The sequence below is a fragment of the Mustela nigripes genome, chromosome 5 (assembly GCF_022355385.1).
Source record: "Mustela nigripes isolate SB6536 chromosome 5, MUSNIG.SB6536, whole genome shotgun sequence".
NCBI lineage: Eukaryota > Metazoa > Chordata > Mammalia > Carnivora > Mustelidae > Mustela > Mustela nigripes.
In genome coordinates, this window is record NC_081561.1 from 54,600,654 (window position 1) to 54,726,618 (window position 125,965).

Sequence of the window (125,965 nt, forward strand, 5' to 3'; positions counted from 1 at the left end):
TCTCAGAGATCTTGGGACAGAGCTTGTCCAAATAAATGGGGACTATCTTGGAACCCCTGGGGTAAAACTGTCTATGTTAGTTGGGTGGCCGGATTAGCGGGCTCCTTGAATGCAAACAGGAAATGAGAATTTGGATGAAGTGTAATGCAATAGAAGGCATCTTTTAAGTCTACAGCTGTTTAAGGGGATTTGAGCCAGTAGGGCATGAAGGTTTATAAGCACAGTATGAATTGTATCCACAGCCTCATTAATAATGCCAATGTCTTATATTCATCTCCATTCCTCACTAGGTTTCTCTCTCACTCTTCCTTTCTATCTTTCTCTCTCTCTCTTTCTTTCTTTTTTTAAAAGATTTTATTTACTTAAGAGAGAGAGAGTGCGCATGTGCGCATGAGTTGGGCAGGGACAGAGGGAGAAGCAGACTTCCCACTGAGGGGGGACCCCGATGCAGGACTACATCCCAGGGATCTGGGATCATGACCCAAACCTAAAGCAGACCCTCAACCAACTGAGCCACCCAGTGCCCCTCATTAGGTTTCTTTACCCCCCAAATTGGGGTGTTACATGGCTGTTGCATTGTTTTAAGAGCCCCTGCTGCTTTAGATTATTTATGATTTTTATTAGGCCATCCCTTGCTTCTGGTTTTAGAGGGTATTGTTTCCAACAGGGAAAGTTATGAGGTCTTTAAGGAGTATGTGGCCAGACACTGCAATTTAGACCAAGCCCACTTCTCCCTGAGTTGCCCAGACCTGAGGATAAATATCAGCCTCTACAGGAGGAGTCAAGATGGTGGAGGAATAGCAGGCTGAGATGACATCAGGTAGCAGAAGATCAGAGATCAGTTAGATAGTTATCAAACCATTCCGAACACCTACAAATCCAACAGGAGATCGAAGAGAAGAAGAGCAGCAATTCTAGAAACAGAAAATTGACCACTTTCTGGTAGGACATGCGCAGAAGTGAGGGGAAGGTAGACTGTGAGGGGAGGGCGGCTCCCAGGAAGCGACAAAGCACAAAATTGGAACTTTAAAATGTCTGCTCCACTTAGGACATCACTCTAGAGGCTAAGCAGGGGTGGAGCCCTCGTGGGGACATCATGGTCTCAGGTCCCGTGGGGTCACTGAAGGATCAGGGATGTCTGAGTGTAGCAGAACTCACAGGTATTAGAGTGGGGAAGGTGGCTACAGAGACAGAGCCAAGGAGTGAGCTCTCAGCTCGGGAGTTACCTTATATTGTGATCCATGGCACCATCAGTCCACTTGCTCTTTGAGCAGAGACTCCACAAGTGGCAGATCTGGGCAAATCCCCCTGGAAGAGCAGAGCAGCAGGAATCTGCTGGGTTTGGAGACTCCAAATGGTACTGTGTGCCAGAGACAGAAATGCTCAGTGGCAAGTCGGGTGAGCTCAGAATATGGCCAGAGACCAGGGAGACAGGAGTGATTGAGGTCTTTTCTCCAAGGGTGCACCGAGGAGTGCAGCTCCGAGTTCTCTGCTTCTCTGGACTGGAAATTGGGAGGCCGCTGTTTTCATTCCCATCCTCCAGAGCTCTATGGAAAGCCTTCAGGGAACAAAAGCTCCTGAGAACAAACCTGAGCTGATTACTTAGCCTGGCCCCTGGCAAGGGCAGAGCAATTAGCCTCAGGCAAAGACACGTGAAAATCACTACAACAGGCCACTCCCCCAGAAGATCAGCAAGAACATCCAGCCAAGACCAAGCTCACTGATCAAGAAAAGCAGAATTCCAAAGGGGGGGGAAAGCAAAGCATGGAATTCATGGCTTTCTCCCTATGATTCTTTAGTCTTGCAAAGTTAATTAAATTAAAAAATTATTTTCTTACACTAATTTTTTTAACTTTGACTCCTGTTTTAACATCTTTTAACTAGTTTATCTTACAACACATTTCTTTAAAAAAATCTTTTTAAATCTTCATTATTATAGTGATATTTTATTCTTCATTATATCTAACTATATTTTGTATACATACAGGATTTTTTCTTCTAAAAATTTTTGGGATACAACTTCTTCTAATAGACCAAAACATACCTCAAATCTATCACAGGGCTTTGTTCCAGTCTTCAGCCCGAGCAAATTCTCTCCATTTTCTTTTTCTTTCTTTTCCCAACCAACTTATCTTAACAACTCCCTTTTTATAATTCTTTTTACAATTTTTATCTTTAAAGTCATATTCCATCCCTTCATTGTGTTTACCCTTATTTTTGTATATCTATCTATCTACCTATAACTATTTATCTACATATTTTCTTTCTATAAAATTTTGGAGGTAGTTTCTTCTAAGAGACCAAAATACACCCCAAATCAAGTGGGTTGCTCTGTTCTATTCACCAGTCTAATATATGTCTGTGTAAATATATATATATATATATATATAACAATACAATATAATATATATAATATATGTTTATATATATTTATATATATATTAATTAAATTTTTTTAAACTTCTTTTTACCCCCTTTCTTCTCCCACAATTTGGTATCTCTTCTGATTTGGTTAATGCACATTTTTCTAGGGTCTTTGCCACCCTTTTAGTATTTTATTCTCTTGTTCATATACTCTTATCTAGATTTAAAAAAAAAAAAGGCTTAGAAACTCACCACAAAAAAAAAAGAACAAGAAGCAGTACCAAAGGCTAGGGACCTAATCAATATGGACAATATGTGTCGGATCTAGAGTTCAGAATGACTATTCTCAAGGTGCTAGCTGGGCTTGATAAAGGCATGGAAGATATTAGAGAAACCCTGTCTGGAGAAATAAAAGCTCTCTCTGGAGAAAGAAAAGAACTAAAATCTAACCAAGCTGAAATCATTAAAGCTATTTATGAGGTGCAATTAAAAATGGAGGCTCTTACTGCTAGGATAAATGAGGCAGAAGAAAGAATTAGTGATATAGAAGACCAAATGATGGAGAATAAAGAAGCTGAACAAAAGAGAGACAAACAACTACTGGACCACAAGGGGAGAATTCAAGAGATGAGTGACACCATAAGATGACACAACATTAGAATAATTGGTATTCCAGAAGAAGAAGAAAGAGAGAGGGAGAAGAAGGTATATTGGAGAGAATTATTGTAGAGAATTTCCCTAATATGGCAAAGGGAACAAGCATCAAAATCCAGGAGGCACAGAGAACCCCCATCAAAATCACTAAGAATAGGTCCACACCCCGTGATCTAATAGTAAAACTATTAGATCTTAGTCTTAGTGACAAAGAGCTGAAAGCAGCTCAGGACAAGAAGTCTGTAACATACAATGGTAAAAAATATTAGATTGGCAGCAGACTTATCCACAGAGACCTGGCAGGCCAGAAAGAACTGGCCTGATATACTCAGAGCACTAAATGAGAAAAACATGCAGCCAAGAATACTATATCCAGTTAGGCTATCACTGAAAATAGAAGGAGAGATTAAAAGCTTCCAGGACAAACAAAAACTAAAAGAATCTATAAACACCAAACCAGCCCTACAGGACATATTGAAAGGGGTCCTCTAAGCAAAGAGAGAGCCTAAAAGTAGTAAACCAGAAAGGAACAGAGACAATATACACTAACAGTCACCTCACAGGCAATATAATGGCACTGAATTCATATCTCTCAATAGCTACCCTGAATGTAAATGGGCTAAATGCCCCAATCAAAAGACACAGGGTATCAGAATGGATTAAAAAAAAAAACAAACCAAACCCCATCAATATGCTGTCTACAAGAAACTCATTTTAGACCCAAAGACATCTCCAAATTTAAAGTAAGGGAGTGGAATACAATTTACCATGCTAATGGACATCAAAAGAAAGCTGAGGTGACAATCTTTATATGAGATGAATTGGATTTTAAGCCAAAGACTATAATAAAAGTTGAGGGAGGACACTCTATCATACTCAAAGGGTCTGTGCAACAAGAAGATCTAACAATTTTAAATATCTATGCCCCTAACATGGGAGCAGCCAACTATATAAACCAATTAATAACAAAATCAAAGAAACACATTGACAATAATACAATAATAGTAGGGGACTTACCCCGTCCCCCACTGAAATGGACAGATTATCCAAGCAAAAGATCAACAAGGAAATAAAGGCCTTAAGTGACGCACTGGACCAGATGAACATCACAGATATATTCCAAACATTTCATCCCAAAGCAAAAGAATATATATTCTTCTCTAGTGCACATGGGACATTCACCGGGATAGATCACATCCGGGGTCACAAAACAGATTTCAACTGGTACCAAAAGATTGGGATAATTTCCTGCATATTTTCAGATCACAATGCTCGAAGCTAGAACTCAATCACAAGAGGAAATTTGGAAAGAACCCAAATACATGGAGGCTAAGGAGCATCCTTCTAAAGAATGAATGGGTCAGCCAGAAAATTAAAGAAGAATTGAAAAAAATCATGGAAACAAATGATAATGAAAATATAATGGTTCAAAATCTGTGGGACACAACAAAGACAGTCCTGAGAGGAAAATATACAGCAATACAAGCCTTTCTTAAAAAACAAGGAAGGTCTCAAATACACAACCTAACCCTACACCTAAAGGAGCTGGAGAAAGAACAACAAAGAAAGCCTAAACCCAGCAGGAGAAGAGAAATCATAAAGATCAGAGCAGAAATCAATGAAATAGAAACCAAAAAAATAAATAAATAAATAAAAATTAAAAAATAAAAGAATAAATCAACAAAACTAGGAGGTGGTTCTTTGAAAGAATTAACAAGATTGATAAACCACTGGCCAGACTTATCAAAAAGAAAAGAGAAAGGACCCAAATAAATAAAATCATGAATGAAAGAGGAGAGATCACAACCAACACCAAAGAAATACAAACAAGTATAAGAACATATTATGAGCAACTATACGCCAGCAAATTTGACAATCTGGAAGAAATGGATACATTCCTAGAGATATATAAAGTACCACAACTGAACCAGGAAGAAACCTTAACAGACCCATAACCAGTAAGGAGATTGAAGCAATCATCAAAAATCTCCCAACAAATAAGAGCACCGGGCGAGATGACTTCCCAGGGGAATTCTACCAAGCATTTAAAGAAGAATTAATTCCTATTCTCCTGAAACTGTTCTAAAAAATAGAAATGGAAGGAAATCTTCCAAACTCATTTAATGAAGCCAGCATTACCTTGATTCCAAAACCAGATAAAGACACCAACAAAAAAGGGAATAACAGACCAATATTCTTAATGAAAACAGATGTGAAAATTCTCACCAAAGTACCTGCCAATAGGATCCAATGGTGCATTAAAAGGATTATTCACCACAACCAAGTGGGATTTATTCCAGGGTTGCAAGGTTGGTTCAACATCTGTAAATCAATCAATGTGATATAATACATTAATAAAAGAAAGAACAAGAACCATATGATAGTCTCAATAGACACTGAAAAAGCATTTGATAAAAGTACAGCATCCTTTCTTGATCAAAACTCTTCAAAGTGTAGGGATAGAGGGTACATACCTCAATATCATCAAAGTCATCTATGAAAAACCCACAGCGAATATCATTCTCAATGGAGAAAAACTGAGAGCTTTTTCATTAAGGTCAGGAACATGGTAGGGATGTCCATTATCATCACTGCTTTTCAACATAGTACTAGAAGTCCTAGCCTCAGCAATCAGACAATGAAAAGAAATTAAAGGCATCCAAATTGGCAAAGAAGAAGTCAAAATATCATTCTTTGCAGATGATATAATACTTTATATGGGGAAACCCAAAAGACTCCACTCCAAATTTGCTAGAACTTGTACAGGAATTCAGTAAAGTGTCAAGATATAAAATCAATGCACAGAAATCAGTTGCATTTCTCTACACCAACAACAAGACAGAGGAAAGAGAGATTAAGGAGTCAATCCCATATACAATTGCACCCAAAACCATAAGGTACCTCGGAATAAACCTAACAAAAGAGGCAAAGAATCTATACTCATAAAACTCATGAAAGAAATTGAGGAAGATACAAAGAACATACTCATGGATTGGAAGAACAAATATCTATGCTACCTAAAGCAATCTACACCTTTAATGCAATCCCTATCAAAATACCATTCATTTTTTTCAAATGAAACAAATAATCCTAAAATTTATATGGAACCAGAAAAGACCTCGGATAGCCAGAGAAAGGTTGAAAAAGAAAGCCAAAGTTGGTGACATCACAATTCCAGACTTCAAGCTCTATTACAAAGTTGTCATCTTCAAGACAGTATGGTACTGGCACAAAAACAGACACATAGATCAATGGAACAGAATAGAAAGCCCAGAAATAGTCCGTCAACTCTATGGTCAACTGATCTTTGACAAAGCAGGAAAGAATGTCCTACATTTGTCTCTTCAACAAACGGTATTGTGAAATTGGACAGCCACCTGCAGAAAAATGAAACTGGACCATTTCCTTACACCACACACAAAAATACACTTAAAATGGATGAAGTACCAATGTGAGAAAGAAATTTATCAAAATCCTTGATGAGAACAAAATCAGCAACCTCTTCGACATCAGCCACAGCAATTTCTTCCTGGAAACATCAGCAAAGGCAAGGGAAGCAAGGGCAAAAATGAACTACTGGAACTTCATCAAGATCAAAATCTTTTGCACAGCAAAGGAATTAGCCAACAAAACCAAAAGACAACTGACAGAATGGGAGAAGATATTTGCAAACAACATATCGATAAAGGGCCAGTTTCCAAAATCTATGAAGAACTTATCAAACTCAACACCCAAAGAACAAATAATCCAATAAAGAAATGGGCAGAAGACATGAACAGACATTTCTGCAAAGAAGACAGACACATGAAAAATTGTTCAACATCCATTGACATCAGGGAAATACAAATCAAAACCACAATGAGATACCACCTCACATCAGTCAGAATAGCTAAAATTTAACAAGTCAGATGCTGGTGAGGATGCAGAGAAAGGGGAACCCTCCTACATTATTGGTGGGAATGGAAGCTGCTGCAACAATTCTGGAAAACAGCATTAAGGCTCCTTAAAATGTTGAAAATAGAGCTACCCTATGACCCAGCAATCGCACTATTGCACCCGAATGTTTGTAGTAGCAATGTCCACAACAGCCAAACTATGGAAAGAACCTAGATGTCCATCAACAGATAAATGGATAAAGAATATATATATTCTTCATATATATATATATATATATATATATATATATATATATATAAATGGTAATACTATGTAATTGTAATACTATGCAGCCATCAAAAGAAATGAAATCTTGCCATTTGCAGTGACATGGATGGAACTAGAGTGTATTATGCTGAATGAAATAAGTCAATCAGAGAAAGACAATTATCATATGATCTTCCTGATAGAAGAATTTGATAGGCAATATGGGGGGCTTGGGCGGTAGGGAAGGAAAAAATGAAACAAGAGGGGATCAGGAGGGAGACAAGCCATAAGAGACTCTTAATCTCATAAATCAAACAGATTTGCTGGGAGATGGGGGTAGGGAGAGGATGGTTGGGTTATGGACATTGGGGAGGGTATGTGCTATGGTGAGTGCTGTGAAAGGTATAAACCTGGTGATTCACAGACCTGTAGCCCTGGGGCTAATAATACATTACATGTTAATAAAAATTAATAAATGGCATCTATATATTTCTGTACCTATATCTATATATCTATATCTATATATCAGCCTCTATTAAGGGTAAGCAATTGCTAGCCTGTCCAGTGGGTATCAGTATGAGAGTTTCCAGACTGGACATAATATCTCTGTAGAGATATTATGTATGTGTGGGGCGCTCAGGCATTATTAAGAAGGTGAGTGAGAAAATTGGATTTCCCCAAATGCATCCCAACGGGCTAAAAAAAATCTGGTTATGGGCTGTCCAGTGACACCCTTAACAACAATGCTGTTGTTAGACAGTTGGCCTGGAGTGAAAGTAGTATCAAGAAGGAAATTGACTGGCTTTCTATCTCCAGAACTACCTGAGGCTCTGGGTTTCCATTGGTAATCTATTGTTGGGGAGTCACCGTGAAGGACCCTGGGCCCCACCAGTCCCTGTTGGGAGTGCTGGTTGTCTGAGCCCTTGCAGATTGAGATCCCCAAGGGCATTCAGATTCCCAGTGTCCTCCTCTACATGTAGGACATGGGTTGCAGGGCTTTGATTTTTGCTTTTGAGAGCATTCTCACTTTCAGTGTCGTGGGCAGCCACTTCAGTGGCATTTAGTAGCAGAGCCTTGAGGGGCCAAGTTGGTAAACGTATATAAGGCTGGAACTAGGGTCTTGGACTTCTTTCTTAGTCACTTTTCTTGTTTCTTACTCTCCTTTTGGGCCTGGTTGTAAAAGATCTGGTTAGCAGCGCATAAGTGCCCTTTTAGGGTCCCCTCTTGTCTAACAACCAACTTTTATTGAGTATCTGGGGCTGACTGGTTCAGAGATTTGTCTTTGAGAATGATCTCTGCCTCGGGAGAACGGGGGGAGATAGCCGTATTTAATGAGAGCCTCTCTCAACCTAAGAAGGCTGTTGGGTTTTCCTCTTGAATTTGGGTGATGATAGGCAACTTGGCATAATTCAGAGGCTTAATTAACCTTTGATCTTCTTAATCCCTCAAGGATGCAAGCCTGGAAGTGAGCTTGGTACCAGTTTTTGAGGGGATCATTAGGTTCCAATTGGGATACTGGGGAGGGACAGCGTGGGCTCCATTTGGGAACTGGAAGCCACCAATGGTAATGCCCTGGTAATGAAGTTGCTGTTTGTCTCCCTATTTTTCACTGGTGGCCAGAAACCCACATTTCTCTGCCTTGGAGAGGGTTTGATTTAATGAGAGCTCTACATCCTTCCATGTTAATTCAAACATGTGAGATTTTGGAAGGCTTCAATATATTTGTCTGGGTTGTTGGAAAATTTTCCAAGGTTCCCCTTTGTCTCAAGTCTTGCAATGAAAAGAGCTCCTATACCCTAGCCATAGCAGCATCTCCTTCCCTTGGTCCTTCTCCAGGTACATGTTCTTGGAAGGGATAGAGCCCCCAAGCACCAGTACAGGTTCCAGATAGAGGGAACTGACCTAAGACCCCAATAACCACCTTGAGGCCATTTGCCTATGTACCTTCAGTGTGGGTGTGGTAGTCCTTTGTCCCCCTCTAGTGGCCGGCCGCAGGAGAGAGCAGCCAGGAAGCTGGAATCAATCCTACACTGCTGGCACAGGCCCTTATTTTCCTTTAAGGGCCAGAAACGTTGTACATAGGGTTGTTCTGTCCGTTTTCCCTCACGTTTGCAAAACAAGTCTAATTGTAAAATTGATGCCTTGTATTATAATTGATACCTCCCACAAGTGGCCATGTCCCCTCCTTCAATTTGTATTGTGGTCATGCCTTGGAACAAAAGAAAGTAAGCTGCCTTTTCTTCAAGGTTTGCAGGTCAAAATGTTTCCAGATATTCAGGATGCATCTTAAAGGAGTACTGGTGTTGGTCAGGGAATTACAGTTGCCCATATACAGGAAGAGAGGAAAAGGCATCCCTTAAGTCAGTTCCTTATAATAGATCAGGAAGACCTTTCCTGACCTGATGGCCTGGCCCATTTATGTGACTGACGACCAAGGACCCTATCAATTCTGCGAGGGGCCGGGAGTAGTTGTGCTTACCCAAGCTTGATCCTACCTGTAGAGAGTGACCCTTGCCCTAATCTTTTTTTTCTTTTTTGTCCCGTTTCCTATCCATGGGACTTGAGGGGTACCAGTCATGACCTATTAAGTCTCCCTGAGTAGTTGATGGAAATGCTAGACTTCTTTTGACTCGTTGAAAGTTGGCATGATGGCATAACAGAATTGTCCCGTCTGGCATAGCCACAAGAAGAGGTTAGTAAAGGCCACCTTTTGGAGGGGTATGATGAAGGAACTTGGGGAGATGGAAGCTGCCTGGGTAGACATTAGTTTACCAGCCCTGTTTTGCCATTCCTTCCTATAGGTGATGAAGCCAATATGGGGGGTGTGTGTCTATCTTAAAGTATAGATAGGGGAATTAACAATTTGTCAGGTGTAGTAAAATGGCACCTGCCACCATGTGTGAGTACTCCTTCAGGCCTAGGCTTATGGGGGTTGGATTCTATCCATCATTTGTGCAGAAAGAGCACCCACATTTCTTCTCCATCTATGCACAGAGCAGATGATGCCAGTGATCTAATATAGGGATTAAAGCAGTGCGGGTGGGGGGTGCTTCCTGATGCACAGCATGGGCCTGGACCCTGAGGAAGCCTTGGTTGCCAGCCCCTCTGGTAAGTATAGTAATGCATGCTTCCACCTGACCCGGGAGCCGGGGTAAGGAGTATGAGTCAGAGATGCCACCACAGGGCACATGGCAGAGGAGGAAGGCTGTTCTTCATCATGACAGGGAACTGTGTGTGTGATCCCTTGAAGGCCACCTGAACCATTGGATGTCCGAGAAAAGAGCAGTAAAGGGTTTTTTCTCTCAATACCTGGATAGGCATGTAAGGAGCCAGGTCCCTCAGAGAGCCTTTGGGTGTCCACCAAGGATAGTCTCGGTCTATCAGTTTTCTCTAGGTCCCCCACATCCAGTGATCTGGCCTGAAATGAGTTCTGAGTTCTCACTTTACTGATATTCCCAACTTATGTTGGGGGATCAATCAGAGAGGAGCCCAGAGAGCCTGTCACCAGAGATTTGAGAATGGCAGGCATGCTAATCCGCTCTTAAGTGACTGATGGGTGTCCACTGTTTTAACAAAATGGAGAGAGAGACGCTTTCTGCTATACACAGTTAGATGTCCTTTATGCTGGTGGAGATCCTGGATGAACTCCCAAGAAAATATTTCGGAATATCTTTTCCTTTAATGCCCAAGGTTCTTGGTCATGCCACTATGAAGAATGAAGAGGTAGACCAGACGAAGACTGGTAACCAGCAAAGCAGAGTTTATTGAGTGATAGTACAAAACTCCCAAAGAGGGAGGGGACCCAAGAGGGTTGCATTGGAGTTTCTAAGTCTAGGGGTTTTTATGAGCACTTTTGGAGAACTATTTTAAGCAACCAAAGTGTTCTAAGGCATGCTGATCAGGGCTTTGATCACGCATCTGTCTACCTATTAGGTTAATGTTTATGTGATGATGGCCTTTTTGGGTAACATATGGGGAATTATGTCTAAACTGCCCCAGTTCATGATAGTGACAGATGCTTTGTTTCATTTTAAAACATCTTGCAGAAGTCATTTCTACAAAGGCTGCAAAACAAAATGCTAGTACAAAATAGGATGTTTGTACTGTTTTGTCTTAGCTGTCCTATTTCCATGTTTTCTTGTTGGGGACCCTGGTCCAGACCACCTAACTGTCCAACTAATTCCTAACATTATTATTACAATGAGAAAAGGTTTGCAGAAAGGGGTTTTTTGTTTGGTTTTTCTTTTAAGGGAATAAATGTGTTTAGGTTCCTTTTAAATGAAAGTATGCTTTGATGACAGTGGAAAATATTCATCATCTAGTCAATAATCCAACCAAAGAAATAAAATGTTCATGCTACTCCCAAAGGTAAAGACACCTAGGAAATCTTAATTATGTCACAAAAGGTCTAGAGGGTCATGTAAAAGAATAAAAGCATTTGGGGATTTCTCAAGTTCCAGATGACCAGACAGAAAATACAAGTTATGAACTAAATAATAATGATTGCAAACAATTGTGTTTTTATGTGCTAGGCACTCTACACACTTTCCATATATTGCATTATAGTATCACAGTTCCTCGGCACTAATCAATAAAAGAACTCCATTCAGCCTTTGTAAATCATTAGAGAGCAGCTCAGGAAAACCACTGGATAAACAGCAACAGAAATGTGAGTTGCTAGATTTGACACCAATTAAAAACAGTGTTTAGAACTACATTAGATGCTAATAGATCTACAGAGGCTAATTTTAAGTGTATGGTGAAAATAAATCCCAAAGAAGCCTCAGCTTCAGAGGTATCATCATAGGCTAAGTTTTACAAACTCATAAACTTTAAATTAATATAGAACAGACTAAAAAACTCTTAAAGGGCATCCAGTCTCTTATAGGCTTCTTCGATGAAAGTTAACATATTCTTCATCTGGGATGAGTTATGGAGAATATCTACGTCTCTCAGAAGAGCTTCATGGTTTGGAATTGATGTCAAAATTTCTTTCTGTGGGTATAATAGCACAATTAGTTTAAAATTTTTAAAGAACTGAGATATAATTGACATATAACACCATATTCCTATTCTTTCAAATTTGTATTATTCTGTTTTAACTCTGTCTATTCCCTTTCCTTTCACTCTAAATGGATTACAGATAGGACTATTTTAAGTTATTTTTGAGAAACTTGTAGAATTTCTACCACCATAAACATTTATACCATAATAGCTACTGGGAACCTGTGAAAACAGAGCCCAGTATATAGTCTGCTACAAATAACACAACATTATTTCATGAAGAGTTATAGGCCATTATTAGAAGCATAAACAAACTCAACTATTGGAATTTACTTCCAGAAATCTACCTTGCAGTTACAACTACACAAATATCTAAAGATACATATACAAGCAATACTGAGTATTATTTGTAACTGCAAAATCATTTATTTCCACCAGTAATTCACAAATTATAGTATGGTAAAATGCAATGTTATACAGTTATTGACAAGAATGAGAGATCCACATGAAAGATGCTCACAAAATAAGATGTTCAAACTATTCTGTCAAGTCAGAAAAATAATGTGCCTACAAACGTATCATAGATATCATTTGTCTTTAAAAAAAGGAAAAGGATATTATAGTTTTATATATGCAATTCACAACTGATGATACAGCTGATATGGCAAATTAGCATTTACCTGAAGTGTGGGTGCTTTGAGACTCTTTTGAGAAAGTTCTGGAAGACAGAGTATCCCACTATCTATTTGAAACATCTGAAGTAGAAAAAGAAAGCTACAGATTATTTCAAAAGGCTGATTCCTCTCTTCTTACATTCAAAAGTTGTCTTGCTGAGAGATAAGCATTAAAAAACTTATCCAGACTCAAGATATGCATCATTAAACAATTACCTGTTTTACTTTCTCCTCCTCTTCTTCCACCTCACTTGTCAGAACCTGAATTTTGTTCTTTAGGCTCTGAATATTCCCAGTTGTTGACTCTATGGTTTCGACTATTTTATCTATTTCTTCCTGAGTAAGAGATCAGAAAGTTAATGTTTTAAATTAAATACAGTATTAAATAAAACCCAAATAGGTATTAATATACATATTTCTTAAATACCAGATATATTGAAAAATTTTTAGAAAAAACTGGTAAATTATTTTCCTTTTGCAAAACAAACTTCCGAGAAAGTAATTTACCAACATACTAATTCATTACATGGAGATTTAATTTCCATGGAACAAGGAGATACAACCCATGTACAAGAATATTTCCTGCATAATTCAGCAAAACTGCTACAGTCAGAGATCCTGGTAGACCTGTGTGAATACAGCAGAGCCCAAGGACTGATGGCCTAAAAATTTGCTGTGCTGTGTCTATCCATCTCTAAGCCACAACACACCCCTGGCAACCACTCATCTTTTTATTCTCCGGTTCTGCGTTTTCTAACTCATCACATAGTGGCAGTCATACAGTATGGAGGCTTTTCAGTTTTGCTTCTTTCACTTGTGATTTATAATATGCACTTAAGGTTCCTCCATGTCTCTTTAGGACCCAATAGCTTATTTCTTTTTTAGTGGTGAATAATATTCCATTGTCTGATATCCCACATTTATTTATCCAATCACCTAATGAAGGACATCTTGGTATTCCAACTTTTGGCAATTATGAATACAGCCGCCACAAATATCCATGTGCAATATTCAAACATCCATGTATAATATACCAACATTCATGACAATATACCAAGGCATATGATGGCTGTATCATGTGTAAGAGGTTTCATTTTGTAAGAGACTGCCAAACTGTATTCTAAACTGGTTGTGTCATTTAGCATTCCCCACCAGCTATGAGAATTCCTATTGCTCCACATCCTCATCTGCCTTTGTTGTTGTCCACGTTCTAGATTTTGGCCATTCTAATTCTAGGAAGTGCATATAAAGTCTCCTTTCATGTATAGTTTTCCAGTCCATTTTTTTGTTGTTGTTGTTCTTTCCTATTGATTTGTACAGGAAACTAGATAGTTTGCTTTGCAGAATTTGTGGGTCAGGTTTAACCTGTTCCTCGGTCCTGAACTTCCTGCGACTTGGTTTTTGGATTTTAGAGAGTCCTGTCCAGTACCAATGTGTGTTACCACATGTATTAGTTTACTGTGCCTGCCCAAAAAACTGCCACGCACTTGGTGTCTGAAATCAGAAATTTATTCTCTCACAGCTCTGGAGAGCAGATGTCCAAAGCAAGGTATGGGCAGGATAGTGCTCCCCCTGAAATCTCTGAGGGAGAATCCTCTCTTGCCTCTTCCAGCCTCTCCCAGACTTCCTTGTGGCTGCTTGCTCCAATTTCTGCATTTTTCACACAGCCTTTTCTTCCATGTCTCCTCTTATTAAGGACACTTTTGTCTCTTTAAGGACTTTAGTCTTTGTATTTAGGACCTACCCAAGATAATCCAGGATGATCTCATCTTGAGATCTTTAATTATATCTGGGAAGACTCTCTTTCCAAATAAGGACACATTATATGTTCCAGGGCTAGGACTTGGGCATATCATATTTAGGGACACCATTCAACCCACTATAGAGGGAATGAATAACAACAACGAATAAAGAAAAGTTAATATAGTAAGGACTAAAAATTTCCATTGTGGTTAAAAAAATATATATATTGGTCCATTGCTTTAGTTATCTTCTTTTGGTAGCCCTACTATTCCTATGCCATATCTTCTATGCTGAGCTTTTACTTTGTCAGTTTTTCTCAACTTCAAAAACAAAATGTTTCTTTTTGATTCTTAAAATTTTCTCCTTTACTATTATTTTAGCATTTATTTGTTACATTTGCTTTAATTCTTCTAATGTAGAATCTGAAAAGCTTTTTCTTTACTTGTAATTTTTCCCTAAATTCTGTGGCTTCAGTTTTTAGTATGTCTAATGCCGATTTATGATTTTTTCCATACCCTCTATTGTTTTTCTGAATTTCTTTCAGTTTGCTTAATAATTAGGTTAGTGTTCATCTGTTTTGTGAACACACACTTTTAGCATGCTTTTGTTATCTGTGGATTGCTATTTTTTGTCCTTATTTTTATATGTTCTTATGCTAACTCTGGTTGTGAAATCCTATGGCTCTGTTCTTTTTTTATTTTTTTTTTAAGATTTTATTTATTTGACAGACAGAGATGACAAGCAGGCAGAGACAGGCAGAGAGAGAGGAGGAGGCAGGCTCCCCGCTGAGCAGGGAGACTGATGTGGGGCTCCATCCCAGGACCCTGAGATCATGACCTGAGCTGAAGTCAGCGGCTTAATCCGCTGAGCCACCCAGGCGCCCCTATGGCTCTGTTCGTATGCGGAGGTCCATATAGATCAAAAACCTGAGCCCTTGCAGTTCCCATACCATCTTCTCAGTCTCAGAGACAGCGCTCACCACTGTCTTTTCTGTAGCACCATCAGCGAATGAGAGAGCTCAATGAATACAACTTCCATTATTAGCTGATACAGGTTTTTGAAGTCACCCCAAAGAATAGCTCTAGGCTACTGTGGGAAAAGGTAGTGGTTGTAAGTAAGGCACATGACAGAAAACTGATGGATACAGACAAGACCTAAAAACTTTTAGTTCAACGGTTCTGTTAGGCCAGTGAAGACTCTTGTGCCCAAAATGCAAACAGTGCTTCCACTGAGTAACTGGCCATCAAGCAAGCAAACCCGACTCTTGTAATGCTGTGATATAAGAAATATGTATTTGGTTTTCATCCCTGGTTTCTGACAGAGAGCTTCTAAAATCCTTGTAATCTGTTGAGTGATTGGGGTGACATCCTTTGCTAGTCATAATAAGCCTCTTTCAACCTTACCTGAGAGTTTATGCTAATGAGTGATTCAGAGAGGATGAAGGCTGGTTGCCAGAGCAAGCAACCAAGTGATTACAGGGTTGGGACTTTCAGCCCCACTCCTTGGTCTCTTGGGAAGGGGAGATTTAGTTAATAATCAATTCTGCCTACGTGATGAAGCTTTCATGAAAATTCTACGCACTGGATTCAGAGAGCTTTCAGGTTAGTGGAACAACTTGGGAGGCTAGCAAATCATTGAACATGAGGAACGGGTAATGGCAACACCTGATTTATATGTGGAAAATCCACACATTTGGTGTCAGAAGTGTTGAGGATTGAATAAAGTTTTTTTCATTTAACTGTATTTATGCTTTTTGCTAGAAAACAAATGCCCCTCGTATTACAGAAGATCACACTATCATTTACTATCTCTGACCACTTTCAAGTGACTTACTCAAGTATTAAATATTAAGATAACTGCCATGATTACACTTTAAAACCTTTAAAATCACCTTTAAAAAACCAAATTCACAAAAAAAGAGTAAGAACATGATTACCAGGGGCTGGTAAGGAGAGGTTAGTAAAAGGTATAAATTTTCAGCTATAAGATGAAGGAGGTGTGATGATCTAATGTGAAAAACAAGGTGATCATAACTGATAATACTGTACTGTATACTTAAAAATTTGATGAGAGAGAACTTAAGTGTTCTTAACACACACAAAATAAAAAATAAATAATGTGAGGTGAAGGATGTGTTAATTTACCAGATGAGGGAGTCCTTCACAATGTGTACATATATCAAATCACTACAATGTATACTTCAAATTATAATTTTAGCCCAATAAAGTTGAAATAAAAAAAAAACTATGTCAATGATATCCAACTGTTTATTACATGGTGGAACTAGTGTCAGTGCTGCAAATATCCTCTTGAAAAGTAGTAACAGGAAAAAAATTCAATATAACCTAACACTAAGAAGAAAGTGAGTTTCTATTTATAATATATGCAATTTATTAATTTATAATACACATAAGTTATAATATATATAATTAATTTATAATATATGTAAATTCGTTGCTCAGAGTCTAATGCATCCAATGTTATTCTCAATCATATGGAAAAACTGGAATAAATTGTGATTTTTGAATTATTAGAAATCCCTGGGGGATGCATTCCTTGCATAACTATCAATCCTGCATTTTCTAAATTGCTAACAAAGACCCAAGGGCCATCATCTACAAACTACTTTGCAATGGGATATATGGGATATAAGGGATATATGGTCTAATCAACTTTAGTCTTAATAACTACTTAATAAGCCCTGTACGTTTGTTTCTCTTAACTGTTCAAGTATCCACTAACTAAAAGCCCGAAGTTCGTCATAATACCTAATGTTATCTCCCATTCTCTTCTGCAAGATAATGATTGAGAATCAGAATCGGCAGTTGGACTAAGATGTGCATCATTAACTTTAAGCAGTTTGTCTAAGGTTCAGCTAAAAATAGGTCTCTTTTTCACATTTGTATAATAAAATCATATAGCACACACATCTTGAAGTTGTTTTGAGAATTAAGGGATATAACTACAAGTGCCTAGAGCAGTGCCTAGAACACAGAAAGCCCTAGTTACATGTTAGCCATACAATAATAACAATTAGTATAAAAGAAGAATTTAATGAAAACCCTGTTCTAAGATCTAGTATTTATTATTCAGAGAATATCATGATAGTTAAAAAAATTTCTTATTCTCTTCCTCTTTCTCCTAACTCTCTAATTATGGACTCCCTGTTCAAATTTCATACCTGCAATAATGCCAGACCTTCTTCATTAGCTCTGTGCTGTGCTCTTTCCATTTTCAGTAGATTTGACACGTTAGTTAAATCTTTCAGCTTTTTGGGAGGGACTTTAAGGGTTTCACATAGTTGTAGCAATCTTAGGAATAATAAAAAAAAATTACGTTTACTTTTTTAAGTACTATTTTTATTTTGTTTTGTTGTGTTTTGAATTGTGATTGCTGCTATCTTTTTTCTGTCCTCATATTCTCAAGGGCTATCATATTCTTTTATTAACAGTAGCTAACATTAGCAGTGACTCACCCATTAAAAAGCCGTGACACATTATCTTTTAGCCTTTTGAGTTATTAAGATTTACTTCAAATCATGTAGCACTTAAGTTGTTTCATGAAAGGAGAAATTTCTGTTTTACACACTAATCAATTTTATTATATATATTTATATAATTTCATTTTTATATAATTTCATTTAAACATATTTTAAATATATTTATTTATTTATTTGAGAGAGAGAGAGAGAGAGAAAACATGAGAGAGGTCAGCGGGAGAAGCAGACTCCGTGCTGAGCAGGGAGTCCAAGGTGGGACTTGATCCGGGGACTCCAGGATCATGACCTGAACCAAAAGCAGTTGCTTAACCAACTGAGCCACCCAGGCACCCTCATTTAAATATATTTTAAAATAAAACATTCCTTGTATCTTCTGAATATATTTCCTAGACTAGTATAGCACATAATTCTATCACTGATTGTGAATAGCTGGTTAAGAGATGAAACACTACTCTGTAAGTCATAATTATGACACTGAACTCTATATTTCAGTTGTCTTAGATAATACGACCAATGAAAAGAACTCTGTATTAGTTACTCTAACAATGATTTTAAAAGATAAGTGAGTCCTACAGAGTTTAAGGCAAATAAAATGTTAAGATTAAAGTGCTTTGTTTAAAAGTATAATCAACATGTCTATGACCCAGCAATTACACTACTGGATATTTACCCCAAAGATACAAATATAGTGATCCGAAGGGGTACCTGCACACCAATGTTTATAGCAGCAATGTCCACAATAGCCAAACTAGGGAAAAAGTCCAGATGTCCATTGACAGATGAATGGATAACACAATGGAATATCATGCAGTCATCAAAAAATTGAAATCTTGCCATTTGCAAAGACATGGATGGAACTAGAGGGTATTATGCTAAGCAAAGTAAGTCAATCAGAAAAAGACTATCATATGGTCTCACTGATATGCAGAATTTAGGAAACAAGGCAGAGGATAGCTGGCATAGAGAGGAGAAAATGAAACAAGATGAAACCAGAGAGGGAGGCAAATCATAAGAGACTTAATATTAGGAAACAAACAGAGGGTTAGGAGGGGAGGGAGGTGGGGGGGTTAGGGTGGCTGGGTGATGGGGAGGGTATGTGTTTTGGTGAGGGCTGTGTATTGTGTAAGACTGATGAATCACATTCCTGTACTCCTGAAACAAATAATACATTATATGTAAATTTTTAAAAAAAAGAAAACTGCATATTAGTCAAACTAAAACAAAAAAGGACAATCAACATGAATACTGTGCAGTATTAAAGTTAAGGAATCCTCTCTAAATATGTAAATAAAGGAAAGAATAGAAGAAAAAATAAAAGAAAATTTTAAAAACCAAATTAAAAACAAAAAAGTTAACAAAATATAGCAAGGTTATAAAATCTTCCTTCAAACTGGGTTGGTTAGATTGCCAATGGAAACTAACCTATCACTACCCTCACTGGTAGCAGGAAGCAATACAGCTTTCCTAAAAGCTTGAATTCTTAGATTCCAGGAGGAAGAGATTAAGGAGGAAAATCTAAATTTGGTTGCTTCTTCTTAATAGCAACATTTTGGAGTTCTCAAAAACCCTACTATTTAAGATTTGCAGGTATAAATAGTGGAAAACAAAACTCATCTTTCTAGGATCTTACTCAAAATATTTTTTGTAAAGAAAAAAGAAAGAAGCAGGTAATATAAAGTTGCACCAATCAGAATTTTCATCAAACTGTTGGGACAAACCTCAGTTATCCAATCATTAGGAAGGGCATCACATTTAAGAATAAAAACCTGTAGGGCACCTGGGTGGCTCAGTCTCTGAAGCGCCCAGCTCTGGATATCCGTTTAGGTCATAATCTCAGGGTCCTGGGATCAAGCCCCTACATATGACTCTGCACTCAGCATGGAGTCTGCTTGGGTTTCTCTCCCTCTGCCCATGTCCTCACTTACTCTTCACCTCTCTCCCCCTAAAATAAATCTTTACAAAGTAATAATAATAATAATAATAATAATAATAAAAATGTGTGTCTATAACCATTCCTAAGAGGCATAAGTTCTTGATTTCTAAACTAAAATAATGATCCATTTATGAACAATTTCTTCTACAAGTTTATCAAGTTAATTCTGTGAAAGGGTCACTCACTATTCTACATGTTGTAAACAGAGGTTATATTTGCAGAAATCTTAAAAAATCTTATTAAAATAAAAGTGTTACATGAATACATCAACTACACCTAATCATCATTCATAACATTTTTCTATTGGGCAGACTCATGATCAGACAAACAAAACAGGGCTGCTAGTCAAACTGAATGGGTTAGACACTACGGTTTTTAGAGAAACATATTTTAAGAAAGTCTGCTCTATAGAAAAATGTTATGAAAGATGATTAGGTGTTGTTGACATAGTAGGGTGTATTCATGTTACACTTCTATTTTAATAAGATTTTTTAAGAATCCTGCAAATCTAATTGTACTAAAATATTCTCATTTACACACCAAATATGACATTTGTTCTCTATTAAAAGGCAATAAATAGCTACACTTTTATTATGTATTAGCTTATACACTGGGTTTTTAGTACACTCCTTCCCTTTTAATATTAGACTATCATTCCCATAAGCAGGTTGCAGGTCCACTTCTAGCAGTCCTTCTTCAATCTCTTCAATCTCTATACAAACTCCCCTTCCCATCCACCCTTTCTGTTTTGTTACTGTTGAAATTATACTTAAAGTAAGGAGAATTTTTGCTCAGACTTCCCAAGAAGTCTACTAGCTCTAGTTTACTAGACTAGAAATTAGTCTAGACTAGACTAGAAACTAGTAAACTAGACTAGACTAGAAACTAGTCTACTATTTTCAGGCAAACCTGAAACTAAGATATGAAAAGAAAAAGTTGGGTGCCTGGGTGGCTCAGTCAGTTAAGCAGCTTTGCTTTTGGCTTGGGTCATGATCTCAGGGTCCTGGGATCCACTCAGTGGGGAGCTTGCTTATCCCTCTCCCACTGCCTCTTTCCCCACTCATTCTCTCTGTCTCTCTCTCTCTAGTAAATAAATAAAAATCTTAAAAATAAAAGAGAAAAGAAGAAAAAGAAAAGAGAAGAAAAGGAAAGAGAAGAGAAGAGAAGAAAAGAAAGGAAAAAAAAAAGAGGGAAAAGTTATGCAAATAGTAGTCACTGATATCCTTGGCAGCAGTGTGACTTTAAAAGCACTTGAAAAGAAACTTCCATTTGTGAATTGCCACAAGATGAAGATAAGTAATACCCTGGAAAATTACACTTGCTGCTTATGAAAATAATCTAATATAATATCTGAAGTGAAAAAATAGTAATGGAGTAAATCTCAGATAAGAATGGTAAACCATTAACTTCAAATTGCTAAAAATGAAGACGGAGTTAAAGTTGACATAATATCTTTTCAAATCCCAATACAAAAAAATGAACTGTAGAAGTAGGTATTTGTGATTTTCAGACTCATTTTTTAAATAAATTCTCTTAACTTATTTCATAACTGCATGCAGCAGCAGTTTAGAGTATATATTTCCAAGTCATTCACCTTCTTAAAACAACAACAAAAACAAAAAAAAAAACCCAACATGAAAGAAAAAATTTATATCCCACAAATGTCTGTTCTGGTAACATAGAACAGATCAGACTCTCACTAATTTTATTTTAAAAGTATATTTTTATATTTTATAAAAAAACTATTGCATAACATTACCTTTTCTTCAGATAGTTAAGATGATACTGAACTCGTTCATTTTCTCTAACATTATTACTCAAAATTGCTCTAGAAAAGAAAAAAAAAAGATGAATGAATACTAGTTTGAAACACAGTGAATATAATGTGTTTACTTTTCCCCCTGATTTCTTTCAAGTGCCCCTCCTTGCTAGCCAGGCAGAATTAACCACTTTTTATTTTATATCAAATACACTTTCCTCCCCAGGTTTTATTCCTGATTTTACTGAGAAAGCCTCTAGGATTTTGTCATTATGTAGAATACTTGCTGTAGGCTCCAGATAGACAATCTTTGTCATGTTAAGGAAGCATCCTTACATTCTTGTTCTTTAAAGAGTTTTTTTGTTTTGTTTTGTTTTATTCTTAAATAAGGAATTAGTATTGAATCCAGCAAATGGTTTAGAACAGATATTAAAATATCACATTATGTTTTCCTAGTTTAATCTGTTATGCTGTTTTGATAGCTTTCCTAAAGTAATCTTTGGGTTCCTAAACTAAATTTTATTTGTTTAGTGTTAATTATTCTTTAGATATACATTTGGATTCTATTTCTAGTTTAGTAATTCTACATCTATATTATTAGTGAAAGGAGTTTAACAGTTTTCAGGGTATGTATTTGTACATATATTCTATTTTTTCAGGTTTTGATATCAGGATTATAATTTTATGTAATGAAAATAGCTTGCTACTATTTTATTTATTTTTGTTTCACACATTTATTTATTGAAATACAATTTTAAGCAAAGGTACAATCAAAGTTTTTATTACATTCTATAATTATAATTAATTTAGATGAGTTCAGCTTCTTGATGGCAGAATCCTGTCTTACTTTCTTTGATCCCCACTATGGTAGCTTACATATTAAGTGTCAACTGGAACTCAACTTCTTAAAGTAGCCCTAGTGACAGAACAAGTTTAAAGTTTACAGGTAGCAGGTCATGCAACACAGACTTCACTTTTCTTTTACTGATGGAATCCTAAGCTTCTGAAATTAACAATGACTTCCTGCGTAAGGCTAACAGCATCAAAAGACATTATATTCTTCAGAAAAACATCTTATCACCGTAAAATAAATGACATTTAAAAAGAAATGTTTCTAAGGAAATATGTTTCTATGGGAAACATATAAGTAGAGATCAAGGGCGAAATGGAAACCTTTCATACTTACATTATTACTGAATCCATCATAGTTTGCAAATGCTCTCTACTACTCTCTGAAAGAGGCTGCCAGGTTTTTCTCTTGTTGGATGTTATCCGAACCTGTTTTAGATCAGTATGCTCTGTTTGTCTTGTTACTGGTAAAAGAAGAGACTAGGTCAATCTTGAAGTTTTATGTTTCTACTTAAAAAGTGATTCAAGTATAAATTTGTTTTAAAAAGCTAATAGAAGTATGAGAACCAAAATATTATGAAACTGCACAAACTGCTGAATTTCCTTTTTATTGCATAGACATAATATGCCAGGTGTTGAGCATGATTATGCTGTCTAATATTATGTTAACTAAAATACTACTAACTGATACTGCATATACAAACTCAAGGCAATTCTAAATGAAGAAGCAGGCTACAATTATTAGGATTCAATATAAAAGTCTGATTCCCAGAAATGACCTAAATTAAAGAGCTTCACTAAGAAGACTAGAAAGCTATTTCTACCAAATGCTGAATGGCAACTGGAACAAAATATTCAGGGTCTACTTGGTTATTGGTATTGTTCTACTTTTAAGGGATAAACAAAGGAGATACACTATTGGCTCATATTACAATTAGTTTTGGAGAGAAGGGAAACTAAATAATTATCATTACAGGTATTCAAAGCATTACAAAAGAAAAAGTACACTGTGAACTATGGAAGTATAGCTTCCTAGCTTGGTGTTGCTGAGGAGAGAGAGGGAATTCCTCAATAAAGTGATGCCTAAGGAAAGATGACCACTCCAAATTAATTTACTGCAAACAAAAGTAGACAGTAGCCCCAAACTAATCTATGCAATAGTGGTAGGACAGAAGTATATCTGTTTTAAAGAGAAATCAGTAGGTGTGTCTATATATCACAGATCAGTAATAATTCAGATTGTGGGACACTTTGATTTTCTCTAGTTCTTATCAATTTAGAACCTTACTCAATATTTTGCTTGAGGCGGTTAAGTAAAATTGCAGCTGACCAAAATTACTGTCTAACCAGTATTACTTATTCTTGCAAAAATGAGAATATAGCTTTATTACTATCTTTTGATTTAAAAAAAAATATTTATTTATTTATTTATTTATTTGAGACAAAGAGAACACATGTGGGGTGGGGTGGGGCGGGGTGGGGAGGGAGAGGGAGAAAGTCCCAAGCACATTCGCACACTCCTCACTGAGAGCAGAGTCCACATGGGGCTCTGATCTCATGACCCTGAGATCACAGCCTGAGCCAAACTGAAGAGTCAGACACTCAACTGACTATGCCACCCAGGAGCCCCTACTATCTTTTGCTTTTGTACAACTCATAAACAAGAAGCTGAGAATTTTTTCATGAATATAGACAGCTTGAGACAGACAAATTAAATAAGATATGGAAAATAAATACCTTCAGTAAGCAGATGCTTTGGATTTTTATTCTTTGCTGTGTTTCTAACCTAGAGAAAAGAACATGCACACATAATTAAACATCAGATAAAAAGATACTGCTTTTGCAATATATTTGTCATGTATGTTGAAGAGTATTCATATATCTTCTGGCTAGACAGAAAAAGTATATTGCCACTTTTACAAAGAAAGGGTGTGATTTCATAGGCAGGGGATATACTAAAACAATTTCTGGACAATGGTAATAAAACACAAGAAAATTCCAATAATTTTCTTTTTAAGATTTATTTTTATTTATTTTAGATAGAGTAAGAGAGCTCACAATTGGGGGTAGGAGCAGAGATAGAGAATCGTTCTAGCAGACTCCCTGCTGAGTGCAGAGCCCTACTCAGGTCTTGATTCCACTACCCAGGAAACCATGACCTGAGCCAAAATCAAGAGTGGAATGCTTAATTGAACGAGACATCTAGGTGCCCTGTGTCTAAGAATATGTTAAAGAAATCTTCAGTCATTTTGCCTATGAAATAGTGTTATATACTTTACCTGCAAAAAACACAGGCAGTGCCTAATATAGGATAAATCACAACAAAATTTTTTACATTTTAAATATTCTTTTGTGAGAGAGGCAAAATTATGGCAGAAAGCAGCTCATTCCTCCCAAGGTAATTTTTCTGTTAATAAAAACCTCTTCCACCAATTGACAGATTTCAAGTAAAGTATACACACTTTACTCCTATTCTTCACATTCAAACACCTTAGCAATGTCCCATGACCCTCTCCTCAACAAAGAATTCTATAATCAGTATCTTTAGAAATTGAAATAAACAATTTTCATCTAAGAATTTTTATAAATTATGTTGCAATAGCTCCCACATAATGATATGAATTATTATAATTTGTACTCAAACTGACCTTTAGTCTTCACATATTCCTCAAATGACATTTTTAATCAAAAAGTTCTGAAAGATAAACTCGGTATTTTCATTACCTTTTTCCCTGGTAACTCCACTTCCTCATCATTAATTTTTCTTTTTGGGTTTCTTTTTAACTGTTGAGACCTTTTCTTGGAAGAACTTGTTTTGCTAGACATCTTGATCTAAACAGAACAATTATAATAGTGCTTCAAAAAATCTGTGAAGATAAAAAGGACACAAAAATAAGTTTAAGCTTGCCGAATATTTGTTAAAAAGAACTATGTATAGAGACGCCTGGGTGGCTCAGCCAGTTAAGTGGCTGTCTTCAGCTCAGGTCGTGATCATTGGTTCCTGGTATCTAGTGCCACTTCAGGCCCTCCTTGCTCAGTGGGGAGCCTGCTTCTCTCTCTGCCTGCCATTTCCTCTGCTTGTGCTCCCTCTCTCTCTGATGAAAAAAAAGAAAAAAAAAGAACTACCTATAAATGTTCCAAATATTCTTTAAAAAAATCATAATGAAAGTTTTGGGGAAGTATTGTTTTTAGAACATTTAAACATATTTTAAAACAAGTATCATTGCTTATTATTAAAGTAAGTGTATCTAATTCAGTTTCATTCCTAGAAATTTCTTCTATTTTTAATGGCTTTAAAAAAATCATGTGTAAGTTCTTTTGCATCTCTTACTTTATACTACCCCATACAATAACATTATCTCCATGTTTCGATAAAAAAATGGAAATATAAAATATTGAATTGTTTTACTCTGGTCACATATAATATTAACTTGAAGATTAATACTCAGGTCTTTTTATTTTAAGCCTAATAGATTTCTCATTCGACTTATGCCAAAGATGAAAGGAGATAATCTTAAGGATCCACACTACGAATCTATGCTATGGATATTCAAGTGGAAAAGTCACTCATAAGAATTTAAGCTAAAACTCTGCCATTGCATTTTTAAAAAGCACAGAAAAATTATACTGATTATTCTGTCCTTCCACAAATTACAAAACAGGCACAGAAGTGTGAATGTTGTCAATGACAACATTTAAAATGACTCCTTTTCCATATCTAATAGTCCTTTATCACCAAATTCATTATTGTTAAAAGGAACAGAATAGTTTATTCTTGCATTAGACCTTAAGGAATAGAAAGCTTAGAAGTTAGGTACAGTATACATGGAGGGGTGTGTGTGTGTGTGCATGTATGTGCATGCACACGTGTGCATATGTACAGGCATACTTGGCAGAGATATTGCAGGTTCTGTTCTAGACGACAACAATAAAGCGAATATTGCAATAAAGTGAGTCAAATGAAATTTTTAGTTTGATTTGCGTGTAAAAGTTATGCTTACATTATACAGTAGTCTACTAAGTGTGCAATAGTATTATGTCTAAAAAATATACATAAAGCTGAAAAATGCTAACTATCATCTGAGCTTTCAGAAAGTCAGTCACTGATCACAGATCACTATAACAAATATAATAATAATGGAAGATTCTAAAATCTTGCAAGAATATAGAGTTCTCATCTATCCCCTGAACCCCCTCATTATCCCAGCTTTCTCCACTACCAACCTCCCACACCACAGTGGTACATAATTCATGAAGTTCCACTGACATAGCCTACCGCTCAAAGTCTATAACTTAAAATAAGGCTTCATTCTTGGTGTTATATACTCTATGGGTTTGATTAGCAATTATTTTTGGTTGAATTGTACAAAAGAATCAGTTGTGGCTGATTAAAAATTAAAAAAAAAAAAAAGGTTGGTCCTTTACTATCGGCAATACAAAATGCAGCATTTTCATTCATACCTACTTGAGGCAATAAACCATAGCACAAAACTTTTCTAAAGCTTGATACTATCAACATTTTGGATGGGATAACTCTTTGTTGTGGAGGCTGTCCCATCAACTGTAAGGTGTTCTACAGCACTTCTGTTCTCTAGTTGCCAGTACCCTCCCTTCCCCAATGTGACAACCCAAACATTATTAAATGTCTCCTGGTCTTAAAGCACCTCAGATTGAGAACCACTGCCAAGAGCAAGTCAGGGACAAGGATAAATGGCTTGATTCCAAATTCTGGCTCTGATGTACTACCTTAGGCAAGTAAATCTGTTCAATTTCCCCACTGGTAAAAGGGGTTAAAGTTAAAAGCACCAACATTAAAGGCTTTTGTGAAGCTAAAATCTTGTACAGAATACATAAAGTGCCTAGAACAACACTTAGAACAAGGTAAGAATTCAATAAATAGGAGTCAAAATTTTCTATCACTACCTGGCCAGTTGTAAAGGAACCAAAATAGAAATTTTAATGCAAATGTAAAAGGGATAGACATTTTGCCCTGCTTTAGATCCATGGGAAACCACAACCCGGTGACAGTGGGTCGAGACAGATATGAAAACAATTACTATATAAAGCTATATATATATCATGTGACAGAAGTTATAAAAGATGAGTGAATGACTATCTCAAATTGATTTGTACGTGTGTGTGTGGGGGGGGTAATGATATATGGTACTCAGGGGGGAAAAAAAAAAAGTAACACGGAATTACATTTTTAAATATTTAGCCAGAAGGACCAAGAATGAAGTATTTAAGAGAAAGTAGCAAAAGCCTGATGGCAGAACAGTTGGAAAGAAACTGTTCTGTTCGGGCACAGGGAAAATTCAACGAGACTGGAACGTGTATGGGAGTGACCGACAGAAACAAGACTGGAATGGTAGTTTGAGGCCAGACTATATATACTACAGCAAAGAATTTACTCCTGAGTCTGTAGGAAAAAGGGAGGCATCCTAAATTCTCTTAATTTTCTTATCGGTTTACTGAAATAAAGGGAAACCAAGTCGCTCAACCGAGGCCTCAGTGTAAGCACAGGGAGCGAGCACCAAGTTTGGCAAAACACAAATAACGCGATGTTTACCTGCCTCGGGCTAGCGACGCTGCCGACCGCAATCACGTCAATGCCCGTGACACTAACCTCTAAGGCCGCACTTGGCCTCCCTACGGGCCGCCGGGGGAGATTAAGGAAAAAAGAACCGGGATGAGGATGATCTGGGGAAAGGAGGGAAGACCCCAGGAACAGGTGCGGGACTTCACTGCCTCCTCGCGAAAATCAAATACTTCAATCCTTGGTCCCGAAGGGCAGATCTGGAAAATCATCTCACCCTTCTGAGATACAAGCCGGGGAGTCGGCCACAACCGCGTTGGCCACAAAACCCATGCCGCAAGCTGGACCCACCAGCAGTTTAAAAGCTTTCACTACTCACCGAAGACGCCTCTTCCATCCTCCAGGGAGCTACTGTCAGAGCAATTCCCGCCCAATGCTTTGAAAGCGAAGGAGACCAGAAGTGGGCGGGTAGAAACCGGAAGCAGCTGTGAGGAGAGGCGGGCATCTCGGTACAGCCCTAACGTCATCAGAAGCGCGCCCATGGGAGCGCGATGAGATTGGCTGCGGGGAGGGCGGTGTCGGCCTACGCCCCTTGACTCCTGCGCTGGCTTCTGCGCAAGCTCAGTGGGGAGCTGGGCTGTGTGGACCTCTGCCTCGCAGGGTTAGGGTCTTCGAAGTCCAGCCGCTTTCTCCCACAGCTGACGGCCAAGACAGGTCGGCCAGTGAGTAAGACTGTGCACCTCGGGATACGTCAGTCCTTCAGTTCGCTCCATTCTTCTGGCTCCTCTCTCCCCACTTACCCTGTCCTCTGAGCCTGTCCTTTTTCTCTTCCCAACTTCCTTATTTAGCTTCCCACCGTGACAGCACCCACCCCTCCTCTGCCTTCTCCTTGGGTTTAGATTCTCCACGGACCCCTCACTTTTAGCGAGGTGTATGGGAATTGGGAAGTACTGCTGGAAAGAAGATTCGCCTAAAGGCCATGTCGCCATCCTCCCTGGTCACCCCAACACCCCGAGGTTCCGCTAGGCAGAGTGGGCTGGCTTGCAAGATTACACAGGGGTGCTCTGGCTCCGCAGCCGCCTCCGCTCTAGGCTGCGGCTCTTGTTACTGTGAGGGTTTTTTTGGTAAGAGGTGGCAGGACTGAAGGTGACTTTCAGTATACAGGTAGAGGTGAAGAGTGAGAGGTGAAAATAGGAAAGACAGGTCTAAACTGACATAAAACTAAATTACTAACTTGTTCTGTTTGATCTTGAAAGAGCTCAAGATGATGTCATCTCCAACCCACACTGCCTGAACATTGAAGGTGGCTAACCTTCCCTGCAGTATTAATGTGAAACCACATTACTTGGAAAGTTATTTGATTCAGAACTGTAGATATTTTACCCATATTTGGGGGGACTGTGGGCGTGAGCTTCATCATTATTCTTTAACACATTCTAAATGTCGGTAACTGTATTTTTTTACATTTTGCTTCTTTGGATAGTTGAAGCATTTTCATGGGTCTTCCGAGAAAATTCAGAAGTCCTGTTGCTACCAACAGTAGTTATGTTCTTACCTAAAATGCTATTTTCGGCCTTTACCAATTTGCCATGTGATTTTCCGGAAGTCACCTAATAGAGGGTGCTTTCCTATCATTTGTCCAGATTTGGGGAACCAGTATTTTGTGGAGATGAGTGTAGTATGTCCTGTCTACGAATCTAACAAAACCACTGTAATGGTTCAATCATGTATTATTTTTTTCACCTACTTTTTAAGCTAGTACATGTAGTTTATGCTTGCAAGAAGATGGATGACAAGGACCCCATGGTTATGATAGAATAAAAATCACAGTAGCTTTAAAAGAGTAATGGCAATTGTCTTGTTGTATTTCTGTTTAGAGTTTGTTCTGTGTACTTTTTACCCAGTTGAACATACTGCATTTACAGTATTTTATCCTGATTCTTTTACTGAATACTTTTTTGAGCCTATCTCCTTTTTAAACTATGCAGAACATATTTTAAATTTGACTTAGGTATAATATATTTATAGAGAAGTGTACATATCACAATTGTACATTTTGATGAATTTCCACAAACTTAGTACATCTTTATAATTACCATTTGGATGAAGACTATCACCCCAAAGCACCTCTCACTCCCTTTCTGTACTAGCCACCATAAGTAACCACTCTTCTGACTTCTTCCATTAAAGATTAGTTTTGTCTATTTCCTAAATATATTTTAATAGCTACATGAAAATTCTATCACTTGTATAGACTATTCACTTACTCCTACATTGTTAGACATTGAAGATGTTTCTAAATTTTCTTTATTACAAGTAAAACTATAGGAAACATTTATTTTTACACAGTAACTTTCTCAGGAGTGTTGTTCCTCAGTGGAAGGGCATAATCCATTCTGACACTTTTTGTACATACTGCCAATTTGCTTTACAAAGTAGTAATGGCAGTTAATATTCCCATCAATGGTTTATGTCTTTTGTTTCATAATCCCCTAACAAATGTTGGGTATTCTTAAGTTTCTTTAAGTTTCATTAAATTGATAGGTAGGATATGGTAAGGAAGATACAATTTTAAGCTCACTTTACTTATAACTTTATATATTATATGGCATGATGAATATATTGATAGAATTTGCATCTCAAAATCTTTTAAAATCCTAGACTCTATATGTTGAGGCTGTATGACTCTGACATGTATTTAGTAATTCAGATGAAGAATGGAATTTTGTTTAAGTTTCTTTATTCCTTTATTTCTCTGGATCTTAATTTCTATATCTGTAAAATTATGAAATCAGACCTAGTCACTTAGTGTAACGCTGTGCTAGTGATCAGGAATATACACTTCTAATGTCAGATCAGTGTATAAACTAGCAGAAAAAATACATATTTATATATAAAATTTTATACATATATTTGTATAAATATAAAATGCATCTTAAATATATTTCATATAAACATAAAAGAACAATGTTCTAATGTATTGTAGTGTGGGAGATGACAGATGTGTAAACAGAGAAACAGTGCTGGGGTATAGATTACTGAAGAACCCATTTAGCCCTCTTTGTGAATTCAGGGAGAAGCTGTGAGTATATTATTTAAATTCAAGGACTCTTGAATGCTGACTCTTCTGCGTCTTAGTTTCCTCATCTGTAAAATGGGATAATATTAGTACTGGTCTTGGTAGTGGTGTGAGGATTAAAATTGCTATTCTGTGTACAGTTCATACAGCAGTGCCGGGCACATGGACAACCCTGTGTATTGGAGATGATGCCTTAGCCACATTAGCCAAAGAAAAACATTCTAGGTAGATGAAAGAGCAAGTCACAGAACTTTGATATATGCAGGGAGCTGTAGGTTATACAGTATTTCTAGAACAAAATGTATAGAGGACAAAAGCAGTTATGAGTCTGAAAGGTACACAGAGATCAGGTCATAGAGGCCTTGAATGCCTGTTTGTCTTGTTCATCACTTTTTTCTCCAGCACCAAACACAATGCCTGTCATAAAACAGGTGTACAAATATTTTCAATGAAAAAATTAGGAGGCTGTATTTTATCCTGTACATACTGCAGAACCTTTAAAATGTGAAGTGTGAAGTGTGGCATGGTCATATTTGCATTGGTGTCAGTGTGTGGAATGGATTAGAGGGCCTAAGACTATCCAGTAAAACCAGCCAAGAAAGTATTGAGGAAGAAGACTAGAACAATGATAATGGTTGTGGGGAAGAGGGGCCAAAGTTCTAAAACATCAGGTATAGAAACCAGAAAAGGAGAAGGGATGAAATAATACTAAAATACCGCCTTTCTTCCCTTCTCAGCAGTAGTTCCATTTTGCGTTTCGTAAATATATGTATACTCTGCTTCTTTTTCTAGGCCAGTTCTTGTTCCTTTTGAGTGTTTTTCATGCTCCATCATGTTGAGGGCTAAGACTCGGCTTCTTTTACTTTCACCACATCACCTGAAGCAGCTCAAAGAGTCACCAGGATCCAGGGTTATGTGGTGGCGACTTCTGCATCAGCGACAACCCCTTCATCCAGAATGGGCTGCCCTGGCTAAAAAGCAGTTGAAAGGCAAAAACCCAGAAGATTTAACATGGCACACTCCAGAAGGGATCTCCATAAAGCCTTTATATTCTAGCAGGGATACCAAAGACTTTCCTGAAGAACTTCCAGGCGTGAAGCCATTCACACGTGGACCATATCCCACCATGTACACCTTTAGGCCCTGGACCATCCGCCAGTATGCTGGTTTTAGTACTGTGGAAGAAAGCAATAAGTTCTATAAAGACAATATTAAGGGTGAGATTTTAATGCAACACATAGTATTTTATAATCATTTTCTGTTCTTGGCTTCTTTTTAAGGGAGACTGTTTAATCTGTTTAAAGATAGTCACTTCATTAATTTTGTAGTCAAGACTGTACTTTGGAAAAAGATGAATCTTTTTCAACTTCTGTGGTCAAAAGGATGGGTGAGCCAGATTAAGTTGTTAAATTCTTAAATGCCAACAATTAACATGCAGGTTATGGGGACATCTGGGTGGCACAGTCAGTTGAGCATCCGAGTCTTGGTTTTGTCTCAGTTCATGATCTCAGGGTCTTGAGAGCAAACCCTGTGTCAGGTGGATTTTGCACTCAGTACGGAGTCTACTTAAAAAAGACTCCGCCTCACTTAGTGTAACACTGTGCTGGGTATCAGGAATATATACCTCTAATGTCAGATCAGTGTATAAACTAGCAGCATCTCCCCTACTCAACTAAATAAATAAATAATAAATAGATCTTTTAAAAATGTATATTATGTAAAAGGAATTAGGTGAAATTGTATGATAAAAACAGACCTTGGTTTTTTCTTTGAGAAGCTTTTAATTAACATTGTTAATATAGGAATTGAAGGGGGAAATGGCTTAAAAGATGCCCAAATAAAGTAATAAATGATAATGTACAAATATATTTAGTGCAGTCTGGCATACTTGTCTCAGAAAATTATATTTAACTACTATTTCTTCTATCTGGTCTGTATTAAAATCATGTTGTTTGAATGCTAAATTTGAGGATTTACAAATTTATATTGCACATGGAGTATTGATCTTATATTTAGTCTAGACTATTTTAGTTTTTGGCATGGTGTTCCTAATTCTGTTTCCCAAAATATTTGAAGAGCCAAGACATCTTGTTATTACCATATTAAATACAAAAATGAAAATAAATAAGCATACCAAATTATGTTAAGTATTTGTAAACAGTCAAATCTTTTCAAGAATCTTAAAAAATATTTCTAACTGAATTTGTTAAGATAAGGGCAAAGTAGGTGAAGGTAATTAAGAGGTACAAACTTTCAGTTATTCAAAAAAAATGCTAAGTTAAAAAAGTCCTCAGACCTGAGAAAAGTGAGATGGTTTATATTTTCTGTTCTGCAACTAAATTTGTGCATTTTACCACATGGGAAATAGCTTAGGAAATGAAGTACCTTTCATTAATTTGTTTTGATGTGTATGAGTATAAAAATGTCTCTTAAAAAGTATACAATGATGAGATGAATCAACACTTTAGTAGTGTTAATGTAAATCAGTTTGCTTTGATGTCACACTCCTTAATCCTAATTGTTTTTCTTTATGTATTTAGCTGGTCAGCAGGGGTTATCAGTTGCCTTTGATCTGGCAACACATCGTGGATATGATTCAGACAACCCTCGAGTTCGTGGTGATGTTGGAATGGCTGGAGTTGCTATTGACACCGTGGAAGATACCAAAGTTCTTTTTGATGGAATTCCTTTAGAAAAAATGTCAGTTTCCATGACCATGAATGGAGCAGTTATTCCAGTTCTTGCAACTTTTATAGTAACTGGAGAAGAACAAGGTGTACCTAAAGAGAAACTTACTGGTACCATTCAGAATGATATACTGAAGGAGTTTATGGTGAGAAATACTTACATTTTTCCTCCAGAACCATCCATGAGAATTATTGCTGACATCTTCCAATATACAGCACAGGTATTTTCTGCTTCTTATGGGTTTTGCTTTACTTCTTTCGATGTAGGAATTTTTTATAAAATATCATAACCTAATTTGAATTTGATAAGTGAGTCTGAATCATAGTTTTAGTATAAACTTTAGTATGAAGGTTTTATATGTATGTGTGTTGTCAGTTTGTATTTTTTTCCTTTTAATGTACTCATTTTATACTCTTGTTGTTATCTATAGGAATCTGGGTATTAGACATTTACTGTATTTTCTTTATTAAAATTTTTATCTTCTGATAATTGTTAGAATGAAAGAGGACTCATAATTTACACTTTTTTATTTCTTTCCAGAATTCATACTCAGTTATGAAGTATGCATTGGTGCCAGACAGTAGGGGATCAAAATATCAGCTTAGTAAGATATCACTTGTATCTGCCATCTATAGTGAGGTCCCTGGTATTTCACCCCTGAATTAGGTGGGAAAAGAAGGATCTTAAAGTGTTCCTATGTTAATAGCAATCCCTCCATGGGGAAATCCCTCTGAGTAATTACTATGTATTTTCCCCCATCACTTACATTTTGCTTCTTGCTGGCAATGCTCTCCTTTTCTTAACTTACCTTGACGTTAGACTATATTATTTCACGGCAAAGGCTCAAGCTCTCCTTGTTGTTAGTATGCCAGCTTAGGGTTGAGGAAGTGGGTGGGCTGGATGTGTTTGTTTGGGGTGGCAGAAGGACCGAGCTCCTCTGATTTAAGGTAAATTTCCAGAAGGAAGAAACCCTAATCCCAGTTGTATTTCAGTGGACACCATAGTAGTGAGAGAAGATTGTAAGCACAGTCCTTGTACAGTGGCACTCTGCATTTATGGTTCAGATGTTACGGGAGAAGAGTGGAGAATTGAGTAACTAGTAGCAATTTATACAGTTTGTGCTGTTACGTACTTTGGCATTTCACCTTTTGAAAGCTCCCAATGTCATCTTTAAGCTCAAAATTGCCTTATATAATCCTTCACATAAGTGATAAAAGTGCTGGTTTCATATACTGATCTAATAATGTTATACTGACGTACTTTGTGAACTGTCAACCTTTATATATTTTTTTAAATTTAATTGTATCAAAATACACATAACATAAAATCTACCATCTTCACTGTTTTGAAGTGTACAGGTCAGTGGCATTAAATACAGTCATACTGTTGTGCAGCCATCACCACCATCCATCTCCAGAATTCTTTGCATCTTGCAGAACTGAAACTCTGTACCTGTTAAATAATAACTCCCCCACCTCCTCTCCCTTCAGCTCCTAGAAACTATCTTTTCCACTTCCTAGCTCTGTGAATTTGACTACTCTAGCTCTCTAATATTAAGTGGAATCATACAATATTTGTATTTTTGTGACTGGCTTATTTCATTTAGCATAGTGTCCTCAGGGTTTATCCATGTTATTGTATGTGTCAGAATTAACCTCCTTTTTAAGGCTGAATAATATTCCAATATTCCAGTATTTCTATTATTTTTAAAGACATTTTGCTGGACTCTTCTCTATAGAGAAGCACCTGTTTGTTTTATTGCTTCTTATTTATAAATTGCATCTACTCAAGTAGTCTCTCAATTCCATGGAATTCAATCCCCTTATTGTTTTTGCTGTGGAACATTTTTTAGGTGCTTTTGGTTAATTATAAATAAAATATTCAAAATATAAATTATAGATCTATAACATATATTAGCAACAAGTAACACTTATTACATGCTGGCATAATGCTAAGTGGTTTAGGTGAATCGTTTCATTAAATCCTACAAAACTCCATGAGGAAGGCATAATTATTACTTCTATTTTATACTTTAGGAAACCAAGAAATAACAAGGGTGAGAAACTTGCCTAAATGTGGTTAGCTAAGTGACACAGCTAGACTTTGATCATTCTGAATCAATTATACCATATTGATTTCGGTGAACTAGTTTTTATTATTTGATGTTTGGCCAGCTCTTGGGAAGGCTAATAATTTATAAAAATAAAAAAAATAATAATATGTGTGATATGTACCCTACCTAATAAAAAGTTTTAGGAGAATGGTGAAAATACCATCTTCTTTTTTTCAATCTTTTATTTTGTTTTTTTAAGTAATCCTGTACCCAATGTGGGGCTCAAACTCACAACCCCAAGATCAAGAGTCTTATGTGCCATCTACTGAGCCAGCCAGGTGCCCCCTGAAATACCATTCACTTAGTGATTTTGGTAGAAAAAAACTGTCCAGGATAGGCTTAGCATTAAAAGTCATAAATTTATTTTTTATTTTAAGCAAAATAAGTCAGTCAGAGCAAGACAGTTATATGATCTTACTGGTATGTAGAATTTAAGAAACAAAGCAGAGTATCATAGGAGAAGAGAGGAAAACATAAAATGACGAAATCAGAGAGGGAGGCAAACCGTGAGAGACTCTTAAGCATAGGATACAAACTGAGGGTTGCTGGAGAGGAGAGGGTTAGGAGGCTGGTGTGACTGGGGGATGGACATTAAGGAAGGCCGGTGATGTAATGAGCACTGGGTATTATGTAAGACCGATGAATCACTGACCTCTACCTCTGAAACAAATACATTATATGTTAATTGAATTTAGATAAATTTTTTTAAATGTCACAGTAAATCAAATTGTTAAGCCATGTATTTTATCCTGCTTTGTTTCAATATATAGTACTTAGTACTAATCCTTAGAACTATAGTACTAAGGATTGAATCATTTTCTTTTTCCCAACCCCCACCACCATGTACTTATTCATCTTCAGTGACTTCATTCAAGTAAGGAAATAAAACTTAAATTTATATATCTTCATCAGATTAGCCCAAAGTTAGGAGATCTTAGGACCTTGTGAGGAGTCATTGGTTTGGAATTAAAGATGTTTTACTCAGTTCTCAGACTAAAGGTTGCATTCCTAACCTCAGCTAACTAATTTCAGAATTTAAACTTTGACTCTAAGGAATGGTTAGTGCAGATTCTTTTTCACTAGAAAAATAAAACAGGTGAAGTGTTTTGTTTTTTTTTTTGGCGTTCGATATTTATGTTTATTAGAAAATACAAAATTTTTATGAAGTCTGTGACATTTTACGTTTTTGTTGTTGTTGTTGTTTTTATTTCTTTTCAGCATAACAGTATTTATTGTTTTTGTACCACACCCAGTGCTCCGTGCGCTACATGCCCTCCTTAATACCCTCCACCTGGCTTCCCCAACCTCCCACCCCCTGGCTTCAAAACCCTCAGATTGTTTTTCAGAGTCCATAGTCTCTCATGGTTCACCTCCCCTTCCAATTTCCCTCAACTCCCTTCTCCTATCCATCTCCCTATGTCCTCCATGTTATTTGTTATGCTCCACAAATAAGTAAAACCATATGATAATTGACTCTCTCTGCTTGACTTATTTCGCTCAGCATGATCTCTTCCAGTCCCGTCCATGTTGCTACAAAAGTTGGGTATTCATCCTTTCTGATGGAGGCATAATACTCCATAGTGTATATGGACCATATCTTCCTTATCCATTCGTCCGTTGAAGGGCATCTTGGTTCTTTCCACAGTTTGGTAACCGTGGCCATTGCTGCTATAAGCATTGGGGTACAGATGGCCCTTCTTTTCACTACATCTGTATTTTTGGGGTAAATACCCAGTAGTGCAGTTGCAGAGTCATAGGGAAGCTCTATTTTTAATTTCTTGAGGAATCTCCACACTGTTCTCCAAAGAGGCTGCACCAACTTGTATTCTCACCAACAGTGTAAGAGGGTTCCCCTTTCTCCACATCCTCTCCAACACATGTTGTTTCCTGTCTTGCTAATTTTGGCCATTCTAACTGGTGTAAAGTGGTATCTCAATGTGGTTTTAATTTGAATCTCCCTGCTGGCTAGTGATGATGAACATTTTTTCATGTATCTGATAGCCATTTGTATGTCTTCATTGGAGAACTGTCTGTTCATATCTTCTGCCCATTTTTTGATATGATTGTCTGTTTTGTGTGTTTTGAATTTGAGAAGTTCTTTATGGATCCTGGATATCAATGTTTTGTCTGTACTGTCATTGGCAAATATCTTCTCCCATTCCGTGGGTTGCCTCTTTGTTTTGTTAATATTTCTTTGCTGTGCAGAAGCTTTTGATCTTGATGAAGTCCCAAAAGTTCATTTTCGCTTTTAAAACAGGTGCAATTTTTATGATGGTTCATTGAATCACTACTTAAATTGAGGAGTGAATTAAATGTAACAAAGTAAGCATTAAATATTTTCAGTTAACATTAAAGACTACTTTGTATATCTAAGTTAAACATCATTTTAAAATAACAGTCTTTTAGAAAATGGGTTTAATAGAACTTTTTAAAATTTTTATTCGCTGTTTTTTTTTTAATATTTTATGTAGCACATGCCAAAATTTAATTCAATTTCAATTAGTGGATACCATATGCAGGAGGCAGGGGCTGATGCCATTCTGGAACTGGCCTATACTATAGCTGATGGGTTGGAATATTGTAGAACTGGACTCCAAGCTGGTCTGACAATTGATGAATTTGCACCAAGGTGAGTAAATTGTCTCAGAGATTATCTTAATAATAAGACAATTTTTAGGACCAATTTATGAGTGTACAGTAAATTTAATGATAAAATAAATCTGTATTTCTAAATGTCATACCTTGATCCTCTTAATGTTTTATTGGAGTAATAATAAGAGAATAAGCCATTACTGTTGATGATTAAAAATCAGAATTAAATTTTACTACTTCTTGGTAAGTTAGAGGAATCTTGTTTCCAGCTGTTCAGAAAACACAATTACCTGACATATTTTGACAATTAAAATTATAAACATCTTATTTCAGGCATATTAGCTTTTATTCTTTTAATTTTCCATTTTAAAAATTAAGTCACTAATTTCATTTTTTTTCTGTTGCACTTACATAATATAAATGTTTTGGAATGCACAGTGCTATTTAAAACATTTCTGTTTCAAAATAGCTTGTTAATGAAGTTGTATGAAGAATACAGAAAAGCTTGGGGTGCCTGGGTGGTATAGTCAGTTGAGCATCTAACTCTTAGTTTCAGCTCAGGTTGTAATCTCGGGGTCCTAAGATCCAGCCCCATGTGGGGCTCTGTGCTCAGCGTGGAATCAGCTTGAGATTCTCCCTTTCCCTCAACCCCTTCTACTCGTGCTCTCTCCCTCTCTCAAATAAATAAGTCTTAAAAAAGAAGTATGGAAAAGCTTAACTGAAGTTTATGAAGTACTTAAATTTGGTGATCAAAAATTGGTCAGCTAAGCAATTAATTGCTAAGTTTTACTCTAGGCTGAGAACCAGTTTATATGTTGGAGGAAAAAAAAACCAAACTTATGAAAAACATGACTTCTGTCCTCAGATTGTTTATAGATTGGTGAATACTTCTTTATACCAGAGGCTGCTATATACATAATGTGACAGCATTTCTCAGAGTGTGGTCCAAGGACTCTTCAGGGTCACTACCCTTCCTGGGGTCTTTCAGGTTAAATTGTTCTCATGATTGTATTAAGACTTTATCTGCCTTTTGCACCTCCATTCTTTCAAAAGTCTATAGTACTGTTTCCCAGATACTACATGATATGTGATGTTGTAGCAGATTAAATATAGAAGCAGATATAGATTCCACCTGTCTTCCCTGAAGCCACATATTAGTTTTGCAAAAATGTAAAATAGTAACTGTTTTATTAAATATTATTTTATTTTAGCAAAGTATAATTATTTTTCATAAAAATGTTACATATGTTAACATGTTATATGTTGGTTGTTTCTAAATGAATTAATATGTAAATATTGATAGATAATATCCAAATAAAGATTACTTGGGGTCTTTAGTAATTTTTAAGAATGAAAAAATATCCTGAGACAAATATTTGAGAACAACAATGTTAAGAGCGTCCAAGGGCATACCACAAATTTTTATTAGTCTTTCGTTTCTTTACTTTAAGGCTCACCGCTTCTTATATAAAGAAACACAGCTTTTGTGCCTCTAGGCACAGGCAAGTAAACTAAACTAAATGTGTAACTCAGCTGCAGGATATAAAATAAAAAGAATTAGTTTAAGGGCAGTTGGAGAAATATATGCCTATATATAAAAAAAAAAAAAAACCAGGAAAACTTTCTTGCTATCCAAAGAAAATTATTTGTTAGTGGTTTATTAACTAAAATTATTAGTTGGTGGTTTTATTCCCTTCATAGGTGACCCCTGACTTATGTACTGGGTATTCTTGAAGTATTTTATTTTGGGATAGTGATTCATTCTTTATTTGAGGGCACAAGAGGAACTTCTTTCCTAAGAACAAAACAAACAAACAAACAAACAAAAAAATGAAAAACCAATTGTAAAGTGAATAATTCCCACTTGAAGCAAATAATCAGAGCTCTTTCTTCTGTGTGCCTTAAACTGTACTTTTATCTGTTAGGTTTAAAGTTACTTAAGTGTATATGCTTTGATTTTAGTTTAAATTAAATTGTTTAAAATTAAAATCCAGTGTGTGATACAATTAGTTTTATTTTCCATTTTACATTGCCAAGTATAATCAAGTAATGGACTTAACATTACTATTTTAGGTTGTCTTTCTTCTGGGGAATTGGGATGAACTTTTATATGGAAATAGCAAAAATGAGAGCTGGGAGAAAACTCTGGGCTCACTTAATAGAGAAAATGTTTCAGCCTAAAAATTCTAAATCCCTTCTTCTGAGAGCTCATTGTCAGACATCAGGATGGTCACTTACTGAGCAGGTATATATATAATTTAAAGTGTAGAGGTTTAGCAAATTCATATATTGTCTTACAAGCAACATAGCACAGTCAGGAAGTAGATTTAAGAACCCATCTATTCATGTTTGAATAATTATTCTGAAGCATAATGCACATTTATGTGTTTTAACACGTATTATAATAAATAAAACTGGCTCCCTCCAGTGGTTAACTATGGGAATCATATAAATTGGCTTACTATAGTGCTGTTTTACCTTTTTAAAAGTGAAAGAAATAAAAAAAGAATGTGATGATGAGGAGGAAGTAAAAACCCAAGTTTAGTTAATATTATCTTAAATGATTTTAAGAGTTAAAATTCTTAATATAAAATTGCCTGATTAAAATTTTGTGCATATATATATTATTTATTTTAGTTACATGTTTTAAGTGTGCATGCAAACAGACCCATTTAAAGACTCTAATCATTTGAGTAATTTAAAATCATTCTATTAAAAGATTGTGTGATAATCTTTTTCCATGTCTTTTTTTACGTATTATTTTGATACATTAAAAATAATTCATAACTTTAAAGTTAACATTGCTTTTATATACTTAAAAGTGAATAAAAACTAATATATCCACATAAATATGACTTTAGGTACTTATAAGTGGAGAAATACAGTTTCAGGTTGGCAGAAATAGTTGTTGGCTTAACCTTCTCATTTTTATAGCTAAGGAAGCTAAAGTTCAGAAGATCCAATGATTTGCCCAAATCACAATCAGGAAGAGAATGAATTCCAGATTTTTTATCTCATAGTACATTGTTCATCTTCTTCACTGATCACTTATTAATAAATCATTTGTTGAGTGCTTGTTAAATCTGGCTTGTTTACTAATTTGTCTAAATTTATTGGATATTCTGAAGCCTAATGTAGACATGGCAAAATAAGTGTGCAAGAGCCACTGCTTAACCATAGTAGCATCTTTTATCAACTGTTGCCGTGTTTTGACTTTTTGCTTTTCACTGAATGTTTTAGGATCCTTACAATAACATTATCCGTACTACAGTAGAAGCAATGGCAGCAGTGTTTGGAGGTACTCAGTCTTTGCACACAAATTCTTTTGATGAAGCCTTGGGATTGCCAACTGTGAAAAGCGCTCGAATTGCCAGGAATACACAGATTATTATTCAAGAAGAATCTGGGATTCCCAAAGTGGCTGATCCTTGGGGAGGTTCCTATATGATGGAATCTCTCACAAATGATGTTTATGAGGCTGCCTTGAAGGTCAGTTTCTCTTCTTTAAAACTTGGGTTTTAAGATTCACAGACTTATTAAGATTTATAGATATTTTGATTTATAAATCAAATCATTTATAGATTTATATCAAGATTTATAAAATGAGAAGAAATTTAAGATTCAACTTTAATAGTATACAAATAGAAACATAATTTAAAAATATACTTGTATTTGTATTAAATATTTTTTTCAAAGAGTTAAAAAGACTGAGTGTTCAAAGGCTATTAATATAAAAAAGCAGTCCTTTATCTTCTACTTGCTTTTTTCCCACTTCCTTGAATCAGTACATCTTTTTTGTTTGTTTTATCTCCATATTTTAGAATTAAACATGTATGCTAGGTCTATCCATCAATTTTAGGCATTATCTATTGCTTTGTAGTATGGTAGTTTAGTATTTTAGCTGATTCTTACCTCTGCTTTCTCTTGTCTGATACTACTACCAATAAAATTATATCTCAATAGTAGATATCTTTCTGAAGTCCTCCAGTGCTCTCATTTGATTTCAGCTGATTTCTCTTTAGACGTGCTGACTGTTGTGGCCTTTTGACTTTCCTTTGCCATTATCCTGGGAATTCTTTTTATGTCTGCTATGTTGAATCTGCAGCTCGAATCCTTTGTCTACCTCTATTGATTTATCCCTTGTTGTCTTGAAGCATACCGCATAGGAACCTCCTCTAAAAGTGGTACGTGGGAGATGACTTATATGAAACTTTGGGTGTTCGAAAATGTCTTCATTCTACTCTGGTATTTGATGGATAGTCTGACTTTGAAATTATTTTCATTTGTGAGTGTGTAAACATTGATCTGCTTTTTATCCTTGCTTTTTATTCTGGCTTCCACTATTTCTGTTTAGAAATCTGATGCTATTTTCACTCTCAGGAACTTTCTAACAGTTGCAGGATCTCTTTATTTTTGAGTTGCTAGACTTTGGTGTGTTTATTTTTTCCTGCATTTCACGAGATCTTCAGTGGGCATTTTTTATCTCCCCCATTTTTCATGTTATCTTAGCCCTAAGAAATTGTCTTGTATTACTTTTTTGATAATTTCCCCCCTGCCAGTTTTCTGTGATTTCTCTTTCTAGAACTCATAGTTGTTGGGTAAGGACTTCCTTAGGTACCCTAGTGTTCCTCTCTGTTCTATAACTTATCCATGAGATTCTGTTTTGTTTTCTAGGAGTCATCAACTTTAAATTTCTATTTACTTTAAAATTCATAGATCATATTTGTAATTTTCAAAAGCTCATTTTTGTTTTTGTGTTTTCTTCCTTGTATATTATACTACTTGTTTCATTAATACAGAATCTGATTATTTCTGAGGATATTAATTACTTTTTTGAAGTTTCCTTCTATATCCTATATTGTCTATTTTCTCTGTGTGCCTTTGTCTTTAGTGTTATTATTCAGAATGCAGGTTTTTATTTCAACAAGACATCTTACCCATGCCTCTTTCTGTACTTGGTGTTTGATATAGCCCATTGCGTTTCTGCAGAAGTAAACTTTGGTCCATATTCTTCAAGCACTAAACTTTGGGTCTCTTGACTGAATGGGAGAGAGGTAGTTGCAAATTCTAAAGTAATCCCCCATCTTTTTAGCCTCCTATCTTACCTTTGGCCTCTTTTATATCCAACATGAATTCTTATTTCTTGACTTCTTCAGGAAAAAAAAAAAATTAACTTTGTTCCTTTCTGCAAAGTCACATACCCTTCCACCATTCATTTTCCCACCATCTCATAAATACATATATATGTATATCTGAGGCTGTAATTAAAAGTTTAGATCTTCCCTGGTATCAATAAGATGGAGTTACATCATTATTCTGCTGCTCAAATAAAAATAAAACTGCATTTTGAAATATACTTTTTAAAGAATACTTATTTATGTGACCAAGAATTTATTTACTTATGTGACTGAAAATAAAGATGAGAGAATTGCTGTTATTTTTAGTTTTCTCCCAAGACTTGAGTGAGGTTCTGTTTTCCAGAATCTACATCTTAGTTTTTCTGTTTTCTTTTCAAGTAGCTTTAAGTACATAATTTCTTTTTTTAATTGAGATATAACTGACATATAACATTGTGTTAGGTTAAGATATACAACATGATGATTTGATATATGTATGAATTGTGAAATGATTACCAGAATAAGTTTATTTAGTATCCATGCCTGTTACAAATTTTTTTTCCTTGTGATAAGACTTCTTAAGATCTGCTTTCTTGGGGCGCCTGGGTGGCTCAATGGGTTAAAGCCTCTGCTTTCAGTTCAGGTCATGATCCTGGGGTCCTAGAATCGAGCCCCACATCAGGCTGTCTGCTTGGCAGGGAGCCTGCTTCCCCCTCTCTCTCTTCCTGCCTCTCTGCCTACTTGTGATCTCTCTCTGTCAAATAAGTAAATAAAGTCTTAAAAAAAAAGATCTTTCTTAGCAACTTTTAAATACATAATAGTGTATTATTAACTCTGTAGAATTTCTTTTTCTTTCTTTCTTTTTCTTTTTTTTTTTTTTTTTTTTTTTAGTTTTTATTTATTCATTTAAGAAAACTCTACACCCAACATGGGGCTTAAACTCACAAACCTGAGATCAAGAGGTGCCTGCTCTCCTCGACTGAGCCAGCCAGGCACCCCTAACTGTTGTAGGATTTCTAATTAATGCTCTTGAAGTCTACTTGATTCTTTTCTTACAAAGCATTAAACTTGCCACTAAAATAGCTTATTACTTTATTAATATTAGTATTTATGTGACATAACTAATTTGTATAGTTTATAAAAATATCTTTATATTCTTTTCCAGTTTTATTAATCTATTTTTCTTATTAGCTCATTGATGAAATTGAAGAGATGGGTGGAATGGCCAAAGCTGTAGCAGAAGGAATACCTAAACTTCGAATTGAAGAATGTGCTGCCCGAAGGCAAGCGAGAATAGATTCTGGTAAGATAAAATGAAAACGTTTATGTGTGAAATCCAATGTTTAAAAAGAAATATTAATTTCTATTTGAAGAAAACACATGTGAGTTATAAAACAAAGATAATGGAAAAATGAAACTTGGATAGAATGTTTCTCATCTGAGACTCATCTGAGTCTGTCTTTCTATCCATCCATCCATCCATCCATCTCTCTCCCTGTTTGTATTTTTGCATGCGTGGGTGCACACAGGTAAGCATATGTAGAGTATGTGTGGAGGTATGCCCACTGTGTATATAGACGTGTGTAGGTGGGTATCTCCAGCATTTTAAAGATGGTATTATTATTGGTCATTGTGCTTTGCATTGTAGTATTTATTTACTCATTCAGTCAGTCAACACTTTTAGTATTTAGCATTTGAGGCACTGTGCTTACAACTGTGAATAGGTCAAAAATGCTTTCTCCACCCTCAGAGCTTACATTCTAGTAAGAGAGAAAAAGAACAAGTAAACAAATAAACAAGATAATTATAAATTGTGGTGAGTTCTATAAAGGAAATATGAGGACGGGGTGGGTGGCAGGATGTCTTTAGATACAGTAATAATCTGATAGTTTGAGGCTAAATATATTTTTTACTGTGTTAAGGAAATATCTTTTTAATTCTGGTTTATTACTTACAAATTTTAAAAGTACTTTTTGTTAAAAGTGATTGGCTGTAAAAGAACTCAAGAAAACTTTGAAATGCTATTGAATGTTAATCCTCTTCCTTAAAAATCTTGATGTAGCTGCTATTATTATTTTAATTTTGTAGTGTTAAAAGAGGGTTTATCAGAAGCTCTGGGGAAGCATATAATGTAGGAGCATAATAAAAGTCCTTCCTTACAGAGATTCTGTTACTTATCTGTTCTTTCCCCTTTCACCCCCGTTTTATTGGGATTTGCTTTACTGATGTATATTGAAGTTTCATTAAGATTTAAGAATACTGACTCTTCTGGGTGGCTCAGTCAGTGAAGTGACTGCCTTTGGCTCAGGTTATGATCCCAGGGTCCTGGGATTGAGCCCCACAGCTTTCCCCTTTCCCTCTGCTCATTCTCTTCTCTCACTCACTCTCTCTTTTAAATAAATGAATAAAATTTTAAAAAGATTTAAGAATACTACTTAAAAATATTAAGCTTATAAGAAAAGTATGTGATGATCAGAGCATTACTATTAGGCAATTATTTATGAATAGAATCTATATGTTATTTTCCTCTGGAAAATTAATAGGTTCTGAAATAATTGTTGGAGTAAATAAGTACCAGTTGGAAAAAGAAGAATCTGTGGAAGTTCTGGCGATTGATAATACTTCAGTGCGTAACAAACAGATTGAAAAACTCAAGAAGGTAATAATAGCTATCATTTTTTGAGTGCTTTCTGTCTTCTGGGCACTGTGTAAGCACTTACATTGTCTTGCTTAATCCTTGTAACAACCACATGAGGTGGGTATTATATCCCAACATTTTGAAGTTAAGGAAATTAAAGATAAGGGAGATTAAGAAACTTACTAGGAGTAAATAATTGAACAGCCAAGACTCAAATCTGTCTGTTGACACCAAACATTCATGTTTTAAATCATGACAACTGCATCTGTGAAACTTACATATTGTTATTAAAAATCACTCTAATAATAATACCTGCCATTATTTACAGATTAAAACAAAGGCTTAAATGATTATGATACTCACTCACTGTTAAAAACAAAATTAAGTTCCGAGTATCTGAACCCAGGACTTTTCACTGTAATTTGTTTCCACCAGACCATGGTTTCTGATACTACTATGAAAGTATCATTTTTTTTCTGTTTTTTTTTTAACTCAAATATATTTTAATAGTGCTTTAGTAGGATACAGTTTATAAATGAAACATTTATTTTGATTGACACTAGAGTATTAATTTTATTTCTGATTTCTTGCCAAGATGAATCAAAGTATATGAAATGCTAAGATGAAAAATATTCTTATAGTCGTAACATATATTTCTATTGTGAGAAGCTACTGTGGTCTCTTAATCTTTGGCTTTTATAATTACTGTTATTTCTAAGGTAAGGAATTTGACATTATTTAGCGATCTTTAATGGTTTTCATTGGTTTACTTTCCCTGTGGTAGTTTAAGATCTGACTTTTTTTCCCTCAGTTTAGATGTTCTTTAGGAGTCTAAGAGTTTGTTTGGTTAGACTGAATGCACAACCATCACCTTTCTTTTCTTTTTTTAATGGCAGATGTTTAATGAAATTATTTCCATTTCACCCTTAATGAGAAGATAAGGACTCCTCTCTCATTTTTGTCATGCTTTTTACAATGTCCTGTTTAGGGTGTAGCATGTTATTTTCAGTCATCACAAAAATCTCAACCTTTATTATATTTGGAAAACTCCTTTTGTCCTCTCTTATACTTTAGGCTTTTATTAACTCTGCACCTCACTGCTTGAGGAGTTCATTTTGCCATAAATGATGTTAAACTTTATTTCAGGCAAGAGAGAAATTCAATAGTGATAATGGAGTTGGGTTTTTTCCTTGCCCTTAGTATAAGATTTCTGGTCCACTTCTGCTTATACATATTATATAATTTTAGTAGCATCTTGAGCAGTATCATATTTTAGACTCTTTTATAGATGGTGTAATCTTGTAAGAAATTGGATTTTAGATAACTTTGTTTAGGCAGGTTGTTGGTAGAGCAAGGTAGAGCAAGACCTGAGAGGAAAAGTTTTTTACCATGCTTTTCATTGTCTTTTTGTCTCCTGCAGTATTTCTCACTGTCTCTTGTCTTTTTTTTCTCTCTTTTTGGATTATTTTAATTTTTATTTTTTAAGCCCAACTTGGGACTTAAACTCACAACCCAGAGATTAAGATCTGAGCTGAGATCAAGAGTCCGATGCTTAACTGACTGAGCCACCTAGGCGCTCCTCTTTGGGTTATTTTTAAGTGAAGAAAAACCATATACATACATATTATTACCAATATATTTGTTAATTAACAAAGGAAAACAACATATAACTGAAGTATTCTTTAAGTTGTAATCTATTATTATCATTTTTTCTTCCTTGTGACTCTTACTCTGTAGTGTGTCTTTGAAATTAATGCATGTAAAACATCTACTTGTTTTTGATGTCTTGTTACATAAGTAGAGCCTAAGTAGAGTCACCACTATTATTTATTATTGCCCTACTTGTTTCTGATTTATCAGGATTATGCAGAATTCAGTCTTATTTTAGGAAATCCTTAAATGTTTATTGAATGAGTGAATGAATACATTGAATGAGTATCAGTCCTAGGATACATACTATTCTCTCCTTTTTTTTCCTTTTGTTTTTGAGTTTAGGATTATGGAACAATTTCTGTGTGATGTAGTATCAGTGTCTGATTTCCTGATCTCTCTTTTTTTCTCTATTCATGAACATTGTCCCTTTTCTTGACCTTTTTATTAAGGTCAAATCCAGCAGGGATCAAGATTTGGCTGAACGGTGTCTTGCTGCACTGACTGAATGTGCTGCCAGTGGAGATGGGAATATTCTGGCTCTTGCCGTGGAAGCAACTCGTGCAAGGTGAGGGTGTTTAAGTTTGGAGATTGCCAAATACCAGAAGTTGACCTGCTACTCAAAGTGTGCTTAAATGAAAGGTTGATCGTATAAACCATGTGAGCCTAAACAAGTATATTGGAAACTCAAATGAAGTTAGTTTTTATTTTTCTTAAATATCAGCGTACTTACAATATTCATGTCTTTTTTTAAGCATGTAAACATTAAGAGGCTTTACTCTCCTTAAAATTTAAAAATGAAACATTAACTTTTAAAATATATCAAGTATGAAGTCATCTTGTTTTGAGAAAGTCCATCTTACAAGGGAAAATACCCTCAGGTCACTAGTAACTACCTAATGTAGATCTAAGTATTTCTGCAAATATATGAACAAAACAGCAAAAGTGATTGATTTTTGTCAAATTCTGTTACTAGCAAAATAAGGTAGTGAGAACTGTTCAGGTACATGTGCTCATTTCCCATCTTCAGAGAAAAGCTGGAGGTCTGTTATTTTAGCAGCTATATGGTAATGAATTATAAATGACCTACATATGTTCTTCACCTAGGGCATCATGAAACCTTTCTGAGCAGGAAACATGCTTAAGCTCTCCCCTTTCCCTCTCTAGGTGAAAGGTGGCATGCTGAGAGCCCTAGGAACCCATGCTCCACAGTGTGGTGCAGGACATAGTGCAGCCAGGCAGCGGCTAGCCAAACAGTGGGGTTCCCGAAGACATTTTATTCATGTACAGTATTTGGATATCACCAGGGTTTGAGCAGATAGAGTGCTATTCATGATACTCTAAGTGCCACTGTCCTGTAGGCATGTGGAGCTCTTAAAGATGTATTAAAAATCATTGAATAGGTCCTATATTAGAGTTCATTAATGCATCCATGCAGCTGGCTGAAATTTCTGTTTACACTGGTTATTACATCTTTCTAACAAGGTTTGGGAAAGGGCCAGAAGAATTATAGATGAGAAAAGATGAGCCAGCCTTTCAAGATTTGCAGTAAGAAATTACAGAAAAACTTGCTGAAGCCCTTCAGAGGAAAAACTCATTAAGCCTCCTTCACCACTCCCACTAGGGTGGGTGGAGAGTATGTTAAAACTTTATTAGCATATTATTATTATATTATATTATTTTATATTTATTATTTTTTATTGTATATATTTAAATATATTGTATGTATTTATATGTTTATTTTTATATATTTATGTACTTATATATTATATATTTAAATATATTTTATATTTATTTATTATTAATATTTATATTATTATTACATTATATATTATATTAGTGTATTAATAAAGTATATTAATACTTTAATTTCCCTATGGCTTGGGACATTTTAAGCTATTGTAATGAACCCATGTCACTTATTTGTAGATTGAGAAGTTTAATGTACTTTCAAATATAGGGAAACATTTTTATTTTTGACAGTAAACAAACCTACTCTTTGTTCAGAGGTTGACAAGGCTTCTCTGTCTTCCAAAGCTATTCACTGTGTAGTTAACTTTGAAAAGACAGTCAAAAATAAAGGGCAATCAGTGCTTTCTCTCATAGGACATGCAGAAAAGCAAATAAGCCACAGAAAATTTTCTCCCAATACATAATGTCACTAAGTGAATTATTTTTGCTTTTGTTATTTATTGCTTAATACAATAACCTTTTCTTTTTAATATGTTGTTTTAAGTGCTTAAGGGGTAGAATAAATAGTATGTGGGTTGGATTTGTTTATTTGTTTTACAGTTTTTATTTCTTATAAGAAATAAAAAAAAAACTTACCTGCTTACAGTCCTCTAATGGTCTCCCATGCCTTTTAAATTAAAACCCAATCTTACCATGGCCTCCAAGATTGTGTAAGATACGAATCTGGCATATTTCCTTGGCCTCACCTTATTCTACTTCCTTCATTAGGCTGTGTCGCCAGTGTCCTTGTTCTAGTTTTAGAACAAAGAGCATGTTTTTCTAACTCTCAGAACATCTGCATTTAGTACTTTCTTTTTCAAACGGTTTTCCCCCTTATGCTCCCTTGAGTTTCTCCTTCTCATCATTTAGGTCTTAGTTGTAAAGTTAAATATTCATGTCTTCAGTATCTTTAGCTTTCCCAGAGATCCCATTTCACCTGTTCCAGTGTGTTCATAGTGCTTATTATCACATGAAATTCTTATTCATTCATTTGTGTGCATGTGTATTGTTTGTGTCCCCTGACTAGATGATAAGCTCTGTAAGAGCAGTATCTCCCCCTCCAAGTCTTATTTATCATCATATGTCTAGCACTTACCATGTTTTTCCCATATTAGGCACTCAGTAATTGTTGAATGAATTAGTAAACAATGGATGGAATATGCTAAAAGACTTACTTTCTATCAAAATGTATCAGCAGGAGGGGGCCTCTGGGCAGTTAAGCATCTGACTCTTGATTTCAATTCAGGCCATGATGTCAGGGTTGTGAGATTAGACTCTGCATTGGGCTCCACACTGGATGTGGAGCCTGCTTAAGATTCTCTCTCTCCCGGGGCGCCTGGGTGGCTCAGTGGGTTAAAGCCTCTGCCTTTGGCTCAGGTCATGATCCCAAGGTCCTGGGATCGAGCCCCACATCAGGCTCTCTATTCAGCGGGGAGCCTGCTTCCTCCTCTCTCTGCCTGCCTCTCTGCCTCCTTGTGATCTTGTGATTTCTGTGTGTCAAATAAATAAATACATCTTAAAAAAAAAAATAAATAAGATTCTCTCTCTCCCCCTGCCCTAGGCCTTGCTTGCTTGCTCGCTCGCTCTCTCTCAAAGAAAAAAGAAAGAAAAAAGTATCAGTGGGAATCTTGCTCCCTCTGCCTATTTGTATTGTTAGGTGATAAATTATTCATGCTTATCTACTTACAGTTTTTTAAGTCATTCCGTTATTTTTTAGTTAACAAATGTTAAAAAGAGTATTGTGTATAAAGGCATCCTGAATCATTTTTCATTGGTATTCTGAGGAAAGATGCTTTCATCAATGCAGTAAAAAAATACTCCAAGTAAAATAAGTCGGTCAGAGAAAGATGAATACTGTAAGATTTTTGGTAGCATATATTTTACTTAGGTAATAATGTATGTCTAATTATATTGAATATTTAAGTAAATATTTTTTTCAGGGTTTTTTTTTTAAAAACATATATTTTTATCCCCAGGGGTACAGGTCTGTGAATCACCAGGTTTACACACTTCACAGCACTCACCAAAGCACATACCCTCCCCAATGTCCATAATCCCACCCCCTTCTCCCAAACCCCCTCCCCCCAATAGCCAAACTATGGAAAGAACCTAGATGTCCATCAACAGATGAATGGATCAAGAAGATGTGGTATATATACACAATGGAATACTATGCAGCCATCAAAAGAAATGAAATCTTCCCATTTGCGACAACATGGATGGAACTAGAGCGTATCATGCTTAGTGAAATAAGTCAAGCAGAGAAAGACAACTATCATATGATCTCCCTAATATGAGGAAGTGGTGATGCAACATGGGGGCTTAAGTAAATATTTTTATCTCAAATGATGATGTTAATAAAACCTCTATTTTATTATTTTAATATTTTAGATGTACAGTTGGAGAAATCACAGATGCTATGAAAAAGGTGTTTGGTGAACATAAAGCTAATGATCGCATGGTGAGTGGAGCCTATCGCCAGGAATTTGGAGAAAGTAAAGAGATATCATATGCTGTCAAGAGGTAATATGTGAGATTTCTTTCACCAGAATGTCTTTTCTGTTAACATAATCCTTATAAATCAAATTTGGACCTATTTTTGTCACATACCATTTGGAAAATATTTGAACTGACTTTCCTATTAGTCTGTAGTTTTACTAATATAATATTTTAAATTTTCATCATAGTTCCCATTAGGAGTTTCTCGTTTAAATCAAATGTTTTTTTTAACTAGCATTGATACTGCTTCATATCCCCTGGTGGTTATATTTCAGTCTCCTTATTATAGTATACTTTCATATTTTCCTAAGTTCATTCAAACTGTTTAATTGTTTAAATAATTATAAAATAATTTCCTATTTGAAAATAAGTATTTGGTTGCCATCTATGCATAAATTAAAATCAAACTCTCTGAACTGTCAGTAAATAGTACTGTCAAACATGATTAGGAAATATAAATTAATAGAAATTGGTCATAGTTCCAAGGTGTAAATGTAGCTTCCTGATTTTTTTCTCAACCTTTGTAGTTTCCCTCTTTTTGTATCACTAGTTATGAGATAAATATCAAAACATCTAAGGTGAAAGTCATCAAAATGAAACTTTTTTTCTTTTAATAAAAACAAATGTAGTACTTTTTCATATGGGGTATGAATTTATTGATTTAAGCAGACAGATATTTTGATTATATGTCATTTGAAAGTACCACATTGCAGTCAGCTTGGAGAAGTTCATACTTGTGATGAGTAGGTGAGATACAGACAGTTCAAAGCAACCAGTGAGTCACATTTGTATAAAAATCTCTGAAAGCTACCTTTTAGGTTATATTTAAATATTTATGCATATTATACTCTGGAGACTGGCTTACGAAGGTGAAAAGTTGTCGTTTCCTCATCTTGCTTCACTGTGATGTTCTCAGGTGTTACGGGCTTATTGGTTGTGCCATCTTGCAGATTTTCCTCTAAGGGAAATGTGTTAAGCATACCCAAGCTTTAATGGAATTCTCAATTTAAAATAGAGATCTTCACAAAATATGAGTAAACAGATTCAAAAAAATTTTTAAATAAACTTGAAGGATTTGCTGTGAATAAATTATAGTTCTTATATCTTATCTTTGGACAATTAACAATATATAAATTTATTTTATTATTACTTTTAATAACTGCTGTATTTTGAAATGTTCTTAGGGTAAATAAATTCAAGGATCGTGAAGGTCGCAGACCTCGTCTTCTTGTGGCTAAAATGGGACAAGATGGACATGACAGAGGTGCAAAAGTTATCGCTACAGGATTTGCTGATCTTGGTTTTGATGTGGACATAGGTCCTCTTTTTCAGGTACTGAAAATTGCTGGGAGAATTTCAAAAGAATGTCATAAATCACTTATATTTAGAAAAAATAATGATAAGATGATAAACCATGATGATGTTTTTTAAGTTGTTAAAGAAGAAAATGAGTTCAGCAGATTCCCAGATTTATTTTTGAATGCATATGATCCAGTTAATTATGACAGAAATAGGAAAGTAATGTAATTTATGTTAATGTACTTGTATCTCAGACTTGACTTTGTAAAAATTAGTAACTAAAATTGTTAGGTGTCTGAGACTGAAGGTTACTTTGAAAAATCTTATTCTTTTGAGATTTGACTAATAATTTGAGGGAAACATAACCCACAATGGATTGGTGGGAAGTGTTTTGAAAGAGAAATCAAGCATTAGAGTGAGAGGGTCAGTTCATAATTAGATTTTCTCTTCTTATTACTCTCTAGTAGTATTTTACTTAATCACAGAATATTTAGTCCAGCAGAGTAATAATTTGTTGGAAGTAAATGAAACTGAAATTCTCTATAGAGTAGTATAATAATCATTCCCTTTATATCTTTGGTTGAGTACACTGTAATAAGTTTCATATTAAAAGCTTTATCTACTATATACTTCTTGATCATCTACCAAATGCTATGTTCTCAGTTGAGTAAGATATAATTTTTGTCTTCAGCTCCCTGAAGTCTTGCAGACTCCTAACAGAAAGAGATTTACTTACCAGTAATCACAGCAGAATAATAATGTAATTAAGGTTTGAACAAGGAACTTGTCCAAATATTCTAGGAACTTATGGTTGAGCTGTGCCTTCTGGAAGCCTGGAAAGCAAGGCAGGGAAGGGCATGCTAAGAAAGGTTGGCTTGGGCAGAGGGACAGAGGTACAGTGGTACAGAGTCATGAAGACATGATGCCTTCAAGTAACTGTAAGAAGTTCAGTGCAATTAGAATACAGAGCATGGGATGGTATGTAGATTATGATGAATAGCCTTATATGTGCCATTCTAAGAAGTTAGAACATATCCCAAAGGTGTTTAGGCAGAGTGACAATCAAATGTATACTTTAGAAAGCTCACTTTCCAGGAAAATCACTTTCTGAAGTGGATTGAGAGGAGCCGTGACTAAATGCAAGGAGTCCAGTTAAGATATTCAGTAAATCGGAGTGAGAAGCAAGGCAGGCCTTAACCAAGGCAGTATCAGGGTCTTAGTGGAAGTTAGCTAGGATTGTGAAGAAAATTTAAAGAAGGGGCTATTTACAGATAAGGAGGCAGGCAGGAGAGAACCAGCTTATGGAACATTCAGATAAAGATGACCATATAGGTTGGATATGCATGTCTGGAGCATAGAAGAGAGGTCTCCATTATAAATAAGATTTTGAGACTTACAATGTGTAAATGGTACTTAAAACCATGAAAACTGGTGTAACTTCCCATCAGAAATGTATATCACAAGATGAGAACTTGAACACCAAAAGGGAAAAGGGGAGGACATAGCAGAGGAGGGAAAGGGAATGGGGTGTGGAGTGAGCTAAAAACTGAGGAAGAAGGAGAGTTTCAGGGAAAAGGAAGTACTGTTGCTCCACACTGCGGATGGGTCGACTAAGGTGAAGCCTGAAGAGTATTCATTGCGTTTTTACCAGCAAAGACGTAAGCCTTTCTGAAGAGGCCCATACTCTGTAGAATCTGTAAGATTTTCCCTTTTTGAATTTATTTATTTATTTATTTATTTATTTATTTATTTATTTATGTTAGCAGACATAAAAAAAAAAAATCATTAGTTTTTGATGTAGTGTTCAATGATGAATTTTTAAATATTACTATAGAAAGTCTAGAAGAAGTTTTCACTATGAAGCACTAGCCTGAACTTCTGGAGATAACATCTTTGAACTGTGTTGGTAGGTAGATTCATAAATACATTTAAGCTAGGTTTTGTTAAGAACCTCAAATATATTTTAGATTAAATAAATACATATATTTAGATTGCTTTCATCCTTTGAGTTGAATACTTTCCCATTCTAGTTTTTTACTTATATTCTACTATGCTTTTACTTTAGATTTTTGTTTGTTTGTTTTCAAGAGGGGGAGAAAGAGAAAGGAGGGAGGGACAGGTGGAGAGAGAGCCAAGCAGGTGTCCTGCTAAGCGGGGAGCCTGATGCGGGCCTTGATCCCAGGACCCTGAGATCATGATCTGAGCTGAAATCAAGAGTCCAACATTTAACTGACTGGGCCTCTCAGGTGCCCCTTTGTTTGTTTTAAATAATGACCAAATATAATACATTCCTGCTATTTAGTAATTAGCTTTCAGGAAATATTTTTTTTATAAAATGAAAGTAATTAAAAACAATTGATGTCATTCTTTGGCACTTAAAAGAATTTTTCAATGAACTGCAAGTTCATTTCTCCTTTACATGCCGTCTATAAAAATATAGTATACCTTTTAATATCACCAACTTTGTTAACATAATACTTTGTCATTAAAAAAAAAAAAAAACACTTACCTGTAGATGAAGGTACTTTCCTTCAGTTCTGTGTCTTGATTTAGGAAAAATTAGATTTGAAGTTTTAGAATGCTCAGTATTTGATAACATAAAATACAATTTTTTGTGTGTAAACATAAAGCATGGAATTGAATTGTTTAAATGGAATTTTAATCTAATGAATTTTGGTAACAAGGATGATATGAATGACCAGTCAGGCATAAGTCAATTAAATCTGTTAATGCATCAATACCAAGAATATGCATATTTTCTTAAATGTTTTAATTTCATCAGTTATATTTTTCACAGACTGATTTTTTTTTAGCAGTATGCTGTGTGATTTACTTAGAGATCTTCTTGAACTTGGCTTCATTCCCAAGATGCGTAGGATCTTTTGTTTTCACACTGAAATGAGCCCTAAAGTATTGCCGAACTAGGAAATTTTCAGATAATAGTTTTTTTGAGCTTATAATTGTTCAGCAGTTTCTGAGATAACTTTATCCTCCCCAAATTTCTCAATTTGCATTATATTTACAATGAGAAGCTTGTAGATCTCCTTTATATGAAGTTATTTAGATACATGACAATTATCAAAGCAAATGTCACTCATTGCAGAAAATGAATATGATCTTGGGTAACTCAATTCATAATTGAATACTTGAAAATATCCTTTATAATTCTGTATAGCATACTGGTTAAATCCATTTAATAATGAAGAACAGCCTTCTTGGTACCATCCCTTCTCTTATTTATGTATTTGCCAGGGTTTTGTAGCTAGCCCCTTAACTGGTTTCTAGAGTCTCATGTTATTTTGATTCATACGTTGCTGTCAATTCAATGTCTTCATGGGAGACTGAGGTCCTGAGCTTCCTAGTGTACTGTCTTACTAACGTCGCTCTTTCCCACCCATTTTATTTTAAAACCTAAAATTCACTTTTCACATTGAATTTTATGTTTAGTCTTTTAATTCGTCATAGATACTATGATATGTTGTCTTGTACTGCTCAACCACTCAATAAATGTTGATAAGACAACAGATGTATTTTACAAAAACTGTAATGTGAAGAGATAATATATTTTGCCTAAGGATAATTCCTTATCCTAAAGGTTTTTGGGGGGAGCTATATTTGGTGTAACTTAAATCTAATCGATAAATTCTAGGGCTAGAAGCAAAGACAGTAATGGTGTCTTTTTTATCAAGGATGAGTTGAGATTTATGATTTGAGAATGATGAAATAATGAAGTTATACTCACTTCAAGATTTTTAATGAGAAAAACCATGGAATGCCAGTTAAGTAGATAACAGTTTTAAAATACTCTTTGGAATATATGATGATTTGTTTCTTCACTTTCTGATTGCTTAGACTCCCCGTGAAGTGGCCCAGCAGGCTGTGGATGCAGATGTGCACGCTGTGGGTGTGAGCACACTTGCTGCTGGTCATAAAACCCTAGTTCCTGAGCTCATCAAAGAGCTCAACTCCCTGGGACGGCCAGATATTCTTGTCATGTGTGGAGGGGTGATACCACCACAGGTATTGTTCATTTCCTATATTTTTCTAGTACTATGATGGGAATCCTGAGTAATGTTAGTTTATATGTAGTTCCCACTTACTGTATACATTTACTAAAGAAAAAATTTGGTTTAGATGTTGATCTCAATTATTTCCTGATGATTTGATTAAGTAAATCTTACTTAAAAAGTGGGCAGTGTTGTTTTCTATTCAAGCTATATTGTAATTCACTTTGTGTGATTTAACAATTTACAAAGCTTCTGTGAGGGAATTACCTCCTTGCAAACTAATAACCTAGATAGAGATCTACTTTATTCATAGTCAGTAAAGAATGATGGAAAAGGAACAGGATAAAAGTAATAAAATCTCACAGCTAGACTAGAGAAGAATGGTGAACATGTTGCATCTATCGACCCCTAGACACAGACAGTGTCCACTGTTTGTCATGGTAGTGAAGTGAGTTCTTTGATAACCAGTCAGCATCACTTGTTTTTGTTGTTTCAGAGTAACTACCTTGTTCAGTTCTTGTTTCCATCCGTGGATGGTGTCTTAACTCAGAGTTGTTTCAGTTACATGGTCTTGTAAAACCTCTTTTTCATTAAAGCTAATTTTATTGGGGCATAGTTTTCTTAGAGCCAAAAATATCCTAAATCAGAAATAAATGGAATCAGCTTGTTCTGGAAATTCAATAATTTGAATTTCCCCTGATTGGGGAACAGTTGGATTCTTGAACAAAAATATGGATCATCTTAGAAAAGGAGAAATAAATGCTAGGTAACAATCAGTGATGTCAGTTAATTTATTAATGGGGTGGGAGGATACCTTCCACGTATTATCTTACCTGTCAGTTAAAATAATTAGTTAAAATATAAATTTGGTTTGCTTCCAATCCAGTTTTTTTTTAATTAACATATAATGTATATTTGCCCCAGGGGTACAGGTCTTTGAATCGTCAGGCTTACACACTTAACAGCACTCACCATAGCACATACCCTCCCTAATGTCCATAAGCCAACCACCCTCTCCAATCCAGTTTTTAATTATATCAAGTTTTCTTTTTTTATTGAGAATGGGAAAAAATAGAAGTGTATATGAGATTGTTCTAAGTAAATAATTGATAGATGCTACAAAGACCCCTCCACGAGAGCAGGAGTCTATCAGTGAAGTGTGATCTTATGTCAAGATCTATAATTTTTTCCTGCATACTGGTCAGAATATAAAATAGTGACTTATTTACCACTTATGAGATTAGACTATATATATATATATATATATATATATATATATATATATATGAAATTGTGAGGTTGATAATCATGCAGATCTAGCAAGCAAACTATATATTATTTATTCTTTCTAACAACACAGTACTTAAGGTGTTATAGTCAACACAAAACTGCTTTTGTTAACATACTTGCCTATTATTTTTGCAAATATAGTTTACTATATGGGAATATAAAGGGTGTTTATTCTTTATTGTCTGTCTTGGAAACTTTTATCTGTATTGCAGTTTTAGAGTCTGTAATATATAAGCTCTTAGATGTGATGTTAAATTTAAGAGCCAAAATAATTAGGCTTCACAAAATATCAGAATTGAAATATGAGTTGAGAAAAAACACAGGCCTGTTATTTAAGTAAGCTCACATTTTTAAGAAATATATTTCACAAAAGTTGTATTAACCCTCTGGATATTTGAATTACTCAAAACATCCTTGATGTCTTCCATACCTTTTTCCCTATGAGTTTAAAAAGACTAAAGATTATTTTCTGTAATGACACACATGTGTGTTAATATGAGTATCCTTTATAATTGCAGTCAACACTTATGCATACACACAGCATAATATATAAACTTGAATCACTGTGTTGTAACCTGAAACCATGTAACCTTGTGTCAACTATATTCAAATAAAAAAATTTAACACAACACCCCTCCCCTCAAAGTATCACCATTCACCAACCGCAGACAAAACATCTTAGAGGTCATAAATAGCCTAGTAAACTCAAGCCTATAATGTGATACTAAATTTAACACAAATAGTCACAAGTAGTGAAAATTTAGGCAAGAGAAAATTACATAGTTTTGGTCTTAGAAGTTCTTGGTCAGTGGGTCATACTGCTTTGTACTACATGTCACACACTGGGGTAATTTGGAAAATGTGTGATAGATGGGTTATTATTAGCAGTCCTGGGGAAGCAAGAATTTTTCAGCTCCAAATGCAAATGGTATACCAGTTGAGAAAGCTGGGGGCATTGGCCACAAAGAAGAAAGGACAGCTTTCATTGTCCTGGTGTCATTTCCTTGAACTTAAAAATATTGTCTCTTCTATTAATTAAACAAATTCTTTCAACAGGATTATGAATTTCTGTTTGAAGTTGGAGTTTCCAATGTATTTGGTCCTGGGACTCGAATTCCAAAGGCTGCCGTTCAAGTGCTTAATGATATTGAGAAGTGTTTAGAAAAGAAGCAGCAATCTATGTAATATCCTGTTTTTGTGTTAGCTTTTTTCTAAAATAGTCTTTCAATGATGATCAGAGAGTAAAACCATGTCTTCAGTTTAATTCAACACTTGATTTGTGCTGTCTTGAAAGCTTTACATTAAAATACCTGATTTATAAAAATTTTGTGATGTTCTAATTGTGTATATACAGTTTCACTTTAAAAATTTAAAAAAAATATATATATATATACCCTTAAAAGCTCTACATGTTTAATACTTCATCAGAAACTCTAGACAAAGGTATGATTTTAAAAAGTCATGGTATTTATTTGAAGTATTTCTTATAAAACTATTTCTTTCTATTTTAAAAATTAAACCTTACCTAAAAAAAATCTAACTAGTTCCATTCTTCAAGTTAGTATTATATTGACTTGAACACCAAAAACAAAATCCATAAAAGAACAAAATAATTACACCTATCTTGGAAAAAATAAGGAAGAGTATTTACGTAGAGAAATATATTATGGTTGTAATCTTCAACCAAATTCTACTACAATCACTTCAATAAGAATATTAAATCAGATAAGGATGAAATGGTAGAATATTTCTTTAAATCTGACTTTACCTTCTTCCTGGGCATGAACATATGACTTTGTTATTTCTGGGCTTATCCCAAGACCCAGGAGACTGAATGTTTATGAATAGTCCCTAAAATGAAAGTGTGTAGGTTATTAATATAGCTTTCTCCAGAATAATGGTGTAAGCTGGGAGTGTAGAAGGGCTATGATGTCTGGAAAAGCTAGTGGTATAACTCAATCCAACTCTGAAGGTCTGAGAATCAAGAAAGCCTGTAGTGTAAATCATACCCTAAGGCCTATAAAAGATGATATGACATGTCCCAGATCAATGAGTGAGGCAGGAAATAGGAGGGGTGGATTCCTCTCTCCTCTGCCTTTCACTTCCCTGAGACCCTCAACAGATAGGGTGATGCTCACATCACTGGAGCGGGCAATTTACTAAATCCACTGATTCAAATGCTAATCTCATCCAGAAACACCAGAACATACACACACCAAAATAATATGTAATCAAGACATCCCATGGCCAGTCAAGTGGACTACCTATTATAGGTACCTATTACTTAAAATTATCATAGAGCCCTTGTATGTTGCTGGGAGGAATGTACAATGCTGCTACCATTGGGGAAAATGATACGATTCCTCAAAAAAACTGAATAGTTACCAAATGGCCCAATAATTCCACGCCTAGGTATATATCCAAAAGAGCTGAAAGTGGGATCTCACATAGATATTTGTGCACCCATGTTCATAGCAGCTTTATTCACAATAGCCAAGAGATAGAAGCAACCCAAGTTTCCTTTGATAGATGAATGGATAGGTGAAATGTGGTATATACTTAGAATATTAATCAGCCTTTAAAAAGAAGGAAATTCTGATACATGCAACAACATAGGTAAAACTTGAAGACAATATGCTAAGTGAAATCAGCCAGTCACAAAATATTTCATTTATATGAGATTCCTAGCATAGTCAAATTCATAGAGACAGAAAAGTAGAATGGTGGTTGCCATGGTCTGAGGAGAGGGAATGGGAAATTAAGGAACTGAATGGTTATAGAATTTCAGTTGGGGAGGATGAAAAGTTCTGGAGATGGATGGTAGTAATAGTTGTACAGCAGTATGAATGAACTTTGAGCTGCAGAACTGCACACTTAAAAATGGTAAGTAAGGTAAATTTTATGTTACATGATTTTCACCACATTAGACAGTCTTGACATGTAGCATTTATTTTATAAATGTTAATAATGTTGTTATTGTATTACTATTATTGAAAAAGAATGAGTGTTAAGGCAGGAAACTGGGAAGGCAGGCAGGAGCCAGATTATGTTTAGAGGCAAGTTAAGGAATTTGGACTTCATCCTAAAGATAAAGACAGAATCATAAAGGGTTTTCACTATGGAAATAATCTGAAAAGATTTGTGTTTAGTACAACAGCTGTGTGGAAGATGCCTTTTAATGGGGCAAGAGTCTGAGAGAAGACCATTAGAATAATGTATTAGAGATATTCTCAGTATCTAAGCTTATCTGCTCAGGTACTGCTCAAAAATGACAAACATGGAGAGGTAAGATCTTATTTTGGGTAGATTGAATTGTCAGAATCTGTCTTTTATCTTAAAAAAAAAAAAAAAAAACTCACTCCTGATCCTTGGGTATTCACTGTGTAGAATCTGCTATATCTCTTCACCTATTTTGGTTATTCTTTTGTGGGCTGTTTTTGATGTGCAATGATTTTGAGACTGGTTATACCGGCATAATCTCAAAATGAGGAAAGGAAAATCATGGGATTTGTTTTCCAGTGATCCTTCTGTCAGCACTAGTTTTTCTGGCTTTGGAAGCACACTAGTATGATGTCTGTAGGGTACTATGAAGACATCAAAATCCTTTCCCTGCAACTTAATGAAAATGTCAGTGTTATATTAATATGATCATAGTATAGGAAGTTAAGGAGAGCTTTGAAGAGACATTCTTTCTGAACAAGAGTTAAAGCAACAAAAGAAAGAGGGATGATTTCTTCCTCTGATTTCCACTTCAGGGAGTGAGGATTCATACAATGGAGGCGAGAGCTGAGGAGGTAGTTAAATAGCTCTAGGTTATCTACCCACAGACAAGGTTATGCCATGGGTCCCCGCCACCCTCCACTAGCATCTTTAAATTCCTATCCACATCATACTATTCAAAAACTTTTCCTTTACAAAAAAAAAAAAAAGAAAAGGATCTAATAAAACTATTTATGTTAAGGCACTGCTAATGTAGAAGATATTTTTTTACAGATATGTTTATTTTAAATGAGGGGAAAAAAACATCAAAGTGATGAATATGTAAATATGCTTATTACTCTCTGGAAGACATAGTAAAAATGATGCTGATGATGGTAACAGCTAATGTTATTTCTACCCATAGGCAAATCCTGACTCCAATTCCAAAGAATTATGAACCATCCTTTAGGTCATTAGACAAAATTTGTGACTAACATGATGAAAAGTTCTCAGCATTCAAAAAAGTTTTCAGAGAAAAATCATTTTGGTTTTCCTGAATAAACATAATACTATTGTTTTGTTTCCCTGATCTTCCTTTTATTTTTTTCTGCTGTACCTGTAGGTGTCTCCCTAAGTTCAGGATTATTCTATTTTCTTGAAAAAACATTTAAAAAGATGCCCATCTTAGAGACCCATAGGTTTCATAAACACTGTTCAGAAAAGCACATCTCTTTAATAGTCTGCCCAGATGTACCTAATGTCATCCTTTGTGATTGTGATTTGTAATCAGTACAACTACATGCTGATAATTGTCCATGAACTGTACTGCATTTGTGCTAAGATGATTCATTCATTAGCAGTGAAGCTAGAATGTGACTTTGGATATGAGATTATTATTCTATTTAGTAAATTTGTCTGTTAATTCACATTAACTCATTTTAAATTACTAATTCTTCATGGCCTATTTCCTCCCTCTGCATTCAAACCTCTTGTTATACTGAACTCCTCTTACCACTTAACATGAGATCAGGGCATGATATTAAGAGTATTTTACACACAACACAAAACACAAATTTCCCTAAATCCCCTTAAAAAAGAGCCATGCAGAATTCAATAACTTCTTTCAGGGTTATTCTTTTAATATCCTTTTGGTTCTGAGGTCATGGAGAAAATATAAGATAAATGTTATGAATTTATGTAATTTTGTACTTTTATTGGGTGGTTACCATTTGTTAGATTCTAAACATATGAGATTTCCTTGTGTTTTAGCAACGCTGCATAGGGACAGTAAGCATTACATACGTCTATAGCAAAAAGACAGTTTTGCTGTTTAATTCTTTCTGTGAATGAATAGAGCTTGCTTGGGGTAGAGGTTGATGTAAAAGAACAGAGTGGGGCTCAGTGGGTTTAAGCCTCTGCCTTCAGCTCAGGTCATGGTCCCAGGGTCCAGGGATTAACCCCCAAATCAGGCTCAGCAGGGAGCCTGTTTCCTCCTCTCTCTGCCTGCCTCTCTGCCTACTTGTGATCTCTCTGTCTGTCAAGTAAATAAATAAAATCTTTAAAAAAAAAAAAAAAAGAAGAAGAAGAAGAAGAATAGAGTAACACTGATGACATTCTCAGGCTTTCTGGACTGTTTTTACTTGGCTTCAAAGAGTCTATCTTTTTGTCTCCTTTAGTTTTGTCATTTTATTAGACCATATGGTCATCCGAGCAATTTAGTGACAATTTTCTGTCAGAATAAATGGTTATCTAGACAGTAAGTTTAAAAGGACACTAGACAGATGATCCTCTTTGCCTCTACCATGTTCTTCCGTTTAAGGCATCCAAGGCCTCTAAAGATATATATATTTTTTAATTACAGGTTCATCTGGTAAAAGCCTAATATTAAATTAAACATTTAAATTTGATTCTAAAAACACTGAGAGACCATTGCTATTTGTGCGTAGCTTGGGCGCACTACCGAACTCCAGGGGGAGCCATTTACTGTGTAGTTTCAGGTTGCCAGTCCTACAAGGACAAGATTCTGCTGCGATTTTCTGTCTCCGAAAAGGGATGATGATAGAGCCCACATCAAATGTTTGTCTTAAGGATTTAATGAGATAATGCATGAAACCTGCTTTGAACTCTGCAGCAGACAAAGACCAATAAATGCTTTCTATAGTAATTATTATTGTTACATTTTATGCTAGCCTCACGTCTAGCCCTTGGAAATAAAACTAATATATGCATTTTACATGCTTCTTATTCTGAAGGGGCTGTTAGCCAGTTTGCAGCAGATGAGCTCCTAAGGAGACTGTGACTATGTGTTGTAAAGGAGGTCTCCACATAGTGCTGTGACAACACAAAAGGAGTCGCCAATGTTCTCCTGTGGGAGAAATGAAAGCTTCAAAGAGGAGATAACACCAGGAGCCTAAAATAATAAGAGAGGTTAAGTGGGCAGAAGTGTGAGTATGTAAAAGAGGTGGGTGGAAACAGATCTTATTCAGGGAAATTAGGACAATGTGCTTAAAGCATGTAATTCATGATAAGGTTGAAAATAGGATATGGATTTTATCATATATTAACATCTTACCGTGAAATCTTTCTAAAAAATTGATTTCCTCGAGGTAGCTCACTGATTTAGTAGAAGATGAATTTGTATATTATTGAAGCAGCCACACAATTATATATTTCTTTTTTTTCTTCTTATCTGAGCTATATTTTTTTTTTCTCACATCCTTTTCTATAACTAAGGCCATTGTGATAGATAATACCTTTTTCAAATGCCAATGAGGTAGGAGGCCAGGAGACATTTTGCATTTCCCTTTTTGCCTAGGATTGGCCAAGGCAGTGGGGATTAGGGAGATATTTCTTGTTTTGGAATCCTTAATGATTTCTCACTAAAAATGCAGTTTAGGTCACAATAGACCCCTTAGTTTCAATTCATTCATGGATTAAATGAATTCAATTCATCCAGGATCATTGTAGTAAATATGTGTCACAAAGGAATCTGGCATCACCAGCGAATCATTCCATAGCTTGTGGGAGAAAGCAAAACTTTCAGATATGTGATGTTATATATAAGTATGTTGGCAGCATCATTTAAATATAATGCTTCAGAGAGATGGTGTCTGCAACAGGCCAAAAAGTGAAGACAAGCTGTGTTCCGTGCCTTTTTAGGTGAGAGGAGTTAATCACTTCTTATTTTGGCTTGCCCAAACAGAAAGACAGCTCTTCCCACCCCACCCCACCCCTAAAAAATCCCAGGCTTTTTGACTACAATATTTATTTTCATTATGAGGCAAAGAACCTGGAATAGAAAGGCTTTTTTTTTTTTCTTTTTGGTCTTGGGATTCCAAGTATCATTTTTGCCCTCCAAAATGCTTATTATAGAAGACATTTGAGATAATTTTAGACTTACATTTGCTAAGAACTCAGCTAAGAGTTCTTTAAAGTGTACTTTACGAATTTGTGAGTATGAATCACTCCTCACTTGCGTAACAATTTTTCAGTGAGGTATTTTCCCCGAGGTTGTGGCTAATTCGGATTACCATGATTTATTTGATAAAAGATGGCATTTTACACATTCAAAACTTCTGACTGTGTTCAAAGTTGCTATCCATAACTACTATGATTCCAAAGATGTTGCCCCAAAATACACTTTCCTGCATGCTTGTACTAGAAGAACCAGGAGAGTCCAACACGTGTATGATAGAACACTTTCTGAAGAGACATCAACAGGAACTCTGCACTCCATACGGAACCAAGAGTAGAAAGAAGATGTGTGCTAAAGAATGCTGAAGGTATCCTTTCTCTATATGGATACATTTCCTCTGTCAAGTTCTTTATTTTCATTAAATAATTTGAGTATTTTTAACAGGTGCATGTGTGTATATTTGTGTGTGCATATGTGTGCGCACACAGGGCTAAAAGAGAACATGTTCACGTCTTGGGCCTGTTGAAGATCCACTAGACAGTAGTGAAGATGTGCAGGTGTTGCGGGAATAACCTAATTGTGAGCATTGATGGGTATAATGCATTCTAAGATTCTGATTTCAATATGAATATACATTTTCCTTTTTTCTTTTTGTTCCATCGATCAGGCTTCCTCTGTAGGCTTTGATGGTTGTGTTCGCAGGGTATAGTAGCTCAGCCTAAGCTCAGTGAGTTGTATGGAGATGTGGAACAATCACGAACTTGGGCAATAGACTGACCTAGGTTCCAGTTCAGCCTCTTCCACCTGCAGGATTCTGGCCAAGATATCCTATCTACTTATCCTAATGAGCCTCAGTTTTCTTAATACCTTAATACTCTTCTTGAGTGTTTTTTATATGAATGTGTGTCTCAGACAGAGTAAACACTGAAGATTATTAATTTTATTTTCCTTCGAGAGAAAACAAATGTATGGGTTATCCAATAAGGCAATGGACAAATTTTTCACTCAGGATTAGAAGGAAAAAAATCAGATTTTGTATTTTACCTTAACTACTACAGATCATTAGAGGACACCAGTACACAAGGTATGATATTTAGTCTGTTTCCAAGGTGTGGATTTGTGATATACAGAGATCTATAGCAGCACATCCAAAGAAAGTTCTGTTAATGGATTTGATTTGAGTCACCTTGTCAGTTTAGAAACAATATCATAAATATAAATGACAAAGTCCCAAGGAAAGGCAACAGACATGCCACTTTGCTAGCTTTCACAAAACCTAATTTTCCATGCAATCTCTAGTGCATTAAAAAAATGAAATGTAACATCAGTGTTGAAGGCTACCTCCAGATGGTCTTTTATTAGCTACTGAGGAGGCTGCTTCTATTCTCCATCAACTGTGCACATTGCAGCAACAATTTTCATCTTTATATGCAATAAACTGTCATTGTTGCATGAGACACTAAATGACACATGGAGGACTGGTCCCTGAAACATATTTTGAAATGCCATGTGCATGGCATAGTTCATATGAGCACAAATCTGAACTTGCTTTATTTACACGAAGGTCAGATAGTGTTGATTTGCAATCTCAGGAGCTTCCCGGATGAAATATGAAATTGGCCTCTTTATTTGGAGGGCAGGGAGAGACTGAAGAAGAGGCAGACCACCTCTGATTGGTAGGTGGTAGTTTTAACAAGGAAAGGAACTTCCTTATGAGGCTTGTTTTGGGTGACTGCAAGATGAGTTGATCTCCACACCTGCCTGCCGGAGTCTTAAAAAGTTTATATAGAGGTCTGAACTCGGTTCAGTCACAAATTTAGTCCAGATGGCTTCAACAACATCTTAATCTCAAGGCTATGTCTTTGAAATGGCTCCAGCTGTGGGAAAGGCAGGCAAACATCCACTCTGAGAACTGGGGAGGGGGGAGTAGCCTCAGATTGTTCAGGTCTAGCTCTCAAGTCAATTGGCAATCATGTCCTCTCTATGACCTCACCCAAAGGACAATGTCAGTGCATACCTTTTTGTTCACTTGTGTGTGGTTTTTTTTTTTTTTTTAATATTTTTGCTTTTGACCTCTCTTATGAGAGTTCCATTAAATGGGATGTATCTCATAAGAATTTTAAATGGGAAGAAAGAAATTACTGAGACTTTATTTAACTAAGCACATTCCAAATGTTTAAAACTAGAAGTTCCTTTGTAACAGCAGGTCAAATTAATTTTATTAAGAATACTGAGAATAAGGGGAACTCACAGTTTTACTTTACATTAGCTTACAAGAAATCTTCCTGTACTTTCCATGAACTTCTCTGCCATTTCCCAGTGTCTTTCTATGTTTCTAGTTGCAAGAGTTCAATAACAATCTGCTTAGCGCAAATTCAACCAGAGTTTCCTAGTGGCACAGATTTAAGGGGGTGGGGGAGGTAGGAAGATAAAGAAGAGTTAGGGCTTAATGCATATATTTCAGGTAAATTTTTAGATAGAAACTAAGTCCTGACAGTGTTGGTTTACAGGGTTATTAAGGATGTGAGAGCCGGATTATGGTAAGCTCTTGATCTAAATAGGAGGAATTAAAGATGATCGAGAACAATGTACCTAATGAAATGGACATCAAGGACTCTTCTGACTAGGTCATTCAGTCCTCCAAGGGGCCTACATGAGGCACGGAATGTGGCTTTCTCAACTCATACTCTTTGGGCATTAAGAATATGGCGTAGTGACCAGTATTTCTGCTGACTGGTTGGTGTTCACATCAAATGATCTGGTAACCAAAAATAGTTCTGTCATAAGAGAATACACTCTCATTAGCAATGAACATCTCGCATGGAAGGAGAAGACAACTGGATAAAAGGCTGTGATATCCTGTAGAGATGAAGCCCTCAATCAGAAGGAGGAGATGTGGAGGACAGCGGGAGGAGGAACTGGAGCAGAGGTGGAACAAATGGCACTTCTTCTCCTGCTGGCCACTGTACATTTAATTTGAAATTAAGTTCCAGGATTGGAATTGTTGGTTTAATGGTTTTCAGCATTACTAATCATTCTTCTACTAAGTAATAGAAGCCTCCTCTTAGTACTTTAAATTTGAAAGGAAAAGCTGTAATGGTATGCCAGCATGGTCGTTCATCTTGGTCATAGGAGAGGGGGTAAGATGGTCTTGCCTCAGGTGAGCCATGGCCAGGGCATCTTCTTGGAGCTTCCTTTCAGATGGCTTTATCTGTGTCCATCTCTCCTGAGATGGGTAAGGTCTTTACTGCCCAGACCTTGGAAGTAAAAGACTCTTCACTTACAGAGTCCTGAAAAACCAGAAAACCAGTGCAAGCCAAATATGATTATTCTTTAATACTACCTTGAGTTAGAAACAAATAGGAATTGTTTTGGAAACACATTTTGGTCTGATATTTGCCTTTTGAATTTCTGCAAATTTTATTCTCTGCCTTATGGAAAGAATCAGTAAAACAACAAGACTGGCAAAAACAAGGGAGTTTGACATTCCTGACGTCTGATCCAGAATTTCTCCAAAACATCAAGACAATTTAGTCATGATATTTTGAGCTTGTGCTAGAGATTTTATTTCATAAGGAGACCCAAATTCTAAAGTCAGCGATATTATTCAGAGAGTAAATGCAAGTGTGGAGGGACTCAGTATCTAAGTGGATTGACAGAATTGTGTAGGGCAGAATTCACTGTAGTCCAGCAGAGTCCAACACCTCAGCATCAGCTCCCAGGGACTTCACTGTCAGGTATAGTTAAATGCCCCACTCTTGTTTTGCTGTTTTGTATATTTTGGCTCTTTTGTATATTTTGTTCCATAGAATTGCTTCCCTCAGCCAGAGGGCTTGACTCTATGTCTGGGTCACTTAATTTCAAGAACATTAATTAATGTTTATGGTGGAACACGCAAGATGCCATTCCTGGACATCTCTCACTCATCAGTTCCTACCTGTTCAGTCAACTGTTCTCTTAGGCTCCTTTTTTCTATTCTTCCACATGCTCTAGTTCCTATTGTCATTTCCATGCTAGTGAGTGTTGCCTCTACCTATAATACATGTTCTCCTGATCTGTACTATTTCTTCAATATTACACAAAGATGCTGCTTCCTCTCTAAAACATGCCTGCATTCTTCCATCTTTCCCCATGTACTCATAGAATAATGAGCTGGAATATTGAGTTTCTTATGCTCTTGGAGCATTTACTAATTGATATTGTAGCAGATTCTGCTCTTACAGTATAGGGATTAAGTCTAATTCACACTGATTTTCTCCATAGTCTAATAAAATTTGCACAGAGAGTAGATGCCCAGTAAATACTGTGGAATTAGACTTCTTGGCTCATCTTGCATTTGTGGTCCAAGTATTAGAACTTACCCATTTATTGGGTACTAATTTTCCTTGTTTGCTAATTTCCTCTTCTCCCAGACCATGAACTAACCTTTGGTAGTGATATGACTATGTAGCACCTGGTTTTCCCCGGCTCGGTCTCTAGTTTTAACGTCTCCAGTGCTGTTCTAATTGATGTCCATGATTTCTAAGTTTGTATACTACTACATTTACAAAGTTGAAGGACGCTTAATTTGTGTTATATGAGTAGTCTTTTTTCTAAACTGAGATTCACTTTCTTCATTAAAAATATGGAAAGAGTAATTTAATTTACTTTGCTAGGTAATGTGAGGATAAGTGAGTTAATTTATTTGAAAGTGCTTTGTGAATGGTCAATCAGCATACAAAATGATGTTATTAGTAGCAGTCAATTGGAAGCTCTTTGAGAGTAAAATTATTTTGTATGGCTGTATGGTGGATTGTGTTGACTGCTCATCCAGCAGCTTTCTACACCCGGCAAGCTCCTTTGTGTTTCCCTGCCAGCAGAATCCTCATCCTGCTGTAGAAGTTGCAAATGTTTACATACTCTGTCTGCTACACCTCTGGCAGCTAAGACTTGGGCAGTAGACAAAATTTCAGCCAATGAGATCTGAATGGAAATCAGCTCTGTGATTTCTGGGAAATGTTTAACTCCCTGATTTAAAAAAAAAAAAAAAAAGGAAAGAAAGAAAGAGAAAAGAAAACCCCATTTTCTGCTTTGCCTTGCTGTGGTTGCTGGGAGCTTTGAAGGCTATCTTGCTATGGCAAGGAGAATAGCCAGAAATGAGAGGCAGTAATCTAAAGGTGGCAGAGTGGAAAGTAGCCAGGAATATGGGTGTCTGGTTCTATTGTTGAGCAACTACACAGAGCTTACATCCTACACTGCCTTACCTCTAGGACTTCTGCTATGGAGTAGAATAATTTTTATTCTTATCAGTTAAACCAGTTTTAAAACTGCATATTCTCTTCCTTACTTCCCATGCATTCCAATATGCACTTCTGTTGTATCCTTCACACTGTTAAGACCAAGTTTAGGTTCTTCAATCCTCCCTGTTTGATTATAACTATGTTTATCTCCATTGCATATTTTTGTGAAATAAGCTGTTCTAAGGACTGACCATAAACAAGCCCAGAACACTCAAAATTGTGTATATGCTTTCTAAGGAAACTTCCCTTAGAAAAATCCAAGAAAAAAATCCAAGAAAAATCCAATTCTGTATCACCTAAAATAATCCATCTAAAATTGTTTATCAGGCTACAACCATAATACAAATGGCATCAGATGCATTTTACCAGTTGGATAACCTTCATTGTTAAAGCTTTGCTGCCTAATTCTATCCTAGCCAGCGATTTACTCTCAGCATGAAGAGGAAATATTGCTTGAATGACTGACAAATGCCCTTATCAAGTGATTTTACTTGTCTGGCAAAAGAGCTGGCTGGTCATTAGTGGCCACAACTGTTTTATGACCCGTGAAATTGCTTAGTACTGGAGTGATGGTCCATAAGAACTGACCAAAGCAAAGGTTCTGTTTTTAACTACAGCTGGAGACCTCGGGAGCCTCTTTTCAGATATTAGGACAGAGCCCCTTCTGCTGAAAGTTCCCTGAAGTGATTGAGGCAATTTCAGTGCCCCAAGAGCCCAGGCTTCCTTCTCTCATAATTGGTATGGCTGCCAAATTCAGTTGTTTTATTGTCTAACATGGAGACTTACAATTATTGAATTGAGTGTTATTGTTCATCTAGGCGGACGGAGGACACAGGTATAAGCAGAAAGGTGTGAAACCAGGGAACATAGATGACAGTGAGAAAAGACTCAGTGACTTTAGTCTAAAAGTGTCCACAACAGGGCAATCTTCAGTGCCAAGGGCTGGACGGTGAAAGAATTCTTGGGAGAACTTGAGAGAACTCCTACCGTTGAAAACTTGGATTTGGATATGGAAATAGTGACATCAGAGGGATTTTAGGGGTAGCATCTCAGGCACCTTTGGTCTTAACAGCTCATCTGTGACAGTGAAGAGAACAGGTTGACTATTGCCTTGATGTTGTGTGCCAAGGTTGCAGTAACATAAGTAGCCAGGAGAGGTCAGCATTCAGGAAGCCATGGGAGGACTCAGCCTGGGACAGCCCCAAGCAATGGGGAAGTGGCAGGTATCTTTGAAGCAGGAAGAATATGTGTAGTTTTCTCTCATGGATCTGAGCATGAGATAATTTTTTTGTAGGTACAGCTAGGATTGCTGTAGGCCTAGTATTTTCCTTCATAGTCCAAGACTAGTTATACTTGTTTTCTTTATAATCAACTATTTCCTGCTACTTCTATTTCTCCTCAAAATTTATACTCTTCCTTTCTCATCTTTCTGATATTAATGACTAGTCCTTTACAGAGTATTTATGTATGTCTCCTGGCAAACATATATGCACACATATAAGACAAACACAGAGCACGTACCTGTTTGTACACAAAACAATTAGATTTGTTTCTGACAGTGCTTATTCTAAAATTTCCAATTAATATCACCTTACTTTGTCTTGCCATTAAATACTTTTGGAAAACGTAACTGTTAATGACTGTTCCCTATTCTATTTATAGAATATAAGTGATTCATGTAACTACTCTGTCATTGAGCTTTTCTATTGTTTAGTGTAGGGTCTGCCTGACCTCCGTGGTGTCCTCCTTAGGGAGAGGCAAGCTAATATATTAGCTCGTTTAGAGGACACAAGATCCAGGAAGAAACCTCTTTTAGTAGAAACTGCCTGGGATCTATGCTTAACAGATTTGGATTTCCATCTGTACTCTACCTTCTCTCAGACAACTGTATAGCCTATTTTACCTAGTTTTCTCACATGTAAAGACAGGGTTAATAATATATATAGCTTATATGGTTATTATCATCAAGTTATAATATTATAAGCTTATTATAGAAATGAGCTAAACCTTGGGAAAGCAATAGCAGTTAGAAAGTGGTAAAAAATATATTCTAAGAATTACAAGGACTTTTCCTTTCCTAAGCAAAATCATTAGGACGGGACTAAAACCAAGCAGCAATAATACACTGGTCAGGGTTCTGGTCACAAAAAAAAATAGAAACCAGCTCTAGTTAAATAGAATTTATTGAGAGGACAGTACATAAATCTCTGAATTTAGGGGAGGGCTGATGAAATAGACTCAGAAAATGCGCCTAAATTTAGAGCCATGTCACAACCAACATTTTATTCTGCAAATAGGAGCAATCTCTCCCTCCATTGCCAAAAGACATTGGTCTCCAGGACATCAGTCCCTATTGTCACCAGCCTTGGGCCCTCAGTGCTTACCTGACTCTCAACTTCATCTCAGCTGCTCTGAGTAAACACAAATTCTTTCTGTAATTGCTTTTAACAATGTTTCTGTAGTTTTTAGAGTGTATGTTTTGTATTTCTGTCAAATGTGCTCTGAAGTATTTTATTTTTATGATGCTGCCTTAAATGAATTGTTTCCTTAATTTAATTTTCAGATTGTTTATTGCTAGTATATAGAAACTCACTTGGTTTTTGTATATTGATCTTGTTTGAACCTTGCAAAATTGCTGGATGCATTAATTAGTTCGTTTGTATTTTTAGTTGATTTCTTAGGAGTTTCTATATGCAAGCTGATGTTATCTGGAAATGGGGGTAGTTTTATTGGTTCCTTTCCAATCTGGTTCCTTCCCTGCCGCCTTTTTCTTTCCTAGCTATCCTGGCTAGAACCCCCAATACAATGTTAAATAAAATGGCAAGACATATTCATCTTGTTCCTGTTCTCAGGGGAGAAGTGTTAAGTCTTTCATCATTAAGTATGATAATAGCTTAGTTTTTCCATAGATGACATTTGGCAGCTTGAGGAAGTTTCCTGCTGTTCCTGATTTCTTGTTTTTGTTTGTTTGTTTTAAATAACAAAAAGGTACTGGATTTTGTGAAATGTTTAGTTTGTTTTTGTTTCTCTTGTTTTGTATTTTCTTCCTCTGACTGTTAAGATGATCATGTGGTTTTTGTCCTTTGTTCATTCTGGTGTACTACATTGATTTTCATGTGTCAAAACTATTTGGTTATGGGTTACAATTCCTTTTGTATATTGTGTATTCTATTGGCTAGGATTTTATTGAGGTCCCAATTTTCTCTGAAATATTTTGTATTACTCTTTCAAGGTTCAGAGGCTCAAGTTCTCATTTGGAATGTCTGTTGGCTGATGCTCTGCCTGACACTCAGGCCACAGCTGCTGGAGTGCTGGGAAAGACAAGGGTTTGTTGTTGTTGTTTGTTTGTCTTTTCAGGGAGTAAGAGCTAGAACTCCACCTCTACTTTGAGATTCCCCTCAAATAGGAAAAGCTTTTTCCATACTAGCCATCCAAAAAAAAGAGACAAATGTTCATTATAACATTCTCTCTAAACATCCACAATCCACATGTTGGAAGTTATTATTTTGTGTTATAAATTAATATTTATATTTATGAGCATACAGGATAAAATGCCGGGAAAGGGGCAGGATTTTGGATTGAGAATGTAAACTGTTTTGCATTATCACTTTGACGTGCAGCCTCTTCAGTGCCTTCGGGCTAACAGGTGTAGCACAGGGAGAGGTTTACTCCCTTCATTACAGAAGCCAACCGTAGCCTGGACGTGCTTTTTGGTGGAATAAATATACTTCAAGTGCTGAAGAGCCTCTCTTTCTATTTTTCTTCCTAAAGCTATTGCTTGCTGCTGGGTGAGGATGGTAACAAGCTATCTCAGGAAAGTCAGAGGTCCTCTTTTGTCCCCACTCAGTCCCGTGCTTCTGTACAATTCTTCTTCCATACATCATCCTTCCACTCTCAGCACCCATAGCCAAGGGTACTGGCAGAGCAGGTGTGAGACCTTCATGAGCTCTGACATGGGATTTGGAAGAGGAGGCAGAGAGAGGAAAGTGCCAAACCTGGGCGCCTCTAGCACAGTGAGAAATCACCGAAGTGCTCAGTGCATGTTAATGAGCTGATTATGTACAGTCCATGATTTAACACAGGACTGCCTTCCCATAGCACTGAGAGAACAAGACATTACATACTGTGTTGAGCAGAACTCACCTTTGAGTTGACTCACTACCAGATCTCTGAGAAGAGACCCATTAACCTTCAGTTTACATCTACTGAGGGCAAGCCATCGCTGATAATTGTACACATGTATCTCTTGACAACAGGCTGATGTTGCTTACCAACTAGCTTGTCTCCGAGTGTGCTATTCAGAGTAAATTCAATGAGTCATTCTCTGATTATAGAAGAAGGCAAGCTAAATGTACTCTTATATTTTAAATTAAATCCTGCATTTTTTCCTTGGAAATTAATTTCAAACAATCAGGTACATGTTTCTTTGATATAGGAAATGCTTCTGAATCTTGCTGGAGGGACATCAGATGAGGATTTTGTCATCAAGATGGAATAGGGGACAGGGTCATGACTCAAGCAGGAAGTTGCTAGTGACAGCTGAGAGATGATGATCAGGAGACTTAGGCTTTGGGGACAGATGGTGGATGGATACGCATTATCACATTCTGAAGTGAAGAATAGGGAAGGGGGAGGTTGTGAAAAACCCTTTTATGGTCATTTTCAGTTTTTGCAAACTTGGCAGAGCCAAGTTCATATTCAGGCTAATAGGAGGTGCCTGTCCATGGTTTGGGATTTGAAAAAAGAAAAAAATGGCCTCTGAACTCTGTAAAACCCTATTAGCTCTTTATTAATGACTCTAATACATCATTAAGAGCCATTTTTGTGGGTTTCAGGCATAGCTCTTCAGTAACGCTCTTTTAAAGTTAAAATATTCTTGGGAAAAGAAACATGTGAAACCATAGTCAGCTTTTCTCCACTTAACTTGAAACATTTCCCCCCCCCTCATTTATTTAAGTCATCATTATTATTGGCATCTATCACATTCTATTTTCTTGGTAGTGTGTCTATGTGAGATAGAGGATATATAGACAAATTCTAGAGCCTTTCTTCTTTAGAGCTTAAACTCTGGTTAAGAAAATAACACACTTGCATAAATCACTTTAATATAAGGCACACAGTGATTATACCTTGAACAAAATGAAGATAGATTTCAAAAAGGAGAAAAATTGACTTTAGTCTTACAACCATTAATTAATTTAAAAACTTTATTCAATAAATATTTATTGAGCCATATTATGTGCTAGGCACTGTGGTAGGCACATATGGGAAAAAAATTAGGCAGAGTCCCTCTCTTCAAGGAGTTTGCAGTCCAGATGGGGGAGAGAGACTAAATATGTAAGTTCATCTTTGCATACGTAACTACACTTTGTGTGTTAGCTCCAGATAAAGAAAACAATCTGCTCTATATAGGAATAATAAGGTGGGCTCAGTTAGCCTGGTATGTTGGGAAAGGCCTCTGTCGAAGTGACATGTAAGAGACAATCCAATATTGAGGAGGAGTTAGCTGGACAAAGACCAGAAGAAGAGCAGAGGGAACAACAACAACAAAAAAATAGGGCAACAAAAACGCCCTTGACACATTCTCCCAGTATAGTATAGAAGTTGGAAAGATTAGGGCAAGATGAAGTAGGAGACGAGCACTCCTAGGGAAGCATGTACTGATGGAGTGAGAAGTATAACTGGAATATTCTGGAAAGTGATTAAAACAAACAAACAAACAAAAATAAAAACAAAAGAAGAACTTTCCCCTCATGACAGTGAGGTAAAATCACTGACTAAGAATGAGCTTAAAGATGGAAATTATGTTCTTATGAGGATATCATGAGGGCTTCATTAATGAACGTGGGTAAAATGCCTACTAAATGTCTTGGTGTATAGTATCTCCTCAATAAAGCTTTCTTTCTTTCTCCTTTCTCTTTTACCTTATTTCCTTGCTATCATTTTTCTTTCTGGTTAAAAGGAGGCATAGCTGGATGGCTTAGTGGGCGTCTGGTGTTGTTGGGCAACTAGTCAGAGAGGTATACCAAAATGGGCATAGGAGTCCCTGAATGCAAGATGATCATCCCACTGTGATCTTGAAAGAAAATATGTGCAGGGGTTAAAAATGTGGTCTTTGAAGTGTGCAGCTTCACTCTGGTTCCTCTGAGCCATGGGATTATGATTGACTAAGACTCATGTGTAAATTTAGATGAGTGTCTACCTCTGTACAGTTGCTATGAGTATAAATATAACAAGGTCATGTTTGTCAAATATCCAGTACCGTACCCAGCAGTGATATAGTCCCTGTTTAGAGCTTTGTTTGAAATCGAACCTCCTTAATTGATGCCCTGCATCTTGTGTGTGAACTGTGCATGCCATTTCTTCATGGATCCTTCTCCATGGGCATCAGGAAACTCACTTCTTGCTCTTATGGCTTCTAAGGTGCAAAAGCCCCAGGAATTAAATTTAGGGGAAGAAAGCCAAAGGAGAAGGAATAAATAGGTATGAAAAGAAGGTGACTTCAGAATTGCTTAGCATTCCTGTTTCAAAATCACAGGTGTTTTATTTAAATGCACCTTTTGTATAAATTTTTATTTCAAAAGTTATGGATTTATAGAAAAGTTGAGATGATACTATAGAGGTTTCCAATATATTCTTTATTATCAACACCTTACATTATTATGATCTATTCATTACAGTGCATTAACTATAATTGATAATGATTAGCTAAAGTCCATATTTTATTCATATTTCATTGCTTTTACTGAGTGTCTTTTTACAAAATTTTCTGGGATACCATCTACAAAACCACATTATATTCTTGGTCATGTCTCCTTAGGTTTCTCTAGACTGTGAAACTTCCCAGCCTTTCCTTGAGCTTGTCACTTTTGAGGGCTACTGTTTGGACATTTTGAAGAATGTCCCTCAATGTCTGATATTTTTATCATGATTAAACTGGGGTTATATGTTTTTGGGAGGAATGCTACAGAAACAGAGTATCATTTTCATTGTGTTTTATCAAGGGTACCCACTATCAACATGATTTATCACTGTTGTTGAGAACAGCAAGTACCCATTTGAGGGGATTGCAAGGGGACCAACTTTCATTGAATGACTAACCAGGTCTGTTGTATTTACTACTTATTTTCTTTATTGTCTATTTAATGTTCACAAGCACCTTAAGAATTTTGTTTTAATCATCATTATTTTGTAGTTGGGGAAACTGATATTGAGAGAAGTTGAAAAACTTTCCCACACCAGCATTTAAATATAGACTTAGTATTCAGAAGTCTCAGGTGAGTGATGCTGAAGTCTACTTTCTTTCTATGGTACCAATTTGTCTTCCTTGTGATTGGGCACAACCTCCAACACAGGCTGGGCTTGAGATTTACCTGAAGAGAATTAAAGGAGCGGTGTGATATGCCAATTAATAAAGTGAATAGGAAACACGTGGCTTCTCTGATACTGGCTTCAGAAGCGTATTTTACCTGGGGGCATTTGTTGGTAATTTAAAGGTACACTTCATACTAATTTAGTCTCCAGTGAGATCTCCTTTATGAATTGCAGTTGGTGAATTCTAATGAAATGTGAAAAGGCATAGGTGAACTGATATGTTTAGATACCATGTGCTGTCCCCATAAAGAGATGAACTTCCTCAGATGTGATCTAGAATTTTGATGAGCAGTTGATGAAATATTCAGAGGAAAATAATTTGCTCGTGCCAATTCGTTCCTTTGGGTGAGGGATTTTTACAGTGCTAGGAGACAGAGTGAGAGGATTGACTGTGAGTCACTATTTAAATGTTCTCGGTACAGTGACCTGTCTCCCTGCTGGTATTCATTTAATCAGTGAGGCAGTCATGTCCAGGGAACACATGTTAAATGAGTTTCTGAACCTTATTTTTTTCTAGGCCAGATACACATGGCTTTAACAAATTTTAAGGTGTTGGTTACAAAATGGAAAGCTGATATCTCATCACTACTAGTTACAAACTTTACATAAGCATTTAGTAGAGATAATCTAGAATAGTGTTGATATCAGGGATATAGGAATATATAGAGATTAGGATATTGGGATATAGGAATTTTACCCACCTCAGAATGAATCAAGAAGAACAAGTGAGACAAGATGCACATCTAAATTTTTGAATTAGAATTATAGAAAAGAATGATACGTGGGCTGAAGCTAGAGTTCCACTAGAAGATGTACTGCCTCAGCACAGTTGATGTGTGTTATGCCTAAGGACACTTGGAATTCCGTGGGAGGCACTGTGTGGTCTGCCAGTTATTTCCCCCTTACTTTTTGGTAATAATAACTCAGCTTTCTTTTGGAGAACAACTTCTGCCCAGAATGCTGGTCTTCAAACTTGTGTTTTCAAGAATAGATCAATTGGTCTGAACAAATCAAGATAGCCCTCTCCATAGTCATACTAACTGGTTATGGCTGAGCAAGTGATTTAAAATGATCCAATAAGAAAGCTAAAAGGAGGGGTGCCTGGGTGGTTCAGTGGGTTAAAGCCTCTGCCTTCAGCTCAGGTCATGATCTCAGGGTCCTGGAATCGAGCCCCACATCGAGCTCTCTGCTCAGTGGGGAGCCTGCTTCCTCTTCTCTATCTCTCTGCCTGCCTCTCTGCCTACTTGTGATCTCTCTCTCTGGTGTGTCAAATAAATAAATAAAATCTTAAAAAAAAAAAAAAAAGAAAGAAAGCTAAAGGGATCCAATTAGAGTAAATCTCAGGAATTTTATTTGAAATGATGAGAGTAAGATTCTTCTGGTATTGAGAGAAAATTAAAGTACTACAGCCCCAAGGGAAAGAGCCTGGAGTTGTTGGGGGCCATAAGATAGAATCCTAGAAAGGAGCGAAGTCTGAGGAAGAGAACATGTGGTAGATTCTGGAGATGTCTTTTGAATCCTAGATGAAGCAGGCGGTACCTGAAGTCAGATGTCAGACATGAGCAAATTAATTTTTTTGTTTACTTAAGGCTGTTAAACCTATCTTTTTGTTTATTTGTTTGTTATTTACACCTGAAAGATTTGTAAATTTCCCTTTCAAATGGCACTGGCCTCCAATTCAGCCATAACATAAACATAAATTATGGGGAAAATGAGAAGAAAAAAATCATCATAAAAGTCACCATGAGGGACTGGCCTGACGTGTGTGTCCATGCTGCTGTTGTGATTGGAGAGACTGTACTAAAACACTCTAACCCTTATGAATGTTTTGTGCACCATCTGCCTCTGCCCCACAGGGGAAGAAAAACGGAGCAGCAAAACCTGTTCCTTGCGTTCTGTTGTGAAGTTCCCTCTGGTGGGGACACAGAGACTGAGAGAGACTGAGGCAAGAGAAGAAACCAAAGAGGTGGACAAGGTCAGTAGTCAGAGGTTGTTGCTGTGAAGGAGGCTAGGTCCTGAGAAGAAACACAAGCAATCTGTGCAGCAGTCGCAGAGGGACCACAGCCCTGGTTCTGTGAGGAAAGAACCATGAGGGAATGTTGGAAGTTATCATTAGCTACAGTCAAAGCAGCTGGGGCATAAGTGTGTTCCAGGCTACACATGGAACCATCCCTGAGGTGACTGAAACTATTTTGAAAGTGAAGTCCCTAGAAAGGGAGAGAATATATATTTGTCAGCAGGGTGGGTATGGGTATGTATCAGTGACAGCCTGGGATAGTGTATTTGGGGGGTTAATCACTCAGGTTTACCAGACATGCTCTGTAGTTGATCATTTTCCTACTTCGATGCATTCGGTCTCCAGAGAAGGAAGACAGTGCATTCTCGGTATTGAAAATGTCAGTTTCAATCAATGACAGGAATGCTCTTTTGGAGACTTTAAATTTGTAAATCTATCAAGGGGTTAGATATTTATTTGAGCCTGCTGTGTGGCGCTAGCCTGCAAGTCAGGAACTTGGGTTTTATATTTGTCTCTGCCTTTAATTAGCTGGTCCTTCAGACTTTTTGGGTCCTTCTTGGCCACTAATTAGTTACAGATAGTTGAAAAAATTTTTAAAACTCCTTGGTTTATTTTTCTGCAAAATGTGATAAATATATCTCAGAGCTGCTGTGAGGATTGAATGTAGTGGCATATGTAAATTCTTTAGGACAGTGTCTAGAACATAGAAATAAAGATCTCAAATGAGTCTATACATCTTCCCAAAGTTGTGGTTTTGGGGTAGGGAAAAAGATATGTGAAATTACTTATTATTAAACTTCTTAGGAATAAGGAATTCAAAGTCTAATAATCTTCACTCTCCCTAAAAAATGACCATTTCCACTGCAACGTCCTGAGAGAACCTAAATCAGAGACGCTTATAAGTGGATTTCTGGCCCATGGAAACTGTCTGGAACTGAAAGGAAGCACTGCAGGTCTCCATCAGAAAATGTCATAGCAAGTGAATCCATCCCAGACAGTCCTGGAGCCCAAGCAGCAGTATCAACTGAGGCCAGCAAGATGAAGAAACCGAAGGCATCATACTTGCCAGTATATCCTTCTGATTTCTCAGACCAAAGATTTGAATCCTCCTTGACACTCCTTTTTGTTGTCACACCTCTTATCCAACACACCCTGGACTGTTGTCTACACTTGTAACATGCCCCAGGACTTCTAACCCCTCTCCTGTGCAATAGTTCTGTTCCACTGCACTGGTAGGACTTGCCTGAATTATTGAATAGTATCTAATTGTCCTCCACTTTGATCCTTGCCCCTGTGTAATCTATTCTCAATGCACAGCCAAAGTATCCTTTTAAAATGTAATTCAGATCAGGTCACATGTCTGCTTAGAATCTTCCAATGGCTTCTCATCTTCCTCAAGCCAATGTTCTTTCCATGACCTACAAAGCTCTAGATGATGTGGCTCTTTATTAACTCTCTGACCTGATCACTTACAAGACCCCTATCTCTTAATCTGGATGGATGATCCCAATGCCATTCAAATTAAAGTAGAGTTGGTGTCTTCCTAAGAAGGATGTAACAGTTAGTACTCACAGCAGTGGGCTCCAGACAGAACAATGACAATGTGGGACATCTGTGGAAAGAATGTTTGAAAATAAAAATAGATGGGATTGGGAGGGAGACAAACCATAAGTGACTCTTAATCTCACAAAACAAACTGAGGGTTGCTGGGGGAAGGGGTTTTGGAGAAGGGGGTGGGATTATGGACATTGGGGAGGGTATGTGCTTTGGTGAGTGCTGTGAAGTGTGTAAACCTGGTGATTCACAGACCTGTACCCCTGGGGATAAAAATATATGTTTATAAAAAATTAAAACATTTAAAAAAATGGCCTATTTCATCATGTATGATTTAGATCCATTTATCTTCTGCGCATCATTTATGGTAAATTTGGTGCTATCCTTATCTTTAACAGAGTGAAGGTGTGAGATATTTAGAAGGGTAAGGATGATTCTAGGGATAGGGTCATTTTTTTTTTCATTAAAGCTAGGGGCTGAGAGCTGCATTATATATGGATCTACTGGTTTGAGAAACTTCAAGTTTTAATAATACTACTACCCTCTCAACCCTGGTATTAATTGCACATACTCATCAAAGTTTTCTGACAATGAGAAAGATATTCAGATCTAAACACAAAGTCAGTGAGATACAGACAAGTAGCGAAATCCTCAATTAACAAAAGATATTAGAAAGAGTGCTCCTTGTACAAGACTCACCAAATGAAGTGCTTTTTCATCTCAAGCAATTAAAAAAAATTACAACTTGAGAGTAACAGTCAGTTTCAAGAAAATCAATGCCAATTAAACAAGAACAGGCTGTTCTTCCGAGGGTGTTACCCTTGAGGAGGGAAAACATGACTTTACCCTTTGTCACAGACTTATGGACAGCATGTCAAGCCATAGTAGGGGATATGACTGCCCAGCTGTTTTGAGCCCGTGTAAAGAACCAGTGATAATGAGCATGTACTTGTATAGAATTTTGTAAGTATATTTCCCACGAGAAGGTGCATATTCAGACCCTTCCCATGAAGGAATGGTTGTGGTATTGGTGAGGGAATGATCTTCTGGATGCTCTTTAAACTGTTAACAGAATTTTCTTGCGACAGTCTAATGTTTTGTTCTATAAAGACTTAACAATACAAACTAAAGTTGTCTTGATATCAGATTAGTCCTTTTACTTATGTCACCTCTTTACCAAGAAATCGAGCCTTAAATTCTTGTTTCCCTACTGACGATATAAACATGAGGTTCCTTTGCCCCATTCCTAAGGGTTTGCTCCTTCAACTCTTCTACCTTTTAAGACACATCTTCTCAATCTCCCCTGGGGCATTACCTTCGTAGACACCTCTGTTCCATATCTTCATTTTTTTCTTAACTTGGACACCATGCACACCCTTGATAAGGGGTCCTTTTTCTTCTCTTCTCACACAGACTTCTCTAAATCTTCTTCCTCTTTGAAACCAGGTCCTCCTCACCCCCATCTGCTTCATAACCCATGGCTCTCTGCTTCTGCCCTTCTTGCTCAACAGACCTGCTTTTCTTGGAGGCCTTACTGATCTTCTGATTAGAATTCAACGGACATTCCTGATAATTGTCTTTCTTGGGTAGCCCTGCTTCATTTGCTATTGTTTATCTCTTTTGACTTTTCAAAATGGTATTCTACTTTTTTAACAGTCATGACATAGTCTGTAGTTTCTCTCAGTACTTCTCTTTCTCTTCTTGCCTTTTTTGCATTAAACTTTTTTTTTTCTATTTCCCAAAGTGTCTTGCTCAACCCACAGCTCTTAGTCTACCCATGCATTGTCTATGTGACCACCAAAGGAATCCATTTAAAATCTGGGTTTGATCATACCACTGGATTACTTTAAATCCTTCAATACCTCCCCAAGGATAAATTCCTTCATGTACAATATTCTCATCTGTGCTTTGTCTATCCCTGCCCAATTCCATAGCCCTATATTATTCTCTGCTTTGTTATTTACAACCTGTTAATTTTGAGCTACTCCTATTCCACTGTATTTTCTCACTGTTTTGCTTCTGCTCATACACCCCCTTTTGCCTGGTTTGTCCTTCACTCCTGTACTTCCTTCTATCCCACCCATTTGCCTGATTAACACTTACACAGCTTGGTCTGAGCTCAAGTGTATATTCAGAAAGCCGACCCATTACCCCAGTGGCCAGGTTAGGAGTCCCACCCTAGTGCGTATTTAACGTGGGTGCACGTCTCCATCAGTACACCCACCACAAAAATTTTAAAATTGTCCATTTATTGGGCCTGTATTCATTATAGATGGTAAGTTCTTTGTGAACAGAAGCTATTTATTCTTCTACCCTGAACCCAGCAGAGTGCCTAGAACAACAGTTTAGTTAATCCCCTTATTACTCTCTCCCAAAAAGACTTCTCGGGAGAAAAGCACCTTTCTTTGTTTCATTCTGGCAGAACTTTTCGAATTTAGTAACTGAAATTCTGCCAGACTTATTTATTTTGTGCTACCTGTAGGGATTAAAAGGCTTTGAGGACCTAGATAAGAAAAAAGAAATTAGGTTAAAAAAAATAAAATAGGTGAAAAGATAGACTATTTCTATGGATTCATATTGTGAGACAACAAGGAATTTGTTTTACTCTGGAATGCCAAAACTTAGTAACAGTCAGGACATAAAGATATTTCTATTTGTTAAATACTATAGGTAGTACTTCTATTATTTGTGCCCCAAAGACTCATGATGTAGGAAAGAAGATCATGTTTTATTCTTTGGATGAAATAGTTTTCTTTAGCCATGAGCCTGAGAAGCAGTCAAAGAATGAACAACCTGGATTCTCTCATTTTTCATCCCAACCTTCATACTTTACACCTTAGGACTTACCTCAAAGTCAGGGCAAACTTAGGCCTGTGTACTTAGATAATGGGTAATGCTAAATTATAGTATCTGTTAGGGCTCTCTAGTTGATACCCACATTCTTGAGTAGCTGATAAATGGTTTCAGCAAACTTATTCTACATGTAAGTTCCAGAGAGGACATCAGTTACTTCACCCACAGTTTTGGATGACCTGAGCTTGTCTTACTTTCTTAGACTACCCCAGCACTCCCCTCTGGGTATATCTTCTTTAATTAAAGATATCAAAGACGTTAAGCATAAAGCCCCAGAAATAATTCTGATGGTATAATTTTTAACTATTAAAAAGCTCCACAAAACCTGTGGGACTAAATTGACATCCATAATTTTTGGGGAAATGGGATTTAAGGATAAGGGAAGATGATTTCCCTTCCTCACTTTGATTAATAGTAGACATATCAGGTGGGAAATTGAAGTGTCCAAAACACAGGTACTATATAAATGATGTTTGCCCCTAAACAATGTCTCAAAAAATATCAAAATAATTTTCTTCTCAAGAATCTAAACTTGTTATTAATTTTCTCTGTAAAATTTTTTTTGAATAGACTCTGGAAAAGAACATTTCTTCCCTGTTTCTGTGTGAATTCATTTAGAACATTAGTTAAGTGGGGTCAGTTAATAAGACTTTTTTTAGAACTGTAGATTAAAGTGAGGCACCTGGGTGGCACAGTCAGCTGAGCACCTGACTCTTGGTTTCAACTCAGTGTGGATCTCAGGACTGTGATCTCAAGAGCAGGAGATTGAGCCCTTGAGTCAGGCTACATGTTCAGCACAATGTCTGCTTAAGACTCTCTGTCCCTCTCTCTCTGTCCCTCCCCAACCGAAAATAAACAAACAAACAAACAAACAAACATTTTTTTAAAAAAACCTTGTAGACTGAAGAGGTTACATTTTTTTTTTCTCACCATGTTCTGTTTTAAGTGCTACAGTACTAAAAATGGTAGAACCTTGGAGAATGAAGAACAACCTTGTCCTATATATTTCTTTTTTTGGCAAGGGTCCACCAACAAAGCAGATGTTAAAAGTGACATTTAGAGTTCTGGGAACAAAACTTGATGTTGTTCCCACAATATGCCACCACCAAATCCTGGCAAGAATTTCCTTTGTAAAGAGAACACTGAATTCCCCGTGGAATGCTTTGAGAAAGAAAACAGAAACACTTATAAAGTAGGGGATGAAATATCCAAAAATGTAGCATTTTGGCTAAAAAAAAAAGGGTGTTTAAAAACTGTGGCTCTGGAAAGGAAATCATAGTCCATTATTGAAAGACAAAATCAGGTAACAAAATGCAGTATTTAATGTGTGCCCCCTTTATTTACAGAAGTGTAATATATGGATATAGATAGATCTATATAAATATAATACACAGAAGAAAAATATCTGAAAATAAATACCACAAGGTGTCAACAGTGCTAAGAGTAGAATATAATTTCCTTTTCTCTCTTTTTGGTTACTTTAATTTCTAAAATTTATGATATATAACAATTGTTAGAATTTTTTAAATTTTTTGAAGTTTTGTTTAAATAATTATGGATAGTCTGTTGAACCGTTACTTGCTCATCAGGGCTTTACTGTGCAGAGCCCTAGTAACAAACATACCAATCAATACCTGTCTCTCCTTCAGTAAACTCTGAGAAACTTGAGGTCAGGGACAGGGTTTGTTATACCTCTGGATATCCAATTACAAAAAAAGAAAAAATGAAAGAGGTATAATTAACATGTAGGTACTTATCAAACTTGATTATTGTAACTGCTCTGTAATCATTATGTTCTCCGATTTTCAGATGAGAAACTAAAGCTTAGAGATACTAAGTAACACAACGAATGTCCTTCAGTTAAGACATACTAGGGCCAAGATTCAGGTGCACATCTGTCTGATCCCAAACTAAGGTTAGTGTTACAGTTTGATGCCCAGTAAATGAAAGACAGGAAGGAAGAGGGACAAGCCATAAAGACCTAGGAAAAGTTTAAAATTATAATGTAAAGCAAATGAATAGAATATAAAATAAAATTCATAAGAAGCAGTCCTTTAAAAATTTGCATTGAAAATATACACATCATAAGCAAGAATGGTCTCCCTCACATGCATGTGGCAGCTAAAATACTAGCACTTGACACAGTAATAGCAGAGTTGCTGTCATGAGGGGAGATGACATCAGGGCCTTTCCAACTTGGTTCTCCTAGACTATCTTATTAGGGCCATCTCTTGGTTTTTAGTGAAGCCCCCAGGTGATTTTTAGGGACATATTGTTTCTTTCCCTTGACAACCTCTTTCGTTTGGCAGCAGTGCATTCCAGTGTTACATGAATGAAACAACGTCAGAAGAAATTCAGCAGCAGTGAAAGATCTAATGAATCACAAAAGAGGGGGCCCTGTGCTGCAGTTTGTTAACCAAAAATTATGGATATCAATTTAGTCCCACAGGTTTTGTGGAGCTTTTTAATACTTAAAAATTATAACATGAGAATTATTTCTGGGGCCTTATGCTTAACGTCTTTGATATCTTTAATTAAAGAAGATATACCCAGAGGGGAGTGCTGGGGTAGTCTAAGAAAGTAAGACAAGCTCAGGTCATCCAAAACTGTGGGTGAAGTAACTGATGTCCTCTCTGGAACTTACATGTAGAATAAGTTTGCTGAAACCATTTATCAGCTACTCAAGAATGTGGGTATCAACTAGAGAGCCCTAACAGATACTATAATTTAGCATTACCCATTATCTAAGTACACAGGCCTAAGTTTGCCCAGACAGTAATATGCCCAAGTTTTCTCCTTCCTTCCTTCCTTCCTTCCTTCCCTCTTTCCTTCTCTCCCTCCTTCCTGTTTCTCTCTTTCCTTCCTTCTCTTTCTTACTGCTGTAACTTTAGTTTCTAAATTTTTACTTTCCCAATTATTCTACAGAGTGCTTCAAGTAATTGACAGGCTTTTGTTTCAAGTTGTCCTTCCCTCCTTAAGTGACCTTATCAGTACAACACTTTTCTTTTTATTGTCAAATGCAACTGTTCTTTCTCTTTCTCTAGTGGTGGGAGATGGAAGAGGAGCTTCCTGTCTATTTCCATAACTTCTCCTTTGGTATTCCTTTTGACTTTCCATTATCTTATTGGTGAAAGGTTTTTCTAGGCCTATCTGTGTTTAGATTAGGAGCTTTGTTGAAAGCCAGGATCTGATCTTTGATTACTTTTCCTTTCTCTGACTGCTTTACACAGAAGGGGTTCAATATATTTTGATTGATAATACTGACTGACAGACCAAAGTTTTCAATGTCAAAGAGAATATTCTATTGTATAGTATGTAATTCAAAAGGTCTTTGAAGACAAAAATAGCAAACAAGCGAAGTCACGGAAGTCTCTCTGATTCCCACACAGAAGTCACAGCCACATTAGATATTCTCAACTGTCAGAGAAACATCTGGGATTCTGTGCAATGCTTTTCTTTCTTACCACTAACTGTAGAACAAATTTGGACTATTTCTGTCATAAACGGAGGTAACAAATAGACAAGACCAAATATGCAAGGTCTTCCCATTCTCCCTCCCCTGAAATCCAGGTATTTTATTTACAGGCAAAGGCATATTACTGTCTGTCAAAAGAAGAATAGAAACAAAAAACAGAAGATTAAGGGTGTTGATAAATAAACTTCAGAATCTTTTTCCAGTTTGGGCTACATATTCAGAATCTATGAACTACATGCAAGTTATTGTAAGGGCCTATTTAGCCACAGCGACTCCATCTTGGTTAAATAGCCATTTTGTTGTTTGTGCAGTAAACTTAAATTGAGCCTGCCCCCCAGAGAAACTTACTTAGAAGCAAGTCCAGGAAACCAGTAAAATGTAGTCGGCTAGTTCCTGATAACAGAGCACAGAATACAAGGATGAGTCAGGCCAGATGGAAACATCTAATCAGTACGAAGTACTATTTGTAACAGTAAGAAGGTCTTGCACAAACCAAAATGACTCCATCTTGGGAAGGACGACCATCTTATTATTCACACTACATATGTTAGCTAACTAAGCCTTCCCGGAAAGTACTGTTTGTAACAGTTCCTAGTACGGGGTAATCTTGAATAACAAGTTACCAGACCAGATGGAACTAGCCAATCAGCAAGAGATACACAAACCCGGTGGGTTGAGATACCAAGATATGGGTTGCAGTTTTACCCAATAAAAGGTAGCTTGTAAGATTTGGAGGGGTCGCTCTCTTTAGAGGCGGCCCTGACTGGTCAGTTGATTGTTGAGCCTGTAAGCTGGGGGTGGTCGCTCTCTTCGGAGATGGCCCTGGCTGGTCAGTCTGACTTCTAATGCTTAGCATAGAATAAAGATTTACATAACTTTTACTGTGTCTCAGTCCCATTCCTTTGATAATGGACCCCAACGTTATGTACATTGAGACTTATTCCAAAAACCAAATCACGGTTCTGCAGTATTTCCCTTCCTTTATCTCTTTGGCTTAAGGTACTTCTTAAAAATCAGGAAAAGAGTGTCAAAAGCCCCAGATTTCATTCATCAGTCCAAATGAAATGTTTTACTTTGTGTGTTAGTTAGCTGGGACTACCATAACAAAGGATCACAGACTGGGTGACTTGAGCAGTAGAAATTAACTTTCTTGCAGTCATGGAGATTAGAGGTCTAAAATGAAGGTGTCACCAAGATTGGTTTATTCTGAGGCCTTTATCTCTTTGCCTTATAGATGGCTGCCTCTCCCTGAGTGTTCACATGGTCTTCCCTCTGTATATGTTCTAATATTTTTTATAAACCATATTGGATTACAGCTTACACTAATCTCATTTCAACTTAATTACCTCTTTAAAGACCTTATCTCCAAATACAATCACATTCTGAGGTACTAGGTATTAGGACTTAAACATACTAATTTTGGGAGTACCCACTTTAGCCTGTAACACCATATGTGATGATACATATACATAATAACAAAAGGTCTCTGGATTTTGGTCATAATAATTATTTGTAGGATTTATTTCAAAAAGTAAATAAATAATCTTCTTATTCCTCATAAAAGTACCTTTGGATAAAACAAACATTTCAAAATCCTGAATGAATTTTGAATAATCAAAAGTCTTTTTTCTCATCTATTGAAGCAAAGTTAGTATTCCTGTTTTTTGTTCTGTTAGTATGATGAGTTACATGGGTTGATTTTCCAATGTTAAAACAATATTTTCTTAGGGTTAATTTTTTTTATCATTATTTAAATATTGCTAGAATTTGCTATTAATATTTCTGTTATAAGGTATGTTGTTCATTTTCTTATAATATTCATTTCATGTTTTGGGATCAGGATTATTCTGGCTCTACAAAATAAATTTGGAAGTATTTTTTCTCTTCTCTTTATGTTAAGCCCTTGTTCAGGATAAAATTATTTTTTCCACCCTAAATGTTTGATAGAATTCACTGGTGAAGTATCTGGGCTGGGTATTTTGTATTCTTACATATTCAACTTATTTAACTGATATAGGACTGTTGGCTTTTTTTTGTTGTTGTTTTCTTCCTATAAAATTTTAGTTAGTTTAGGCCTTTCAATGTATAAACATTAGTGGTTGTTGGTTAAATTTGGATTATTGTTTTTAATAACAATTCTGTAATTTTTAACTGCTATTGTCTAAATATAGTAGCGTTTCCTCTTTCCTTTGTAACATTGATAGACTGCTGTCTTTTTTCTTACATATTAAGCCAGAGGGGCTATAAATTTTATCTTTTCAAAAACCAAATTTAGTTCAATTAATTTTATTCTCTATTATTTGTCTGTTGTCTTTCATTCATTTGTATTTATTATTATTTTCTTTCTTCAACTTAGTTTGTGCTTATCTTGCTTTTATTCTACTCATAAAGTAAAAGGCTATATAGCTGGTTTCAAATTACATTTCTTTTCTAATATTAGTTTTCTAAATTTCTCTCTAAGCTCTGCTTTAGCTGCATCCCACAAAGTTTGATATGTTGTGCTTTCATTATCATTTATTTTGAATTTTTAAAAAATTTCCATTGTGATTTTTGGAACCATTTATGGTGATTTAGCATTGTATTGCCTAATATTCTTATTATTAATATCAAATTTACATTTAGATTAGAAAATTTTATGTAATTAATTCTTTGAAATTTACTAATTTTTTTCTGAAAAGCCTAATTTATAGTCATTCTGGTGAATGTTTCATCAGCTTTTGAGAAGATTGTGCACTCTATCATTATTAGATGTAGAGTTCTATGACTTTCAACTAGAATAATTTGGTCAATTTGTTTTTTAATATTCCATATTTAGTAATTACACATTCTATAAATACCTAAGGCTAGGATATTAAAATTACTAACTGCAATTGTGTATTTTTTGTTTTTCTCTTTAGTTTTATAACTGTCACTTACTGTTTTAAAACCTGTGCTATTAGGTGCATACCTGATTTAGGTTTGTTACGTGTTGCTGATGAATTGATCTTTTAATGCCATAAAATATTCCTCTTTATATTTGATAATATTCTTTCTCTTCAAGTGTACATAGTTTGATATTATAACCACTATAACATTTTTTATGTTTAATATTTATATGATATAATTTTTTCTCTATTTTTTAAGTTTTTTATTGTTTTGCTTTTATCTCTGTCCTCACACTTTAAGCACATATCTTTTAAACAGAACTTGGGGGCTGCCTGGGTGGCTCAGTTGGTTGATCATGTAACTTCAGTTCAGGTCATGTTCCAGGGTCCTGGGTTCAAGCCCCACATCAGGGTCTCTGCTCAGTGGAAAGCCTGCTTCTCTCTCTGCCCGCTGCTCCCCTGGCTTGTGCTCTCTCTTTGTCTGCCAAATAAGAAAACAAAATCTTTTAAAGTAAAAAAAAAAAAGGAAAACAAAACAAAACAAAAACACAGAATTTGGTCTGGTCTTGCTTTTTATCCAGTCTTATGGTATCTTTCTTTTATTTAGAATATTTAGATATTATAATTTTAAAATTACTTACGTGATTAGTTTTTAAATTTAACATTTTGCTATTTGTCTTCATTTCGTCACATTTGTTATTCTCCTTTTCCTTTTTTACTCTCTTATTCTGGATTATTGTTAAATTTGTACTCCTTTTTTTTCTATACTGGCTTTTTAATGTAATTCCTCATTTGTTTCCTGTTTTACAATGTTGCTAGGGATTAAAATATGTATATTAGTTTATTACAGTTTATGTTACATTCTCACCAACAATGAATGAGAATTCCTGTTGTTCCAGGGGAAGCAATTACATTAATCTTCTGACAATGTTGTGGCTAGCCCTGATTAATTTTCCTTTTAGTGTGTTTTCAGTATTGAGCTATGGTGTATTTTATTTTTCTATTAGATAAACCTTTACCTTTCTATAACTTCAAATTCGTTTTTCCTTCATCATCCTTGTTACCTTTTTCGTTGTTGTTGTTTAGATTTTATTTATTTATTTGAGAGAGAACGCTCACAGGGAAAGAGTGAGCACAAAAAAGAGAGAGAGAGGAGAGACAGACAGAGGGAGAGGAGAGAGTGCATAGGCACAAGCACAAGCTAGCTGGGAAGGGGGGGAGGGACAGAGAGAGAGAGAGAGAAGCAGGCTCCCCCACTGAGCAGGGAGCCAGATGCTGGGCTCCATCCCAGGACCTTAAGATCAGGACATGAGCCAAGGGCAGACGCTTAATGGAACAAGTCATCCAGGTGCCCCCTTAGATACTTGCACTTGGGTTTTTATTTACCACACACCTTGTGAACTGGCTAATCCAATACCTTGGTAGATTATGATCTAATATAAAAAATAGTATTTGTTTCTTTTATGTACTAAAGATCGTTAGAAAGTTGAACAGGAAAATTCCAATTTATCTTTAAATTCCAGTGTATTTCTTAATTGATGAAAATAATTTCTAAGTAAGTAGTATATCTGGGTTACAAACCCTTTTGATTGACTTTAAAGTCTTTAAGAGTGTCAATTCTATAACCCTAGGGGTCTGGCACAATCCTGTTCACTTTGTAATACATCAAAAAAAGTATTGGTAATGAAAGGATTATGACCAGGAAAAATATTACCAGCATTGCAATCTTGTGCTATATCATCACACACATTAGTAAATGAGAAGGTTGGATTTGAGATATTAAAGTCAGATATTAAGAATTGATATCACGGTCTTAGCTAGAGTTGACATCATGATTCAAGTAGAAGAATACTGGACAAGAATTAAGTATAGCAATCACAAACATAATTCAAGAAGAGAGTTGGGGCTAAAGCTAAAGGCAAGGCAGTCAGATTCACATTTCTCTAGCCTTTAACATTAATCCCAGCCAAATATAAATCTATCCTTGATCATCTTTGGCACTGAATATCAATATCAATTTTGCTTCATTGCAATAAGTTGTAGTATCTTATATTTCAACAATAGTCTCTCCTTGTTTCAAATGCATCAATTATCAAGTTTTTCAGGGTTTGGAAGTAGAGACAATATCTCATTCTTGCTAGCCTCTCAAGATTTAGTACAATGCTTAAACATAGAAATCCCTCATCACATGATTATTTTATGTGATTGAATTATCAAACTAGAATAAGTGGTGAAAAGTTATGACAAAATCCAGAAGTGAAAGTGTTTCACAAATTATGAAGAGCTTTGCAAGTATGAGATATCATCATTATCTGTTTGGCAACGTATAAAGGAAAAATTACTATTAACAAATAATTTTCCTACAAAGTAAGAGAAAATACATATTTGTCACTTACTGTGTTTTCAACAAATTACACAGAACAGCAAAATTTTTCATAAAAATAATTTTGTGAAAATGTCTTTTGGGGCACATCTTCTTTAACAAGGAAAATTATTCAACATTCCAGATGTATGGGTGAGCTCCACTTGGGAATGGATGTGAATAGAGGAGGGATTCTGCCTCAAAGGAATCAAGTGACCTTACCTGAAAGTCATGCATTGACCTGCCCTGAGTGGCACGAGATGTAGTTATTATAAAATGGCACCAGATTTTCTGAAATTAAACAGAAACATTGCTAAGAGTTTAACTATTATCTAATGAGGACCATCTTAAAACCTCAAATATATGCAAGACTAGGAAAACAGCAATAAAAAGCCAGTTTGAAAATAGATAAATAGAATCTTGAAATAAACAGCAGTAAAAAGGATGAGATTGGGAAAATAAAATCGGAGATGTGCTAAGTAAAACACCTTTTGGATTGTGTAGAGCTATTAGTGGAAAAACCCAGTAAGATAATAATGTGAGTAAGGCTCATAAGAGTTGGAATGCATGGTTTTAAAAGCTGAGGAAAAGAGAGGCCTTTGTTTTCTTCTTAGGTAGCTGATTATGAACTAAAGAATAAATACTGCATTGAATTCGCAACTGCCTGAATAATTTTTTCTGAAAGAACTTAAAGTTTAAAAAATGAGTATTAATAAATAAATTGAATGATTGAATTAAGGCCAAGTCCTTATACACAGAAATAACTCTAAATATCTGCAAGGATTAGTTTATCAAGGCTGGCGAATTTGCAAACTTGTTGAAATTGTTAAGCTATCTTTTTTATCTTTTTTTTTTAAATCTGATTTTCCTCTCATCCATTTTATATGATTTTTAAAAAATCAGACTTTAAAAAAAAATCCAAGATTTCAGATAATAGCAGTTAAATAATAAATTCATTCAACATTTATTCATTTGACAAATATTTTTTGAGTGTCTGTCACAAGCTGACATTGTTCCTAGTTTTATATATATATAATTGTGAGCAAAATAGATATGCTCCCTGACCTCATGGAGCTCCCAAGTTAGTTGAAGAGATGAATAAAAAACACATTATTACCCAAATGAACATACAATTATAAACACTTATACATACAATTATAAACAATTATAAGAACTGTAGAGGAATATGACTGGGTTTGCTAGAGAATCTTTTATGAGAGGATGATATGTAAGTGAGATCTGAAGAATTAATAGACAATAACTTGATGAGGAGGCAGGGATGGGGGAGTAATTCTGTAAGTGTTTCAGGTAAAGGGAACAAATAATACGAGCTGAGAAGATAAGATATTGGTGGTTAATGAATAATATTGTATTCCTTCAAGGATTTTTTGTGTGTGTGAACAGAGAATTCCTCCACTCTCATGGGCTTTATCATTATGATAATAGAAGTGGTCTATGAACTTTTTCTAATTATCGATGATTCATACTACCTGGAGTTATATACATTTATATTTGCTTAAATTGCTCTCTCATCTTCCTAATGGCAATTACTAAATTTTTATGAATTTATAAATAAGTTTTATACATGTGCATATGTGCTTTTTACTTTTTTTTTGTACAATGGGCTTATACTATAGCCATTCAACTGCAACTTGCTTTTTTTTACTTAACATTGTGCCTTGAGAGCTCTCCTTGCCAGTTCATCTAGTGTGCAGCATTTATTGAATATACGCATAAAACTCATGTGCAATATGTGATCTATAGATATAAATATATAATGACTATATCATAATCTCTATATTCTCCTATAAATGCATATCTATATTGTTTCCAAGATTTTGCTACTTTGAATAATGCATCCAAACACATTATTGTACATAAAAGTTATACCTATTTGAGTGTTTCTTTAGAAAAATATTCCTTAGATTTAGAATTTTAAAGTTTAAGGTAGACATTTTTAAAATTTGAGAGCTATTATAACCAAACTGCGTTCCTCTCCAAAAAGGCTTTTCTTTTCTTTTTCTTTTAGGTAGCTGTTTTTCTGCATATTTGCCAAAACTAGATCTCATTACTCTTTAAAACTTTGGCAGACAATTCTTGAAAACTGAAGTATCATCTTCTACACAAAGTCTGTTGCTTTTAGAGTGAAGTAGGGAGTATTCTTATTTGCATCAGGATGTAAAACGATACCACAGGGTAGGTAATATGTCGAAGTGGAGAGGGCCTGGCTAGCCTGAAAGCACCAAATTCAATTCAAAACACTGTGACAGCCAGGTAAAATTCAGGTTTGAGGTGGAATCCACTAGCTTGAATTTGCTAATATGATGGGTCTCCAGTGGAAACATATTTGGCCCCAGTGTTCTTGCCTTCCAAATCATTCTAAATGGTTATCTATTCAACAGCCCATATACAAAAAATGGTCTCTGAATAGGCTTTTAGACCCACACATCTGTAGTCTCCTCATTTAGGATGGAGATGGTGGAATTTCACTCCCTGACACATTAAGATATGTGAATTTTTTCATGCTCTTTAGGACCAGCTAGTCTTCATGTATCATGGTCAGTCAATATAACAGAAGAAACATAGAACATATTTAAAATAATTTCTTGTGATTTTATTAAGTTTCATGCACAATAATGAGGAAAACATTTCAATAATACTATGTGCTCTGTGCAGATCCAGTATATTAGCTAAAAGCAGGAATTAATTACCCCTATGGTAAAACTCTATGAAACTGGTAAGTTTTAAAAAAATAATTCTAATCCTTTTTGTCTCACAGAAACATAATTTAATAAAGACAGTGTTTTTCGTTTCGAACTGATTGAAGTCATAACATTGAAAAGTAGAACAGGTTTTGTAGATTAATCAGAAAGAAATGTTTTCAATACACAAATGTTTTCTCAGCCTGGAAGATTTTTTCTCTTTTCCCAAACCCAATCTAAACTATATAGTTGACATATGTTGACATATCTGAAGGCCATGAATATGAAGAAGAACAGCTGGGCAAGTTACTAATCTCAGTGAACATTTTTCTGGCTTGTACCCTAGTGCTTTTCATGTCAATGAGCCTTGAAATTTTCCTTAGCTAGAGGAATCAAGGATAAAATTTAATTTTCTCCAACTCAGCATATATCTACTTTAATGAGGTCTCCAGGCCTCTCTTAGACTTCAGACACTCCAGGTTTGCCTAGATAACTGCATGATAACGAGAATTCTTTAAAAATGTCTTTTATGGGGATACCTGGGTGGCTCAGTTGGTTAAGCAGCTGCCTTCGGCTCAGGTCATGATCACAGCGTCCTGGGATCGAGTCCCACATCAGGCTCCTTGCTCAGCAGGGAACCTGCTTCTCCCTCTGCCTCTGCCTGCCATTCTCTCTGCCTGTGCTCGCTCTCTCCTCCTCTCTCTCTCTCTGATAAATAAATAAAATCTTTAAAAAAAAAAAATAAAAAAATAAAAAAAAAATGTCTTTTATGATTGAAATGCATTTCGGCCCCAGGTGAAGTGAAGTCAACAAAATTGAATGTAAAAGCTACCTGGTAGGGGCAGCATGCATTTCAGAGTTAGTAGGTCTCTGTTTCAAATATATGTCAGTCATTTATTTGTGACTGCTGGGCAATTAATTAAAATGGTTTGTTGTGTGCATTTGATGATATCAAGTGTGTAGGGCACCCAATAGTGGGCCAGCAAATAAGTTTCGTAAATGTTATGAGTGTTCTGTGGATATCCCCTGTTGAGTGATTGCTTTGTCTCTGCAGCTGCCCCTCCCTCCTTTTCTGTTTTTTATGTAGCTTTTCAAAAGTATGGACTTCTTAGAGAGAAATGGTCCTCTGTCAAAGATCCACGAAGACTGCCTTCAAAGTAACCTCATCCCCGTGCTTGCCATCCAGCGTTGCCTCATTTGACTAACCTCCTTCCATTCTTCATCTTGTTTGATACCAATCATCCTTATCATCATCTCCTGCAAGTTTGGAGTAACTCCAACCTTTCTCTCTCTCCTTTCTGTTTCCTTCATCCAATTACAAAGCAGCTCTTGGATTGGTACATAGTTGAGTGATTATGTCTATATTGAACTGGAAGGTATCTGTTTGACAGATCCATGCAATTCAACATGCACAGCAGTATTCCACTGTAAAATGGAAATAATGTAATGAGACTGGATGTGAGCAAATCCAGAAGGTGGAGAAGTAAACATCGATGATTCAGACTCATACTGTACTAGCTCCTACTGCTCTCTTGTTTTTCCCTCTACCTTCAGCTGTGGAAAAGTAAGACCTAGCTTTTACAGTTTCTGCATTAATCTGTTAGCAGGATTGGCCCTGAAAGTAGTATAAGAAATCTTTCAAATGGGTAACACTTTACCCATGTACTTTGCTCATTTACTCCAACTAGGAAGACAGTTTGAGGTACAAATCTATAGTGATTCAAGGGTAGAGAGTTACAGGTATATCAAATGGTTAAAGGCATGAAAATTGACACTGGAGATGTTTGGGTGATGGATATATAGTACAGGCACAGAATGTGATGGGATTATGTTTCATATGAATGTTTCTCAAAAGTCTTCAACTGATAAGAAGGGTTTGGAGGTATGCTGTCCAGACCCTCCTTCAGGCCAAGACACTCATTCCTCTAACTAGTTGGAGTGGTGGATGTGGATAGATCGTGGCTGCTTCCTTTTCTCAGATTTACCTGCATTGATGGGAGTGGACTGATGCAAGAATAGTTACTCCCTCCAGGACAGACCACATCCGATTACTGGTAGATGTAGTAGTAAAGCCTGATCCTTCACCCCAATTTAGGAAAACTTTGAAGATTCCCAAATATATGTCTTTCTGTAGAATTTTCTGGGGACTCCATTGAAACTGTAGTTTCTTTCTTCAGAATTCCCAAAGTAATTGTGCCACAGATATAAAGATTTCAATATTTCTGGGGCACCCCAGTGGCTCAGTGAGTTAAAGCCTCTGCATTCAGCTCAGGTCATGATCCTAGGGTCCTGGGATTGAGCCCCATGTCCGGCTCTCTGCTCAGCGGGGAGCCTGCTTCCACCTCTCTCTCTGCCTGCTCTCTGCCTACTTGTGATCTCTGTCAAATAAATAAATAAAATCTTTGGGGCGCCTGGGGGGCTCAGTGGGTTAAGCTGCTGCCTTTGGCTCAGGTCATGATCTCAGGGTCCTGGGATCGAGTCCCACATCAGGCTCTCTGCTCAGCAGGGAGCCTGCTTCCCTCTCTCTCTCTCTCTCTCTCTCGCTCTCTCTGCCAGCCTCTCTACCTACCTGTGATCTCTCTCTGTCAAATAAATAAATAAATAATCTTAAAAAAAAAAAGATTTCAATATTTTTCCCAAAAGGTTTATTATTTTGTTTGCATTAATTATTTTATGTCAAGTTAGCAAATAACACACACATTTGGCCATTTGACTGATGATGGATGGGTCTTATAATTTGGGTAAGGCTGATCTGGTGGTTCAAAAGAAATATCTACTTATAAAGGATTAGCTTTTTGTTTATAAATTGCAACATAGTTTGTAAGCATCAATTTTGCAAAGTTGGCAAAATAAATGAGGAAAGTTTTAAATAAGCTTAAAAGAGGTTGTTGCAAATGCAGTAAGAATTGTTGATCTCAATCAGCTGAGAAATAGGGATCATAACAGATTCATCTGACAATTTGGAAAGTAGTGCTACTTGTCCTTTCACTGTCATTGCCTATGATCAACATTCCCAGGAGTTCTGAGAAGCACCTGTATTATTACAGTTAGCATAGACTCTCAGAGCTGCTGAGATCCAAATGGTTGTAATGTATGGATGGAGAGAGAGTATTGTAATTAGCTGAAGAAGTATTTTATGAAAAATGTTGGAAGAAATACAAGTCATGACCACTTAAGAGGCTTCATCATTTCTTCAACGCTATAGCAAATTGACCTGGAGCATCTGCTGGGAGGCATTTTCAGTTTAAATTAACTTATCCTAATTTATTTATTGCATAATAGATTCTGTAACATTCTCCAGAAAAATCAGTGGAATGCCATCGTAGAAGCTCATGGTTTTCTTATGGATAGCATTTCATTCCACCAATCTGACTTGAAATCCAGGATAAATGCTCACATGAATAGCTGTCCTCATTCAAGTTGTTATAATTCATATAGTAATTACACTAAGGGTGGTTCTCAATTAGTGATTGCATTTGGCATGATATAACAGAAATCTGCCTACAGTGCTTTAGCCAAAAAAGAATTTATTTTTTGTATAATATAAAAATTATTGAAACAAGTGGTCCAGTCCTCTTGAAAACACCCATGTCTCAATCTTCGTATAGCCTTGTGCCCCATCATTCTTGGTGTGTGGTTCTCAATACTTAGGCTTTCAGGATGGCTGCTTCAGATGCAGACCATATGCCAGGCAGAAAGATAGAAGGAACAAGAAAGAGTAGGGGGATTGTTTATGTCGGTAATACAAAGCATTTCCAGAAACTCCTGGCAGAATATGGCTTATCTCTCATTGACCAAAAATGTGTCACATAGCTATCACTGCTGCAAAGGAGGCTGAAAAATGCTGATTTTGGTTAGCAAATTGCCAGTATCTACAAAGTCTGAGAATGAAGGGGAAAAATGGATATGAGATAGGCAAATAGTAATTCTAAAAAAATGGGTTTCCATTGCTATTTTACCTTTCTTCCCCAAATTATGGCCACCATTGTTAGATTTTTTTTTTTTTTTACCTGCATCATTGCCTACTTAAACACTAAAGAGTTAGTGATATATTTCTCTAGAGTAATTCTTTGCATATAAAATAAATTAGAGTATGCATAAAAATATCTCTGGGTACTCATTTTTATGAGAGGAGCCATTTTCAATGGAGAGTTTGCCAAATTATCTCCCTAATAGTACTGTCAAATATATAATAATATTTCACTACTAAGGAAATTACTATATTAAGCATGATTCCTGATTAACTAGCTTTGAAAGGTCACCTTTTGATCAATGCCATGTAAATGATTTTTTTCTTGGACCAGAGAAATCATTGTTATCATATGTGATTATATGCCTGTTTTTTAAAATAATTGAAATGTATTTTTTCTTGCATCTGATGATACTCAGGTTGGTTTGGGCAATTTTAACTCTCCCGTAGTTAAGTTACAAAAGTAGTATCTCTGGTTTCACTGGCAATAGAATGACTTTTTTTTTTTTTTTTTAATGGCTAATTCCTTGCTGAATTTCCTAAAGAGGAAAGCTACAAAGGACAAACTTCCCAGATCGCTAAATTTCATTAAAAAGAGTCCTTGGCGAAGGAGACAACTTGAAAAAAAGTTCAGTATTTATTTAGTGTCATCATCTTCTATTGTCAGAAGGAAATGTAAAAAAAAAAAATCAAATGGATATTCATGACATTTTCAAATCCAAAGATGAGACTGTCATTGATTTCTTATTTACCAAAGGAAGAAAAATCTAGGGGCAATATACTGTAGCAACTAAAACAATGTAATTTTAAAATTAGTTTATTGTTATTAATCAAGTAGAATATTTTTGGACGTGTCCATTTTAGCAGAAGATTATAATGTTGATTTTTTTTTTTAAAAGAAAGTTACTAGGATTGTTATTTTGCTGTTGTTGTTAAATAAAGTGGTATTTAAAAGTAGGAATGGTAGATGTACAAAAATGCAGCAGGAGGTAAAGAAAAAAAAGATAAAGGGAAAAAAGACATCTTAGGTGAAATTTGATTTACTTTGTCCTTAATAAGCAATTTAAATTCACACAGCTTTTTATTTTTTCACAGTCATTTCTTGACATTGACTAGCAGTATATTTAACTGAGGAGAAAGACTGATATTTGGGGGCAGACACTGGAAACATTTTTAAAAAGGAATAACTTAGAAAATCCTCAGGCATTTAGAATTAACACAGTGAGTTAAGTAAAATGAACCACTTAGTTACTCTCTCCCTGAACAGCTATTTAATGCATAAAGTGGTCCAATAGATCTTAGCTGAGAGCAACAAAAAACTTGTCAACTAAGACTTTTTGCTAGAGGTAAAGTCTTCATTGTCAAATGAAAGTAAGTAATTGAAAGAGCTTTTGAGATAATTAACACAGACACACACACACACACACACACACACAGTAGCAAATGCTGGACAAATTCCTAGCCTCCTATGACTGAGTAGGAGATGTAGGAAGTCCAACAGTAAGTCCCTCAGTCTCCTTGGGTGTGATTAATCAGTTTACACTTTCTTCCAGAGTTTCTCTAAGATAATCAAGGCCAAGCTGCCAAGAGTAGTAACTGGTTCCTTAGTACATATTCTATGGACTCCCTTCCCTTCCTGGTTTCATTTTCCCTCTCCTATGCTGGTGCTTCTGAAGATCACACGGCAAATAAACTACTTGCCCAGTAATTCCTATTGCAGGGTCTACTTGGGGGACAACTTCTTCTAATCCCATTTAATCTCAATTACTTGACTTTTTGTTTTGTTTTGTTTTTTAAGATTTTATTTATTTATTTGACAGAGAGAGATCACAAGTGGGCAGAGAGGTAGGTAGAGAGTGAGGGGTTGGGAAGCAGGCTTCCTGCTGAGATCATGACCTGAGCAGAAAGGCAGAGGCTTAGCCCACAGAGCCACCCAGTCGCCCCTCGATTACTTAAATTTTATAGAAAAAAACGCTGTTTTTAAACTTCTTTTTGACTGTCATGATTTTACTTTTACTGACATTCAATTAAATTAATTCTTCATTTTGGTTTTAGAGTCCCAACTTTTATGTGCAGTATTTGTTTATATATGTTCATTTCCTATTCAGTGAAAAAACAAATTGAGAGCTTGGGTAAATGCTTATGAAGAATAAAATGAACAATCTCCAGTATTTTTTCTCTTATTTCTCTTTACCATTTTGTCTAATCTAATAATTTTACTAGCAAGATCTATGAAAAAAAATAAAATGTCACTATGAAATAAATTGATGTGATTATATTCATTTAAGACATATAAGCAGTCCCATTTAATGGTTTAACACCCATTTTTCTGCCATGTAAACCAAGTATTCAGAATAAGAACTTTCCCAGAATGAGACATTGCATAATGTTTGTTCATTGTTTTTCTTATGCTTTTATTTCCTAAGTGAATACTCCCAAATTCTTTTTTGGGGTTCCTATCATACTGTAGTTTCATATTTTCTTCTGCCTGCTAGTTTCCCAATGATCCCCACACAAGAGTCTCTTCCTAGAAGATGCTTTATTCATCCAGTAAATGATTGTAGGAGTTGCTTCCTGATCTTGCATCAGAGCAGGACTGTGAAATCTTGAAGCGGATGGGATAGAGGCAGCCTAATTGTGGCAGAATAGACGTCTACTCATCAGCTGGTTCTTCATTATTCTCCTGGAAGTCATTTCTAAAAGTGTACCACAGACAACACTTCCAATCTTCACAATCATTTTGTAAACACCCAATTCCCTATATTATACTCCATGCTGTTTAGAATACCCAGAGTGCTTTCTGTTACAGTGAGCGGATACAGGGTCTGGTAGTAGAGAACATTATAAGTGACAGATCTTGGGTGCCTGGATGGCAGACTTGATTGGGCAGCTGACTCTTGGTTTCAGCTCATGTTGTGGTTTCAGGGTTATGAGATCGAGCCCTGCATTAGACTCCATGTTCAGCATAGAGATTTTCTCTCCCTGTCCATCTGCTTCTCCCACTCCGGCTCTCCCTCTCTCTCGCTCTCTCTCTCAAATAAATAAATAAATAGATAGATAAATAGATAAATAATAAAGCTTTTAGAAAAATAAGCAACAGACCTTAAATAATAGAAGTAGAAATTTGTTCTTTGACTCAGTTGGATTTGAAGGTGGGCATATAACATACTAATTCATGACATCAATCATTAAAATATTAAAGACAAAGTAGTGATTGCCTCAGTATATTATGATAAACATAAAAATATACAAGGACTATGGAGTAAGATAATTCCTGAAAACTCTGCTACAGGAAAAAAAAAAAAACAACAATAGAATTAGGGCTCTCAATTCACTTAAGGCAGTATCAAAGAACAAGAGATTTTCTGTGACAACACTGAAAAATCTCTTTCATCATAGCCACATTGTTTAGGTAGGTAATTCTCAGGTATGGAATCTGATTTTGTCATTTCCTAAATTTAAACATAGATTAGTCTTACATCTCTTGTGGAACTTAAAATTTATTGGGAGGGTAGGACAATGAGATATGGAAATAGGTATTTTGGAAGATTCCAGTACACCTGAGTACTTCAGACTCCAAAGTTTCACGGAACTTTCCATGTCAGTAGAAGCTATTCTTCATCTGTTTGAGCACCTGGTGTACATCGCTTGACGACCTTCTATTAAACTCACCTGAGCTTGTTATCTGGCAGGCAGATGCCCTTGTCATTTCTAGTCCTCGTCAATTCCTTACTGCCTTCTCCTGTAAAGAGAATCAGGAATGCCTGTTTTTACAAACTGGCCCCCATACCGAGGGCAAGGAGAGACAGAAGAAAGAAGCAGGCCACTCCAGATTGGTAGATGGCAGATTTAATAAACAAGGAACTTAACGTACAATGCTATCTTTGCAGCTGCAAGATAAGTAAACCTCCACACCTGTCTGCAAGATTCTTAAAATTTACACAGAGGTCTTAATAGGGCTGAGTCATGTATAACATCCAGATGATCTCAATACTACATTGCTTTCTCAAGGTTGTATCCTTGAAAATGGCTCCAGCTGTGGGAACATTGGGCTGAACATATATTCTAAGAAAAAAGAAGAGGTTGAGGAGCCTCCAGTTTCCTGGATTCAGCTTGAGGTTCAGTGGGCAGTCATATCCTCTTAATGACCTCCAACAATCCCTATAGTGAACAAGGTCAGCTGTAAATTCAAACCCCTGAAGAAAAATTTACTAAGAAAAGATTTGTAAAACTTCTAAAATCTGGTGGATTTGTGTTGTAAAAAAATGCTGAGAATGGTAGACCAGGGAGAGGGAAACATGGTTTTAAATAATGCTGGATTTATTAATCTGAGGGTCTTAAAAGAGACTCTGCCCTAGTTTGAGCAGTTGGGAGAAGCTTGGTTTGTTAGCTAAAACTAGATTAAAGGGAAGCCTAGATTTAATGAAGTCTGGGTTTCCAGAAATTGCTAACATAATGTAGAGGAAGGAATCCAAATGTTTAGGAGGAGAAAGCTCAGCAGACTTTTCCTTTATGAAAACATCAAGAACTACATTGATTAGGAGGACACCACCTTCCCTGAAGAATTCTGTAGTTGTTGTCTTGGACCTGGAAAGAGGGAAAAAGGTAAGAGATGCTGCCAGTAAAATGAGTTACCTGATTTAAAGAACCCTTAACTTATACTGATTAGGTGGATGTGGTTATACAGATAAGGCATAATTTGATGAATCAGAATGACTTGAATTTCACTGACTTATGGAGGTAGTAATTGATCATGCAGTATCAAGGACAGAAAAAGAAGGATAATCTACAAAGTTCCTATCTTGGTCTATTTAAAGTAAAGTACTCTAAGCTGACTTAAGTCATCAAAATTGAATTAGGTACTCTCCTCAAACTAAAATGAGAGCCAGTTCATAGAGCCTCATCTATCTAATGGGAAACACTTGAGGAGGGCCCATTACATATACATTTTCAAATCTTCCTTTTGTCTTCTCACAAACCTGCAGCCATTTACTTATATTGGACTGGATAAAGTGATACACCCAGACCTTTACATATTTCTAACATTTTTTGCCAAAGTAACAGATTCAGAATTCTACTAAGTACTGTTGGTCAGAGCGGACAAATTAAGGTATTCAGGCAAATGGAGTTTTGGAACAAATCCATGTCTTAGTGGGCCTAGTGTCTGGGAAAATTTTCTGTGGTTATTTTTATAAGTTTCTGAGTTAATATTAGGAATGAGTATCTTCAGCAACTGACAGTCTTCTCATTGAGTAACTAATGAAGGCTCTTTAATTTTTTTTTTAATTTAAATTGAATTTAGCTAACATACAGTGTATTACTAGTTTCAGAGGTAAAATTCAGTGATTCATCAGTTGCATATAACACCCAGAGCTCATTACATCAAGTGTCCTCCTTAATTCACACCACCCAATTACCGCAGCAATTACCACCCAATTACCTCCAGCAACCTTCACTTTGTTTTCTGTAGTTCAGAGTCTCTTATGATTTGCCTCCCTCTCTGTTTTCCTCCTATTTTATTTTTCCTTCCCTTCCTCTTTGTTCCTGTTTTGTTTCTTAAATTCCACATATGAGTGAAATCATATGATAATTGTCTTTCTCTGACTGGCTTATTTTGCTTAACATAATACCCTCTAGTTCCATCCACATCATTGCAAATGACAAGATTTTTATTTTTTGATGGCTGAGTAATATTCCATGAAGTATATATACCACATCTTCTTTATTAATTTTTGATAGACATATGAGCTCTTTCCATATTTGAACTATTGTGGACATTACTATTATAAACAATGAGGTGTGTGTGCCCCTTTGAATCAGTATATTTGTATTTTTTTGATAAATATTTAAAAGAGCAATTGCTGGGTCATAGGGTAGTTCTATTTTTAACTTTTTGAGGAACCTCCATACTGTTTTCCAGAGTAGCTACACCAGTTTGCATTTACACCAACAGTGTGGAAGTGTTCCCCTTTCTCTACATCCTTTGCCAACATCTGTTGTATCCTGAGTTGTTAATTTTAACTATTCTAACTGGTGTGAGGTAATATCTCCTTGTGATTTTGATTTGTATTTCCCTGATGCTGAGTGATGTTGAGCATTTTTTCATGTGTCTATTTATCATTTATATGTCTTCTTTGTAGAAATGTCTGTTCATGTCTTCTGTCCATTTCTTGACTGGAGTTTTTGGTTTTTGGGTTTTGAATTTGGTAAGTTCTTTATAGATTTTGGATACTAGCCCCTTATCTGATAAGACATTTGCAAATATCTTCTTCCATTCTGTAGGTTGCCTTTTAGTTTTGCTGACTCTTTCCTTTCTGTGAAAAGTTCTTTTTTTTTTTTTGAAAGAATGAAACTTTTGTTATTTTCAGAGTTCTAAGGTATTTTAACATAAAAACAGGATACTATAAAAAAGCATTTAGAAAAACAAAGAGAAGTTATACAAATATTCTATATTTTCTTATAATATCTTTATAATTTACTTCTTACATTTGTATCTCAAATTCTATGGAACTCTTCTGTATGATATGTTGGATATCTGAATATGTTTCCTTGAAAATTGACAGATGGCAACCCCAATACCAATTTATTGAATAATCCATACACACAGACCTTTGTTCACATTGATTTTTCTTTTCCTTTTCTTTTTTTCTTTTCTTTGTGGGGGGTACAATACAGGATCTATCAATACAGAGTTAAGGAACTGGATGAAGTCTCATATAGCAAGGAAGGCCATGTGGGAGTTCTAGAAATTTCCCACTATTACCTAAATAATAAAACAAAATCAACATCTGATCCCTGTGGGAATTAGAATAGTGACACCAACAAAGTCTTAAAAGATATATACAAGGATGAGGATCTTTTTATAAACCTGTTTAAATTGACAACTTGACCTTTACAGAAGACAGATACTGTAGGAGAGTGGATTATAATAATCTTAATCAAGAGATGAATGCAATTGCATATGCTAGTCCAGATATTGTATATTTGGTGAGGCAAATAAATATTTCCAGTGGTAACTATGAGATTTAATCTGGTGGAAACTTTTAAGATTTTTTTTTATTGGAGGTAATAAGTACTTTGTATTCATCTTATTGGCATAAAAGTGTGCCTCCATCTTACCTCAATGTTACAGCAACTTTCCAGTTTTCTGCTATATTACTAATTATGTTGGTGGTATTATGTTGATAGTTCCCTGATGAGGAAGATACAGCAAGATTAATTGATTGAATAAATATGTAAAAGGAAATGTGAATAAATTCCTCTTAGGCTATGTTGGGTATGGTTCATTTTATAATTTGGACTATAAGTTGTCAATTTTTTTCTATTAAGGACCAGATAGCAAAATACTTTAGGCTTTGCAGGCCAAGAGACCAAATCAAGGATATTAGATACATACTTATACAATAAGAAAATAAATTTTCATAACATCTCAATTGATGAAATGACATTTATTTTATAACTGGAAGTTTGTATCTCTTAATCCCCTTCACCTATTTTGCACATCCCCCTACCCTTCTCCCTTCTGGCAGCTACCAGTTTGTTCTCTGTATTTATTCATGAGTCTTTTTCTGTTTCTGTTTATTTATTTGCTTTATTTTTTAGATCCACATATAAGTGAAATCATATACCATTTGTCTTTCTCTGACTTAATTCACTTAGCATAATATATTCTAGGTCCACTCATGTTGCAAAAATCAAGATCTCATTCTTTTTTATGACTGAGCTATATTCCTTTGTCTATGTATATGATATCTTCTTTATCCATTCATTAATCTATGAGCAGGTTGCTTCCATATCTTGGCTATTGTAAATGATGCTGTAATAAGCATAGGGGAGCATATATCTTTTTGAATTAGTGTTTTAATTTTCTTTGGGTGGAATACTGGAATTACTGGATCATATAGTATTTCTATTTTTACATTTTTGAGAAATCTCTATACAGTTTTCCACAGTGGTCACACCAGTCAGTTTTCATTCCCACCAACAGTCCACAAGTGTGCCCTTTTTTTCACATCCTTCCCAGCACTTATTTCTTCTCTTTTTGATTCTAGCCATTCTGACAGGAATAAGGTGATAGTTTATTGTGATTTTGATTTGCTCAACTATACTGTGACCTCATAAAATAAATTAGCTGCAATTTTGTGTGGAAATGGATATCTCACTTTTTGTTTTAAATTTTGACTGCATGGGAAGTATATAAAATAATAGGATTCCATAAACCTTATGTAATTCCATAAACCTTATCTGTCATTATAATGATTTTATCATAGCGTAAGTTTTACATATGAATATTGTTTGCCTTGTAATTTAGGTTGAATTCATGAAGAAAAAGATGAAATCTATAAAAAAGCTAATTTCCACATCCATTCAGTGTTCAATAATAATGGTTGAGGCTACGTCTCATTTAGAAAAAAATTTCATCTTGGCCTGAATTTTTTTAAAAAAATTACAGTAAAAGTTAAGGCAATCAAATTCTATATGATATTCAGCTCTTATGTCTGACAAAAATTTATAGAACTGATTACTGTTAAGTTGACAAAAGTGAGTAAAGTTTACCATTGATCTATTGGTTCAGTAACATGACTAATCCAAATGTGTTCTGCAAAGTACTTGCTGATGAATAATACCATGAATAACCATTGATTTTTAAACACGTTCCTTTTTTCAAGCTTTGTAAATTTGTTTAACTAAACATGTTTTTGGCTTCAGACATGTTTTTTACTACCATCAATTGCAACACATCTTAGCAGATTCCATTTAAGTTTGTCCCAAATTAGTGTTTTCTCAACTTCTTTTAAAATATTCTCCTTGGCAGTCTTTCCACTCAGTTTATTCACAGAAACTGATTTTTTTCAGCCACTTTAAACTCAACATTGACATCTTAAACAACTGAGTAGTATTGGCAACATGTCTCCTTTTTAGGAAATTGACTGTTAGATTCTTCTCACAATGTCTTCCACTCTTTGAACAAGTGTTCCTACAGAAAGGCCAATAGTCACAAATGAGTTTATTTTCTCTTGACACATTTCTTCTGCTGTTGCAATCAATAATTTATAAGTACTTAGTTTGATAATGTCAATATATATTGTAATCTTTTAGCACAGCTACAGTCATTGCATAATAAATATAGTTAGTGGTGACCGAAAACACTGCACACTTGACTTGTGTCTTAGAAGTACAAAGCCTACTTTTCTTTTTTTTTTTTTATTTTTACCTGATAAATATGCAGTGGTAGTAAGAAAAAATGAAGTCCCAACATGGTGATACATATGTTATATAAAGAGCTGTCAAGTTATAACTATGTTATTGTGATTTTTTGCACTAAGCTGCAGTGAAAAGTACATGAGTACCACATATGGCCTCTGTTGCATGCACTTAGCCCCACTGTTAAAGTACAAAGGCAGCCATACATAAAGCATAAATAATGAACACAGGAGTGTTTCAATAAAACTTTGTGGACATTGAAGTTTGGATTTGCATAATTTTTATTTTGTGATTTTTGACAAGGATACACAACTGTACCCTAAATCCATGGAGGTACTCAGGTTAAATAATGAAAACCTAGAGCATGATCATCAGTTGGTTTAAAAGAATCATATTATGTGCCACTATATCTTAAATAATATTGAATATAACTCAAGTAATATATTAAAAGCTAAATTGAGGCTCTGAAATGTTAAGTTACTCATGCAAGCCCTGCAGTTAATGATAATAGAGGCTAGAAACCTTGATTTCAAATTTTCTGTATTAATCATTTCCCTAGGTACAACATGAACTTTATATATACAGTTAACAAATACACATTTTTATTTGCTTTAAAGTATTTTTTACTTTTTTAGCTAAAATACATCATCAGCATAAAAGTGTTCAAAATACAATGTACACATTATATAGTAATAATAATAATAAGGCAAACACCAACATACCTATTAAGTTTAAAAACAAGTGATGATATCCACAGACTTGAATATATAATGCTGTAACATTTTTATAATTTTCTGCGCTATTTGCTGTAATAACTTGTTCTTTTTAAACAATCTCAGGTTAAGGAAGTTCCCTTATTTCTTATTTCCTGAAAGATTATCTGGTACTTCTCTTTCAACCTTCTGGTCTAGACCTAGGGGTTTACTTATCCTGCTCTATTGTCACCCCTGGTCACTGTGCTGTGTCTGAGCCCAAGTATTGAGCAGAAAAGGGAGAGAAAGGAGAGACAGGGAGAGAAGCCAGAAAAAGGAGCAAAGCAAGGAAGCTTACCTGCTCTATTATGTTAAGACGATCATTCCTTCTAATGGAGAGAAAGGTTCCCATTCTTCACATCTCAGGTACCTACAGGCCATGGCAATTGCCAATGGCACTCTTGTTTGGACCAGTGCAGTGAGATTGGCTGGGAGCTGGGATATGAGTGAACACAGAGTGGGAGAATTCCCCCTCCTGCACTTTCTCTGAGTATTAGGAGTCTCTCGTTCCTCTCAAGACCTAGCTTGAGGGTTCCTTGAACTCCCTCTGTTGCTCTTGTACACCTGCACTTTGGTGTGTTGGGCTGCTTTTCATCCAGATTGGGTGATACCTTAGGACAAAAAGGAGAAACTCACCATCAGTTTGGTGGGATTTCACATTTTGGTCTTCTTTTCCAATCAACCTGTTAATTATTTATTCTTTGACTCCATGCATTCTGCCCAAAGTTTATAGCTGCATTCACTGTGAAAGACAGGGTACAGAGTACCTACTTCTCCTTATCTAGAGTTGGAACCTGCAGGATAAACTCATTTTTCCAGCTCCCCCCAGAGTGGAGGTCTAGACGGGCAAGTATGTTTACCTTCTTCTTCCATGGACCAGTATTTAGCTAGCCGACTTTGTGCAAGTATTGTTCTTCCTTTCAGGGATCTTTCATGTATATTAAGATAGTCACCATGATCTTTTTTCTTTAGATTTTATCTCTTGCACCCTATACTTAAGCTTAGGGAAAATGACTGTTTCAGTGTTCTTGCTGGTTTAAAACCTTGGCAGCATCCTCGGTGTAAACTGAAACTGATCCTCATATGTGGAAAGCAGAAGACTAAAGAAAGAGGCAGACCCTCCAGATTGGTAGGTGGCAGTTTTAATAAGCAAGGAAGTTTATGAGCCTTGTCTTGAATGGCAGCAAGATGAGTAGACCTCAGCACCTCTCTACTAGAATCTTAAAAGTTTACACAGAGGCCTTAACTGGGTTCAGACACATACACCAGCCAGATGGTCTCAACACCACTTTACTTGCCAAGGCTTTGTCCTTAAGGCAGCTTCTAAGAGTGGGAAGACTAGGAGAATGTACATTTCAAGTACAGAGAAAGGGATGAGGAACTTCTGACTGCCCAGGATCCAACTCATAGATCAATAAGTAGTAACATCTTCTTGATGAACTCCCCCAACTCTCCAACCCTCATGACTAGCTCTTACAATCTCCCACATCCCCTTCTTCCACACTGTGCCCTGAGCAGTCAGCAGGGGGTTTCACTAACATGGAAGTAGCTCCTTTGGTTGCTTTCTGGTTGCCTTGGGGCCATAGGCTCATACAAGAGAAAACAGAGATTAAGAAAATGATTCCCAAAATCATGATAATTATTTTTCCATCAAGAGCCTCATGATTCAAGCCACTGATTTACTCAGTCTTCTAAGGATTCAGGTCACTCAAGGCATTCACCAGTATCCCCAAGTGATCTAATAAAGATAATCATTAGCAGGCTCATCAGGTATGAACATACAACATTCTGTTTGGATAATGGCGTAAGTGCCTTTTTGAGAGGCAGTAATAATGTTTAAGACCATGTTATTTACAGCATTACTTTTCTCATTAGAGGTATTACAGTGTTCATTAAGGGCAGGCTATGTTGGCTGCTGTTTAAGGCTGGCTGTGCGAATTTAATGAAGGTTTCTTTGTGTGCTATGATGTCCTTCAGGCCAGTAGATATGACAAAAATGGTGGCCAAATGATCATATCAGTGGAAAACAGAACATGCCCACCATGTCTTGGGGAAAGAGAGGTTGGCAGTTACAGATACTTGACCTAGTTGTGCATATTGGCTGGAAGAGTCAGCCCCATTAGACATGAGAAGATGAACTGGAGATGACTGGAGATGGGCTATGCCACACTGGGACCTCTACCTTCTCCCCTCTTTCAGTGGTGTGTGTTCCATTGCAGGCATAGGCATAGTGTGTTTCATCAGGTCCAGCTTGCAGCTGAGCAATGAGATTGAAGATCCCTCTCACCTAAGGGTGTGAAGTAACTCTCACATTCCAGTGGAACATTCCATTGAAAATTCCAGTATATAATTCCTTTCTCAGGCCTGATAGTTCTCAATGTTCCCAGCAACAAAGCATATTGATCCTCAGTGAGAGTTGGGGGCAAGGTACATTTATAGTATTAGGTGCCTTGGCAGGGGTCCCTGGTCTGACATAAGGGATAACAGGCTCCACTGGCTGATCATGCAAATGTATTAAAAACATGAGAAGGACTTTAATCCACTTGGCTAAGGGGGTTTTAGCTGTTCATAAATAAATCTGCTGCTTTAATATTCCATTTTTCCTATCTACCAACCTTGCTCCTGCAGGATATGGATGAGATGGAAACTCCATTCAAAGACATATTCTGTTGCCCAGTCTTGCAGACAGAGCATAGCCTTTGAAGTGTGACCTTGCTCACGGTCTAGTTGATGAGGGTACATGGCACTCAGCTTCTTTAATTCAATAATGACAGCCTGGCGTGCACAGTGACAGAATAAAGCTTGGGTTAGGCCAAAAATGGTGGCCATGTAAAGCAAGGCACTGAGATCTCTCACTTGGAGACAGGAGGCCAATATACTCAATTTGATGATCTCTAACTGGCTGGAAACTCCAGTGGATAGTCCCAGACTCCTTTGGCGGTTGCCTTGGGTGTTGCTTAGAACACACAAGACCTGTCACTACATTAACCAAGTAAACCAAGTAACTGTATTTCAAGGGCAATCCAGCATCTTTGGCAATTTGTCTTCCCACCTGGGCTAAAAACAGTGGTTGTTTTTTCTATGCTCCTACCCTACTGTATTTATTGAAGGGTCAGTTGCTAGATTTTATACCCAAGAAAATGTATCAACTTCCTAACTGCCAGGGGTATTAATGTTTTATGAATTCAGGATGTGGAAAATAATTGAATGCCTCAGGTTCTTTTTTTTCCCCCCTTCAGGTTCTTTTAGGCAGCCCCAAAAATCTTTGACCCCACATATCCTGACCTCCACAAGGGCTCATTCATGTTCATCTACCTCTCAGCCTCCCATTGTCCAAGCTGTAGGGTTAAGCTCTTTATAATGGCCCAATTGTCAGTGTAAGTTTAACCAGCCAAAGCACTCTGAGTTCATCCCACTGGCTGCTATGGTTATTCCTTCCTAAAAGGCTCTACCTGGAGCAGTGCTGTGCACATGGCTAGGAGCTGTTGCTTTAATGGAACACATTGGGGCATTCTATCCCCTTCTAGAGCTGGGACAAAAATCCTTGTTGTACTTTCTTTGTTGTCTTTGTCATAGTGCCTGTCCCATACTTTGCAGAGTTAAAGGCACATCTAACTCAAATGATAGCCCTGCTTGGAAGATGCTCAGAATTTGAATTTTCTTCACTAGTATTTTTGCCTTCCCAAGATGACTCGCTGCTCTGATTCCCAGTACCACACTTGCCCTTACTTTACTAGGAGACAGAAGGGACAGCAGCACTATGCCAATAGGGAATAAAAGTCTCCCAACTCCCATATCCCTACAAAGGCTTGCACCTCCTTTACATTCTTAGATATTGGACAATATCAGTCACAGCTTCTGAAACAATATGTGTCTTACTCAACTGAAGGGCTCCCAAAACCTTTTGGTGATGCCTGGGCCTTGAATTTTCTGTGAATTCAGCACCTATCCTCTTCCCATGAAATATTTCCAGCAAAACCTCCAGAATTTCCTGCAGCAGACAAAGTCACATGTTAACAGTATATTATCAATGTAATGGGTCTGTTTTACTGATGTGGAGAAGAACAGAAACGGAACTTGGGCAACCATCCCACATCATGGTGGGGCTCTGCAGGTAACCTTGGGGAAGCATTTGGGAGTTACACTGTTGACCCTTTCATGTGAAAGAAAATTGCTCTTATGACTCAGTAGTCAAGAGTAAAATGAAAAAAAAAAAAGATTTTTTTTTTTCTGAGTCCAGCACAGTATGCTACAACCCTAGAATTGTGGCTAAGCTGTCTAAGATGGTGGCAGAGTTGGACACAGCTGCATAAATGAGGGTACTACCTTGTTCAGTTTTTGGTAGTCCATCATTATTTGCCATGAGCCATCTGGCTTTTTTTTTTTTTTTTTCCCTGTTCATACTAGGCTGTTGGAAGACATTATGATCAGGAAGTACAATACCTACTTGATGCAGTTCTTAGATAGTTTTTTCTATCTCCTAATGACTCCAGGCAGTCTGTGTTGCTTAACAGTTACTGCTTTGGAAGGGGTTGTAGGCTCACCAATTCCCAGTTTCCCCTCCACACTCTTTGACTATGCTAACCCAGAGGTGGAATTCACTGATAGAGGTTTGCAGAGTTTGTCTTGTTGGATATAAATGCCCCAATATGTTCTCTGGTGTTGGAGAAATACAAACTTCATATTCTTGGAAGCATAATGCCCAATTTGCAATGTTAAAAGGACCTTCCTGACCATAACTGCTTGCTCACCCATTATCATCAATGGTGCTGAGGGGGCCAGGAAACCTCTGAGGATTATCATTCTTAGAGTATATTCAGGTCCAGTATCCATCAGAGTGCTTGTTTAGTTTTAAAGGACCAGTGAATAATGATGTTTCGATGAGACCTCTGATCACTTCCAATGGCCTTTACCTGGAGGCAGTATTGGATTGTATCTGTACCTGGGGTGTGGGAGATACCCACCGCAAACAGGACTGTATCCCTGAGGCCTCTACTGAAGAAGGTGGAGTGTCAGGGATGGTAGGACCAGATGGAGGGGGTCTAAACTGTTGTTTAGGTTTTAAGGCTTTCCACAGGTTGACCAACAGAGCCTTGGGTTGTCAATCTATTTGGTTAGGTGGGGTTCCCACAGCAATGACATCAAATTACATTTGCTTCCAGGTTACATTTATTGGACACTTTATAGCCCATTGGGATAGCATTTTTGCTCTCTGAGTTCCTCCCTCTCAGGTCTTTCCCATAGCCTGTCCCTGTTCCTGGGATTTGTCAGTTACTCCCATATAATCAATGGCTTATCCAACACTATGAATGTCTTGTCCCACCATTGGGCTTAGCATGGATCTCAGCATTCCATACCAAGAGTGAGGGCACACTGAAGTATCTTGGCTATTGTTTCTGCAGTGAATGTGGCCTGATCAGGAAATTTACTGATAGGGGCATAGATTCCTTGTCTCATTTCCAATTCCCTAAGAATTTGTTGTACCTCTTGTATAGATTTTTTAGGGTTCCACATGTTCACAAAGTTCTCCCTCATTGGGCCAACCTTCCCTGAAAGCTAGAATATTTCAATGTATAAGGGAATGAATACTTGAGCCAATTCCCCCATCCTTGAGCACCATGAGGTTGCTGTTCTGCCTCTTGCAGATCAGAGAAATGGCATGACTGCCTTTATCCTGTAGCTGCATTAATCATGCCTGGATATGGAGTACCTAGGTTGGCTCAGTGGGTTAAGCCTCTGCCTTTGGCTCAGGTCATGATCTCAAGGTCCTGGGATCTTGCTCTCTGCTTCTTGCTCTCTGCTCAGCAGGGAGCCTGCTTCCCCTTTTCTCTTTGCCTGCTGCTCTGCCTACTTGTGATCTCTCTTTCTCTCTGTCAAATAAAATCTTTAAACAAAAAAAAATCATGCCTGGATATTTTTGTTGGCCTTTTCTTAGAATGTGGCAACTATACCAATAAGCTCAGTGGGAGTATATTCTCTCATCTGAACTGGGGGCAGCCTTCCTGGCTGGGGTTGCTGCTGTTGGGCTTTGTTTTTTGCTTTTTTTTTTTTCCTAGATTTTTTTTTTTTTTTTAATTTGAGTACCATTTGTATACAATGTTACTTTAATTCAGGTGTGCAACTTAGGGGTTTGACAAGTTTTTATGTTTGACACAAGTGACCATAATCATCTGTCCGCTTACCTCACTATTACAATATCATTGACTATATTCCTTACACCGTGCCTTTTATTTCTGTGGTTTACTTATTCCATAACTAGAAACCTGTGTATTCCTCTTGTCTTCACCCATTTTGTCCAACTCACCAGCCCCCTCCCATCTGGCAATCAGTTTGTTCGTTATGTTTATAGGTCTGATTCTACTTTTTGTTTGTTTAATCATTTTGTTTTTAGATTCCTGTTGTGAGTAGAAGCACATAATACTTGTCTTTCTCAGCCTGACTTGTTTCACTTAGCATAATACCTTCTAGATCTATCTATGTTGTCGCAATGGCACTGTCTTATTCTTTTCTATCATTGCATAATATTGCATAATGTATATATATTTTCTTTATTGATTTGTCTATTGATGGACAGGTTAATTCCATGTCTTGGTTATTGTAAATAATGCTGCAATAAACAACATAGGGATGAATATATATTTTTGAATTAGTGTTTTTATTTTATTTGGGTAAATAGTAGTAAAATTATTGGATCATATAGTATTAATATTTTTAATTTTTTGAGGAACTTCCATACTGTTTCCATGGGGACTGTACCAATTTACATTCTCACCAGCAGTGCACAATCATTTCTTTTTCTCCATATCCTCCCCAAAACTTGTTCTTTCTTGTGTTTTGTTTTAGGATAGTCTAGCTGCTACAAGGTCATAGCTCATTGTGACTTTAATTTGTATTTCTCTGATGATGAGTGATTTTTAGCATCTTTTCATGTGTCTGTGGCCATCCATATGTCTTCTTTGGAGAAATGTCTGTTCATCTCTTTAATGCATTTTAAATTGGATTATTTGTGGGGTTTTTGGTTTAGTTTAGTTTTGGTTTTAGTGTTGAGTTATATAAGTTCTTTATATATTTTGGATACTAATCCTTTATTGGAAATGTCATTTGCAAATATATTCTCACATTCAGTGGGTTATCTTTTTGTTTTGTTGATGGTTTCCTTTGCTGTACAAAGCTTTTTATTTTGATGTAGTTCCAATAGTTTATTTTTGCTTTTCTTTCCCTTGTCTAAGGAGACATATCTAGAAAAATGTTACTACATCAGTTACAATATCAGAAAAACTACTGCCTATAATCTCTTTCAGGATTTTTATGGTTTCAGTGCTCTCATAGTTAGGTCTTTAATTCAGTTTATTTTTGTGTGTGGTATTAGAAAGTAGTCCACTTTCATTTTGCTGTCCAGTTTTCCCAACATTGTTTATTGAAGACACTGTCATAATCCTGTTGTATATTCTTGCCTCCTTTGCCACAGATTAATTAACCATTCATTTCTGGGGTCTCTATTTCTTCTATTCATTTGTGTATCTATTTTTGTGTACCAAACAGTACTATAGTTTGTATCATATCTTGAAATGTGGGCTAGTGATACCTCCAGCTTTGTTCTTTCTCAGGATTTCTTTGGCCATTCAGGATGTATTGTGGTTCCATACAAATTTTAGTATTGTTTGTTCTAGTTTTGTAAAAAATGCTGTTGGTTAGTTAGTCACCATACAGGGCATCATTAGTTCTTGATGTAGTGTTCAATGATTCATTATTTGCATATAACACCCAGTATTCATTGCAACACTAACATAAACATAATTGAAAAATGCTGTTGGCCTTTTGATAGGGATTAGATTGAATTTGTAGATTGCTTTAAATAGTATGTCTATTTTGCCAGTATTAATTCTTCTAATTTATGAGCATGGATTTTATTTCCATTAGTTTGTTTCATCTTCAATCTCTTTCATCAGTGTTTTATAGTTTTCAGAGTATAAGTCTTTCTCCTCTTTGGTCTGGTTTATTTCTAGGTATTTTATTCTTTTTTGTGTAATTATACATTTTTTAAAAGTGTTTTTATTTTGGCTACTTTGTTATTAGTGTATAAAAAGGCTACCAATTTCTGGGGATTAATTTTGTATCCTGCCACTTTATTGAATTGGTATATTACTTCCAGTAGTTTTGGGGGGGTGTCTTTAGGATTTTCTATATATAGTATCATCTGCAAATAGTGATAGTTTAACTTCTTCTTTACCAATATGGATGTCTTTTCTTTCTTTTTTTTTCTGATTGCTGAGGCTAAGACTTCAATACTATTCTGAATGAAAGTGGCAAGAATGGACATTTTGTCTCATTCCCAATCTTAGAGGGAAATCTCAGTTTTTCACCAGTGAGTATGATGTTAGCTATGGGATTTTCATTTATGGCCTTAATTATGTTAAGTTGTTTCCTTTAACCACACTTTCTTAGAATTCTTTACCATAAATGGATGTTTAATCTTGCCAAATGCTTTTTTCTGAATCGATTTTTATTCTTTTTCTGTTGGTATGGTGTATGATCTTGACTGATTTGTAAATTTGAACTATCCTTGCATTCGTGGAATAAATCCCACATGATCATTGTGAATAATCTTTTAATGTACTTTTGTATGTGATTTGCTAACATTTTTTTGAGAATTTTTTCATCTATACTCATCACAGATGTTGGCATGGAGTGTGTGTGTGTGTGTGTGTGTGTGTGTGTGTGTGTGTGTGTGTGTTTTCTTTTGGTATCATGGTAATGCTGGACTCCTAGAAGGTATTTGGAAGCTTTTCTTTCTGTGCTTTTCTTTCTATGAAAAGAAAAGCTTTCTATCAAAAGCTTTCTTTTGAAGCTTTTCTTTCTATGCTTTGGAATAGTTTGAAGAGAATAGGTATTAACTCTAAGTACCTGGTAGGATTCCCCTGTGAATGCATATGGTCCTGGATTTTTGGCAGTTTTTTTGATTACTGATTCAATTTTGTTACTTCTATTAGTCTATTCAGATTTTCTATTTCTTCCTGGTTCAGTTTTGAAAGATTGTATGTTTCTAGGAAATTATCTATTTCTTAGGTTGTCCAGTTTGTTGGCTTATAATTACTAAATTTTTCAAGTATTCTCATATAATCCTTTGTATCTCTGGTGTCAGCTGTTACTTCTTTCTTATTTCTGGTTTTTTTTATTTGGGTCCTTTTTCTTTCTTGTTGAGTCTGGGTAAGGGTTTGTCAATTTTTTTTTTTTATTCTTTAAAAATAAAGTCTTCATTTCATTGATTCGCTCTCTCTTTCCTCTCTGCTTTTGTTTGTTTTGGTTTGGTTTGGTTTTGGTTTTTTACTTTCTATGTCATTTATTTCTGTTTCATCATTATTTCCTTTCTTCTATTTTCCTTGGGCTTTCTTTGTTCTCCTTTTGCTAGTTCCTTTAGGTGTAACTTTAGATTGCTTATTTGATTTTTTTCTTGTTGAGGTAGCCCTCTTCAAACTACTTTTGCTGTGTCCCAAAGATTTTGGACTGTTCTGTTTTCACTTTCACTTGTCTTCTTGTATTTATTTCATCTTTGTTTGCTTTGTTGACCCATTGGTTGTTTAGTACCATATTATTTAGTCTCTATGTGTTTGTGTTTTTCCCAGTTTTTTTCCCCTTGTGCTTTATTTCTAGTTTCATATTGTTACGATTAAAAATCTGCATTATATGAATTTAATCTTCTTAAATTTTTTTTTTAGGCTTCTTTGTGGCCTACTCTGTGATCTATTCTGGAGAATATATGCACTTAAAAAGAAAGTATATTCTTTTGTTATTGAGTGGAATGTTCTGTGTTTATCTGTTATGTCCTTCTGGTCTAATATGTAAAAGACATGTTTCCTTATTGATTTTCTATCTGGATGATATATCCATTGATGTAAGTGGGGTATTAAAGTCCCCTACTATTATTTTATTACGATCAGTTTTTCTCTTTAATAGATGTCTGTTAATATTTGTTTTATGATGTAGGTGTTCTGGTGTTGGGTGCATAGATATTTATAATTGTTATATCCTCTTGTTGGATGATCCCTTCCCATTATGTCATGTCCTTTGTCTCTTGCTACAGTCTTTGTTTTGAAGTCTATTTTGTCTGTTATAAGTACTGTTCCTTCAACCTTTTTCCTCTTCCATTTGCATGGTGAGTGTTTTTCCATCCTTTCATTTTGTATCTGTATGTGTCTTTAGGTCTGAGTTGAGTCTCCGTAGGCAGCATATATACGGGTCTTGTTTTTCTATCCTTTCTGCCACCCTGTGTCTTTTGATTGGAGCATTTATGCCATTTACATTGAAAGCAATTACTTTTAAGTAGGTACTTACTGTCATTTTAAAATTTGTTTTCTTGCTGTTTTTGTAGTTCCTCTTTGTTTCTTTCTTTTCTTTCTCCCTTTCTTTGTGGTTGATGAACTTCTAGTGTGATGTTTGACCTTTTCTTTTTCGTGCATATACTGTAAGTTTTAGTTATCAAGACATTTACGTATAACATTCTAAAGTAAATATCACTCCATATTAATTTGATGGTCATTTAAATTCAAACACATTCTAGAAAAAAAGAATTAAAAAATGAAAATAAAGAAGTTTTTTTTTCCTCTTTCACTTCCCTTTTTACTCTTTTCACATTTTGTGATTATGTTTTCATATTTTGGATCTTTTTATATCAAATTTTCTTGGTTTTAATTATGGCCATTTCTTTTCCCTTTAAAGAAGTCTCTAACATTTGTCATGTGGCTGGTTTAGTGGTGATGAACTCTTTTATCTTTTGTTTGTCTTGGAAACCATTTATCTCACCTTCCAATCTGAATGATGACATTGCTAACTAGTGTATTCTTGGTTATAGGTTTTTTGTTTTTTTTTGTTTGTTTGTTTCTGTTTGCCTTTCAGCACCTTGAATATGTCATGCCACTCTCTTCTGGTTGGTGAAGTTTCTGCTAAAAAATCAGCTGATAACCTTATAGGTTATAGGTTTTCCTTTGCAGGTGACTTTTTGTTTCTCTCAGCTGATAACCTTATAGGTTATAGGTTTTCCTTTGCAGGTGACTTTTTGTTTCTCTCTTACTATTTGTAAGATTCTCTTTTTATCTTTAACCACTGATACTGTAATTATTATCATGATGTGGACCTCTTTGAGTTCATCTTGTTTGGAACTCTGTTTCTTGGACATGAGTGTCATTTCCTCTCCTAGGTTAGGGAAGTTTTCAGTAATTATTTCTTCAAAGAACTTTTCTATACCTTTCTCTCTCTTCTTCTGGGACCCCTATAATATGAATGCCTGTTTGCTTAATGTTTTCAAAAAGATTTTTTTAATCTAGCCTCATTTTTTTTCCTTTTTTCCCAATTTTAATTTAAATTTTATTTAAATTTCAGCTAGTTAACATTCAGTGCAATATTATTTTAGGTATAGAATTTAGTGATTTGTCACTTACATATAACATTCAGTGCTCATCCAAGTGCCTTTACCTATTTGACTCATCTCTTCACCCATCTCCCCTCACTTTGTTCTCTGTAGTTAAGAGTCTTTTCTTGGTTTCCCACCCTTCCATCCCACAGTGCTCATTTTTTCCCCCTTAAATTCCATGCATAAGTGAAATCATATGGTATTTATCTTTCTCTGACTGTGTACTTATTTTGCTTAGCATAAATCTCTCTAGCTCCATCCACCTCATGGCAAATGGCAAGGTTTTATTCTTTTTTTTATGTTTAAGTAATAGTCTATTGTGTATATATACCACATCTTCTTTACCCATTTATCAGTTGATGAACATTTGGACTCTTTCCATAATTTAGCTATTATTGATAATATTATTATAAACATTAGGTTATATGTATCCCTTTATATCATCAGTTTTTTAACCCTTTGGGTAAATAATTAGTAGTGCAATTGCTGGTCATAGGGTAGTTCTATTTTTAACTTTTTTGAGGAAATATTATACTATTTTCCAGAGTGGCTGCACCAGTTTGGATACCCACCAACTGTGTAAGAGTTTGCCTACCTTTCCCTCCATATCCTTACCAAAATCTGTTGTTTCCTGTGTTGTCAATTTTAAGCCATTCTGACAGGTGTGAGGTGAGATCTCATGATAATTTTTATTTCTATTTCCCTGATGATGAGTGATGTTAACTATCTTTTCATGTACCCTTTGGCCATTTTTATGTCTTCTTTGGAAAAATATGTCTATTCATGTGTTCTGCCCATTTGTTAATTGCATTATGTATTTTTGGAGTATTGAAGGTATTTTTTAAAATATTTTATTTATTTATTTATTTATTTGAGAGACTCAGAGAGAGAGCATGAGAGGGTCAGAGGGAGAAGCTGGGGAGCCCACTAGGGGGTAGATTCTGGGACACCAGGATCATGACTTAAACTGAAGGCAGATGCTTAACTGACTGAGTCACCCAGGTGTCTTCAAGGTGTTGTGTTTTATATACTCATTTTTGTGTTGTTTTTTTTAATATGTTCATTTTTAAAAAGTATTTTCTCTTTCCATTGTTCATCTTGTATGCTTCCCATTACCATGTCTTCCAGATCACTGATACATTATTCTATGTCCTCTCATCTTCTATTGATTCCTGCTGTTTTTCTTATTTCATTATTGTGCTCATCAACTCTGATTGTTTCTTCTTAATATATTCTATCTCTTTATTGAAGGTCTCACTGAGATCTCTCTGTGTTTGTGTTTATGGATTAGTCAGAATGACTACTTCTTCTAAACTTGAAAGAGTAGTCTTTTTGTATTGTGTCTCCTATGCAGACTGTATATGCTTGGTGACTTTTGCTGGGTAGTTGGAGCTGTGGCTATAGATATATAGCTATATATGCTAGTTACTCTTTTAAACCATGCTTTTTTCAGAAAAAAGAAAATAATAATAATAATAAATAATAATAAAATTTTAAAAAACAAACAAAAGAAAATGAAAAAAGAAGGTAGAAGAACAAAACAAAAAATTAAAACAATGCAAGACAAACTAGAAAAATTATATGTATATAATACATACATACATAAATAGGTAGATAACAAAACAAAAAACTTAAGTTTCTGTGGCTTATTTTCTGTGTTCCAGCACCATAGAGGCTCATGTGGGCTTGAGGGCATTGGGACTGCTGTCATTACAAGTTCACTGTAAGCCAGACCCTGTTCCAATTTGACCTTTTGAGATAAAGAGGAAGAGAGCATCCTTGCAACTCTTCAGTCCTTTTAAACCCTGACTTTTTTCCTATCCCAATGTGACCCAGGCTGATGTGGGCTTATAGACCCTGGGCTTTCTGAGGTTGCAAATTCTGTGTGACAACCATGCATGCCAGTTATGGCATCTAGACCTGTCTGTTACAGTGTCCATAGACCCTGCTCCAGTCTAGGCTTTTAAGGTAGAGTGGGACTATAAACTGTCATTCTCCAGTTCCTCTTACCTAGAGAGTGTTCCTGCAGTTCTTCTGTCACTTGGCAGAATTCTAATGTTTTCTTTTATATGCTAGTTTTTCCTTTAAACTGACTTTTTTTTCCTGTACCTAAGGACAGGGGAATTTGTTCTTGGTCCTTCAGTAGTATCCCTGCCCATTGCCCTTTGCAGTACTGGGGTGGGGGGGTGTCCTTTTGTTACTGTGTCTTTAGCTCTCCTGTTGTTTCCTTGATATTCTTTCTGTTTTTAGTTGTTCAACTGTTGTTCAGTCAGCTCTCAGTTCTTCCTCAGGAGGAAATGTTTTTGTTAATAGGTATAAGTTGGTGTGTTCCATAGAGGAAGATATCAGGGTCTTCTTAGGTCACCATCTTGGACCAGAACTGACTGTGCTGTGTTTCTGCTTTCCATTGTATTAGGGTTTGGATATCAGTGTGTTTTGTCCTTTTCTGTCAAACACCACAACATCCTCTTTACTCTCCTCACTTTTCCAGGGATTCTTTTTGCCACAGTGCAGTATGCACAGTTTCTTAAAGAAGCACACAACTGCAGCCATCATTTCTAAGGTGTCCCCTTACTCATGGAGTAGTCCACAAATACATAAGATATGGGCCACCCCTCCCCACGTAGAAGTTACTGGCCGACTCTGGGTTTTCCCCAAAGATGTTGGAGACCTCAAGATCCATTTCTTTCAGTTTCCAGGCCTGGTCACCAACTCTTAGTTTACAACCTCCTGGGGAGTTCCCTGGGTATAATTTGGAACCAGCCCTCATGAAGAAAGCTGGTACATACTGCAGAAAGAAGCAGACCATTCAGACTGGTAGGTAGCAGGTTTAATAAACAAACTTACGTACAAGTTTTGTCTTGTGTGGCCATAAGATGAATAGATCTTGGTCTCTGCTCACCAAAATCTTAACAGTTTTTACAGAGGCCTTAACTCGGTTTAGTCATGTATACTATCCACATGGTCTTAACACCACATCATTACTTCAAACTTATGTTCTTGGGTGAGCTTCTGGGAACTGGGAAGGCAAACAGGATGCACATTCTAATGACAGAGGAAGAGATCAGAAGCTTCAAATTACCAGATTTCAACTCATGTGTCGACCAATCATCACGTCCTCTTGATGACTAGCCCCCAACAATTCTGCATAGCTCACTGGATTCAGTTTTTCCTTACTGTTTCTCAATTGAGGATATTCCTTTTTTTTTTTTTTAATATTTTATTTATTTGAGAGAAAGAGTGACAAAGAGTGAGAGCGTGAGAGTGGGGAGGGTCAGAGGGAGAAGCAGACTTCCTGCTGAGCAAGGAGCCTGACACGGGACTTGATCCTGGAACTCCAGGATCATGACCTGAGCTAAACGCAGTGCTTAACCAACTGAGCCACCCAGGTGCCTGGATACTCCTTATTTTAAAGTAAACTCATCCATGTAATGAGAAAAGGTAGATTGTTTTTAATATGTTATATAGCATTATAAATATTCTCCACATGGAGGATTTTTTTTTTAGTAATTATAGTTGTAATTATAGTTGTTATAGAAGTTTTGATTAATTACAAAAATAAAACTGTTGGGTTTTGAGATGATGTGGATATTACTCTAGGGAGCTGCTCTGGAATGTTAACCTCCAGTTATAATTCCTTAATAAATTGAAGATTCATCAGCTTTTATCTCTATATCTAATATTTCTCTCTTTTTATTTATGTCTTGGGTATACTTTTCTGGGACATTTTGTAAACATTTAAGACAAAGCAAAGACAAACTGACTTGATTTCAGGTATTCATTTGTTACATGGATGTACCCTCACTAGATTATAATTCATCCCCAGTGCTTGGATAATGCCTTTCTAGTTCTAAAAACTTAATTAATATAATGTAAATATCAGTGGTTATAACTAATATAAATTTCCCCAGATTTGTCACCTCTATCTCTAGATATATTTAAGAAGTAACAACTTTGATATAAATAGCTTTCTTATCCTGTAACCCATATCCTCATGTTCTCTCCTTGTATTGACTTTCAGAATCTTCTCTCTGCTCCTATAAAACAATAAATAAATAAATAAACTATTAGAACAAAGTGTTTGGTCTCCTAGGGATATTTAAATTTTGCTATGATTAAAGCCTCAAGTTATAAGAGAAAATCACCACCTTTTCCAACTAAAATCCTTCGACAAATC

At 36.0% G+C, this 125,965-nt stretch overlaps 2 protein-coding genes across 3 annotated transcripts; one reads left to right on the forward strand and one right to left on the reverse strand.

Moving 5' to 3' along the window:
- Positions 1 to 10,901: 10,901 nt before the first annotated feature.
- LOC132017982 (centromere protein Q-like) lies at positions 10,902 to 28,647 on the reverse strand. Its single transcript, XM_059400288.1, has 9 exons — positions 28,538 to 28,647; positions 25,347 to 25,489; positions 24,360 to 24,408; positions 22,960 to 23,086; positions 21,774 to 21,842; positions 17,764 to 17,893; positions 13,056 to 13,175; positions 12,846 to 12,920; positions 10,902 to 12,156 (listed from the first exon to the last, which is right to left on the reverse strand). Exons 2-9 carry the CDS (start codon positions 25,446 to 25,448, stop codon positions 12,025 to 12,027), a joined length of 804 nt encoding a protein of 267 aa, XP_059256271.1. The 5' UTR covers positions 25,449 to 25,489; positions 28,538 to 28,647; the 3' UTR covers positions 10,902 to 12,024.
- A 131-nt stretch (positions 28,648 to 28,778) lies between these two features.
- On the forward strand, positions 28,779 to 60,185 carry MMUT (methylmalonyl-CoA mutase). 2 transcript variants are annotated; one of them, XM_059400286.1, is made up of 13 exons: positions 28,779 to 28,880; positions 32,030 to 32,454; positions 33,778 to 34,145; positions 38,510 to 38,667; positions 40,704 to 40,875; positions 41,871 to 42,119; positions 44,939 to 45,050; positions 46,291 to 46,406; positions 48,488 to 48,603; positions 52,158 to 52,289; positions 53,450 to 53,597; positions 57,417 to 57,584; positions 59,918 to 60,185. In XM_059400286.1, the coding sequence occupies exons 2-13, from the start codon at positions 32,070 to 32,072 to the stop codon at positions 60,044 to 60,046; spliced, it is 2,253 nt and encodes a 750-aa protein (XP_059256269.1). In that variant the 5' UTR covers positions 28,779 to 28,880; positions 32,030 to 32,069; the 3' UTR covers positions 60,047 to 60,185. The 2 variants fall into 2 exon arrangements, with proteins under 2 accessions (XP_059256269.1, XP_059256270.1); XM_059400287.1 differs by having other exon boundaries at positions 28,785 to 28,872.
- The last annotated feature ends 65,780 nt before the right edge of the window (positions 60,186 to 125,965 follow it).

Coding starts and splice junctions, on each gene's coding strand:
- LOC132017982 (XM_059400288.1), bottom strand. CDS start 25,448: ATGTCTAGCAAAACAAGTTCTTCCAAGAAAAGGTCTCAACAGTTAAAA. Junction 24,409..25,346: donor TGGAGTTACCAGGGAAAAAG/GTAATGAAAATA, acceptor TCTTTTCTCTAG/GTTAGAAACACAGCAAAGAA. Junction 12,921..13,055: donor AGGAGGAGAAAGTAAAACAG/GTAATTGTTTAA, acceptor TTTCTACTTCAG/ATGTTTCAAATAGATAGTGG.
- MMUT (XM_059400286.1), top strand. CDS start 32,070: ATGTTGAGGGCTAAGACTCGGCTTCTTTTACTTTCACCACATCACCTG. Junction 38,668..40,703: donor ATTGATGAATTTGCACCAAG/GTGAGTAAATTG, acceptor TTACTATTTTAG/GTTGTCTTTCTTCTGGGGAA. Junction 48,604..52,157: donor GTGGAAGCAACTCGTGCAAG/GTGAGGGTGTTT, acceptor TTAATATTTTAG/ATGTACAGTTGGAGAAATCA.